At 35.1% G+C, this 112,019-nt stretch overlaps 9 protein-coding genes and 4 non-coding genes across 14 annotated transcripts; 8 read left to right on the forward strand and 5 right to left on the reverse strand.

Moving 5' to 3' along the window:
* Positions 1-445: 445 nt before the first annotated feature.
* On the reverse strand, positions 446-5,504 carry LOC123312185 (outer dynein arm-docking complex subunit 4). The gene is made up of 3 exons (XM_044896448.1): positions 5,474-5,504; positions 3,319-3,839; positions 446-1,517 (listed from the first exon to the last, which is right to left on the reverse strand). Exons 2-3 carry the CDS (start codon positions 3,832-3,834, stop codon positions 915-917), a joined length of 1,119 nt encoding a protein of 372 aa, XP_044752383.1. The 5' UTR covers positions 3,835-3,839; positions 5,474-5,504; the 3' UTR covers positions 446-914.
* Positions 5,505-14,906: 9,402 nt separating this feature from the next.
* Positions 14,907-15,000, forward strand: Trnay-gua. The gene is made up of 2 exons: positions 14,907-14,943; positions 14,965-15,000. It is a non-coding gene; the product is annotated as a tRNA-Tyr (tRNA).
* Positions 15,001-15,071: 71 nt separating this feature from the next.
* Trnay-gua lies at positions 15,072-15,165 on the forward strand. The gene is made up of 2 exons: positions 15,072-15,108; positions 15,130-15,165. It is a non-coding gene; the product is annotated as a tRNA-Tyr (tRNA).
* An 84-nt stretch (positions 15,166-15,249) lies between these two features.
* Trnay-gua lies at positions 15,250-15,343 on the forward strand. Its single transcript has 2 exons — positions 15,250-15,286; positions 15,308-15,343. It is a non-coding gene; the product is annotated as a tRNA-Tyr (tRNA).
* Positions 15,344-15,427: 84 nt separating this feature from the next.
* On the forward strand, positions 15,428-15,518 carry Trnay-gua. Its single transcript is given in 2 exon segments — positions 15,428-15,464; positions 15,483-15,518. It is a non-coding gene; the product is annotated as a tRNA-Tyr (tRNA).
* Positions 15,519-26,404: 10,886 nt separating this feature from the next.
* Positions 26,405-31,077, reverse strand: LOC123311410 (cyclic nucleotide-gated cation channel beta-1-like). 2 transcript variants are annotated; one of them, XM_044895329.1, is made up of 8 exons: positions 30,955-31,077; positions 30,068-30,258; positions 29,652-29,959; positions 29,007-29,251; positions 28,480-28,830; positions 28,172-28,400; positions 27,301-27,640; positions 26,405-27,151 (listed from the first exon to the last, which is right to left on the reverse strand). In XM_044895329.1, exons 1-8 carry the CDS (start codon positions 30,979-30,981, stop codon positions 26,749-26,751), a joined length of 2,094 nt encoding a protein of 697 aa, XP_044751264.1. In that variant the 5' UTR covers positions 30,982-31,077; the 3' UTR covers positions 26,405-26,748. The 2 variants fall into 2 exon arrangements, with proteins under 2 accessions (XP_044751264.1, XP_044751265.1); XM_044895330.1 differs by lacking the exon at positions 30,955-31,077 and adding an exon at positions 30,647-30,863.
* An 827-nt stretch (positions 31,078-31,904) lies between these two features.
* On the forward strand, positions 31,905-46,052 carry LOC123312472 (protein ELYS). The gene is made up of 28 exons (XM_044896919.1): positions 31,905-32,170; positions 32,226-32,521; positions 32,579-32,723; positions 32,777-32,914; positions 32,990-33,228; positions 33,281-33,430; positions 33,487-33,760; positions 33,879-34,061; positions 34,118-34,311; positions 34,404-34,584; positions 34,637-34,780; positions 34,844-35,288; positions 35,447-35,558; positions 35,615-35,891; positions 35,977-36,309; positions 36,369-36,567; positions 38,506-38,752; positions 38,890-38,979; positions 39,062-39,521; positions 39,580-40,053; positions 43,540-43,626; positions 43,692-43,988; positions 44,235-44,750; positions 45,064-45,264; positions 45,313-45,377; positions 45,498-45,582; positions 45,642-45,721; positions 45,876-46,052. The coding sequence occupies exons 1-28, from the start codon at positions 32,083-32,085 to the stop codon at positions 45,927-45,929; spliced, it is 6,054 nt and encodes a 2,017-aa protein (XP_044752854.1). The 5' UTR covers positions 31,905-32,082; the 3' UTR covers positions 45,930-46,052.
* A 69-nt stretch (positions 46,053-46,121) lies between these two features.
* On the reverse strand, positions 46,122-69,227 carry LOC123312473 (GTPase-activating protein). Its single transcript, XM_044896920.1, has 11 exons — positions 68,792-69,227; positions 68,445-68,565; positions 67,754-68,389; positions 57,008-57,200; positions 55,198-55,346; positions 49,104-49,524; positions 48,810-49,045; positions 48,394-48,500; positions 48,093-48,336; positions 47,714-48,037; positions 46,122-47,606 (listed from the first exon to the last, which is right to left on the reverse strand). Exons 1-11 carry the CDS (start codon positions 68,895-68,897, stop codon positions 47,498-47,500), a joined length of 2,646 nt encoding a protein of 881 aa, XP_044752855.1. The 5' UTR covers positions 68,898-69,227; the 3' UTR covers positions 46,122-47,497.
* A 12,147-nt stretch (positions 69,228-81,374) lies between these two features.
* Positions 81,375-85,572, reverse strand: LOC123311899. The gene is made up of 5 exons (XM_044896019.1): positions 85,243-85,572; positions 84,964-85,056; positions 84,574-84,721; positions 83,573-83,865; positions 81,375-81,947 (listed from the first exon to the last, which is right to left on the reverse strand). Exons 1-5 carry the CDS (start codon positions 85,304-85,306, stop codon positions 81,796-81,798), a joined length of 750 nt encoding a protein of 249 aa, XP_044751954.1. The 5' UTR covers positions 85,307-85,572; the 3' UTR covers positions 81,375-81,795.
* A 2,440-nt stretch (positions 85,573-88,012) lies between these two features.
* On the forward strand, positions 88,013-90,816 carry LOC123312280. The gene is made up of 5 exons (XM_044896630.1): positions 88,013-88,264; positions 89,484-89,724; positions 89,942-90,075; positions 90,138-90,287; positions 90,507-90,816. The coding sequence occupies exons 1-5, from the start codon at positions 88,189-88,191 to the stop codon at positions 90,677-90,679; spliced, it is 774 nt and encodes a 257-aa protein (XP_044752565.1). The 5' UTR covers positions 88,013-88,188; the 3' UTR covers positions 90,680-90,816.
* Positions 90,817-92,014: 1,198 nt separating this feature from the next.
* On the forward strand, positions 92,015-96,542 carry LOC123312282 (protein takeout). The gene is made up of 5 exons (XM_044896632.1): positions 92,015-92,211; positions 94,599-94,842; positions 95,463-95,596; positions 95,692-95,841; positions 96,075-96,542. Exons 1-5 carry the CDS (start codon positions 92,145-92,147, stop codon positions 96,224-96,226), a joined length of 747 nt encoding a protein of 248 aa, XP_044752567.1. The 5' UTR covers positions 92,015-92,144; the 3' UTR covers positions 96,227-96,542.
* A 513-nt stretch (positions 96,543-97,055) lies between these two features.
* LOC123310800 lies at positions 97,056-109,458 on the forward strand. Its single transcript, XM_044894461.1, has 10 exons — positions 97,056-97,165; positions 97,303-97,395; positions 97,454-97,592; positions 97,651-97,784; positions 97,917-98,066; positions 98,332-98,471; positions 105,595-105,703; positions 107,013-107,253; positions 107,312-107,445; positions 109,097-109,458. Exons 1-10 carry the CDS (start codon positions 97,081-97,083, stop codon positions 109,393-109,395), a joined length of 1,524 nt encoding a protein of 507 aa, XP_044750396.1. The 5' UTR covers positions 97,056-97,080; the 3' UTR covers positions 109,396-109,458.
* LOC123312283 (circadian clock-controlled protein daywake-like) lies at positions 98,775-102,424 on the reverse strand. The gene is made up of 5 exons (XM_044896633.1): positions 102,265-102,424; positions 100,418-100,655; positions 100,082-100,215; positions 99,848-100,000; positions 98,775-98,989 (listed from the first exon to the last, which is right to left on the reverse strand). Exons 1-5 carry the CDS (start codon positions 102,326-102,328, stop codon positions 98,838-98,840), a joined length of 741 nt encoding a protein of 246 aa, XP_044752568.1. The 5' UTR covers positions 102,329-102,424; the 3' UTR covers positions 98,775-98,837.
* Positions 109,459-112,019: the final 2,561 nt, after the last annotated feature.

Here is a 112,019-nt window from a genome sequence, read left to right on the forward strand (position 1 = left end):
CAATGGGAAATCTTTGAAGTCGAAGTGGATGAATAATTCCATGAAAAACGTCTGTTGGAGACGATAAGTGAGAATAGGTTCTGCTCCACCTCACAATCGGGGACGGGCATGAAATTTGAGATCGAATAAGATGATATTCATTCCATTGAAATCTTTCCAGTCACATTAATACGACGGTTGTTTGGAAACATTGCGAAATACGCTATTCATGAGGTACATGATTACCAAGACTAGAAAATTTTCATTTCATTCTCTCATTACAAAAAATTATAATCATTCGACGAAAGAAAACAGAATTTTTGTATCATACTGATAATTTTGAGAGGAGAAAACAATATTTTATCCACTGATTTGTTAATTACAGAAGTAATACTTCGCATCAGTGGAACAAAAGTTTAAACACTGAAGACAACCAAGAAATATATTTTTTCACATAAAATATTTCATAACAAACATTTATTATAGTTCATTGATTCAAATTCAGTTTGAATTGCTCACCTAAGAATCAATCTTAATAAAATACACAATAAAGATGCTCTGGCTCTAATAATTTTTGACCAACCTGTGATAATAAATCAGAAATATTGCTTTAAAATATCTTAAAATACATCTACCCCCTTTACTCTTCAGGTTCTTGTCTCTAAGCCCTGTATAAGCGGCCAGTAGTTCGAAAAATCAAACAATGAAATTGAATTTCCTTTACTACATCTAGGTACATATATTTAATGTTTTACCTAAATTAGGTTTATCCTCATAATCCTCCTCTATATAGGGTATCCTCATAAAAAATACCACACACTACCAAGTCCTGGAATAACATTCCTTTTCTATTGAGAACTTGTGATAAAAGTGATGCTATGAAAAATATTAATTGGATAATGCAATTGCAATTTCTTAAATTTCTTTAAGAGGCATTATCTCAAGTTCGGTGGCAATTGTTGTCTCCAGAATTCTTGTCTTGCATTCAAATAGTCCACAGTTTCTTGTACATTCTTCATAATCGTGTCATCATCCTCTTTAAATTTACATTTGATATTAGGGTTCATCAGTAGATTATCAAGGTAATCTTTATCAGCGCCCAATTCCCTTAGCAATCTACTACCTTTCGACGATCTGGCCCTACTGATTGGAGTAACCCTTTTGCTTGAAGTTGAATTAGATGTACCAGATCTGTTGGTTGGCTGTTCGGATGTTTGTTTAGACTCCCTTCCCGTCCCAAATAAAGATGGTCCACCGATAGCATTCTCAATGGCTTTTTGGGATTTATGCACTCCAAGTTTGAATTGTTCGTGATCAGGTCTGATGTGGAGGCCTCTGTGGAAATACATCAAGCTATATTCGAAATTACCAAGGTAGTAGAGGGATTCTGCTTTTTGGTATATGGCTTTCAGAAAATTCTTGTCGATGTTGAGGGCCATTTCTGCGTCATCCAAGGCTTTGGCAGGCTGGCCGAGCAGGATGTAGCATTTGCTTCTAGCAACTAATGCGTTCTTCTCGGTGGGGTTCAGCTCAAGGGCCTGTGGACAAATCGGTGAATCAGTAAAGATGGAAACAGATAACGAAACGAGTAAGTTTAAAAAATCAATGTAGCAAGGGAGACAAGTTGGAACACAACGAGAGTTCTTCGTGGGCAACACTGAAGTTGCATTGTATGTGTATTCCACTACCCTAACTGGGGGCTTTAACCCATTTATGCCTGGATTTTCGAAAGCCTATTCCGTTAAGCATGAGGGACAAATCACCCAAGGAAATCAATGTACCAATAACACCGAACACTGTCTTTCTTAGCTATTCAAAGAGCTTTGGGGTACCCAACTCAACTAGGTATAGTTGAGTCAGGAAAACAACTCCTACATTAAAATGGTTGTTACAATTAACATATTGAATAAGTTTTCATTAAGGTTCATTCGGAGTTGAACCTTTTCTTTATATTACTCAGTTTGCAGACTGAGAAATCAGCTGAAAAAGCTCTCAATTCTGCAGATTGTATGAATCTAAATCAATCTCTCGAATTGTCCTCAAGAATTTGGAAGTCACGTAGTTTATAGTCACGATATTCACAGAGTTGTGGTCAGGAAAGTGAGATCATAAACCATTACCATATTACAAGAACGTTTTACCGGAGAACTAGTTCTGTACGTGATCTAGGTTTCAAGAATAAAGGAAGGATGAGATAATAATTGTGAGTGGAGCTCGGGCTCATTGTAGGTTCCATTTGAATCCGCTTCGATAGAATATAATATGTCCGTACCTATTGTCTGTATAGAGGTAACCTTTGAAAGTAATCAGACTGAAGATCATGGTCAGAAAATATATTACATTAGTTTTTCCAGACTGATCCTTCTTGTGTACACAATGATACTTCATATCCATCAGAAAAAATTGTGGAATATTCAGAGCGGAGATATACCGGGTGTTCATTAAGGATGCGGAATAATACAGGAGAATATTCCTTTCGTAAAGAAACATGGCATCAAATGAAATGGGGATTCTCTCAGACCAACTGATAAACAATGTAGGAAATACTTTCAAGAATGGCTGAATACAAGCCTCTCTCTGGACAGTTCAAAACGCTCAAAGACGATGAAGATCGGAGTCAAACGTAAGAAGTGCTTGTAGAATCATTTAGGCTGACTCAACTAGTAGTTTCTTCACAATTGAGATCCAAAGAAATCGTTCAAAGTCAAGGGAAGTGGCTCTCAAATTGGATCGCCTTAAAGGACGAAGCATTTTTTTGACATGATTTCGAAAATTAGCTGAGAGGTGAAAAAAAGAAGTAGCCAGAGATGGAGAATACTTTGAATGATCTGTATATCCAGTTTGTCATGAAATAAATGCACTTTTGACTTTTGACTATTAGAAAACCGAACTGATTTGTACTGCCTATAGAATAATAAAAGTAGGAATATTTCGAAAGAACTTTTGTATAAAATTTGCCATATTTTCAACTTATTCTTCCTCTAAGGTATCAAACTCTGCTTCAGTATTCTCGCATGTCCTACAATAACAAACATTTCGATATCGATTAACGGCGGTTTCAATAAACTTATCTACCCATTGTTTCACTTACTGAAGATAGAAAAACCATCTGATTTCGTTTCTATGATCTATCTGTAGATATGTCTTAGCCAATTTAACCAATGGTTACCAATCGTCAGTAAGTGAAACGATGGATAGATAGGTTTATTGAAAACGGCCGTTAGAGATGTTTAGTTCAAAATAGGAGATATTTTGACGAATGGCATATAACATTCCTCACAAATTCATCGAGACGATCGTTATAAACCGAAGAACACGAATATAACGGAGGTGTTTTACCTTCGTTATGAAATCCAGAGCGATCTTCAGATCGCCTTTGCCCATTTCGTAGTTACCCCACGCTAAAAAAGTGCTCGGTTCTGCCTCTTCGGGTATCATCAAAGCCTTCGATCTATCCTGTTTCCTCTTCATCTTCAACGACTGCTTTATATCCCTAGATCCCAAATTGACAGCAGCCGCCCTGTCCTTATCGCAGTACAATTCTTCCCGTTTACAACCGATGTTTCTCCTACGCCTTCGTTTTCCCTTTTTCTTAACCTCGTCGTCGACCTGAGATCTGATGATTTCGGTCTGCTGTCTCTTGATCTTCTCCTCTTCTAACTTCTCAAGGGCGGCTTCCGCCTTCTGTTTTTCCAGCTGCGTCTCTAGCCTGTTCTCCACTTCCGAGTTTCCGTTGGACTCGTCAACGTTGACTCTCACGAAACTCTGAAGGAGTTCAGCTTCCCTGCTGATGTTGAGGCGTTTGTCGACCATCGTTTTGACCTCTTTCGGAAGAGGTGCTTCGCTCTCGCCCATGGTGACTTATAAGAATGAAAATCAGATGGAAATTTCCAATTTAAGGAACTCGTAATCATGATCTATAAGGTGTATGGAAAGGTGGCAATATTTACAAGTAATCGTTCAAATTCCGTGAAGAATGATGAATTTTTGAATAATGAGGAATTCGTGGAGGAACAGAAAATTATTGAATGCTGAAAAAAACCTCTCAATGCAGGACTCGAACCCACGACCACCTGGAGAGGTACTTTTTCAGATTTATCTTCTCAATGATGAATTTCATCGAATTTTTCAGTGGCTGAGGCAATTAATTTTGTAGAACCAAGAGATAAAATAAAATGCAGTATTTTAACCCGTTCATTAGGGTTCAGGCTGACTCTTCAACTGTAACAAAGACTATGTTGCAGGTTGCATCAAAATTAGACTTCATTTCGAGTAGTAGAAGTATAATTCTTGAAGTTTGCTCCTGCAGATCGGTTATATTCAAAAAGCTTCACGATTTTTGCTCATAAAACCTCTAGCACTCCAAGGAATTAACTAGGGTAACAAGTTTTTCATCAATTCTTATTTCTGATTTTAACTTATGAAGAAACCTTTATTCTGAATATTTAGTCTTGGAATGGAATGGAAAGACCTTATTTTGAATTGAGAAAAAGTAGAATATAACCTTATAATACTGATTACCTAACCTGACCTAAATTAAACTGACCTGAGATAACCTAAATCAATTATTCATAAAAAATTACAAATTATTGGCGTTCTTGTTATTTTTTATGGTACAAAATATCGTTGAATTTCTGACAAACCAAAATGTTTCATATCTAACCTAATCGAACCCCACCTGAGCTAGCCCAAACTCATATGAACTTATACAATTTCCAGTTATACTCCAATTTTGGGACTATGTATTTATACCCAGCACTTACAAGAAAAATATTCAATAAATAGGTTCCTTAATATTTGTGAAATTGTGAAATATCATTAGGATTCTGACAGCAACAAAATCCAAAGCAGGAGATATTATAAACTAGGCTCATCTGATTTCACCTAACCTATCCAAATTCAACCTATTTTATAATATTTCATTTCGAAAATATATTATGTAATTCCAAAGATCGAATTTCTTACTCTGAATATCTTTCCTACCTCGTATGAAGGTTTAAAACAAGATGAAAGTCTGTTACTATATATATCCATACATATTTGCCATTTACACATATTCTTCTATACCTACAGTAATGCTAATAGCATAAATAGATCAGAATCTCAGATAAGCAAAATGGTGAATGCTCCGGTCATTACTCATTACGCTCGATATAAAACTTTCTACTGATTTTGCAATGAAAGTTGAAATCTTATTTTATATTTGGATATTCAATAAACTCAATTCATAAAACATTAAACAATCAAACTGTATAATCAGCGGATTTTCAGAAAAATATTGATTTTCCTTCATGAAGCTAAACTGAATTGACACAAAAGTTTGAAAATTTCATCGATAGACTAATTTTATTCATCTATCGTTACCATTCCTCCACAATATTTCCTGGAATATGGTATCATATCATTACCACATCAGAAAATTCAACAAACTGAAAAACTCCAAATAGGCCACCTTTCCTATCGTGCAGTGTAATCTTCCCCTATTGTTACTTACATGGAATGTTCACCTTAATGTATTAATTTTCTCCAGCGATCAAGCTAAAATGCATTAGCTCGAAAAGGTCGTGCTTTATAAAAACTGTAATTTACCAGGGGCACACGTATGGCGAATTTAGCAATAAAGTAACACTTGCGGCGTCGTTTCTATGGCTACTTAGAAGGTGTGATCAATTTCGAACCTGAGCAACCGGAGAGAACCGTTTAACACCTTGCGGAGGATATTACAAGCGACAATAATGATGGTTGGGTATCCGTGGTTCCAGTCCTATCGATAAAATAATCCTAGGCGTGGAAAGGGATATTTTTAGCAATCTACACAAAAACTTTTATGGGTTTTTTGTTTCGTGTCCCATCTGATGGGAAAAGTTTTTGAGAAAAGTTGTGGGCTGGGGAGAACTCCAAGATTGTACATGTGAAAAACGGGTTATCTTGTTTATCGTTGTGTATTTTTCACGAAGGACATTTCCGTTACTTGTTGAAGGGTTGTTTTACCGGTTCATTCTGGAGACGGCGAAAACAAAATAAGCAACTCATATTCAGGTGGCTTGTGCGAATGGCACGAATGAAATTTTTGAACATTTCTATTTCGAAGATAATATCTTCCAGGAAGATTATTGATACATAATCTGAAATAGCAACTCTTCTTGTAATAAATCTGAGAAGTTCATCCATCTCGGCGCGACCGTTCGGTCTTGAGGAAGTTTTAACTGAACCCAACTTTTTGGGTTTCGAAGGTCAGTTTTCGAGTAGTTTTTCTTTCAGGATAATTATCGTAGATCTAAATGTGATACATATTCTGATGAAGCAACTCTTCAAGTAATAAATCTGAGAAGTTCATCCATCTCGGCGCAACCGTTCGCTCTTGAGGAAGTTTTAACTGAATCCATCTTTTTGGGAATTTTTGGAAGATCAGCTTTGGAGTAGTTTTTCTTCTAGGATACTCATCGTAGATCTAAATGTGATACATTTTCTGATATAGCAATTCTTCTAGTAATAAATTTGAGAAGTTCAGCAATCTCGGCATAACCGTTCGGTCTTGACGAATTCTCAAGTCAAATTAGCAATTTTTAAAAAATGCCATTTCCGAAATGAAAATCTAAATAAAAGGAGATAGGCCTTCGAAATTGCTGGCAATAGATTCAGCGTGTTCGAAAAGTTATATTTTCACACCAAAATTCTGAGTATCTGGTTCAGTTCAGGTTTTTCCGCTTTTCATTTTCGAGTTGACTTCGAAGAGCTCTCTGAAGTGCAATTCTTTATTGAATCATCAACTGTTTGGTTTTCTAGAATCTGCAAAACATATTATATGCACTCCATATCCTAGGGTAGTAATAGAACATCCTGATTTTTAGACAGAGTAGCAAATAGGTGATTTTAGGGGGGTCTACCCCTTGCTCATTTTTGACCAAAAAAATCGAGATTTTCGAAATCGAGTTTTTGTGCTTGGGTGGAAGCCTAGGCAATGCTGATTATATAACCGGAAATCCCAATTGTATCAGACGAATATAACAGGAGATATCGCAGATTGGAAAATTGTAATTTTTGAAAAATGCCATTTTCAAGATGAAAATCTAAACGAAGGGAGATAGGCTTTCGAAATTGCTCGCAATGGATTCAGCGTGTTCGAAAACCTATATTTCCATACCAAAATTTCAAATATCTGGCACTGTTTCGGAGAAAATAATTTTTTTTGTTTTTCCACTTTTCATTTTCAAGTTGACTTCGAACAGCTCTCTAGAGTGCAATTCTCTATTGAATCATCAACTGTTTGGTTTTCTAGAATCTTCAAAACAAATATTATGCGCTCCATATCCGAGAACAGTAGTAGAACATCCTGATTTTTAGACAGATTAGCAAAAAGGTGATTTTAGGGGGGCTAACCCCTTGCTCATTTTTGACCAAAAAAAGCGAGATTTTCGAAATGGAGTTTTTATGCTAGGGTGGAAGCCTAGGCAACGCTGATTATATAACCGGAAATCCCAATTGTATCAGACGAATATAACAGGAGATATCGCAGATTGAAAAATTGTAATTTTTGAAAAATGCCATTTTCAAGATGAAAATCTAAACGAAGGGAGATAGGCTTTCGAAATTGCTCGCAATGGATTCAGCGTGTTCGAAAACCTATATTTCCATACCAAAATTTCAAATATTTGGCACTGTTTCGAAGAAAATAATTTTTTTTGGTTTTCCACTTTTCATTTTCGAGTTGACTTCGAACAGCTCTCTAGAGTGCAATTCTCTATTGAATCATCAACTGTTTGGTTTTCTAGAATCTTCAAAACAAATTTTATGCGCTCCATATCCGAGAACTGTAGTAGAACATCCTGATTTTTAGACAGAGTAGCAAAAAGGTGATTTTAGGGGGGTCTAACCCCTTGTTCATTTTTGACCAAAAAAATCGAGATTTTTGAAATCGAGTTTTTGTGCTAGGGTGGAAGCCTAGGCAACGCTGATTATATAACCGGAAATCCCAATTGTATCAGACGAATATAACAGGAGATATCGCAGATTGAAAAATTGTAATTTTTGAAAAATGCCATTTTCAAGATGAAAATCTAAACGAAGGGAGATAGGCTTTCGAAATTGCTCGCAATGGATTCAGCGTGTTCGAAAACCTATATTTCCATACCAAAATTTCAAATATCTGGCACTGTTTCGAAGAGAATAATTTTTTTTGTTTTTCCACTTTTCATTTTCGAGTTGACTTCGAACAGCTCTCTAGAGTGCAATTCTCTATTGAATCATCAACTGTTTGGTTTTCTAGAATCTTCAAAACAAATTTTATGCGCTCCATATCCTAGAACAGTAGTAGAACATCCTGATTTTTATACAGAGTAGCAAAAAGGTGATTTTAGGGGGGTCTAACCCCTTGCTCATTTTTGACCAAAAAAATTGGGATTTTCGAAATCGAGTTTTTGTGCTAGGGTGGAAGCCTAGGCAACGCTGATTATATAACCGGAAATCCCAATTGTATCAGACGAATATAACAGGAGATATCGCAGATTGAAAAATTCATATTTTGAAAAATGCCATTTTCAAGATGAAAATCTAAACGAAGGGAGATAGGCTTTCGAAATTGCTCGCAATGGATTCAGCGTGTTCGAAAACCTATATTTCCATACCAAAATTTCAAATATCTGACACTGTTTCGGAGGAAATAATTTTTTTTGTTTTTCCACTTTTCATTTTCGAGTTGACTTCGAACAGCTCTCTAGAGTGCAATTCTCTATTGAATCATCAACTGTTTGCTTTTCTAAAATCTTCAAAACAAATATTATGCGCTCCATATCCGAGAACAGTAGTAGAACATCCTGATTTTTAGACAGAGTAGCAAAAAGGTGATTTTAGGGGGGTCTAACCCCTTGCTCATTTTTGACCAAAAAAATCGAGATTTTCGAAATCGAGTTTTTGTGCTAGGGTGGAAGCCTAGGCAACGCTGATTATATAACCGGAAATCCCAATTGTATCAGACGAATATAATAGGAGATATCGCAGATTGAAAAATTGCAATTTTTGAAAAATGCCATTTTCAAGATGAAAATCTAAACGAAGGGAGATAGGCTTTCGAAATTGCTCGCAATGGATTCAGCGTGTTCGAAAACCTATATTTCCATACCAAAATTTCAAATATCTGGCACTGTTTCGGAGAAAATAATTTTTTTTGTTTTTCCACTTTTCATTTTCGAGTTGACTTCGAACAGCTCTCTAGAGTGCAATTCTCTATTGAATCATCAACTGTTTGGTTTTCTAGAATCTTCATAACAAATATTATGCGCTCCATATCCGAGAACAGTAGTAGAACATCCTGATTTTTAGACAGAGTAGCAAAAAGGTGAATTTAGGGGGGTCTAACCCCTTGCTCATTTTTGACCAAAAAAATCGAGATTTTCGAAATCGAGTTTTTGTGCTAGGGTGGAAGCCTAGGCAACGCTGATTAAATAACCGGAAATCCCAATTGTATCAGACGAATATAATGGGAGATATCGCAGATTGAAAAATTGCAATTTTTGAAAAATGCCATTTTCAAGATGAAAATCTTAACGAAGGGAGATAGGCTTTCGAAATTGCTCGCAATGGATTCAGCGTGTTCGAAAACCTATATTTCCATACCAAAATTTCAAATATCTGGCACTGTTTCGGAGAAAATAATTTTTTTTGTTTTTCCACTTTTCATTTTCGAGTTGACTTCGAACAGCTCTCTAGAGTGCAATTCTCTATTGAATCATCAACTGTTTGGTTTTCTAGAATCTTCAAAACAAATTTTATGCGCTCCATATCCTAGAACAGTAGTAGAACATCCTGATTTTTATACAGAGTAGCAAAAAGGTGATTTTAGGGGGGTCTAACCCCTTGCTCATTTTCGACCTGAAAAATCGAGATTTTCGAAATCGAGTTTTTGTGCTAGGGTGGAAGCCTAGGCAACGCTGATTATATAACCGGAAATCCCAATTGTATCAGACGAATATAACAGGAGATATCGCAGATTGAAAAATTGCAATTTTTGAAAAATGCCATTTTCAAGATGAAAATCTAAACGAAGGGAGATAGGCTTTCGAAATTGCTCGCAATGGATTCAGCGTGTTCGAAAACCCATATTTCCATACCAAAATTTCAAATATCTGGCGCTGTTTCGGAGAAAATAATTTTTTTTGTTTTTCCACTTTTCATTTTCGAGTTGACTTCGAACAGCTCTCTAGAGTGCAATTCTCTATTGAATCATCAACTGTTTGTTTTTCTAAAATCTTCAAAACAAATATTATGCGCTCCAAATCCTAGAACAGTAGTAGAACATCCTGATTTTTAGACAGAGTAGCAAAAAGGTGATTTTAGGGGGGTCTAACCCCTTGCTCATTTTTGACCAAAAAAAGCGAGATTTTCGAAATCGAGTTTTTATGCTAGGGTGACAGCCTAGGCAACGTTGATTATATAACCGGAAATCCCAATTGTATCAGACGAATATAACAGGAGATATCGCAGATTGAAAAATTGTAATTTTTGAAAAATGCCATTTTCAAGATGAAAATCTAAACGAAGGGAGATAGGCTTTCGAAATTGCTCGCAATGGATTCAGCGTTGTCAAAAACCTATATTTCCATACCAAAATTTCAAATATCTGGCACTGTTTCGGAGAAAATAATTTTTTTTGTTTTTCCACTTTTCATTTTCGAGTTGACTTCGAACAGCTCTCTAGAGTGCAATTCTCTATTGAATCATCAACTGTTTGGTTTTCTAGAATCTTCAAAACAAATTTTATGCGCTCCATATCCTAGAACAGTAGTAGAACATCCTGATTTTTATACAGAGTAGCAAAAAGGTGATTTTAGGGGGGTCTAACCCCTTGCTCATTTTTGACCAAAAAAATTGAGATTTTCGAAATCGAGTTTTTGTGCTAGGGTGGAAGCCTAGGCAACGCTGATTATATAACCGGAAATCCCAATTGTATCAGACGAATATAACAGGAGATATCGCAGATTGAAAAATTCATATTTTGAAAAATGCCATTTTCAAGATGAAAATCTAAACGAAGGGAGATAGGCTTTCGAAATTGCTCGCAATGGATTCAGCGTGTTCGAAAACCTATATTTCCATACCAAAATTTCAAATATCTGACACTGTTTCGGAGGAAATAATTTTTTTTTTTTTCCACTTTTCATTTTCGAGTTGACTTCGAACAGCTCTCTAGAGTGCAATTCTCTATTGAATCATCAACTGTTTGCTTTTCTAAAATCTTCAAAACAAATATTATGCGCTCCATATCCGAGAACAGTAGTAGAACATCCTGATTTTTAGACAGAGTAGCAAAAAGGTGATTTTAGGGGGGTCTAACCCCTTGCTCATTTTTGACCAAAAAAATCGAGATTTTCGAAATCGAGTTTTTGTGCTAGGGTGGAAGCCTAGGCAACGCTGATTATATAACCGGAAATCCCAATTGTATCAGACGAATATAATAGGAGATATCGCAGATTGAAAAATTGCAATTTTTGAAAAATGCCATTTTCAAGATGAAAATCTAAACGAAGGGAGATAGGCTTTCGAAATTGCTCGCAATGGATTCAGCGTGTTCGAAAACCTATATTTCCATACCAAAATTTCAAATATCTGGCACTGTTTCGGAGAAAATAATTTTTTTTGTTTTTCCACTTTTCATTTTCGAGTTGACTTCGAACAGCTCTCTAGAGTGCAATTCTCTATTGAATCATCAACTGTTTGGTTTTCTAGAATCTTCATAACAAATATTATGCGCTCCATATCCGAGAACAGTAGTAGAACATCCTGATTTTTAGACAGAGTAGCAAAAAGGTGATTTTAGGGGGGTCTAACCCCTTGCTCATTTTTGACCAAAAAAATCGAGATTTTCGAAATCGAGTTTTTGTGCTAGGGTGGAAGCCTAGGCAACGCTGATTTTATAACCGGAAATCCCAATTGTATCAGACGAATATATTAGGAGATATCGCAGATTGAAAAATTGCAATTTTTGAAAAATGCCATTTTCAAGATGAAAATCTAAACGAAGGGAGATAGGCTTTCGAAATTGCTCGCAATGGATTCAGCGTGTTCGAAAACCTATATTTCCATACCAAAATTTCAAATATCTGGCACTGTTTCGGAGAAAATAATTTTTTTTGTTTTTCCACTTTTCATTTTCGAGTTGACTTCGAACAGCTCTCTAGAGTGCAATTCTCTATTGAATCATCAACTGTTTGGTTTTCTAGAATCTTCAAAACAAATATTATGCGCTCCATATCCGAGAACAGTAGTAGAACATCCTGATTTTTATACAGAGTAGCAAAAAGGTGATTTTAGGGGGGTCTAACCCCTTGCTCATTTTTGACCAAAAAAATTGAGATTTTCGAAATCGAGTTTTTGTGCTAGGGTGGAAGCCTAGGCAACGCTGATTATATAACCGGAAATCCCAATTTTATCAGACGAATATAACAGGAGATATCGCAGATTGAAAAATTGCAATTTTTGAAAAATGCCATTTTCAAGATGAAAATCTAAACGAAGGGAGATAGGCTTTCGAAAATGCTCGCAATGGATTCAGCGTGTTCGAAAACCTATATTTCCATACCAAAATTTCAAATATCTGGCACTGTTTCGGAGAAAATAATTTTTTTTGTTTTTCCACTTTTCATTTTCGAGTTGACTTCGAACAGCTCTCTAGAGTGCAATTCTCTATTGAATCATCAACTGTTTGGTTTTCTAGAATCTTCATAACAAATATTATGCGCTCCATATCCGAGAACAGTAGTAGAACATCCTGATTTTTAGACAGAGTAGCAAAAAGGTGATTTTAGGGGGGTCTAACCCCTTGCTCATTTTTGACCAAAAAAATCGAGATTTTCGAAATCGAGTTTTTGTGCTAGGGTGGAAGCCTAGGCAACGCTGATTTTATAACCGGAAATCCCAATTGTATCAGACGAATATATTAGGAGATATCGCAGATTGAAAAATTGCAATTTTTGAAAAATGCCATTTTCAAGATGAAAATCTAAACGAAGGGAGATAGGCTTTCGAAATTGCTCGCAATGGATTCAGCGTGTTCGAAAACCTATATTTCCATACCAAAATTTCAAATATCTGGCACTGTTTCGGAGAAAATAATTTTTTTTGTTTTTCCACTTTTCATTTTCGAGTTGACTTCGAACAGCTCTCTAGAGTGCAATTCTCTATTGAATCATCAACTGTTTGGTTTTCTAGAATCTTCAAAACAAGTTTCATGCGCTCCATATCCTAGAACAGTAGTAGAACATCCTGATTTTTATACAGAGTAGCAAAAAGGTGATTTTAGGGGGGTCTAACCCCTTGCTCATTTTTGACCAAAAAAATCGAGATTTTCGAAATCGAGTTTTTGTGCTAGGGTGGAAGCCTAGGCAACGCTGATTATATAACCGGAAATCCCAATTGTATCAGACGAATATAACAGGAGATATCGCAGATAAAAAAATTGCAATTTTTGAAAAATGTCATTTTCAAGATGAAAATCTAAACGAAGGGAGATAGGCTTTCGAAGTTGCTCGCAATGGATTCAGCGTGTTCGAAAACCTATATTTTCATACCAAACTTTCCAATATCTGACACTGTTTAGGAGAAAATAATTTTTTTTTGTTTTTCCACTTTTCATTTTCGAGTTGACTTCGAAGAGCTCTCTAGAGTGCAATTCTCAATTGGATCATCAACTGTTTTGTTTTCTGGAATCTACAAAACAACTTCTATGCACTCAATATCTTCGGACAGTAATAGAGCATCCTGATTTTCAGATAGAGAAGCAGAAGAACAGAAATTCTCATTCAGAATTTCAGAAGAGGCGAAATCCTTCAAGTTAGAACTGACCGAGATATCTCACATCCTCCATATATAGCTCGTACCTAATAGAGGTGAATCGAAAGGAACTTCAATCGCGAAGCAGAACAAAAATAAATTTGCAATTCTATTAGGCCGGTTGCGTGAACCGAATGTCGAGAGTGTTGAAAATGCACTGCTACAAACTTTGCGAGGGATTTGAGGGCAAGATAAACACCCCGAAATCTGGGACTTCAAAAGTTCCTTACATCGGTAAAATTCAAATTAGATGCGAGAGAATGTCTTTTTGAATCGGGAATTCTTTGAGAGGATTCGATCCCGGCTAACTTCAAGGAAAAATGAAGGCAGTCAATTCATTTCGTTGGCTCATTGTGTTCGCATAAAATTCATCGGGATTTACTTCGATCTTTTGTGATATTCACGGGTTATGTTTTGAGAAATGTATAGTCGAAAAGACCTCAATAAAATACATTCAATTTAACATGAAAAAAATGTAACAATGATCAAAAATCATGGAAATAATTCAACAAAATGGTGATATAAATTAGGTTTTTTTTCTTTTCTTGCACCCCCTTTAACGCATGGTCCAAGGTTCCTCATACCAAGAAGAAATGTTATACTTTCAGTTTATAATTTGGAAATCTGGGAATGGTAATCTAACCTTATTATATGCAATCACTGCCTTCTCCAGATTTCCGGCTTTAACATGACTGTTTGCCTCTTCGTACCACAGTTTAGACTCTTTCTTCTGGTTGATCGCCTTGCTCATCGATTCAGTTCTTTGACGTTTACGCTGCTCATCCATTCTCGAAGTTTGTGCTGGAAAAAATACCCATATTATTTTACAACGAATTACTCTTGTGTCTGCATAAGATCATCATACATCATGATACACCCACATAAAATGATCAGATTTCAAATTATGGAATGAAAATTTCAGCACATTCCAAAAACCAACCGCCAAAAATTGCTTTGTATCGGAAATAATCACATAAGATCATATTATAAGAAGTTTGCTATCAGTATGCCTTCGATATGAAGTGAAAGTAGGGGAGATATCATTCAGTGTTTTTGACCTGCTTAACAGTTCTTTTGTCGACGTCACTCTTTACAATCAACAACCTTCGATAGCTCAGTTGGTAGAGCGGTGGACTGTAGAGGATTGATTTTAACGTAGGTATCCATAGGTCGCTGGTTCAAATCCGGCTCGAAGGATTAACTTCTTTTGATTTTTGCATTCAATTTCTCAACGCTTCATATGGCAAGGTAATTGTACATCTCATCAACCTTCGATAGCTCAGTTGGTAGAGCGGTGGACTGTAGAGGATTCAGAGCAACATAGTTATCCATAGGTCGCTGGTTCAAATCCGGCTCGAAGGATCAATCTTTTGATTCTCGATTGAATATATCTAAGAATGAACCAGTCAATACTTTATATGGTAAGATAATAAGTTTAATCATCAACCTTCGATAGCTCAGTTGGTAGAGCGGTGGACTGTAGAGGATTGACTTTAACTTAGGTATCCATAGGTCGCTGGTTCAAATCCGGCTCGAAGGATCAATCTTTTGATTCTCGATTGAATATATCTAAGAATGAAGTACTCAATACTTTATATGTTAAGATAATAGGTCCAATCATCAACCTTCGATAGCTCAGTTGGTAGAGCGGTGGACTGTAGAGGAAACATAACTTGGGTATCCATAGGTCGCTGGTTCAAATCCGGCTCGAAGGAGAAATAACTTTTGATTCTTGGTACCATATTTGCTCAACTACTCAACAAATCTGTATGACATTATTGCAAGAGGATGTTTTCAACCATAAATACCTATTGATACCATAGAGACCAATCAGTCGATCAGAAAGATGAGGTTTGTTCGTAGAGTGGTTTGCAACGGTTTTGAACTCTGCTGAGCAAGCGCAATTCCATTTTAGGATAGCGAAAATCCATTTGCGCTCGCTCTGTACAGTTCACAACCGTTGTGAGCAACAAGCCTAATAATGAAAAGTATAATTAAAACAATAATGTGAAAAATGTGTTCAGAAAGCTACCTCTATCTCAAATGCGCGCTTGGATTTTATGGTATCTAACTACAGGAGGCTTTTTTTAAGAGAAGTTTAAAATGGTCAAAATATAGCGCTTCACCAAAAATCACCTATACAAAACTTTCAAAATCACAAAGTTGAAGAAAAAATTAAAACGATCACTGAAATATATCCCATAAGACCCCCTAGACCATTTCCACAGTCCCGTACTTGAGATTTAATGAAATTTTGCCGGAATTCTAGAGGTTGTAGATCAGCCATCTTTAATATTTTATATAGGCAGTTTTTGGTGAAATTACTTATTTTGATTAATTTTACCTTCCGTCAAAAAAGCCTCATCCGTGAAAGCACCCTGTATATAAGTTCGATAACGTGACAACTCAGATTATTTGAATTTTTTAATCCATTTAAGGGCGATTTCTTAGTTCATTTGCATGACTGATGGATCTGCCAAATGGCTATAAATCACGGAGTTGTTATCTGCAAATTTCATCAAAACTAACCACTCCTTCATATTTTTTAGAGAATGGAATGTCACCAGCAGGATAATTATCTATATTTTAGATGTTTTTTCTGTCGATTTGAAAAAATTTCACTCTTCCATCTCATGACACTGAGTTCTTGCATACCGGAAATTTTTATTCACTCAGTATTAAGTGGAAAATTTTAATCGTTGGCGATTGAACTAAAGTGGGTCGAATTGAACATGGAAAAATGTGGATCAGTATCATACACCCAGTAGATGGGTCACCATTTGTCTTTCATAAGTTGTTTATCTATCTCTATAAATTATTGATGATATCAATAATGCACTGAAAAGAAGTCTTTCAATGCGACTATATATTAATCATGTCTAACGTCTTTATAGGCCTTTTCGAGACAAATGGCTGAGTGAAGATTGATTACCTAGCTATCATCTGGTCTGATTCTGAATAAAAATGCGGAATTGATATAGAGAATGAAAGACTGCCGCAATTCATATTGAAATATTTTTATGGGTCTATGAATTTCCATGCACTACAGAATTTCTTGCGTGATTTCCACTCATTCAAAAAATTAATCAATACCTGAATGGTGGTATTCGTTTGTTTTCTGGGAAATATTAGTCTTTCTGACTTCATAACATTGGCCATAAGACTCGTACGAGTAATCGATGAAAATTTATAGTTTGATCTGTACTTTTTTCTTGATTGAACTGTTGGAATCAATTCGAAACGTTTTTCCTTGCTTGAGCACATGCAATTTACACCCAAGTGGCACAAAATGATGCGTTGGGGACATATTATATAACTCCATCGAAACTGAAAACGGTTTCAATGATCCTCTACCTTAACAACGATACATAATCTTCTGTTCACTTAAGGATTTTCACCCCAGACAGCAGATTTCAAGATTGGAAAGAAATCGACATCGGTTTCATCGAAATGGGAAAAATATCGCCTACGTGTCATTCTGAAGCCATGGCACTCTGGATTATCGTCCTCTTCTGCCCCTGTCATTTCGCGTATTCTTTTAACCATTCATGCATTATCGGTAATCTTCAGGTAGATGTGTCAAGAGAAAGGGGGTTTTTGAGTGACGAAATACGGAATATTTTCCATTCACTCGCATGAAAAAATCATTGATGCAGCGTTTTAAGGTTTGATGGAATGGGACAAATGGTCACATTTGGTTTTTTTAATAGAAGATCGCAATTGGTCAGAGCACATAGCATAAAAAATTTTATACTTCATTATTTTGAACAATTGGGAATATCATCATACAATTATAATCCTAATTTTTTATTTATAAAAATATGATCTCAAAAAAAAAAACGTTTGAAAATCATCATTATATATTTTCACTCTTAGGTATGCACAACACAATCCATGACAATTGAAAAATGTGTAATAAATCGATTTAGCGGTTTACAGAATTTTCGAATAAAAAAACTTCTTGTTATGTACATCAGAAACATGGAATGGAATATTTTCTCGATTATTCAAGGTGATGTTTCATTCCATGCGTCCAAAAAAAAACTTAATTTTTCAAATTAAATTGGTATGGAAACAATTTCTCGCCATTTTTTATTCATTTCAACGCAAACGGAAAAATTTTTCTTGCACAATATTTTCTGAATGCTCAATCAATTCTCAATTCGAATATATGAATGTAATGATGGTTTTATATTCATTTCAATGAATTCATTTCAGAATCTCTCAGATTGAATAAAATCAACATCCATAAAATCATGGATATTGTCTATAATATAATTCAATAAATGAGGGATGTGAAATTTAGTCACATCTGACGACAAGTCTTTATTGAACATTAGAAAACATTAATATATTTTCCGAATTAATTGAGCATTGGGAAAATATGAGAAAAATTGTCTCAAGTATACAGTGCAAAAAAATTGCCTTTTTCGGGAAAAGTTAAAATTTAAAAAAATGGTAATAAACTGCCTTGATACCATTTAAATTTGACAATCAATTAAATCGGCAATTTTGAGAACCAACTATAGATCATATTCATGAATTATAATTCAAGCATGACACATACATGTGTCCACCCTCAAAAAAACTTGGAGGGACCTCAAAAATTCTCTTCTATTCAGAAATCTCCACCGGAATTTTTTTTGATCTATTTCAGGTGTTTATTATCAGAAATAATTCATCAAGTGGAGTTGTTAAAATTCCAAAGTTGTAAACTTGGATGAAGAAAAACTCTTTCAAGTTTTTATTCTTTGTTTACTCAGAAAAAAAAGATAAATCAACTTATAAGGGTTATAAAGTTTGCTGTGCATAGGAATTAAATAAAATGCTGGTGCTTTTTTCTTCATTTTTTTTTCGAAGGTTTTTATGATGCGGACTTTTGTTTTATCATCGACTTCACCTAACAAGTGAACCATTATCATGAAATCAATAATAAAAATAATTTATATGAATATTAATAAATGTAATAAATAAATTTTACGTTTTGTGATCCCCAATAAAAGAGGGGCAGAAAAGAATAAACCACAACCATCCCCATTAAAAAGTTCGAGCTCCACAATAAAACGATTAGAACTCTCTAGAAAACAAGAACTTGTCGGATGGAAATTGAAAAAAAGACCAGAACCATCGAACGTGATCGGATATCGTCATGGAAGCGAAATAGGTCACTTTTTACGAGAACAAACTTTATTGTTTCCATTCGTGGCGCTGAAAAAATTCATTCATTTCGCACAACTCCGGTGAGGATGCTCAATGTGGGGTGCAGATTCGTGAAAACTCACCCTGAACAATTTAGGAATTGATAGGGAGTCTGGCGTGCAAATCTGAATCAGGCCAGACGTGATCCGGCTGGAGGCTGCCTAGGCGAGATACATCTCATTTCGGAATATCCGAAGAGACTTATTATAGGTGGTTATAAGCTTCTATTTCGCGGCAGGCGAACTGGGGGATTACCGAGGACTGATTATGAAAGTCGGTACGGGGTAGACCGCGCATCAGTTGGGGCTCGACAGGTGGTTTCTATTTTATGATAACCACGATTGGATGACGGAAATGTTTCGCAAGAGATGAGGGAGGTATTTTCGAATTCGAAAAACGCAGCCCCCGTCATGGTTGCAGAAGCAGATCGTTAATTCCTAGCGATTATAGCAGCAGATGGAGTGGGAAACCTAAAAAATTTACTATCTATAAGCTATAACTTTAAAATTCATTTGGTGATGCTGGATTTACACCCCGAGATTCGAAGAATTGTCCTTTCCTATGCTATTGATGCAAGATATTTTTTTGATTTATTCCTGTTATCATGTTACCTGCAGTTTTAGCAGAGGTTATATAGCATAACGGGGTACCATACAATTTTGCGTATAATACAAGAGCTTAGGGAAAAACCCCAGTAAAAACCCTTTCTCCCCGTGAGTGTAGTGGATTGTAAGAGATGGAATTGTTTTCAAAATAAGCTGAAATATTTCACATTGAAGGGCATCTCGCACTGCAAAAATTGATCCTTTCTTCGAAGACAAAGAAAATCCTTCTCCAAGTTAACAGAAAATTTTATCTGAAAAAAAAACAGAAACAGTAAAATGTGAGATAAGAAAATTGAGTTCTATATGTCAGGTAGACCTAAAATTCACAACCCTAATCAAAAATGTTTCGGAAACTGCGTCAACAGCCCTAAAACCATCCTGAAATTTATAAATGGGGCAATGATTAACCAGATGATTTATGGTTCCTTTTGGATCCCCGCACTCACAACTACGAGGATATATTGAAAAATTTTTACCCTACTATAGAACCAAATCAAATTTCAATGTCAAAATTTTTATTACTCAACACATTCTCCTCTTAATTGCATACATTTATTACAACGAATCTGCAACGTCTCTGGACCTTTCAAAAAAAATGTTTTTTCTTGCTCTGCAAACCAGACCTCCACAGCCTTTATTACATCCTCGTTGGAAGAAAATTTACGACATTTCAAGCCTCAACCTAACCTAACCTAACCTAACATAAATATTGAAAAAATTTAAAAAGTATATATACCCAGATAGATATTATGATGTTATCGTAAAACAGTGAGGATTTAAGTAGATACCACAGAAATAGCTTAAAAATCTTCAGCAACTCATTTCCACGTCGGAATGAATTGAAAATTTATCTCTTTATCTCTACAACCATTTATTAGCTTTATTAAAATTGCATTTCTGGTTTTAGAGGAGCTGAAAATAAATGAAATATTCCGCAATAACGGAAATGCAAGCTTTTCCAGCTAAATTCGAAGGTAAGATAAAGATCGATGAAGAAACGAAACATGTCAGTTGGCCATTAATCCTTCAAAAAGTTCAGTCGAAGTCAGTTGGCTTAATTAATGTTTGGTCCTTATCAATTTCGATAGAATTATAGCCTTTACGCACGTCATTCTTCTGGTGAAAAATTCATATGCGTCCCTATGTTTCATGCAATTTACCCAATGAATTGAATTCACAATTAACTCCTGCTCTTTCATCTAATTTTCGTATAATACCTACTTGTAGAAACATTTTCGTCTATCCTGGGTTATGTCATTCAGTCTTGACGCTCCAAGAAACATGATATCAATTGCCAATATGTTCCTACCCCAATCTCGTTTTCATCTGACTTATGAATATAAACCCTCTCGTAAGGGTTCAATCTATACATTTTCCTAAACGGGAGGAGTTTTACGAGATATTTTTAAAGGGGAGATTGAAATCAAAAAATATGTGCAGCTTTTTAGATAGTGACTGAATAAATAATGAGATTCCTCGAATTTATATAAAGAGAGTAGGGCTCAGGAGAGTGGAAAATTATAAAACAACATTACCCCCATTATCTAGAAAATAACCATCATAAAATTACTGCTAATGCTTTGAAGTTATGGGAGATGTCGAAATGATTCATGATGGTCATATTTTATTTCTGCCGTTCGTGAACAAGGGTTGTGGTTGGTAATGAGTAAAGTTTATAACGAGTGTATAATCCTTTCAATTTTTATTCGAAAACCAACTACCAATTACTGCTGTTCTTCGAAGGAAACAACCGAGTACGTCCTTTATTTTCTACATCCGAATCCTTTTTTCATTTCCCTTTTATCGAGTTGTCATAAATATGAACTGCAACAATAATTTTTGTCCTCATTCTCTGAGCTTATTTGAGCTGTTGTTAGTGTTGTTGATGACAATAAAAAAATTTTATTTTCCACAGCTGGATTGATTTGCTAGGAAAATAATTCATATTTACGAGAAACTAAAAAGGGGACAATTTTAGAAGAAGTAAGTATTCAAAATTGGCCCTGCTTTAGATATAGCAATTTGACCAAACATATCAAACACTCTTCTAGCTTGAAAAGAAAGGATAAATTCCTCTCTTGTCAGTCGATTTTCAGTGATGAATTAAAAAAGAAATCGATATCAATGAAATTTTAAATAATCATAAAAACGATGCAGGCTGAAAACTCTATTTCTAGTGTACACACCAGGAAATGAAGCGGCAATGTCCAATTTTACGAGTATGTACCAACTTCATCAGAATTTCCAGTGGATCTCTCTAAACTGGAGGCACGGAGTCAGGTTAGTGCATATATATTTTACGAACTCCTTCGTTATGGATTATCAAACGTCATCACGTTTGCATATAGAAAGGATATGCTCGGAGTTGCTGGTTAAACAATTTATAATGAGATTTGCCACTGCTGCAGATCAATTAATGTGATATAACAGCAAATTTCGTATATATATGTACAGGGTGATTCCTGACGAATGACCCATTGGTTATCTAATAGAGGGATTAGAAATGGACACCCAAACATATCTATGCCATTGATTTTTGATTCTTCTAAGTGCTTCAATAAGCTATCATCAAAATCCATTCAATAGTTTAGAACTTATAGTGATCGTTGGCCAGAAATCACCCTGTATAGTCATAGCAATGAATTTTTGTGGATGAATGTACAAGTTTGAAGAAAATTCCTGAATATTAGATTGCGATGGTATAATATACCTCTTTCTCAATACCTAGACGTCTAGACTGAAATCCTGGTAGAAAGTAGATGTATTGTAATCATTAGTTCCAAAAATATCCCCAGAATTCATTCTGCTTCTACTTCCCATTTCGCAATTAGAAAAGAACCCATACATTAACCCTACCCTTGAACCCTTTCATTTGGGTGATATATTTGACATTCATTCCTCGAACATGGCAATGTATAGGTTATTCGAACTGGTCTGGCCCATAAATTGCGGAAATAATGGAACTGCAACGGAAGTTAGCTTTTATCGATCAACGAAGTCTGTTTTATGACACAACTACGATTAATTGAATCGTCAAATTGGAATCGCAACTCACGATAAGGTACAGAAAACATTGAATCGGTGGTTATAATAGCAAAGTGCATACAGGGGGAAAACATGTATTCGAACAGATATTTTGTCCATATTCATGTACACGAAGGTACAAAACTTTTTTTTTTCCTCATCCAAAATGAGTATACAGGGTGTGGCGTAATGAATGGATAATATTGAGCCTGCGGGTAGAGGACTCTATGGCGGTTCAGAAAAATATATTTTACGTTTAGTAAAAGTGCCTTGGTTTTCGAGATATTGGAGATTTTCGAAAATTCAAGAGAATTACACTCTTCGCCACTCGTTTTGCAGGCAAGTCTCCAAATGAAGTAATTTTTTCAAACTGTTTTTTGGATAGTATTCCTGAATAGATGATCTATCGAATGTAATTCATTATTTTTGAGGCGCATGAATAGTTCTTCATGAAAAGAAGATCTAACTCAACTTTTCCGTTTTGCAATTTTTTTTTTCATAAATTCAAACTAGCGCGGTGTAAAAAATAATATGGTTACCTGAGAGCCAATGCAAGAAAAAACATGCCAGTTTCATTGAGATTCCGAAATGGTATAACTCTCTGTATTCTCACAATTTAATACAAAATAAATTCCTATTGCAATCAGTTGAGGCCTAGTTTAATGTAAACAGTGTTTTTTAAATTTTTATCAGCAAAAATGAGAAATGCAAGCAGAATGAAGCAATCGTCTATAAGAAGGTATAGAGCATTTACTGAAGCTCATGGTGGCCTCTTAGAAAATCTTTTGTGATATTCAATTCAATGAAAAGATACTCATTTTAAAATTGTTGATATCCATGCAATACAGCTATGAATTATTAGAAAGTGTAGACTATAGAGCATGTATCAGAACTCATGGTGAGCAAATTAAGCATCATTTGTGATTTGTGAAACTTTATTCAATGAAAAGATATTTTAAAATTGTTATTTTTTCTCGTTTTCTTTTATCATTGAACCCCAACGTTGTGAAATAAATATTTTCAAGTTAATTTCAAATTATGCATTAAATTTCAGCATTTTTGTAACAAGGGTCTTGACTCAATGTAATAAAAATTACCAAATTTTCAGCTTTTTTTCTTAATTACAAAATTGCTGGAATTCACTTCGTTACTTGAAATTCGCTTAACAACTATTACCTTTTTAACTATAGGGCTTAATAATGAAAGAATACGAGGGAAAAAAACCAATTTTAAAATATTGAATCGAGTTTTACAAAAAGTGTTCAAAGTGTGTATCAGGAGCTGTAATAGATGCTCTACAACTTCTTATGAATAATTGCATCATTCTGCTTGCAAGTCTCATTTCAGTTGCTAAAAATTAAAGAAAAAGGCTTACGTCAAACTCTGCCTTGACTCATTGTAATAGAAATTTATTTTGTATTCAGAATCTCAGTAAAACAGGCATGTTTTCCCTTGCTTTGGCACTCAGGTAACCATATTATTTTTCACACCACGCTGGGTTGAACTTAGGAAAAAAAATAAGCAAGACGGAAAATTTGAGTTGATTCCTTTATTTATGAAAAACTATTTATACGCCTCAAAAATAATAATTTACATTCGATAGCGCATCTATCCAGGAATACTATCCAAAAAACAGTTTGAAAAAATTCCTTCATTTGGAGTCTTGCCTGCAAAAATAGTGGCGAAGGGTGTGATTTTCTTGAATTTTCGAAAATCTCAAATATCTCGAAAACCAAGGCACTTTTACTGAACGTAAAATATATTTTTCTGAACCGCCATAGAGTCCTCTACCTGCAGGCTCCATATTATCCATTCATTACGCCACACCCTGTATATGTATTTCATGCTACGAGAGTTTTTTGAAGGCCTTCATTTTCATAAACCTTTTCGGAAAAATGTTATATGCAATTTCTCGAAAAAATCTTTTGGTTTTATGTATACAAGACGTGCCTAGGTTCAGAAGAATTCACAGAGATATTGCAGGGTATGGAATATGAAAAATCGAAACTCAAAAGCGGCTGGTTCATCATTTCAGTGGCTATTATAAGGAAAATTGGTTAAAATTGTCTGTTCGTGGTGACTTCTGTCAGAGAAACGCAAGATTGATGTGGTGGTTAATTACAAATTCAATAACGCGTGGGGAAGTTCACCAAACAAGTTTCCATTCGTACTGGAAACAGAGGATGACATGTCTGCAAATTGAAAATGATGGAAACGTGAAATTTCCCGTAATATGTGGAGGAATTTCAGACACGCAACGTATCGCGCGCGAAGAACCAATTTTATCTTGTCCTGATACTTGTTATTAAAATATAGTGTTTTTTTTGTACGCACTGAAATCTGAACGAATAAGAAACATATTTTGGTAGAAAATTTTTGGTATATTATTTCCAATGCTCCTGTAATTCTGCACGAAACTGTGGAGGTTTTTTGTGTTTTTTCCATTCTGGATTGAGAAAGTTGATATTCAATTGAGTTAAATTCGTCTGTCTGTCTCCTATGATTACTCAGCAACATACTGAGTAAACTTCGTGGATATTTACCTACAAATCTGTTGAAATATTGAACGTAATGTGAGAACTGATTTCGATTGACATCTCTGATTTCTGACTTCTTTGAACGAAAGAAAAAATTCTCCTCAAACTCGTGGGAAATTAACATTACGTTCGAGTTGAACAATAAACTTTTGCGGATGGTTTTTTTTTTATATAAAATAGAGATATACTTCATTTTTACTGTTAGTTTAACGAGAAGGAATGATAATTTGATATTTTTTTACATATGTGTAACTTGATATGAATACCTTTCAAAAAAAGTGATAAGAAAGTCAGGATTGACAAGCTCTTTAACATATTAACAACAAAAAAACTCTCTTCGATATATTGCATTTATTATAAGTGAGAGACTGCCGTGTATGTATCAAACAATAATATCCTATTTTGTCCGTTACGTCATTTCTCTCTGAATATCATTCCAAAACGAAATGACTAAGAAACCTGCCTGTATAACTTCAATTTCAGACTAATAAAACTACAATCTACCTTCCTGAGATCTTATTGCGTGTCTGGAGTATTCAAAAGACACGCGATTCCTCATAATATCATGTCTTAAACTCCGCCGTCTTTTATATGTAATTCGTATTTTTATTCGGGAAAAGCTATTAAGACCAAATGCATCGAAGTCATGAGCGCTGAACCAAAATCGATGTTCTGATGAGACTAGATATTGAAGGAACACGTTATTGATAAAATTTGAGCCATTTATAACATGCCTCAGGAACTATAGAGTACTGAAAGGGAACTTCTAGGTGACCTATGTTGGAGAGCTTGCTTTGGTATCGAACATAAAACAGTTCTGGCCTGATTTGATCCCTAAAAACAAAAAACTGATGTCCCTGTTCCTGTTAAGCGGACTTGCCATTGTTGTTCAGAATTTTCGATCTGTTCACAGATAAAACCCGTTAGATCCATCTCAAACATGTCACTGCTGAGTTACCTAACTCTATATTCTTTGGATATATCCATCTCAAATTTTCCCTATTCTTCATAGAACCCGATAGTGTAACCTCAAACGAGAATGTGATAAGTTAGATTAGATATTCAAGTCATTTCGTTAATTTCAACGAATTGAAAGGTGCTTTAGACAAGAGACTTGTAATTTGAAGCCACCCCTTCAGATACTCTGATGGCGCCACAATAGAAAAATCTACAATATACATCTTGTGAAAGGAATTTCCATATTTGTTTTAACGATACACAATGAAAACCCATGTATGTTGTTTGAATTAGTTCTATTATTTCATATAGTAGACATTCATTATAGTAATACTGAAAAATTTACGACATACATATTAGGATTCGTCAATATTAATACTGATAAAAAGTAGTAATTTACAAATAATGCCAGTCTCTTAAAAATCGTCAAAAAATACAATTTTTTCTTTCTCATCATCACTCCATTTCCACATTTGGTCCAATCAACAAGCAAAATAACTCTTGAATATCATATATTCAACACACTCTAGAGATGCCTGCATCAACAAGGTGATTTTTCGTTAAATCATTTTCTTATCGTTCTTGGGGTTCATCATCTCGTAGATGATATCAATGTATCTTCCTCAGCTCAGTGTCCTGTGAACAGTCACCTTAGTTTCTACGTTTTTATCCAAATCGCCCAGATTCGCCAGACTATCGATGTGAGGCAAGCTATTTCTACATTTAAACCTAGCATTCTCGGGCTTTGACCTCGAGTACGCTTTGCTGCCAAACCTGAGCAACCTATTGGTATTTGAATCGGGTGGCAAGACCTGCAATACAGTGTCAACCAGCTTGGCACGTTTCGAAGGTGGTACTGGATTGTCTATAACTATCATCGCGTTTTGTTTCCTCTCCAACGCAGCGTTTTTCTTCATCAAAAGCTTGGCCTTCTTGTTCAGGAGTTCCTGAGCTTCAGGGTACTGAGCCAAGGCTGCATTCAGGTCCGCTTTGCTCAAGACGAAGAGGTTAGAGTGGCCCTGAGATCTGAAAAAAAACAGTTAAAATATTATCGATATCTCATCTAGTCTGAATTGAATTTTTATTCCTTTAAAGACTTGGCCTGTTCCAAAGATTTTCAATAGGTTGATAAATGTTTTCATTGAACGAGATGAAGATATCAGGGACCTTCATACCTGACATCTGCAGTTCTTCTATTCTTTCCAGGAATCCCCAGAAGACTGATTTCCCCAAAAACCGACCCTTCGGAAAGGGTAGCCAACACTTCGTTGTTCGTTCCAATCACTTGAACTTTTCCAGATTGAATTATATACATTTCTTTCCCCACGTCACCTTTCCTGCAAATTATATCTCCAGGTAAATATATCACGCTTTTGAGCTGAAGCACCAATTCCCTTAAAAGTGCTTCGTCGCAGTCAGCAAACAGTTTCACCTTACTCAGTGTTTGAATATGTACGTTAATGGCAATATCAGTCTTCATTTTGTGAGGTAGACAATCCATTATTCTGCATTCATCTGCGAAAGAGTTTTAGCTATTTGAGTATTTATAGAAATGCTATCCCTAGTTATAAAAAGAAGACACAATAATAACTGCAACCTGAAAATTGTTTGAAATTTTTTTATGTACTTATACCATTCGGAATTCTATGACAAATTGGAAGTACACGAAAACTTCATCTTCATTTTCTCCCCAACTCTTAAATTAAAAATTTAATTTTGACTAATAATTAGGTATGATGGAAAAACAACTACCTATATCTACTACAGCTACAGAGTAGAATCTGTAAAAAGGCAATATGCCTCATTCTTTTAAATCTTTCAGAATAGTGAATCATACAACAGCATTGAAAATATATCCAACCAAAACCTTTTTTCAGCTAATAATATAGGTAACTGTTTCAATGGGATATTCCTCAGTACAAAATACTTCAAATATGAAATTGAAAAATAACAGTTTTCCGATGTAGTTGCTGCCAAGGCAAATAAGACGATGATATTGGATTTTAAAATTAATGTTTGACCAACTTTCGTCTTAATAAAACGCACCTAGAGTCCTTTGCGTTTTCCAGGTATATGTGAACCATTGTTGAGCTCTTCTCTGCATTTCTATCGGCAAGTTCAGTCTTCGCATATATTCCAAGGTTTCATTCACCAACTTTTTATATTCGGTTCTATTTCTGTTAGCTGTCGAAATGATATCTCTTATTTGACCTATTAACACCGCGAATACAAATACCCCCATCAACCAGGACACGGTCATAAACATATACTCAATCTGCAATAAAATTAAATTATCCGATGACCAGTTTAATTGTATTCCAAATTTATTCCCAAGCATCATTTTTTTTATTCACCTCGTGTGTGGGCTTTGGATTCTTCCCGATGGAGGTGGCCGTTTTTGTGGCAAAGTAAAAACATTTTATGTAAGCGTTTCCTTTTCCGTTGAAAACGAAGCTGTTGCTGCCGATGCCTTCCCAGGCTGAAAAAGCGTAATACGCGCAGGCATTCAGGTGTATCAGGTACATCATGTACATAAGTGTCTTAGATATTCGGACAACGTAGGGATTTTTCACCAGTTTGTCGATAAAACTGACCAATTTCCAGAAAGAATGGACTTTCAGTAAACGGGGCAAGCGGAGTGCGACAAAGTCCGGTCCTGTTACGACATAAAGGACGTCGAGAGGCAGGAGTGCGAATAAATCTAGCTGAAAACAATAAATAATAATAATTTCATTAAAATAATTTGATTTGAATATGATATGAGACCGGATTTTATGCAATTGCTTATTGAAATTTCAAAAAGTATCTATGTTATCATATAGTATAGGGATTCGATGTATACCGAATATTTCAGTGTTGGACATCGGTGCATTATTCTCACCTTGAACTGTTTCCTCCTCAAATAATGATTCCTGAGCAAAGTGACATCAGTAACCCAAAATCCGTCTTCTAAATACTTCACCTTAGGCTGAATCACCAACATATCTACCAGGTATACGAAATCAGTCATATAGTCGAAAAACATCCATACTATTCTATTTTTTGGGGTTTGGTAAGGAAATGTGCTTCTCAGAGGTATCACCCATGCGTTGTACAAGAAGGTTACAGTGACAAAAAACATCCATCCTAGAAAAAAGTGAGTATTGGTATAGGTACCTATTACAATATTTCTGTTAGTTGATGCGTTTAAATTTTTATTTTGAAACACTCAATTTTTCATGTATTATTGAGCATTGAGCACCCTCCTAGAGGGTGCATCAACTCCTCTATGAAAAAAAATATTAAAAACCCATCGTAGATCTAAGATACATATTCCAAAAGAACAGTTCTTCTAGTAACAAACCTCGAAATTTCATCGAACTTTTTAAAACCGTTCGGTCTTTTTCAATTAAATGAATTTTTTACTGAACTCATATATTTTTCGGTATTTTTTGAAAGAAAACTTTCGACACGAGTATCTCCCAGAAAAAACATCGTAGATCTAAATGTGAATAGTTCAAAACGAAAGACCAGTTTCAAATCTTACCCAGATAAAACTTCCCATTAGGATCGAGGGTGCAAGTGACGAAATGATCTTTTAAAGTATTACGTAGCCGTTTTTTACTACTGATCTTCGTCTCAGTTACATCAGTGCCGTTTATAAACTTTTTTTGTGGAGTCTGTGCATTCGAAGAAGGTCTCGTACTGAAGGAAGTTTCATTTGAAGTTTCTCTGCTACATATAGAAGACGGAGTACCAGGGGACTCTATTCTTGCTTTAACTGCTCTAGTTCTACTAGAGAAGGCTTCGACAAGATGCCTTATCCTATCTTGAATGAACTGACGATTGGGATAACTGCAACAAACAGCGTAATAAAAGCCTCGCTTTGGCCATTTCATCAGAGAAAAATCTAGTTACTGCGTTGTAAGTAGAAGTCAGCATATCCGATCATAGAATACATACTCGTTTTGTAAGCTAACTTCCATTGTTCCATCCCCGCTAATACGATTTCCATTGAATTTGTTCTCATAACATGTTATATTTATATTATTGCTATAATCCTCCAATGGTTCGCTACACCATGACGAGGATGAGCACACCGTATTTTTCTTAACTTGGTTGAATGCATTCTTTTCCGGGTATACCATATTGCTCTGAAAAAAAAAACAATTTTGTAATTCATCTAACAAAACAAATTTCAGCTAGATTCGGAATTGAATATCGATGTTGAGATGGAAAAAGCGCAAATACACAAAATTGTCATTGGAGACTTATGAGAAGGAAAATTTTGGAATGTAAAATTTGCTTCAATTGTTTTATGAACTGATAAAAAACTTGTTTCACATGAGAGATGTAAGTGAAAGTGTATTACATTGGCATTAAATCAATTTTTAATTCCAAAATGAAATGGTATCATTCAATTTCGATATAACGTTCACAATTGACTATAAAAATTCGGCGCATTATCATTTCTTCGGGAAAAACTAAATAACCTTACTTTTCCCGCTTTCGCTCATTCAAAAAATATACTATCTAACATACCAGTCTCACAAGCTGATGTCTGTTTGAAATTACTAACTCATCCCATAAAGTATGAATAAAAAGCCAATTGTAAAGCCACTTCTCAACTGTCGCATCATGTTTATATTCGCAAACCTAGAATTCGCACTTAACCAAACTGCGGCGCGTCGAAAATCAAAAGAACAATACAAGAACAACAGCCGGGGACGTTCTGAATTGAAATATCGTGGAGAAGCCGATCTAGCTCAGCTTGGAATGGGTTCGAGTTAATTGCGCCTATACATTAAACATTCAGAGAAGGTGGAGGCAATTACTTTAAGTAGGTTTACCTTTTTGAAGCGATAAATGGTTTCCATTTCTATATGAGCTGATCACTTAGTTGCATGTTATGGAAGGACGAACAGCTATTGCGCCGTAGATTTTCAGGATATCCAGGATATGTGTGCGCACCCCCCAAGGATATCCAGTTTGGAATCGATATAGTGACGTTGGAAGGAAACTCGAAGCACTTTCTGGAGGCAGATTCGTTACTTGGTCAACTCATTAAAGTTATTGGCATCTGCTCTTGTTTGATTTGATATTGAGAGGTTGGCATGTTTCCATAATGTAGTAAATGAGTAAACAACCGAAGTAAGTGAATGCTCTCGAAGATATTGGATATTGGCGTTTAAATTTACCACTTAGTATCAGAGATCTTCGAATTCTATCACAAACTAACATTTGGCGACAAACATTGGTTCAATATACCCAATTTAATCAAAGATATTACATCATTGTCTAATATCTTTGAATATAATACTTTAGTACAACCTGGCGGGAAAATGATAAGTGGGAATTTGCTTCGAAATTCGAAAAGTCGAGAACGATTCAAACTTGATGTATATTTGCTGTTAAAAAAGTGAAAAACCTGTCTCCAAATCTCTCTTGAAACTTGATTAGAGATCATTTAAATCCCAGGTTAATTACTTCTAAATGAAAAAAGCTCCCAAAAATTATGATTTTCGAATATGGGTAACTATCACAGATTTCTGCAACACGTAATACACATTCTTTATTTCTCCTGTCTAGAACCAAAGAGGAATCTTTGCTTGAAACAAGGAGTAATTTCGTCTTTCGTCTTTTGAATGAAGAGTAAAGGCAAAGAGGAATTATTTAATTATTAATTAATTAATCAGATCATCTTTGGTAGAGAGTACTTTTCCTTTTATAGCCTATTCTATGTCCTACTTAACCTAAAAATCGGTCAAAGTTTGAATCGTATCAGTTTTTTTGAAATGATTTTGGAGATGATTTCCAAGTATTAAATTGAAGGTATTAAAACTTCTCAAATTTGCTACATACTTTGGAATTCACACAGAATTCTCCAAGATCGTTACGTTTATATTGCAAATTTTATGTTTCAGCCTGAATTACTGGAGTTTCTAGTGTTGATAACTATTTTTTAAACAATAAACATTATGTCGTTTTGTATAACTAAGGATAAAACTTTGCAAAAAAGCACTCTACAATTCTTATATGACGAAAATACTACTGAAGAAACCATAAGTAAGCCTACAAGTAATGGTCCTTTCAGGTGATTCTATGAATTTCCATGTTTTAGGAATACAAGAGACCTTTGGTGGCATTCTATCCAATTTAAATTATGCGTGGCTTGTGAGAAAATCAAAGTTTTTGGTGGTTAATTGTAAAAATGGCTTAAGAGTTGGCTCGTGGGATTTTGGTAATTCGCTTCAAGACGATACAGCAAAGATCATTGCAGTCGAAGAAATTCAGAGACCTAATGGAAAAGAACCCCATCTAATAATATCTGTAAATTGTGAAACTAGAGGCGGTTTAATATGTATATTTGATTTTGTGGGGTCTAAAATAATAAGAGCAATTCAAGTTGTAGAACATGTGAGTTATAGACTGTTCAAATTCATATATTTTACTAATTATACACTTCTTTTTAAGATTACCACTATACATGTTATAGACAGAGGACAAGATCTTTTCAGTTTGTCCGGACCTTTAAGAAATTTTGATGGAGTACTTGCTGTTGGTACAGTGGGAGGAAATGTTTTCATCTTGGATATTTGTAGGCAATTATGCTATGAAGGTACGATTATTTTTATTTTGAAATTGCTGATTGAATTATAATAATTTCTGTAGGTTTCAATTCAATTGAAACTCGTGATGAATTGAATCCATGTCCTATGCAAGTAATTACATCTAGAAACCTTAAAGATTTGGAAAATTATAAAACGATTGCTTTATGTAATGTTTCACATTTAGCGATCTTTCTCAATGGTGAGTTATTCATTTATTCATATTTTTATTGAAGATGATTGAAGACTAGCTGTGATGATTTGTAATTTTTTTCAGTGGTGCATAATAGGAAAACTGAACACTTCGTTCTCAAAAATCCAGATGGATTGGATAGTGTGCATGTTAATAGGGAAGAAGTTTTAGTCAGTGCGCTCCATTATTGCCCACAATTAGGTTCAATATTAGTTGGTTATAATTTTGGTGCTTTTCAACTGTGGAACCTTATGAGTATGGAATTGATTTATACTTCACAGATATGTGATGATCACATACCTATCATAAAATTTGCCATTCAGGTGAGACTTCACATTGTATAAGTGGTTTTTACTATATTGGTACTATTTCAAGGAACCTGCTGATGATCCCCGAGCATTTTGTTATATATGGGCCGTTTACAGCACTGATGATCTAGAATCTAAAATTTTACCTTGCTTAGTAATGTTTGCTTTGTGTTATGAGACTAAAGAATTTCATGAGAACTATGGTGTTTTGTATGAGGTAACAAACACTCCGTTGGTTATTTTTTCTCGATTATTATTCTTGATGTTTTTCAGAAATTTCAAGGTTGTACTGTACGTTTTCAAAGAGAACTTGGTTACGGCAATAATATATCAAATATGAAGCCACCAATAGGTGGTAAATGTTTGAGACTCGATTCATTGGTCTTGAAAAACTTGAACACCAATAATGATATATTTGGCAACGATGGGGCAGAAGATGCACTGTCTTTATGTGTCACAGCTTGGAAAGTGGTGTGTGAAGATGGGCAGCAATTGACATTCATGTCTGTGTTTGATCTGAATCAATGGTATAAAGCTCAAATGCCTAGTAAGTATGCTCTTTCATGTTTTGGAAATGATTTTAATTACAGGAGTTGATAATTATATTATTTTCAAACCTCTAATAGGCCATCCACACTTTATACAATGTAAAAATTTTGTTATAGATTCCTCAAACTTCGACGAGTGTGCAAGTTATATGATGACACTGTGCATTTCTGATTTGACTCTAACTGAGAGCGAGAATGAAGTCGAAGTACTTGATGTAAACTTGCACAAAAAAACAATTCAACAATTCGTAGGCACGCAGAGACTGGAAGAACACTACTATCCGTCTTCTTTGTCATTTGGTATGTAACAAAATTTCAAATCCAACCAAATGTAAAATTTCTGTTGTTTTTTTTAGAAACTTCTTGTTTATTAGAGCACAAAATAGTGAATATTCAATACCAAGGTGTTCAAAAGGCCTTATTATGTCAACTGCAAACATCTGGACCATTGTGTTTAATCAGACCATCAGATACTTATCAAGAAATTATAGCTTTAGGGCTTACTCCATTATTTGTTGACTTGAACACGACTTCCGCTATTACCAGTCTGGTAAGCACATTTGCAATGAAAAATTTATAGCTCGCTCTACTCCCTATGATGCTATTGATCTGCATATTTTTATTATCAATGAATTTTTGTAGAATAATCAAAGAGAAGTTATCCTAAATGTTGCGTTAGAACAACAGTTAACAAGCTGGCTCTGTAAATGCGCATCTGAATGGGCAAACGGTAGTTTCTCTTCTGCCGGCTGTTCCTTAGATTTACTCACTTCTTGGGCTTTTCGAAGAGCCATAGCCTTGAAACGGCAATGTGATTATTTGAGTAAGAATTTCCAATTACTTTAGAAACATTTTATTGTTGGTTTGATTTGTAGGCGTACCCTTATTTGATTATTCAGATGATAAATTAGATGCGAATACTGTCAACATACTCAGTAATTGCATCAGGCAGATTAAAATTATTTCTTTTGTTTTTTCATTTATACTGAGTAAACTTTCATCCTACTTGACTAACAAAGGTGAGTTTTCTGTTTGTTTAATTGCTTTTCCTGATAACAAAAACTTGTTAATTTTTGTTCAAGATGTAATATCTGAACAGTACAAAAATCTCCAAATGATTGAGATGTATTTCGATGTTTTACAATGGTTCTTCAACGTTGGCCTTTTACCTGAATATCCCCCATTCAGTACCAACCCAGTAGCGCAAGAAAGTAAAGTTAGAGCCCCTTATCCAGTGAGGGAGTTGGAGGAATACTATAAGAAAAAACGTTCAGAACTTATGCTTGCGATGAACAGAAAATTTGCATCAAAGACGAGCATCCTTTTCATAGATAGTCTGATAAATGTGGAATGTGGTGGCGACCGTCTGGGGAAAGACTGGGAGAAAGATGGTGGTGACGGTTTCTACCCTCCAAGGTCACTTCAGGCACTCTTACGAACCTACTTACTTGATGGAATCGAAGTTTGCAATAAGCATTCCGTGATCATTTATCTCCTGGTGGATTTAGCGGTGATACTGGACTTACAGTGAGTTTAGAAAGTTCGCTTTGAATCGCTTCCCTGTATCGAAAATATCTGCTGCAATTGTATGATTTTGAATGGTTTCCTTCAAAATCTTGTACCCAAAGCACTGTACTTTTTCTTATTCACTAATTAGCAGTTCAATATTAGTTTCTTTCTTTTAGGTATAAAAATGTTCTAACGAATCTAGTAAAATTCCCAGCTGTCTTCAAAGTTAGCCCTAGTTCCATCAAAATCACTCACGCCTTTTGGCAACTAGATCATGGCGAATTCAATGTGAGTAATTCAATTAAAAATCCCTGAATGTTTTATTTTTATCCTTTCTCTTTAAGTCGGCTATAGAACATCTTCTGGATCCAATGGTCAATCAAAATGATTTGAAGAACTGGCACCACAAAGTGGCCCTCAAGTCTTTACTTGTCCAAGAACAACATAATCTTGCTCTACTTTATATGAATGTTAGGAAGCCACCCATTATAGATGATGAGGACGTTTTATGCGCTCTTAGTCTTTTTATTTCAAATAATATGCTGGATGAAGCATTTTATCTTGAAAAGAACTTTAAAGATTACACTAATTCCAGAAGGATTATTAAACATCTATTCAAAGGTAACTGCATTTCTAATATACGCTGGTTATACGCCCCATTAGGATGAAAAAAATTTTGAATAAAAACTCATGAAATGATTTCTAGAATGCTGCAATTATGGACGTTTGAGTAGTATCATATATAGAAACCTAACTGCCGAAGAAGAAGAACAATTTTTGAAATATTTGGATGAAGTCGACCATCCTGAAGCTGCTGACTTGAAGATAACGTATTTCATGCAGAGATCTCATTACATAGAAGCTTTCAAAACCTATCAGGCATGCGAAGATGATCCAATGAAAAAAGGATTGATCAGTAGATTGAACCTGAAGGCGCGTGATCAAATTGTTCACAGTTACAAAAAATTCCTACCCACAGTGAGTTATAAGTTCATCGAAAGTTGCACAACGGAGCTTAACCCTACGTTATGGAAAGAAGGTAATTTATTTTTTCCTAAAGCTAGCCATAACTGATTTTTGTGGGTGTATCATTTTTAGTATCCAGGCCAGATCCCATGTCAGTGTGTGTACAAAAAGGTGATGAAAAAACTGAATATAAGTCTTCACTCATTCTGGCTGCACTGGCAAAGGCTAAACTTACATTCAATGAAAGTGTACAAAATGTTTCATTAGCGAATGCCACCACTGAAGAAATACCATTCTTGAGAACTCCAACTTTAATGCCAACCAAGAAAAGGTATGGATGAAAATTAAAAGTAGCAACTTACTATTCTATTTAGATATAGATTTTAAAGGGGGTTGGGCAGTGGCGGCGCAAGACCTTAATTTGATGTGGGCAAGATACATTTTGCGAGGCCCTCTGGTGACGCCAGACGACGTTTTCATGAGAAAGCGACTGATAATAAAAAATGAAATTTAAGAAATATAGAATTTTCTACTTTCAGCCTAACTCACTTAACTGAACTAATTAATTATCAAGTCATGGCCCACCTGAGATGCTAGATCATGCTTAGTTGAAAAATTTCAAAATAACTACTGAGAAATAGTTCAAATGAACGCGCAACAACCTGTGATTGGATCCATACACAGTGCAAGATTGTGTTGAACTCGGTCAACATAGTCGCGCGTAATTAATTACGCGTAAACGGTTTCGGGAGTCGCGCGATCCTTTGAACTGGGCCTCAGTGTATTTAGTAGGCTTAGTTCAGATGATAGTTCGTAAACCCGCGATCCACAAACCGCGCGACTAAAGATTCAGAGGAGTCATATACAAATGTTCATATGGTCGCGCGACATCGCGCGTAGACTCCACTGTATCTTAAGGCTTAGTTCAGATGATTCGAACCAGAAACCGGACTACTAAAGATACAGAGGAGTCTACGCGCATATGAACATTTATATTTGACTCCTCTGTATCTTTAGTCGCGCGGTTTGTGGATCGCGCGTTTACGCGCTATCATATGAACTAAGCCTTATTCAGTTATGTGCATTCAGTATAGGTCCTTTCGTTTGCATAAAAAGTATAGCACTTTTCTACACTCGATTTTAGTATTCGTTTGCTGATTGGATTTACACCAGTGTAGAGTAGGTGTAGTTTATCTATACCTTCTTTTGACTAGGTGTAGATAAAATACACCCCCTCTTCACTGGTGTGAATCAACTCGAGTGTAGAAAAGTGCTACACTTTTTATGCAAACGAAAGTACCTAATATCATAGTCGTATAGAATTATGAACTAATATACGCCAATTTAGTGAGTCCCAATGGCTTTTTTTTTAACATCTCTATTTAAGCATGGAAAAATTTCATGGTTTCATGGATTCATTCTGAAAATTGAGTTAATGTCAAATTGTTGATAACCCAATTGAAGTCTTGTGAAACCCGCTGTTGGACGTCAAGCTCAAGCGGTGTAGTGGATCTTCAAGGTAAGCGTCCACAGTTAAGTCACTCGAGCGAAAATTATTCGCTTCGAGCGAAATTTCGCAGTACCTAAAACAAAGCGCAATTCATGCAGAGCGAAATTGTCGCGTGTAGAGACCTTTGATGCGCTGATAAAAACCAACAGACCACCGACTCGCAGTGAGGGCCCTAGCCCGGCAATTACTGGGTACCAATACTTATAATCTTTGCTCGTCACCTCTACACTAGGCGCTTTTTAAAAAGTCGGTCTATTTCATAGAGTTTCTTGAGTGAATCTGTCTATATGTTAATCGCTGTTTTCATGACAGAACATTCTTTTCCTTTTGGCTACTCCTTCCTTTCTGAAGTAATTTAGAAGATCAAAACGGTTCTCCTTAATCAACTCTTCGACCCTAATCAATATTTTTTGATACTGTTTGAAAATGTACGCAAATGTTGTAAAGTAAAGGAACTTTTAAATTAACTTGTTTAGATTGCTATAGGAATATGTCTCATACCAAACATGTTGGTGGACCTTGAAAATGGCAGAACAATTTTCTGGATATACCCACAACCCTCAGATCTAGACACGTTCACTGTTTTCATTGCATAAACCTGATGCGAGGGGCTCCTCGGCCCGTGTGGCCCCTCAAGCCGCGAGGCCGTAGGCCGTCGCCCACGTCGCCTACGCCTTCCGCCGCCACTGGGGTTGGGCTGCACTGCAATGTACCACCATCAGTGATGTGTCTTGATGAAAATATTGATTATGATTTCAGATCTTCGGTGCAAATAATCATTCCAAAAATTGTTCTGAATGATGGGTTCGAAGAAGAAGATGGTCCCACTCCTCCAAAGAGATCAAAATTATGTTTATCCTCTTTCTCTAAGTTGTCGGAAACTGGCGCTGATTTTAATTCATCAATACTCAGTACACCTATCATAGCAAGGAAGAATAGGGGTGGTATGTCTTCCGCTGACAGAAATGCCAAGGATGTGGCTTCAACACCTGCAAGTATCTTAAAGGTATGGAAATACTGACATTATTCATTGGTATAAGGATATGTGAAAATACGCAGAGGTCAAAAAAATGTATTGAATTCGCATAACAAAAACGTGAATCCTTCACTAATCTCTAATTTTCATTTATTCTATTCATTTAGGTGAGAAATTCGTACAAGAAAGATTTCCAGAATATTTCGTCACCAATTATGACCAGCGGATCGTCAAGTACGCCTTTGCGACCATCTGAGGTTGGTATCTATAATATTCACAAATTTATTATGCATAAATGTGACGCTGTTTCGATTTCTCAATCCATGCTATAATTTTCAGCATAAAACCATTGTATCGGGAAGGAAATCGACGCGTGTTTCTATGGTGAGATTCGATGTGCCCTCATCGTCATCTGAAGAACCTTCGTCTTCTCTGAAGTTGAACTCTAGTGAAAGGGACGCTCGAACTCCCGAAAAAAATGAGACAATTTCTTTCGAGAATTCTTCGAGGAGTGTCTCTCAATCCTTAACTCCTAAGAATGCATCTGATACGGACGATATCTATTATTCCCCCAATTCTTCACTGAATAACATAGAGGAACTTCCAAAAGACAAGAGCGACGATGAGAACGACGCAAAAAAGGATCAAGAATTCACTTTGAAACTTTCACCGGAAAAACCAGAGGTCATCAAAAAAGCCGAAAGAGTGAAACTTGTAGATTACGATGCTTCATCATCTTCTAAAGAGGGAACGGATCCTAGTTTGACTTCTTCGCCAAGGGGTAGAAGGAGTTATAGAAGTAAATGAAACAAATACGATGTGCCATTTGGATCTGACGAATTTCTTTTATATTTCAGAACTGTCATCTGATACAACTCACGTCAGATCGAGCCCTAGATTGAGTCGGACTTCAGCAGTCACTGAACGCGAGAGAGGAGGAAGTGATAAAACAATAGCAAATAATGCTCCTTCTCCATCTTTCTTGTCTCTCAACAAGGGGAGAAAATCATTGAATCGAAAAGTATTAGAAGCTAATACACTTGCGAGAGTATCTTCTGATGAGCATACTGTGGAAACGAGTAGAACCGAAATCTTTAGGGAAGAAAAGAAGACTTCAAGTGTGTTTAATGACAATGAAAAAACAGAAACTTCCCAGATTACCATTGAATGTACCACTAAGAGTTATTCTTGTACCACAGAAGCCAATATGGATTTAGACAGTGCTAAATTAGATGGGAATCAAGAGTCGGCTGATTCTTCTGTTGAAATTAGCAAAAATAAAACCATCGAGTCCACAGACGCTCAAAGTTCAGATTCTGGCAGTAAAAAAGGTAAGTGGTTACTTTCTTTTGGTAAATATTCGCTTCATCTGAAATACTTATGAATGTATGTTCATTGAATTCAACAAATATCACCATAAGATCGAACAATTTCCAAGTTATACTTAAACAAAAGTTTGAATAGAACAGTTTATTGAACTTTCAGGCCAAAATGAAAAAAATTTTACAAAAACTTTTTATATTCTGGTTAGTCGTTTGAAAACACAGCTTTTATAATGCCAATGTCATGATAAAAGTTTGTGAAGTCGGCTCTGCACTTTTCTATTTTTGAGAAAAAAATTTGATGCTGCTTTGTGCCACTTGTACGAAGCAAAACCTTCCTATGAAAAGAATGCTTTCCTTGGAAAAAACACATCGGCGGTATCGAAATTTATCGCTTATACATTGTATCTCTTTGAACAAGCTCGATACTTTCTGCTTCAGTAGATCTGGCTTGTTCTAGACCATCTTTTTTTTATTTTAGAGCCTTCATTTGATTTCACTCCGACAAGATCAAATTCAAGGTCGAGTAAGATTTTGCATAGAGCATTCGCTAAAAGTGAAAACACCGGTAGTAATGAACCAATGGTTGTTGAAGAGCGATCTCCATCTATATCTTCAATAAAATCTAGAAAATCGTTGAATCGTCGAGTTTTAGAAGCTAATACACTTGCTCGTTTCGCCTCAAGTGATGATAAAGTTTTGACCAAAAATGAGAATGAGAAAGCATCTAGTGCAGTTCTTGAGGATGGGAAAACTGATATATCTAGCACCAATATCGAATCTTCAGATAGCAGTTGTGCTCATTCTGCCCAAACAACTATTTATTCAGACAGTGGTGAAAATCTCAAAGGACTAGATGATAATATGGGGTCTCCCAGTAGTGGGATATCTGATTCTTTCATTGAAGTGCTCTATAATGATTTATGTAAACGTAAAACTTGGGAACTTAATCGTCCCAGTACAGAATCTGACAGTAAGCAAGGTGAGTTGTTCACTGTTACTTTAAAGATCTGTTGGAAAATAACTCTTTTTATATGTCATGAAATGGAAAACGGCTTCAAGATTAAGACAGGTGAATAATATACGAAATTAATTCGAATATATGGCTTCCATTGAAGTAAAAATGAACATTATGATTCCGATGTGGGAGTTACAACCATGAATTCGAACGTTTCCGTGCTCCCTCTCGACTGCTTGATGACAATATTTGGTTTCTGCAAATTAGTTGTGAGTTTGTATCAAATGGATACATGCTGTCATCTTCGCTCTGAAAGTAAGGACAGTAAGACAGTAGCGCTAGGATGTATTCCTACACCTTATAATAGAGGGGACATCGACTTGTTGGTCAAATGAGATTGAAACCATGGTCAGGGGGGAATGGTCGATGGAAATAGTCATTCTGTTAATACTCTGAGTGATTGTAGTTAGTTGGTTCGATTCAGATTGTAACATTTGTTGGATGGATGTCATTTATCTGAATTAATTTCGTACATATTTGCAAAAACTCCACCATATTTTATAATCTTCGAAAAATATTTCGTGTTTTTCTGTATTTTCACTTTTAATCTTTCCAAAAATTCAACTGCACATGAAATACACTGAAATCTATAAGGCAAAAAATGACTTATTCAGAGCAATTATAATATTCGTTAAGGATACTAATGTTTCGACTAATCTTTTTCAATATTGCATAATTTCTCTTATGCTTTTCAATTCACAATCTGCTTGTACTTCAGAGAGCTCTCTGGAAAAACCTGACGTCAGGGAAACTACGCCTTTAAGAATAACAAGGGGACTGTCCAGAAGATTATCAGAAGAAAGAACCTTAATTTCTGACAGTACCCCAATATCGCAGGATAAATCAAAGAGTAAAGTCCCATTTGTGAATATAAAAAGACAAACAAGAGCATCTTCAGTTGATAGACTTACCCCATCAACGCCAAATAAGCCTTCAACAAGCGCTGAAAGAAAATCAGAAGAAAAAATTTCAACTTCGGGTAATAGTTCACACTTATCTGAAAACGCAAATCCAAGTAAAGATGGTAAAACTCCTCTAATAAATCGTAAGAAGACTATTATTACAACACCTAACACTGGTAGCGTAGAGAAGATTTTGAAATTGAATCGCCAAGTAAAATCTACACCTCTGAGTAGAAGGGTGATAGAAAAAAATGCATTACTGAGAATTGCATCATCGTATGATACTTCAAGCAATGAGGAAACAGAAAATATGGATATTGAGATGATAGAAAGTGTAGAGCAAAACGAGGGTAACTTATCAATATCTGATTCGTTCCTTGAAGAAATTGCTTTTGGGAAACTACCCAAGGAAAAAGAACTGTTAGAGGAGTGCAGGAGATCTATCTTTACCGGAAACAAACAGAAAAATGTACCCTCCGACACTGGTAGTATTGAGGATAATGTCGAATTAACAACGGAAACGATTACCACAGCGGAAAATGATGAAGACAACATAAAACAGTGTGTAAATTTTGAAAATGAAAATAAACCGAATGATCCCGAACAAATTGTGGTTGAGATCTCAGATGATGTCAGAAATCAGACTATCCCCGAGTCTCCTGGGATAGAGAATGAAATAGTTTGCGAATTTAATCCACCGAGGCAAGATAATGTAACGCCTACAGGTAAGACTTCTTAATGAGAATTACACTGTTCAAAAATTGAAGTGGATAATTTGCGCACATATATAAAGGAAAATAAAAAAAACATTTTTTTTAAATCTTTCTTATATTTGCTGGTCATTAGTTTTAGCCCATTGATCGCGATCATTCTGTAAACTTATCTACCTCAATCGATAAAATCAGACGAACGTTTCTTCAACACAAGTTTTTCTGAAGAATACTGATAACCTGCGTACAGTTAAAACTTCATACTTCTTTCCAGTTTTTGAAAGAAATATATTCGGCAGCGATATGGAAAGTTCTAATGAGTCAATGTTCGACTCCAGTAAGAATTCAAAGCATGAAATGAAAATAATAGAAATTTCGAGCACAGATGAAATGGAAAGTAAATCATCGTCATCTTCTGAAAGTAAGAATTCGACATCAAATGATAATAATCAACGATGTGAGTATAGTTGAGAGGCAGACTGGTCTGGGTATAAAAAAGAAATATGTTTTCCAAAATCTAGAAGACACACTTGATATTTCCTCTCTTACAGTCTAGTCTTTTTGCATATCCCAAACCATTTCGAGATTGAATTGCAACTAGACGAAATGTTTTGATCAAAACGATAACAATCATGTAATCATATAAACATGGTGCTTAAAAATTTTTGATTTCATGTCGTTACTATATCAACACTTCCCAGGGAATCTTCTCAATTGGAAATTTTTTTAAATTGAACAAGCTTTACCCCTCTGATTCCTCCTTTTTAAGTTGAAAATTCAATAAGAACTGCATTCCCATAAATCATAAACTCATTAAAAACTTCTCAATTTTTGTTGTTGAAAATTCATGACAACTCTATTTTAGATGAAGAAAATATTTCTGATATGATCTACGGTGATCTTGATAGTGGAGATGGTCAAGACTCTGAAATGAACTGTGACTTGAACAAAGGTATGATAGAGGAATTCTTTTTGTTTCTACGTATTTTTCTGAAATGTAATTTTTTCTTGTTTCAGTCATCTCAATCCAGGAATCAAATATCGATAAGGAGGAAAATAATAAAATCGACTCTCAATCTGATGCTGACATAACTTCAAAAGGTGTAGAATCTGATAGCAAAACAGTTACTAAGAAGAATGTTGACAAAAATTGTACAGAAAAAGAAAAGTCTGATGACGACAAGAATAAACCTGTAAAAAGGATGACGAGGAGATTGAGTAAGCAATTAGAAGAACGAGAAAACGAATCGATTTGTAGTGAGCAGAATGAAGAGGTACAAATGCAGACAGAGAAGAGCAGTGGTGGACAAAGAGGTCAGAATCACTAAGTTTCTTCATGTGTGTCTATGAAGTTATGAAAAAATTTTCAACTTCATTTGTTATGATGTTACGTTGCATGTTATAGTCTCATACTGAATAAAGTATAAAAAATATTCACACAATTGAATGTTTTTAGCTTGGCATGTTCTCGATCATTAATGGGTATAGTAGTATAATTATACATAAATTGTTTTCATGGTTTTGAATCGTTTTGTATAAAATCATGCCAAAATGTTTTAGGATCTATTTCTAGACGATCCTCTCATAGCTCTAAGCCCAGTTTGGATCTGAATGCATCATCTTCAGTGAATCCAGATCCGGAACTACCGGAAGAAGCTCCAAGATCAATTAGTGCACGAAAGCGAACTAGAAGTGTTGATTTGTCATTAAATTCTCAGTTGCAAGAAGCAAGCGCAAGTACATCCAAAACATCAGGAGTTCTCAGAGCCAAACGGAAATTGAGGAGTGCCAGTGTTGACGTTCCCATTGCTATTGACGAGGAAATTAGTAAAGAATCTCCAAAAATCGATAAAACTAGAAAGAAACCATCTTCTTTGAGCGGAATAGAGGTCATAAAGGAAGAAAAGAAGGGCAAAAAAACACTTGAGCCTATTAAAGAGGTAGTAAGTTATAAGACAAGCAGAAGGTTGACTAGGAGGCAGTCAAATATCTTAGAACAATCGCTAGATAAGATTGATTTATCTGCAATTGAACCACAGGATCCTATTGAGTTATTGGACAAACCTGAATTCAAAGGTAACTTTTCAGGAAAATTTGAATTTTTTCACTTTATGAACTATCTACAAACTACGAAAGCGCTGAGCGTTCATGCGGGAAAAATATTAGATTGCCAGATCAAACTGGCAGTTATAAAATGCAATTATGTAAAATTGTCACTTCCTAACTGGCAATCAGGCATAAATTCCAGTTCAAAGTAGCAATCAAATTTTTTTTTGCATGTCCGTTTCCCGCTTTCGTAAAAAATTGAATTACAATCGAAAATGAAGTTTCTGGACATATTTAAACTAAAGTATCGCCCAGATAATAAAAATAGCCCAATATACTACAGGTTCTCCTGACCCCCAAGAGCAAAAGGTATATGAAACATCGCCTTCTTCTACATCAAGTGCAAAAACATCTAATACAGGACGGCCTGCCAGAAGATCGGGTAGAGCTAATTCAAATGCTTCAGATGATAGTTTGGCCTCGACCAAATCGACATCAAGCCGGCGTAAAGCGGTTACTACCCCACAATCTAACCCTGTAGCAGGTAGGCACCTTAATACGTGAATACTTGGTTTTAATTTTTTTTTTCAAGGAGGTAGAAGAAAGTTGAGGTCTGCATCAAGTGATGGAGAGCCAAAATCAACTAGACGAGTAAAGGTGAGTTTTGTAGATAATTTATGATTTGAACCAAAACTCTAACTCAAAAACGAGTTTTAAATGTTGAGTCAAATTAAGTAATAAAAATTTTCTTTCTAAAGTTGAAATTTTTGTTCTTAGGAAAAGACTCCTGATATGAGTGATGATAGTGGGGAATCTGACATTTCAGTATTGTCAACCAGGAGCAGAAAGTCGAATACTGAAGGTAAAAGCTAAAAGGCATTGATATCACTGTAGGGATTAAAATATTGTTTCCATCCACAGATTCAAGTACTCCAACAAAGAGGAAAAGAAAGGTTGCTTCCAAATCTGTATTGCCGGAAATCAAAGAAGAAAATTTGGAGGTAAATTTTTAGTGTAATTTATAAGAGTTATCTTAAAAGTTTGTCCAGCATCCCTGGGAGTTTGACAACTTCTCATAATTTTATAATTATCTCTGAAAGTTGGTTCTGATGCTGATGATCACTCCATAATTTTCACTGTAACTTATTTTTCTAGGGTGGATCTCCTGCGCAAAACACAAGGCGAGGAAGGAAGACTGCTAACAAATAGCCATATTTATTTTGGTTGTTATGAAAGAGTAAATAATGTGTATAAGGTGTAATTTCATTTTTTTTCACTGTAGTTTTTTATTACTAACACTAGGCTGGATAATAAAGAAAACCTCGAAATTAATTGTCCTACAATCAATTATCGACCTGGGCCAATATGTAAAAATGTAAAGTCGAATAAATGATGCCAAAAAATGGTTTATTCAATAATTTATTTAAAAGTTTTATAATTTAATCAATAAAAAATTCACAACTAAAATTAAACCAGCAGATGAACAAATAACAATCTTACCAGGGATGACAATTCACACATTGAGAATCCCAAATAAAAAAAAATATATATAATTTACAATCTCTGTTTTTAAGTGTAAGGAATCTGAAGCGTTGAAGAAAAACAGAAGGCTAGATCATGCTACAAATCAATAAAACATTCAACAGTAACAGTAGTTTTAGAAATATACAATATTAATATCAAACATGAAGTGCCATACAGCTTGGGTAAAGTTAGTGTAAATTCTCAATAATAATATTGACGTACTTCACTAAGAGTATGCTTAAAAGTGTTATAAACATCTTGACATGATTTAAGTTTCAAAGCAAAAGAAGCATTTGCTTAATAATTATCGACAATGCACTTCATTGTGAATTGAAATACAACATTGAGATGAGTATGAACAGTATCTCATAATTTTTAATAAATCGAAATTATGACACTTCAACCTTCAACAATATGGCCAATATATTTCTTTTCCACAAATTGAGGTAACAATAAGTTGCAATCTTAAGTAATGTGTGTGTTGAACTGGATTTACTTGTGTTTAATATCGAATATGAACATTTAGAAAAAGTACAAATGGAATGAGATAATAATATTGATATTTCTTTCCCTTATGACAGAACTTTTCAAGCCGAAATTTAGCACATTCTGCCACATTTCACTGGGTCTCTTTAAAATTTGTGATCAATTCAACTGGAAATGTTTCGATTTGAAAATTGATTCATTTGAACAAAATCTGAACTGCATGCTTGTATTGCTCAATCATACCCTGTAAACAGCTTCGCTCACAATCCCAACATTGTTCCAATACATCTGCTTGGAAGCAGATTTAGTTCCCTTTGTACTTTATTTTACAAAATTAAATATCTATAATACAAAATAAAGGGATTGTCCGATTGGATAAAACTTAAAAAGTAATGAAGAATTTCATTAAAATCTGTACATAAGTCTACATTATTAAAATATGATTCGATCAATTTCTAATCATAGGTAGAAAACAACCATTTGGTTTCCTGATTGCTTAGTAAATACGTTCCAGTCTTTGGATTGAGATTAGGGGCACTTTGAAGCGACAATTTCTGATTTTTCATAATCTATATCAGTGTAAGAAGCCAGAATTTGAAGTGAAATAGTTTTTCGGAACTTAACATTTCCGTACGCGAGGGAGTTACAGAACATTACGAATCCAGCTTTGAGGTTTGATACCTACTTCTGTGCTGCCCTTTTTGAGATTTTTTCAAAATTTTGTTTCTTTACTATTTACTTAAAGTTGAACCGATTCAATCACTAGGTTATGGTCTCAGAAACATGTTTTCATCCTGATCAGATGGACCACATTTTCTGATATCCAAATTCATTCTCGAAGCTAGGAGATAATTGTCATCGCCGATAGGAGCAGCCCTGAAACGAATACAGTAATTTTATATTTAGAAAGGAACTAGTTCCTTGATAGATCTACCATATGATAGATTATTTACAATTAACCAAAATGTAAAATTCTCACTTACTTGCTACCATATCTGGTGTCCCTAGCTAAGGTCCTGTTATAAATCCTATGTCGTCTTTCAATCTGATAAGCTATCTCTCTTATCTCTCTCAGAATATTGTAGCAGCTCTGCAGATCCACCCCAGAAATACTTTTCGGAAGTGGTCCAGAATACACTCTATCACCTTCGCACCAATTTATAAACGACTCTATAAAATCCAGGTGTCCCATAACTAACGAATGTATCCTCTGCAAATCCCTTTCTGGGTCGAGGGACATGTGAAAGTTGTTGTCTAACGTGGAGACAGCGTTACAGCCTGGTGCTAATTCGTTTTGGGAATTGCAACTGGAAAAGAAACCGATTATCAATTGGAATTTTTTTTTAACAACCGATGACTTACCATTGCCACTGTCCATTGATGAACGCACACGGATGGTATTCTTTCAGTCTATTAGAATTTGTTTGACAGATCTTCGTGAGAAGATCAATCCATTCCTTCTCTTCCACGCAGTTCGGGGCTTGTACATAAAGGGCTCGTTCTCTCTGGATGATTTGAAACATATTCTTCATTTTGAACGATCTCTCGTTCAGCCTCTCCACCGCCAAAATATTCGACAGGGGTATTTGGCACAATGCTTCCTTATCTGCAACAATCAAATCGACTGTAGATTGAAAAAAGCAAATTCGGATATGGTACATACGTCTGTTCTTAGAATAGCTGAGATCATGAGTGGTCAATTTGAAATATCTTTGCTTGAAATTCTTTCTGCCGAACCTTTTTCTTCCTTGCGCACGCTTAATCATCAACCTGCAAATATAAAGAACAAAATGGTATTGTTTTTCTGATTGATTTTCTCGTCAAAAGTTGAGGATAATGAATCAACTTGTGTTTTTCCTTCAGAAAAATCCAAGTTATAACAAAAATAAGATGATACTCAAAATATGCATCAATATGCTCAACCCGAGGACCATTTTATGTTTGGAGACATGGAGGAAATAGCCCTATTTCATAAATTCAGCATTCTTACCTTTTAATCTCTCTATGTTAGTAAGCATAAGGGGAAAAGTGTTATTTTTAAATAATCAGTTTGATTGGCAAAAATAGGTAGATATTTACCCTTCTTTCAAAAGTACTGGCGTATCGTTTTGTATTGTTTCTGGATTCGAGATAGCCGAGATGATCTCTAAGAACTGTCGCACGGCAACAATGTGTTTTTCTGTATAAACTATTTTGTAGAGTTGTTCCATGTATTCTTCTTTGCACACCTGCTGGGTCGACCTGCTGCTCACGTAATTACCCAACGATTGGATAGTCTTAGAAATAAGGGTAAGGGTCCTATTTGTTTGATTATCCTAGAAGGCAATAACCAATGATTACACCTTGTTGTTCGCAACATATTGATGTACTCACTATTTGTTGAGTAGTCAGGTCGAACAGCCTGGGACCCAGTATGGCGGGCGCGAAAAACCTCAAGAAAATAAACCCCGATATGACCGAGTATTTGACCTCGCGGTTGGCAGGAAAATGCAGAAGGGCGCACTCCCTCAGATTGTAGAAAATCTGGCACATCAGGGCTGGACAGTAGACGGCACTCTGGGTGATGGCGTCCAGGATCTTCTGGATGTAACACTTCAGATTGGTCAGGTTGGTTTGGATCGTGTTTGCGTCCTTCACCCTGGTCGGATCTATCTCGCAGGGTTTCTTCTCGTTGAAGATGAGTTCCAAGGTGGGACGCAGCGTCTTGTGGAGGTACTGTATGCCGATCAGCCGCATAGCTTCGTCCATCATCTTGGAGACGAGGGTGTTACCGCGGAAGATCGTGGTAGCATCGCTGGAAGGAAAAATTCAATTCGATCATGTATTGCTTCGATCATTTCTATTTAAATAGTTCAGACAGTGATATAAAAAAGAGAACACCTAGTTTTAATGAATTTATTACGAAATAACATGGGTTATTCCCGATATTATTCCTCAATGAAGCCAAATCGTAAGTCTGAAGGACATTATCGCCTTGAAGGATCGCGCAACCCATTTAACGATAAAGAATCCCGAACAAGGCGTTTGAAAACCGCAGTTGCACATCGATATGTCATTCAACGGAGCGTCCATTGTTGATTTTATGAACGGAACTTGTTCTAACAAGCTCGAATAGCAGGCGTGGTCTCGACATTAAAAAGAACAATGGATTTATGCGACGCGAATCAAAGTGTCGAAGAGACAATCACCAAAACAATGGAGTATGTCGTCGTAATAACAATATCAGGAACAATAATTAAAGCAGTAAAAAGAGCGGCGTTCGCCTCCTGAATTTTCAATAAGATCCGTTAGCAAGACTTCATATCTGAAATGAGTTCTATGTATAAGAAAAGGAAATGCTGGTATATTGAAAATTTCGAAGCTTTCCCCGTCAGTACGCCCTTCTAAGACCCCAATTATCTTACTAATACAGCAATAAATTCATTTATACAAATTTTTTTCAATATTCGAAATAAGAAATTCGCTTCTAAGTTATGTAGGTAGAATGATCCGTATAAAGCAGCAAAATCCCCGGCCAGATTCTGGATTGTGCAAGATCGTTACGTCCTTCAATGTTCATTTTTAGTGTCAAATAAAAATAAAAGTATCATTATGCCCACATTTGTGCACGGGCGGTCTGATGAAGAGACCGCCAACGCTAGAACGAAGCGGTTCGGATACAAATTTGTCTTGTACATAATTCTACGTACGCCCACCTGCCCCTCGAATCAATACTGACTACTAATTAGTGCGAGAGAAACCTCCACGAACGACCAAGTGAACTGGAAAATTCAGGAAAATGAAAAATGAGCTCCTCCTTCTGAAAACGTAACCCTTGGCGTTGGGACTGAATAAGCACGGATTTTTTCCACCCCCGCAGAAGGTAATATGGGTTTTCGATCATTATTGGGGAAGTTGGGGAAGAAAACTCTACGCCTCTACTTAGCTGTAACGTAGTAGGATTTATTGGGTTATTTTCATCATATATAGATGTTGACAACAATAACCTTATTTGCTATGAGTTTTCTTAGAAAATTCTTATCGCAAATTTGACCCTTTGTGGGGAATCTGTGTAACCACAAAGTTGCATGATACGTTCTGAGTTAGAACGAATTCTAACACCGGAAGCATTGTACAGTGCAAGTCAAACATCTTTCAAACAACAAGGAAAAATAATTTGATGTGATTTATGTGTAGCTTGATAAAATTCTGCAAGAATAAACATAAAAAAAAATAGTTACTTTACACAGAGATCTGGAACAGGGAACAGATTGTAGTATCTTTCTTGTTGCCATTTCTTTACATCTGCTTCATTGTTTTCAGATTGAAACATTTTCATTGGACTCTTTCAAAGGAAGATATATTTCAAATTTGGGACAAGCTGTATAACAATTTCTTCTACCCAAATGAGCGCATTTTAAAATACTAATCGACATGCTCAGGCATAATTGAAACAAAAAACTGTCTTTAATTTACTAAATCTGTTCCAAGGTTCTATAAACCACTTGAAGAATTTTGTTCTGAGATGGTTTCAGCTATCTTGGTTGTAAGCTGATGGAAAATATTTTCGTTTCCTTGGTCTTTTCCAAAAGATCAAGCTTCGTATCCTCATTATTTATCTTTAGTTCAAACACACCAGCTACAACGTATGAACGACTTCAATAAACAATTATCCGGACAGGTCCTCCTACTGGAATTTGCAAATTGAAAACGCCGTGCTGAGTGGGCTGTGAGACACTGGGCGAGACTGGATTGTGGCCATTGTCGTTTTCATTGAGGAAATGGAAGTACATAATTTACATATTTGACGTGGAATTTTCGGTTTGTGCTTCTAAAACGAACAACCGAGTGTTGAATGTAAACAGCCTGAAATTGGATAGTTCGCCAGTTGTTCATTTCGGATGTACGAACAAGGATGAGCAATTTACACTTATATCATTTGGGTTGATTCCTAGAAAAATACGTCTACCATGAAAAATCTCAAAATTTCAATGGCAACAAGTACAGACTTCCAGGCGTGAGAAATTACAGGAGAATTATAGTCCACTCACTAAGATAAAAGCAGTCGGCTGGCCATCGAATAATCTTCTTAAGAGGGGCCTACACCGTTTTAGTGGTCAGTTCAAAAAAAGGAGATGAATATCTTAGGTCAGAAACCACTAATTCATATGGGGTTTCCATTATAATTCAATTCAATCAGTTCGTCATCTCGGAAAGTCAGATTTTTTTTTATTCGTCAAACGAAAAAAAAAATAACAAAATTTTTTCATTGATTAAGAAATATTCATTCATGTCATCAACTTTCCGAGGTGGAATTATCTCTTCTATGAATTTCCACATGAAGAAATTTCTCGAAAACTCACACCATTGGCTACAATTCGTATCCTGGTGAAATTGAAAAAAGACGTTCGTTAAGTGCTGACATCTTTTCGACAAAAGTGGAAACTATTGTAATATTCGTAACTTTTACTTAGCGTTAAAGTGTTCTGGCAACACCCCATTTTCTGATAGTCTTTCCCCATTTACGCCTTATACGGATGGCAAGGAAGTCCCGTGGTATAAACTCCTTTTAAGTAAGAATTAAATTCAGATGCATACCGTGAACCTGCCGATATGAATAAAAACAATTGTTACGATCTGAACTGAACTAGCCAATTTGTCATCGATGGCAACTTTTCTCATTTTAGACAGCGTGTAACTTTTCGAAGAAAGACCTAAAAGAGTATTAGTTTACATACTTAAATTTCCACCAATCGCACACTAAAAGCATTCTAACTTATTTGGCAACACCCTGTATAAACGATATTCATGTCCAACACATATTTTCGTATTAATTTATTCACATTGTGACAAATAAGTAATTACCAAGACCTTCACGTAAAACGGACAACATAACTCAGATTTAAAATCAAAAAATCTTCTGACAAGCGTCATAAGCTCATATTTTCTAACTATACAGTGTGGAATGTGTCCACAAGGCCAACCGACAGCTTTTCTAAAAACGAATGGACCATAAATCGTGACCATCACAATAGAACGACCTATTTAAATAAAAATTTGTGAATGTCCTCGCGTACCTACCTGTCGACGTCGACATAACCGAAATACTCTCAAAACTGGGCATCCCTAACCTCACCTAACCGCCCACGCAGCCGGTCCAATCGATCATCCGCCGCCGTGTGTATATCGCGAAAATCAGGGCACCCCATTTCGATATCGGCAGCCGTTTCTGTTTTATCAATTATTCCCGGCGTGTGCGGGGGCGGCAAACCGGCGGACCGCCGTATGCTAAATTCGAAGCGCCGCCGTCCGTCCGTCCAAAACGCCGGAAACGGGCGATGAAGGCGTCATGATTCATCGAGAGGCGGCCGGGGCCGGTTGATGCAATCGTCGTCGGACGGATAATCTTCAAAATAAACAGATGATGTCAAATATGATGAGCGATAATCCGCATCGAAGGACCAGAGCAGCTGACACAGGCTGGACATTCAAATTTCACTTATCCTTGTGTTTATACCGTGTCACAAGCTCATAGTCATTCAAACGGGCCTTATATGCTTATATTTCCCAGTTCCTGCACAGTTTTCACTTAAAATTTCTGATTCCACCTTGAAAAAATCTGAATCATTTAAATCTGGGGATCTGGCGGACCGTGAACAACGTCTACTGCGTCCTATCCACCTGTTTGGATCCAAATTGATGGAAATACCAAAACATACCCTATAATTCCTTTCCTTCGAAATAACAATAAGATTTCTCATATGAAACTTCGTTCTAGAATGAACATATTTCAGATATTCGAGATCCAGATGCCTTTGATCACACTCGCATAATTTCATGTTAAAATTGTAGCCCTTGTATGGCATTTATTGGGGAAATTTTTTCTCATAGTTCTCATAGTCAGTTTTCCTTCAAATTTAGATCTAACATGGACAGTTTCACCACTACACAACCCCTTTGATCAATATACAGAGGCCATTGCTTGTCGAAAAAAGTGTGGGTCTTCCATACAAATTTTTTCGGGCAGCCTCTGCTTAGATACAGCCTAAAGACGGTACGAGAACGAATGGAAGAATTTTTCAAAATCCACAGATTCCCAGAACGTTCACTATGATAGATAAGTATTAAAAAATAACAGCATGCGGACAAATTATTGAATTCTTTCTGCATGCTGTAACTCCTTTCAGTTTTCAGTATATTCATCACAGATATAAAATTATCTTCTTGTCAACTATGAGGCTTGTTCGTAGAGTGGTCCTCTACAGAGCAAGCGCAAATGGATTTTCGCTGCTCTAAAATGGAATTGCGCTTGCTCTGTACAGTTCAAAACCGTTGAAAACCTCTCTACGAACAAACCTATGATAAAACCAGGAAGGTCCAGATTTCTACAATTCGAAAACCAAGTTTGGGGCTCCAACATGAGCCTCTTTCTATCAAGTATCATTTAGGATTCTGCTTTCGACTGGAATTTAGACTCGATTGAAAGCCACACATCTATTTCTAGCGTTCTGGGTTCCATTTCACATATTCGTACTACGTTTCGAACGACAATTTCACACCCATACAGGCCATAACGAGGATGAAAACAATAAGGACGGTGTCGCGCACGTATATCCGCTGAACCCACCAGTTTTCGTATGGGGGGAACGCATCTGAAATTTTGACGTTGACCCACATACGAACGCGGTTCGATGCTTGGAACGCTCGAAAATGGAACATAAACTATCCGTCCTCAAGTTACGATAACGCAATTAAGATTTTCATAGGTCGTTCTGTCAGATCAAGATTTTTCCAAAAATTCAGGCCAAAAGTACCTTTTATACGAAAGACAAGCAAAGCAATCACAGAAATTTTCAGCAGCAAATTTTCATCTTGCCACAAGTGAGGGTGGTTTTGTTGGACCTCTAAAAACCATTAAAACGAGGAGTAGGCAAAAAGACTATTGAGATATCGAGAATTTTTACGGAATATCTCTTGCCCCTTCAATTCTATCAACGAAAACGTGATGAAAGACACTGGATAAAAATTTGTATGTCCTGGGCCAGATACCAACCTCTGACAGAAGCAGTGTCATGTTGAAAACGAAACATAGATATTTCAGGTACTTTGGAAAACCATGAAGCGAGAATTTAAACTTTCCCGCTCGTTTTCAACACTTTTCCGTTGGAAATAAAAATCCAACCGCGTTTCTTGAAGCCTCAAAGATTGCCACGTGCCGAGAGCCATTCTTCCTCGTACGAAATGCCACAAAATCTGTCTCGACTCGATTCCAATAGGAAAATACGGTAGTCTAGAATGAGGATATGAATCATGCGGTAAAGAGAGCATTCCCGAATGCATTATGTAATTGTTCGCCACGTGCTTCGTCGCCTCTTCGACAAAAGGGGGATAAATTGGGGGTTATCGATGTCTCGACCACATTTATTTTCGTTCGTTTCCTCTTATCTCGAACGAAATGGGAAATAGTGGAGAATATCGGTATACTCACGTTAAACCTGATACTTCATGATTGGCCAATGACCTTATTATTGACACTATCTCGTTGTGGTGCATGAAGATTTTCACTAACGGTTGTGCAATGTCCATTTTACTGGATATCACTTCTCCCAATATGTACACTGCGCTCGAAGTTATGGGCTGAAATGAAAAGTATAAGATCAACATGAATTCCATCGAAAGCTGAAAACGTATTGTCTTCCAGCGGGTGATTACTCAAGCATGCAAACTTGCTACTAGTAAGAGCTTGTAAGTCTGAATAATTAATCCATAGAATTGTTAATAAAAATGAAATGAGTACTTGATAGAAAGCAGGGGAGTACCTACTCTCTAGAAAGCAGAACTTATTAGTTAACAGAAGAGCTCACTATTAAGAGGAGAGAACTACTAGCTTGTAAGTGCGAGCTTTTATTAGTAAGTAAGAAGAAAGGAATACTCATCAGAACAAGGATAACTCGTTAGCTCGAAGAAGAGTACTACTTGCTAGTAAGAGAAGAGTACTACTCCCTCTTAAGAGAAGAGCTCGGAGAAGAGAATATAATCACTTTTTGATGGGGTGTAATACTCGCTAGTAAGAATAGAGAACTACATGTTACAATGTTAGTTAAAAGAGTACTCACTAGTAAGAGCAGAGGACTACTTACTAATAGAAGGAGAAGGTACTAGTTAGTAATAGGGAAGGAATTCTCGCTAGTAAGGGGAGAATACTATTCACTGTAAAAGGATATGATATCTCACTAGTAAGGGAATAGTACTACTCTAGTAAGAGAGTTTACTACTAGGGAGTAGTACCCTTCTCTTACTAGACAGAAGTTCTCTTTTCTTACTAGCGAGTACTCCCCTACTCTTACAAGCGAGTATTATACTCGTTCCTAAGAGAAGAGAAATACTCTCTTGAAGTATTTCTCTACTCCCCCACTCTTACAAGAGTAAGAGTAGGGGAGTACTCGCTAGTAAGAAAAGAGAACTACTCTTACAAGCGAGTATTATAGTCGTTCCTAAGAGAAGAGAAATACTTCTTGTAAGAGTAGGGGAGTACTCGCTAGTAAGAAAAGAGAACTTCTGACTAGTAAGAGAAGGGTACTACTCCCTAGTGGTAAACTTTCTTATTAGAGTAGTACTATTCTAATAGAATAGCACTACTCTAATAAGAAAGTACCTATAGAGAATCAGGATAATATGAATATGAATAGTACTACTCTAGTAAGAGAGTTTACTACTAGGGAGAAGCACCCTTCTCTTACTAGTCAGAAGTTCTCTTTTCTTACTAGCGAGTACTCCCCTACTCTTACAAGCGAGTATTTCTCTTCTCTTAGGAGCTAGTATAATAGTCGCTTGTAAGTGTAGGGGAGTACTCGCTAGTAAGACTATTATACTCGCTCCTAAGAGAAGAGAAATACTCGCTTGTAAGAGTAGGGGAGTACTCGCTAGTAAGAAAAGAGAACTTCTGACTAGTAAGAGAAGGGTGCTTCTCCCTAGTAGTAAACTCTCTTACTAGAGTAGTACTATTCATATTCATATTATCCTGATTCTCTATAGGTACCGAAGTATCCCTCAGAAGCTCCGCAAGCTTACTAGCGAATCCTCCCCTACTCTTGCAAGCGAGTATTATACTCGCTCCTAAGAGAAGAGAAATACTCGCTTCTAAGAGTAGGGGAGTACTCGCTAGTAAGAAAAGAGAACTTCTGAATAGTAAGAATAGGGTACTACTCCCTAGGCTAGTAGCTAGTAAGAGAATGAAATGGATCTACTCGCTAGTGAAAGTGTAGTAGTGTACACAAGTTGAAGTCTGATCGACTCACCGTTGTATTCACGCTTTGCAACAGCAACCTCCTCAGAGGTTCGTAGACCTGTGCCGGGAAAACCCTGTCCTCCGTGTATTGGACCTGGAGGCGGAGAGAGCCTAAGGAATTATCACTGGAAAGCCTCGTTCCTGGCGGTGTGGAGTGCGTGAAGAACGGTCGATTCCTAGTCGACCTCGGCTGTAGGAAGTACCTGGAAAAATGGTAGATTTTCACGATTCGCATTTGGAACACACGGTTCTTATCATACAAAGGGCATAATTCCTCACTTTTTCAAACACCACACGACTAAGGACTAATAATTTAACAGTCGATGCCGAATTTTACAAAAAGAAAAAATAATAAGTTTTACGATCCGAGGCAGTTTCGAACCTAGGACCTTGAGCTTTAGCACACCCATACAATTGGTATCACAAAACTTACTTGATACAAAGCCATAGCATAAAGTGTTATATGATGAATTACATATTTTCGAAATTAAATGAACCGAAGTTTATAGATACTTCAGTATCGACATTAAAAAATCTTTCGATTCAACATTGAATTAGAATTAATCTTCTCATTCTACTAAAGAATCCTGGTTCAGGTTGCATATTTCGATATTTTCCAGTCCAACCAATTTCTATAAACTGATCGACAGAAATGAGGACGAATAGAATCTCCACCAAACAATGTAGCGTTCATATCAGTGATCACCTATGTCACAATATGAGCGGTTCAGGGAAGACATTAATAGCCAACTTAATTGGATTAACTACCTATCGTACGATAACACACACCAATAACGTAATTGAATTATTGACAGCTTGCATAAACTCATCAAAACAAAGTGTACCGACACCTGAACGATTAATTAAATCTGGGTATACACGAAAATTCTTCCGATATTCAAATCGTGAATTCGCTCACCAAAAAGACGTGACTCATTTTTTTCTTCGAGATATCAATTAGATTAGCCGCAAGCACTCGATGAGCAATCGTAAGGTCTGGGAAAATTGAGAATTTATTTACATTCAAATAGGGAATATGGTAAACATAAACTTCCTCATCAATTCCGAACGGAGGATTCCCAGTAATCAATAATTGAAAACCGAATTTGTTGGCGGTAAATTCCGACTGAGAAACGCTACAGAGAAATGTTATCATTCAGGAAATATTCATCCATGTGACCATGGTCAACCAGATTCATTCCTGGGTGATAAAATTGATAAATTATGAAGACCAAATCATTTCATTATTTTTTTAATTGTTTTTCTTATTTGTTTTCGGAATAATACATCTCAATTTATCATATTAAAAGTACAGACAAATGAATCAATGGCATATTTTCGAAATTCAATCACATTTCACATACGTTTTCAGAACTTCCTCAGGTAAGTACCAACCTACCCTAACAGAAGTAGAAGGGCCTGCATGCTCCAGAGACAGGAAGCATAAGGCGTCTCTAGTCTAGACGGAAATGAGACAATGAGATTTCGAGGATATTGTTCTTGCAGGTGTGACCCTAATAATTAAAACGAACATTAAACTGAGGATGTTCTCACAATTAGTTTGTCACCTACTCGAACTAAAATCTGGCCATGAAGTAATGAACGCGCTATCTGATCCGAGAAATGAGGGTTAAGATTTGTAACAATTAGATTTTACATTTCAAGAAAGCCAGCAGTTTGGAAGCTCTGTGTGAGATGTTTTCTATAACATAGAAGGAAACTTTTCAGACAGTCCAAGATTTAAAAGCCGATATCAGAAAGTGAGCAACAGATGACAGATGTTTAAAAAAAAACAACCAACATCGAAAACTTTTGGACGCATCGCTTACTCATAAAACAATCTAGGTCCTTTCGTTTGCAAAAAAAGTGTAGCACTTTTTTACACTAGATTTCAGTATTTGTTTGCTGATTGAATTTACACCAGTGTAGAGGAGGTGTAGTTTATCTACATCTCCTTTGACTATGTGTAGATAAACTACACTTCCTCTACACTGGTACAAATCAAATAGAGTGTAGAAAAGTGCTACACTTTTATGCAAACGAAAGGACCTTCTATCTGACCATATGTCAGATGTCATCTATCGATCTGTCATGAAATGATCAAAATGTCATTGATGACAGCCAAAATGACGCATAATTCGAATACTTTCGTGGGCTTACGAGTTCGAAACCGATTGGTGACATAAAACAAACCGACACAATTCACACGGCGTTTCTAATAACGAAAATCGACAGATCGGCATCGAATGGAACCCTGGCACCCTGGACCAGAACGTGACGAATCCGTTTGTCTCTTTTGCCTACAGAATGCCGCAAAATTTTCACAGCTTCTCGCTGATTTTTCTCCTTGAACGATCCAAGTTTCATCATTCGCGAGACGAACACATTATTCAGACGTTTCGAAATCTGTGCAGCGGTCGTTTTCAACATTATGTGTCATTCGGGGTATTGTGTCAGCTAGCTGTATTTGGCGTTCATTAGAATGCCACGCTCGTCTTATCGTGTCGGCGGGTAGACAACAGTTTGGGACCTCACCAAGGTCCGAAACGGATACGGATATAACTATAAACAGAAAATTTAAGGAATAATAACTTCCTCTGATCCATGTCAGCTATGGACGAAAAGTCACTTCCTACCTACTTGCGATCTGTACTGACGAGAATCGAAATTATCAGTGTCAGAGTCCACGGGTACAGTACTTAACCGATTCGGAACTAGTTCAGGGATTATTCGCTTATTTAGATGATTTTTTGCGATAACGCATGAGGGTCACGAACTGGTCTATTGTATACGAAATAAAACACATTACATTACCTTTTATTTCATTTAGTACATTCGCACTTCATATTTCGTATCGATGAAAATGCACTAATGGAAGAATGGGGAATACAGATATACTAAAATCATAGCTATTAGTGCAAATGATCACTTAAAACACTTGATATAAAGATGAAAATCTCCGAACACAAAAAGCAACAGTTTTCTACCAAAAAGTCACGATAAAAACGACTATTATGGAAATTTCGAGAGGAATATATAATAATTAATTAATTTTCTACCGAAATTTGCTGTAGACGAAGCAACCCAAACCTAATTCAAGCTATTTCTTCAGTTTGAAAAAACGACCGATGCAATCATATGTTGAAGTTAGTTCTCAGAATTTTTGACGATATTTTCAGATCGCATGGATTGCGTATACCTACTGATTCACGTCTAATTGATGCCCAGGGAATTTCTCGCTAATCAAAGCGTCATTTTTCCAGTTTCGTAGATCAATGAGCGGTGTATAAAGGTGACGCATACAAGATAGTTTTGACGTCACGGATATGAATTGATGCCATCGCAACAACTCTATTCGATTCCATTGGTATATCTGAAAATTTCAATAAGGATTTATTTGTGTTACTCATTCTTCAATTTCTCCCGATCGCCTTGTATCTACCGATTTGATAGAAAATATCAATATGGATACTGTTAGAACAAGTTCTTCCATACGACTCCGCATCGTTTCATTAAGTGTCGGAGGAAAATTCTACAGGTTTCGTCTCAAAATTGTGTGATCGTTATGTTATAATGATATTTTATCGACTATATAGGGCTCGATATAGGGTGAGTCTTTGACCCCCACAAATATTTTAACAGTAGATTCTTGAGGTCAAACGAACAACCTCATTCCAATACAATTTTTTTCGAATCGGCTCGGTTTAATAGATACAGGTTGTGGAAAAACCATAAAAAACGTTATTTTTAATTCCATCTCACGAACCGTTTTATCGACAGAAATGAATTTCGGAATATAGTTTTTCATTTATTTGATGAATCTTTTTCGAACGCAAGATATCATTCACGTCTTCCAGTTTTCTCATTGACCATTACGTACCATAAAAATACCAAAAATCCAAAGAACTCAACTCTTGAAACTAAGTTGGATCTAATGAATATTTGAACGTTTCGTAAAATAAATTATTCGTCATATTTCCTCGTATAATGCGCCGTTTTCGAGTAATTTGATATTCAAAAATTTGAAACTATATGTGAAATTTGAAAAATTGAGTAATTTGACTGAATACAACTCTGTAAGATCCACAGACGAGTAGTGTCACAGATTTAGCAAGTTATTCTGAAGGTAATTTTGTTTTTCCAGCGGTGGCACAACAATTAAACTTGCAAGGGCCGAATCAGAAAAAATGATATAGAAAAACAGTGTTTCTTTTGACCTCAAGTATCTGCTGTTAAAATATATATACGAGTCAAAGACTCACCCTGTATATGTGGTCAGATTTCGAGTCACATTTGCTCACATAAAATATAGAGAAGAAGTTTCGTTTATGTATGAAACCACCATCAGAGTTTCCTCAGTTCTTAGACCTATGGAAGGTGCAACCTCATTGGCGGATGGCGTTCACGTGATCGCCGTCCGTCAATTAGATTTGTCCCTTTCTTAGGTCTCTGCATAAACCTGACAATAGCTATAGCTGACTTCAACCGAGGGTATAAAACGAATTTCTGTGAAATCTACAGTGAAGATCAACCTAACCCATTCAAAACATGGCGTTGGTGCAATAAAACGAAGGTTTTAAGCCTGACTGACAACCTCCCACGTGCAGTGCGGCCATCAATGCGATCTACCGGAAATTTGGGCGATTTGAGATGCATTTTCCGAGAATATCGGAGAAATGTTTATAAGTCTATCGCACCGCGCTTTCTGAAAGTCGTAAAATGGCCGGATTTAAGTTCCAATCATACGATGATGACTCATTATTTCCTCCTGACGAAGCACATAAATCTTGAGGACGTATCGGTTTACGACAATGCAATCGCTGGTAGAAAACGAAGTATCGGAAAGTTTGGAAAATTTATATCACGGCGTTCTTCTCGAAAGTCGAATTTTTTTCGTGGACGAAACTCAAAATTTCATTATTTGGCGGAATTCATCAAAAGATGAAGAGTTTTTCCCGAATTCTCCAGAAAGATGGGATTTTGGCTGTAAACACCACGTAGTTGATATACAAGGTGTAATAAGAAAAAAAAATCATCCTAGATCTGCATGTGACACATATTCTAAAAGGGCAACCTCTTCTAGAAGTAAATATTCGAAAAAAAAAGAAATTTCTGGAATCACCCCTCAAATTTTTCGCAACTATTTATTTACATCCTTTAGATATTTTCACAGCGGCAATGCAGATATATAAACTCCATTCACTTTTATTTTAGCACTCGGTTGGCCATGGAAATTTGACACATTTCACTCTGTATAGCACGAAAATGTGTGGTTATGACGCTTGTCAGAACATTTTGGGTTTTAAATCAACGCTATGTTGCCCGTTCTACGTAAAAGTTTCTGTTATTACGTATTTTATCACAATGTCGAATCTCTTCGGAAAATATGTGACGAACATAATTGAAGTTTATACAAACTGATTGAAGGCATACCAAATCCAGTTATTTGCATGGAAAATATAAGAGATCATAGTATGCGCTAGCTTGAGGAGAGTTAATGTTCGTTATCTTCTTTGGCTAAAGTTTGAATACGCTACATCAGTTGTAGATTTCAAAAATATTAACCCGAAGATGAAATTCATATGATGCAGTGTTTGGGAATGGGTATCTCCCGAAGGAATTAACAGATAATTACAAGAATGTTGAATTATTCAACAAAAATCATCTTGTATCAATATAAAAGGAATTAAAGGAAGTTTCAAGTCAAGATGAACTTCACCTTTGAACAAAAATTTCACATGAATAAACAATTAACAGGACAACTGGCGTGTATTTGTGGCTGTTCTTCTTAATACATTGATATAATAATAATAATTAGGTATTTATTGGTACCTTAAGACATTTACAATGTATAGGACAAGTCAAATGAAAAATAGAAAAATCAATTTTCGGGAACTTATCCAACGATGACATTCATCGAAAATCCTGTAGTAAACTTTTCGCATTAATTCACTCAAATATAAAATACTCAAATGCCACCACTTTTTTGGGTCTCCCAATAGAAGGTAATTCTTTGTCATCCTCTTCTTTCACAATCTTTCTGATTGTGGAAATATTCAGTTGAAATATAAGTCGTTTAGATTCAGATGAAACATATGAATTCTCTTACATTGAATATGTTCGCTACCGTCTGACATATTCTGGATTTTAGAATATCAGGGTATAACTATTTGAATGAGCGGACCTGAATTCTAAATAGCACTTCCTGAAACCCTGTCTCTTTTTTCAATCACTTTCGGCATTTTCGTAATAAAAATTGATATTAGTTGTGGCAACGGCGTTATGACATTAACGACATTTCATGAGTGCCAACCTCACTCGCTTCTAGATACAAAAACTTGAGAAAATTATTTCATGGCCAACCGACTGCTAAAATAAATTTGAATGGAGTATAACTCACAGTCGATTAACCAACCACTCAACTCTCTTTCAAGCCGACTGAGTTATCAGAAAACCGGTAGAAAAAAAATCCCCTAACCAGAAAAAGGTGTTCGATTAAAACGGGACGCAATTTAAAACTTATTCCAGTTACGACGCGTGAACGAAGGTCTGGTTCTGTCGTCGTTAATCATAATCAATTAAGAGCAGAATCGATGTCGAAAAACCAATAATAATTTTTCGAGCGGGCTTCATTCAACACACGGCCCATGAATGAACGACGGAGGAATTAGAAAATCGACCAAGGGGATATTTTTAATGGCCCCATTCATGAAAGATATACCAGAAATCGTTAATTGGAAAATTATAAATATAGCACTGGCGATGATTGGTAGGTTCGCTCATTCATAAACTCATTGCAGGCTCTCATTTGAAACTATTGCAGAATGCCCTTATATAATTAATTCAGACACAAGACACCTGCTTATATAAAATCAAAAAACCATCAATCAAAGTATTTTATTTACAGAAATATCTGAGGAATTAATATTCCTCGTAGTTGATGACTATTGCATTTTTGGAACGTTCGAATTCTCGGCAACGTAGTCTTTTTTGAAGGAATTCCAGGGTTTCCTAGCTTCACCTCGGAAGCTAGCAGAACGTAAGAGAAAAAAAACTCAGAACAAGTCCCCTTCCACAATAATTTTAGGCTCTATTCTTTTCTATTGATTAGTGTTTGAAAAACTCTCGCTCAACAAATAGAGATAATATGGACGGACATAGGTAGGTACAATTTGAATTCCACCTAACTACTGGAAAGTTATTATTATAAATCCAATCTACGCCTTTTATATTTAGTTGAAACTATCAAAAAGAATCCTCCTGTTCATTATTTCGTTAATTTAAAAATAAATAAACAAGCACAACCTTGTTCGGTTTTTCCAATTTGTTTGATTATACCTACATGAATTTCCTCAAAGAAGGCAAGCAAACCTTTGACTCCAGCTTGTTCGTGAACATGAAGAACAGATAACAGAAATCCTGGAGCCAATATTTGCTTTATATTTTCAGGAAAAGATAGGTTTCTGAACCTAGATGCGAGAAAAAAAGGCTTAATATCTATTGATACCGTTTTAAGAGAGCTCAATTGTTGTTCATTCGAAGAACTCATATAGTGTGAGCGGGAATTTATATATCTTTTGTTTTCTGGTACTAATGAGAAAACAATTTTCACATCCGTTTTTTTCTCTTCGCCGTTTAAACGAACGCCTTCGAATGGAGTGTCTGTGGCTGATAATATCTCCGTATCTAAAAATCACAAGAAACTAGACGATTGTTCTCTTGAATCTACAATAAATAAAAAAGTTTTCTGAACTCGTATACGTCGCTGTATGGGAAACATGTACACAGCACCATGGTTTCCGAGAATTACGAGTGAGAACTTCAGGTGCCTCCGAAATTTGATAGCACATACAGGGTGATACGTGGTGGATGACGCAGAGAAGGTTTTCTTGTCTCATTTTCGACGAACCGGTCAGAACACTCAGAATTATTGAGTTCCCTTAGTACTACAGAACTGAAACATTTTTAGAAACAAGGCGTAACTTCCCAACAACCTCCTATACTTTTGTGGATTACCTTTTTTGAAGAATTGCACTTTGAAAAATAAGTACACCCAATTATTCGAATTATTTTGTACAGCTTTTCGCGTAAAAGGGGAAATTCAAAATGGAAATTCGGAAAATATGTCAATGTTTTCTATGGTGTTACACTTGTCAATGTCAATGTGGATAAAACTTCAAAATTTGACATGTATTTTATTGAAGTTTTTATAGCGTGATCGCCATCATAGATCGCCATCTGCCAAGAATAAAATACTTTCTTATTTTTGTTCTTATCGATTTGTTTGTATAAACTCCACTTGTATGTGAAATTAAAAGCGTCTTCATTCAGAAAGCGGCTGCAAATACGTACAATGAATACGTATTCACCCCCGAAAATGAAGTGGACGTGTACTGAATGAACCGAAACACCGTTCATTCATGTCTGTTTCCGCCACACCCACAGCGTGAAGTTGAAGGGGAAACCCCTTTCGGAAATTGCGGAAAAACGGAAGTGAAACAAACGATTCGGTAGTAGGTAGCCCCACGTATTTTCTAATTATATTTCTGGGTCGGAGGTGGGAGCGTAAACAAAAATCCCGAGCATAATATTGGAACAACTAGGTATACAAAGACCACACAGAGGGTTCAATTGAAACCTTTCGGGGCGGCAGGGGCGGGTTCAGGGAGATTTCCAGGACGAATGTTCCTACAATAACAAACTGAAGAATACCGCAAGGATTTGTGTTTCCTCTTTAGGAAAAATCCTCGAAAAAACACAATTTCCTTCTGGAATACATGTATATCGATGTATATGGAAGTTTTCTAGGTGGGAATAACAAGATTTCAAAGAAATTATTTAGTCACAGTAACACAAACACAATATTTGACCTCCACGTGCATCAATAACTGCTTTGGCATCTTCTCTACATGCTTCCCACCAAATTATTGAAATATTACTGTTTCGAAAAGTTTATTCGATGAAACGTAGGCTAGAAATTTGAAGAGTCGCACAAGAAAAAACATCCGTTTAGGCCCCTACCGGATAAAATTGATGGGACTGATGGAGAGTACACATAATTGATTCCCTTCATGATATTCTCGTCATTTCGAAATTTTGCCAGCTTGAATAGAAGTTAGAATTAGAGTTTTGTGCAGTTAATCTGAGAGTGACACTGTGAAGCTTTGATTCAATACCGCAAACACCGACATATCGCTATCTCAATCTCCTTTTTTCGATACCGATTCCTCCACCCACAAAGACAAGCCCAGGATGTATTGCGAAACCAGAGGTGAAACCGTTCCAGCATGAATATCGTATCGTATGACGCTGGTGAGTAAGCAACGGAAGCAAGTCAGCCGCATGCATTTTTTTTAAAACATCCCGGTATCTTGCTAATCTAACTAGGAAGGTGTGTGAGGGGTGATTCATTTATTCTTTAAGAGCTGCAGTATCTTTTGTTCGCCGATATATCGGTATCTGAAGAATAAACAACCAGGAGATTCGATAAAGAGCCGATTTTTGTTGAATACTTTTTTAAAAATTTTTGACGATTATCTTTATCTTATTAAGTGTGAGGATCAAACAGAAACTTATCCTATTTGCGATAGAAAATCTTGTTGAGTTGTTGTCGAAAAAAAAACTAAAAATAATATGTATTGCAATAAAAATTATTCGAGATAATGTAAGTAGTACTTATGTAGGAAATTTTCACTGAATCATATAGGCAGTGAGTGCACCAATAAAAGTAGATTTCAATGACAAAACGTCCAAGAACATTCACAAAGCCATTAATATTAATTCAATTAATTTTCTGGAAAGATAAGTAATTCTAGAAGAAGTAATTTCATTGTCATGCTAGCGATGGAGAAAAATTCGATTGAATGCTTCATATAACATATATCTTTGCGAAACACAATAGCCGAATAGAGAATATTTCAGAATCAGTGGATATTTCAAAAAAATTCGGCAACTAAGATACAAACGAAAATACTCCAAAATACTAATAAACTCTTCACGAAACAAGCAATATTTTGATTTAAACCTGTGTTCCTTTTTCAATTCTTTTCCAATAGTATAATAATACACTTGAGCTAATCCACAACACTTTCTTTGATTACTTCAATGATTGATATGCTGAATTTGTTTGCAATGCTTATGAAAAATCCCTGTATATAAAAAGCAAACTTTCATTCAACCCTGTTACAATATTCCAGATTTTTAATTAGTTAAATTGATGAAGAAAATACATATGTGTATATGTACTTACATGGTTTCAACGAATTTAAAATGAACTTAAGAAAAATGTAAATATGTTTTGATATCCAATAATTAAGTAAGGCTGATTTGTGAATGATTCTATAGTAATAAAGAAATATTTGTTTTGTGATTGCAGGGGGTAATTTTAGTAAAGAAAATAATACATCATTGTAGATAATATCCAAGTAGTACTCATGAAACGGAAAAAGTATAATTTCCAACATTCACTGCAACTATGTATGATTCAATTATCTTTTTCATTGAATATCTTGTACCTATGTTATATCATTAGATAATATTATAGCTTAACAGAGGAAATATGAATGCATAATAAAGTTAATAATATATAGGTGTTTGATTGATGATATTATAACAATGACAGCGTAGTTGAATGATAAACATCTATTTCCTCATAAGAAAAATCTCAATCTCACAAACTTTCAGTATCTACTCCCAAAAATTTTCAAATCATATATGAGTACATACAAAATATTCTCAATATATCGAATGAACTCACCATGCATTCCTATGGGCAGCATTCTGTTGTTGCATCCCCCGGAGTTGCACTCGAACTTCCCCGAGAAACACATCTCCACCCATTCCAGGTACATCGTGCCAAATGGCAACTTGAAGTTCACAAATTTCCACATCAGTCTCAGGACACACTGAGTAAGAGTCTCTATCTTTCTCCCGTTCCTCAACACTATCGAACATAAAAACCTCTTCAAACTGTGGACATGTCGTTTTCTTTTGCACTTTGGTCCGTTTGTTGATTTTTTTTCCATTGGTATAAAGAACTGTCACAACCGCATAAGGATCACAAGAGCCACCTTTCAATGTTAGGTCTAAACATTCTACAACATGCACCGAAAGCCGCCTATTGCTACTAAAACTATTTGTACTTTTGTTGGGTGGTGCTGGTTCGAAATTGATTTCAATGTTTGCTTTTCCCTGTACTTCAGAATCTGCATCCACAGCTTTGATTGGGAACCAATGGTCTTTGTTGTTGTAGGAAGCCAAATCTTCTCGTTTTATTGCAACCTTTCCTAATACTTTGTCCTGTTTCAAGTGCCTGTCTCTATCGAACACATATACTGACACAAAACGGAAGTTCCTTGGTACCTCGAATTGAAATTCCTCTCCGAAGAAGGGGCTACAATTGAGAGAATTTATAAATATTCATCCAATAACTTTTTCAAAACTTTTACCTGAGAGATTTTTCAATGGTAGATGTACGAAATATTTCTTCTTGATCCAAAGATAAAGTACAGTATACATCTCTTTGGGACGAGGAACCGTGCGTCCTAGCTTGTAAATTCTTGGCTTCTCCTAAAAAAAGACAGTAAATTAGATTAAAAATATTCGACTTATTCAGAATGTTAAAGGGTTTCGGTGTTAAATCTCACCACCTGCGTTTGTTTTGAAACTTCAAAATGTCAACAACAGGAAGTTGATTTAAATGGATTAACTTATTTACTTGGAAATGAGGTTATAATGGTTTCGTACACAATTCGAATGTTAAATTTGTAGGGAATATTGACAAATAATTACTCACCAATTTTTATTTTCAATCGTTCCAATACACGTATTTTATATCCTTCGTCAGCCATGTTACTACTACATACATTCATGGTCTGAAAAACTGAACGGGCATTTGACATAAAGTTGTACTGTGGCCTCAGATCTGCGGTTAGGAGTTAGGATTCGTTGAAATGACTGCCTACGCTCTTAGCGTTGTTCTTGAAATCAACTTCCAAACCCGAGGCATCTTCTCTTCTTCCCAGCATGCATTGTAATCCACGATCTACGGCAGGTGAGTGAGGAGAATGTGGAATGTGAGAAGGAATATAGCACACTGTCCGCCACGGTATAAAACTACACGTGTGATAAAATATGAACGAGCACACCAGCTACGCTGGGTATTCATGAATGGAACATATGCAACCGAACGTAGAGCAGTACAGAATGAAATGAACTGAACAAGGACTACAAAATCATTACTACAAGTAGCTCACTACGCAGTCGTTGGCGTTGAATGAATGGGCGAAAAAATTCCCATTGAGAATTAAGTTATTAATTGAAACAAAATTTACAATACTAATGAATGGGTGAACCGTTACGTTCCATTTTAGAACGTTGAAAAACACAAAAAGAATGCCGGAAAGTCTAGAGAAAAATGAATGCAGATGTAGAAAAAACCCAGACGGCAATTATTTTGGTTTACTATTTCATTATTTATTTTGTCGTAAAATCAACTTTTTGTTCCACGTTTTTTCTATCGGTTTTCCTCTAGGTATACGGTACTTTTTATATGAAAAATATTTTTAGTTTTGATGTATTCCATTCAATGCATACACGTTTAGTATAATCCATTGGTCTATTGGTCATACTTGAAGAATTTCTTAATATTGGCGCCAGTTAAATAGGGTGATTAGCTGTGATGACCCATAAAATGAATCCTAAAATTTCACTCACTTCTTCAAGCAACTGAAATAACAAAGCCAATCCTCACCAAAATTTGGTGAAATTTTCTGGGAATCTTCAAAAATTAGCTATATATTATACAAATTTCATATTTTTCAGGATGGTGTATAAATCATTGTCGCAGTTGACTTCGATTTATTCTTTGGCGCTTTCATACTAACAAATATCATGAAATTACTCTTTTAGCTTTGAGTATTAAAAGGGGGGTATATACACAAATCTTTTGGCAAGAAATTACTAGATACATTATTGGTTCAAAATGAATCAAGCTTTGAAAAATAAATATATATGAATAAGGAAAAAAGTTTTTTGCGAAACATAATTTAGAGGTGGATCTCGTCAGGGAAACACAACCCTCACTTCTACACCCATATGGAAAACAGTAAACAGTGATGGATGATGGATTAAATAAGTACTTGTGTAGGAACTCCCGCTTCTGAGTATCATAAGGAACTCAAGCGCCATCTAGTAAGCATATGCCACTGTCTTTGTTTGAGGTGCGATCTTGTTTAACTAGATGGCGCTCGAATATTCTACAATACTCAGAAGCTTCTACTAGTATTTAATTGGGATCCGCCAACTCAAAAGGTTTTCCATCGAAGTGGGAGTTGTCTTTCTTGGACGAGGTCAAATGAGACCCAAACCATGGTCAGCATCTACTCATCTTGTATGGGACGGGGACGGGGTAGCAGTTTATTATTATAGCATTCATGCTTCACTGTTAGAGACTTTTTCATTTGAAAATTATATATCGAATTATGCCTTCTGTTATAATAAGTCATACTGTATGATTCTCGGTATTTTGTCTAACCGTTCATTTCTATTTGAGAATTTATTAGCGAATGTTATTTCGGTGTTATTTCCAAGGCAGCATCATCCGGAAATGTTGTATAATCACGAAAACAAATCGTTATAAATTTATTGATAAACAACCGTAACCATATTCAAATATATACGGGAACAAAAACAAACGAACTAGAGATTTTATGAATGATGCTGCGATAAGTCAACGTCATGCTCATGCTGCACCGTCGATAAGGGATTCATTGAGAAATCGCCAGATTGTCAGATAAAGGGGATTTCATTTTTCAAGACTGAAATAGAAGTGTCGACAGTTATAATAATTTATTTCTCACATTTCTAGACAGCGTATTCCTAGTACTCCGAGCACGTAATAAATATCGATCAGATTGAAGGATACATACTTGCCTCTATTTCTGCGTGGAAAGATGCTGATAAATTTGTTCCATGTGAATGCACTCGATATGGAAATATCCACTGGAGGGAGGATAAATCAGGGCCTTGATATCGATGGTATATTGGGTTTTTGACTGATGCTCACTTCGAGAAGGATTCGAACAAATTTGAAGGAGAATGGACCGCATCTGTAATGAGCTAGGAGTACCACTTCAACTTCTACACCTGAAACCTAATACTAATAGAACATACGATGCTCTATACAGGGTCTTTACTAAAGATGCTGCAGAAATCAGGAGGTGATCTTGACCTCGTAAGATATGAGGAGGAAAAGTGGTTCAAGATAAATTGTAGACAAAAAATTCAACGAAATTTATTCAGACAATGAGATATTCAGGCAAATTTATACATTCTGCTTCTTAACTGCTGGTAGGCATTCAATTTGAGGCATTTCCCTATTATTGTATCCCAACTGAAAGAGAGTTTGAAAAATTCGAATTTGTAAAAAAATCTTATGTCCTGTTCTATACTCCATTCACATTTATTTTAGGAGTCGGTTGGCGATGAAATAATTTTCTCAAATTTTTGTAACTAGAACGGAGTAAGGTTGGCACTCATGAACGCCGTTGCCACAACTAATATCAATTTTTATTACGAAAATGCCGAAAGTGATTGAAAAAAGAGACAGGGTTTCAGGAAATGAATCTGAACGACTTTTATTTCAGCTGAATATTTCTACAATCAGAAAGAAATGTGAATGAAGAGGATGACAAAGAATTAGGTTATTTGGAGACCCAAAAAAGTGGTGGCATTTGAGAATTTTATGTTTGAGTGAATTAAAGCGAAAAGTTTACTACAGGATTTTCATATCATCATAGAATAAGTTCCCGAAAACTGATTTTTCTATTTTTCATTTGACTTGTCCTATACATTGTAAATGTCTTAAGGTACCAATAAATACCTAATTATCATTATTATTATAATATATCTATGTATTAAGATGAACAGCCACAAATACGCGCCAGTTGTCCTGTTAATTATTTATTCATGTGAAATTTTCGTTCAAAGGTGCAGTTTATCTTGACTTGAAACTTCCTTTAATTCCTTTTACTTATATTGAGGCAAGATGATTTTTGTTGTAGAATTTAACATTCTTGTAATTATCTGTTAATTACTTAGGGAGATACCCATTCCCAACCACCGCATCATATGCATTTCATCGTCGGGTTAATATTTTTGCAATCTACATGATGTAACGTATTCAAACTTTAGCCAAAGAAGATAACGAACATTAACTCTCCTCAAGCTAGTGCATATTATGATATTATACTAATCTCCAGTATTTTCCATGCAAATAACTGGATTTGGTATGCCTTCAATCAGTTTTTATAAACTTCTATTATGTTCGTAACATATTTTCCGAAGATATTCGACAATGTGATAAAATACGTAATACCAGAAACTTTTACGAAGAACGGGCAACATAGCGTTGATTTAAAACCCAAAAATGTTTTGACAAGCGTCATAATCCCACATTTTCGTACTATACAGAGTGAAATGTGTCAAATTTCCATGGCCAACCGAGTGCTAAAATAAAAATGAATGGAGTATATTTGCCCAGTGTATGAAACAGCTATCGATACTTAGGCGCTTTTCGCAAATCGGAAGCACCTCACTCATCATTTCGAAAGGCCGACAATTAAGCAACGCTCAGCGAAAATCCCGGACTAACCAAAGTTGTGCAATGCCGAAGATATCAACGATTCCTGGCGCTGCGTGGACCAAAGCTCGCAGGAAATGACGAAGTGCCACACTAAAATAGCGGAAACGATCCATGGAGTTTTCCCTTCAACGTTCACTCAGTCGATATGTTCTATTTCGGTCGTACCTTTCAAAATTCCACATTGTGCGCGACCTGCCCCCTTTCACCGGTCCAGATAAACAAAATAAAAATTTCGAAGCTGTCATCTCCAGTCTGTCACGCTCCAGAAATAAACTGGCCTAGGCCCCGTATGCTCCTTTATGTTTGCCGGCTTCAATCGATGATACAAAGCTTGAGCTACCCCAAAACAATAGGTCCTTTCGTTTGCATAAAAAGTGTAGCACTTTTCTACACTCGATTTGATTTGCACCAGTGTAGAGGAAGTGTAGTCAAAAGGAGATGTAGATAAACTACACCTCCTCTACACTGGTGTAAATTAAACGAATACTAAAATCGAGTGTAGAAAAGTGCTACACTTTTTGTGCAACCGAAAGGACCTAATGTAGCTTTTAATTTTCGCGGAGTATGGAAATCTGAATATTGCCACAAACGAATTCTCAGAAAAAATGGAAATAACGAAGCGATATAGCTAGAAAGGCCCTTCTTCCTTCTCTTATTCACCAAATTTAAAGTGAATATAGAATATTAAACGCTTTCAATTTGTTTATATTATTAGGGTATTGACTTAACCTTCTTCGAATCATATATTCATCAAAATATTTCATCATCACTATCGCTTTCGATCTGATTACTCAAACATGGGAACTTGGGAAAATGAGGACTATTCATTGGAGTTTTGCTCGATGTTTTCAGCAGAATAATTAGTATTCAGAAGTCCTCAAGTATCATGATGACACTTTTTCCAAATAGTAATATAATTATGAGAACTCTCGTTCGTGATTGTTTGTGCATACTCATATTACGCGTATTGTGAGGGTCAACGCAGGAAAAAGAAATCACATTGTTTTTCTTTAGAATTTCGCAGTCGTCAACTGACATCCGTCGATGGGGAGAGGTCATTGGCGTACAAGAATTCCCTATTGGGTGGTTACGAGGTTAACAATATCGTGAGTACCTACCCACTCCTTTTCCTGCACATTTATTGTTTTTATCAGATGAACATCTGCTTGGAAAATACTTTTTTTGAATTTTATTTCACTTTACGCGCGTCTTCTCGTATTGGAATTGTTGATAACGTCATTTCTTATGAAAAAATCCTTGTTTTAGTTCAATGTTGATAGTATATTTTGCTATACATTTGGCAGAGGCCACTTCAACATTTTATGGATTACCTAGGAATAGTTACTGATGAAATGAATTTTCAAACTTCAAACCAAAAACCAAGACTTGGCCTTCAACAGATTTGACGTATTCGTGTTAGCCCCTTACACTTATAGCCCAACTAATGAAGAACAGTACATTTACCCTATGATGATTAATTTTTTTTTTAAATCCGATCAACAATATTCCACGGTATATGACTCGTTTACATTGTGTATTATATTTTCGTACATCCTGTATGTAGAAAAGGTAAAGGAAATCTCAGATCTGAATCAACAAACTATTTCTGGAAGAAAATTGTGGAATTGATTCTTTATTCTTATATTGAAAACATTTTGCTGATGACAAATCCAAGTTTTTACTGATCCATGAAAAAATTTTTTGGGACGCCACTGAATCAACAATAACATAAAAATATGGAACCGACTCTCACAGTGATATCGAACAACAATAAAGAGAATATATGTCGACAAAGGGACTAAAGTATAATGTGGGAATTTTTCAGACAAAGGCAATCAATTTAAATACTGTTTGTAATTTTCATGTTATTTTCTACAAAACCTCTAAGATTAAAATGAAGAGATAGTGGACTAGATTCATGACCCCATTATTGAAGAAAATTAATTTTCATTGTGAAAGAAGCCGCTTATCTTTGTAGGTGTGAAAGTTATGTAATTGGTTATGTTTAGAGGGAAGTATAGTATTTCCAAAAGATGGAGTTACAAAAGTTATATGGCTTTTTTCAGAAAAATTAAGTTAGGGTTAGGGACTTGACATTATATACTTACATATGTAGAAAATGCTTTTGCAATGTAGCGAAAATCATGTAATTTTGTCTTCGAGGGAGTCAAAATTAAATTACTAGGTCGATCAGACCTATCGTTCAAGCAGTTTTCTTGAATTACAATTTTCTGGAGCAATCTGTTTGCTCTTGAATATGAAAGGTACTGCTTTACCAGAATTGACTTTCTGTAAAGAGATACCAACAAATATTTCAATTATTCCTACACTCCCTTTTTTGGCTTCAACATGAAGGAAGTATGTTCATGAAATGAAATTTAATGTTGCCCATCTGTTACCTTTTGAGTTCTTAGCATGTTATATGACGAGGAAAGTCCAAATCAGTCAGCCATTACGAAATTCCCATCCGAAGATAACCACAAGCATTATTTCAGGATGAACATGTATGCAGTGGCCGTTTGAACAGGATGGGAATTTTTCTGTTCATTCTCTTTCCTTCCTCCGCTAATAGAGTAAGAGATGTCATCCGACGATTGAGCTGGTTCATTTATGGAATGGATATTCTGTCGGAAGCGCTAATGGTCTATGTGGTATTTCTTGGTTATCGAATGATGCATTCCTGCAATTTCAATGAAACCGCATCCTCTTTATTTTAATTCACTGTTTATCAGACAGTCGGTCGCTGTTTTGAATTAATAATATTCTGCAGCTCTTGCAGGCACCAAACTGGCTGTCGACTTCGACGTCCTTGAGTTGATCGTTGTGGGAAAACGTTTTTCACTTTTTTGAAGGTTTCTTCGAGTTTTTTCGTTCTATTTCTGTTTTCTCTTCAAACACACAAAAATAGTTGTATGAATAATGGCAGTTATGAAAAGACTCGTACATATACTAGCGTGGATAGGGGAGAGAGTGTTATGCTTCAGTTTTCCCATAGATTAATCTAAGATTTTACCCTTCCAAAATGAGAGTTTTAAATTCTGATGGGGCATCAAATCTTAATGGACTTTCCTGCAACTGCAAGTTAATTGAACTAAATTTCAGAGGAGAATAGTGAATTGTATAATATAAGTAGTTTAAGCGAATTAAAAAAACGTTTTTCGCAATGAGAAAAGGGAAGTGTCAGGAGGATTATTAAATAAGTCCTACACACGTTTCCACAAATCTCTAGTCTGACCTAATGGTTCAATTGTGGCTCTGATGAAACGGAAGAGAATGCTCAATTACAAAATGAGCTACATGATATTATTGTGGATGAGTCATTAATTTAGTTATAATTCCTCTAAACACCGAATAATATTACTGAGAAATTCCCATTTTTCGAATTTTGGGATGAAAACTCCTAGACAATCTAAAATTTGGTAGTGGTTCTATATTCCTCTTTATATTTGAGAAAGCGATCTTCGGGAGTAGAAAAAACTAAATTTTGACCCATCGATCTAAGTTTTTGTATCTTCAATATTGAAAAATCCGAATGGAAATAAAATATTAACTAATTGGCGTATTTTAGGAAAGTAAACGACACACAGTTAATTCCTATTTGCTCAAGTTATCTCATGAGGTGTATCAAATTATTTCCGTTTAATGCTTTTCGGTTTATTTGCTGGAAGATGCTTTGAAATATGATGTATGTATACTTGAGCTCAATTTTTATCTTACTACACCATTCATCATTTCGAATCTAATATATTGCGTGTACTAAAGGATAAATAACACAATTAAATTCTCGATAAAATCTACCCTGTGCGTCTTCGTGTGCTACACGTGGAAAAAGGACAATAAAAAATATAATGAAATTACTCCTCATTAGATTGGGAAATGGAAAAATGGAACTTTGCATCTAGACGTCGAGCTATAAATGCTCGAAAGCAGCTTTGATTTGGGGTACAATAGATCTTGAGGTCGCAGTACAACTCAACTCCCTTTAAAAACTAGAAATCTAAGTTTATAAGTACATAGATTTTTTAATGGTGGAAGATTACAATCAGGGCAGTAGCATAAATAAAAAATTACGCGATTCTTCATCATTTCCCCTCATTATTGTTGTAATCGAAATAGAAATATCACACAAATTGCTTTCAAAGTTGAATGATGGGACTGAAAGAATTTCTCCTTTACTGAATTTCAGAAAAAAGTTTCTGTGTTAATAGTAGCCCTTGTTGTTAATACGCAGGTATATTGTGTTTACTGCGGAGAAAAAATAGATCACAGGAACTTGATGTATTATGTCCATTATGAATATTCTGTTTTTCACATCGAGCGTTTAGCTTTCATTGTGGATCGAACAGAGAAAGTGGATAATATTTTCGCATGAATTCTATTCATGTTTATGAAATTTAATTGTTGGTATTTTTCTAATTGAAGATAATGGAGTTGTTTTTGGTGTGAAGAAGATTTATGAATACATATTGTGTAATTTTTGCAAGATGTTTTTCAAATTTAAATAGTTCTCTTCTTGTTAGCATAATGACTCAATAACAAAATATATCAGCGCTTAGGAAGCTCTCTAGAGAATTCTGATACTGAGAATTTCTTATGTTTTAATGTTTTCTTCATCTGAGGAATATAATCATTATTGTTTTATGTGAGGGATTCTCTTGAAGTGCAATGCAATTAATTCCTTTAGCAAATCAATTTAAACTTCAAAGGATGTGAGTCTTTCAAGCCAAGAGCCTTTTGAAAAACCGACAAGCGTTCATATATCATACACATATCTCGGATTTATTGCTGGCATTAAAATATTGACCCTTGAGAACCCATATATGTCAATGATATCAACATAAATTCAGTGAGCATATGAAGGATTCTGTTGTGTCTTTCCGATAAATATTGACAGAAGATAATGCCAAACTTCCGTTTAATGCATAGCGATCTGGAAAAGTATCCGATGATCACGATATGGATGTGGATTCATCTTGGAAATTCTGTTCATTCCGACGAAAAATTTGACATGAACAGAACAGTTTAGTTTAGCGCAATATTTTAATCCCTTTATTGGTATAGGTACCTGCCTACATATTTCTAAACGGCTTGAATAATTTCGATTAAATATCGACATGGGATATTTTTCCTATTGAATAATGAATAAAAGCAAAGATGTTCTATGAAATCTTTCGACAGTTCGTAGATGAAAACTACAGCTTCTGTTCGGCAAAATCTAAGACAGATAAACAGATCTAAACAGTTTCTAGGTCATTTGAAGCCATTTACATCGTATTCCTGTTTTCCTGCAAGTGTGTAGCAACTCCGACACTAAAATTTTTTAATGATCCTACTTACTAGCGACAGTTTTCAGAAGTAGATTTATCACCGAAACAAGTCATCAATCTCTATACATGAGGATAGTGAAGGAGATAATAACTACCACATTTTGATCAGATGAATGATTATGAAATGTTCGTAAAATCTAAAAATAGGCACATAGACAAAGTGGATTTCTTCAGCACTCAGCATAAATCGACTTTAAGTGAAATAAATGATTATATTGATGCATAAAGACATCCAACTATTTACCTGACACTCCACTCTACGTGTAAATTGTTGGAAAAATCGTTCATGATTGTTCCCAACTAATTTGTATTGTAATTTTCAGAATAACATTTATATTGGTTGAACCAACGTTGAAGAATAATATTTCAAAAATGTCTGTGAAGATGTGAGATGCCTCTTCTGATTTTTAATTAGCAGTCAGTCGATTATGAATTCCGATCCCACTGAAATAGTCACACGTAAAGAATTAGATGGCAATTTAAGTATAGGCGGCTTATTTAATAAGGAATCATAAACGTTGTTAGTGGAAAAGGAAACGGATATGACTATATTATTTAATATGAATAATTCGTCTAGAGGCGCACTCTTGCCAGAGATTACAAATAGAGATTTGTTCCTTATAAAGCTGAGGAGTCTTTTTCTAAGATGGAGGAATAGCCTTATTGTTCCTCACAAACAATTTCAATGAATTTATTATATTGTGAGGGATATGAAATAAGTGTATTTGTAGTTTTATTATACACATATCTCAGAATCTTTCAGAGAAACCTGTTACTTCCATTAATTTCCAGGAAGTCTAGATTTATACAGGGTGTAAATGAAGAGTTGCCAATTACTATGATACAGCTTCTTAAAGGAGGAAACTGGAAAGCAATTTTTAATTTTCATTAAAGAAAAACAGAAAACTGACAGAAATTCGAACTATTCATTTACACCATGTGTACGTATGTGCTAGAAGTAAGGGTATAAATAGATGTATGTCCGCCTTGCTTTCAGTTAAGGACGTGCTGTGAATATTACTTCATCTTCTTATTCGTACATACGCTCAGAGTAAAGAGATGATTTGCATATTGCAAACCAGGTGTGGTCCTTATATTCACTTCCCGTGAAGAACTTTTCATTCGTGAAGCAGTTCGTGACAGTTTGAACGTATCTACGCGAAATTAATTCAGAGGATTCAACAGAAATCATTTGCATACGATTTGGAAGAATGAAGTCATTCATACCTGGGGTGGTTAAGAGGCATTTCCGAGCTATATATTATGAATTACGTTCTTTTTTGGCATAGCTACTCAATAAATGGTTTTATTTTTATGCGTCCTGCGATGAAGTTTACAATTTTATAAATACATAGGTACATAAATGATTATCGTAGAAAACATACCACATAATAAAGACACTCCACCTTTATACAGAACAGAGTAGGTAATAAGTAATTGCTTTCTGTAAGTCTTAAAATAATGCTCGTAATTTCATTCAAGTTTTATATAATAATCCGTTAAATCATAAATAAATAAATGTGATTCTTAAAGTTTAGGTGGGCACTTTTGAATTTCTAGATAAAGGTATCAGCTGGAATGGCATTTATTCTTATTTTTGCAGTTGAGTGGCGAAATACATATTTGGTTAGTGTTATAAAAAATCTGATGACTTGGAAAAAACAATTTGTATGGCTGGAACATGAAATACTCGTTTCCTTCTATATAGTATTCGGTAATTTAAAACTTTTTCTTTTTTCTGTCCTTTCTTTATGAGGATGTATTGATATCTAGTTAGCCTAGACCAGTTCCCGTCAATTTGCACATGAGAAAAATTGCTGCAAAATGGATACCCAAATGTTTGAATGTTGACGAAAAGCGTGCAAGGGTAGAAGCATCGCGTTCGATCTGTGATCGATTTGAAAACGATGTAGACTTCTTAAACCGAATTGTTGCTATGCATGAGACTTGGGTACATTTCCACGATCCAGAAACAAAGCAACAATTGATGGAATGGCGACACTCTGGTTCTCCACGACCTAAGAAGTTTCGTGTCCAAAAATCTGCTGGAAAAGTTCTTGCTTCAGTTCTTTGGGATTGCCATGGAGCATCATATTCATGATGGATTTTTTGGATAAGGGTAGAACAATAACTGGAGATTACTATTCGCCATTACTGACCACTCTACGGGAAAGGATTTAAGAGAAAAGACGCGGAAAGCTATCCAAATGTAAATCTCATGTTGCCATGCAAAAAATTCGTGATTTAGGGTTTGAATTACTAGAACACCCCCCTTATTCACCAGATTTGGCTCCATCTCTTTCCTCAACTGAAAAAAAGTTTAAGGTCGTAAATTTTCTTCCAACGAGGAGATAATAAAAGCTGTGGAGGTCTGGTTTGCAAATCAAGAAGAAAAATTTTTTCGAAAGGTGCATGTAGAGACGTTGCAGGTTTGCTGTAATAATGGTATCCAATTAAGAGGAAAATATGTTGAGTAAAAAAATATTTTGACATTGAAATTTTGTTTGGTTCTATAGTAGGCTAAGAATTTTTCAATATATCATCGTACTTGAATTTGTTCACATATTTTTACGTGATATAATGTCTATCTTCTTTGCATCCCCTAATCATTTATGCAACACGAAAGAATAATTGAATTGAATTCGAATTATTTCACTGTAAATTCTCTATTTTATTTTGCAGTTTATCTTCGAGAATGATACGCCCTTTTTGCACGAAAATTCAATAATCGTGGGTGAAAAATTTGAGCCCAGTTAATGCGATCGCTCTTAAAACCACTTCCTGCGCAACTTCCCCCAACCCAATTGTAATTGAATCGAGCAAATGAGGAGAATAGAGGCTAAAATATACCTACGCTCATCCGGTACGAATTTGATATCTTACTATGAAAATTTATTCTCCTCTCCCAGAATTTGATGATGCAATTATTCAGGTGAAGTATAATCACAGGAGTAACCGCATGTTTCCACTGTTAATTCCATTGTGCGAAATTTTGCGGACGGGTTAATTACATAACTAATATTTTATTCCACATATTTTCACATGATAAATGCATATCAACATTATATCTTTTCATATACCTAGGGGAAAACAATGGTTCAAGAGAATCTATTAAAACATTGCTACAAATAAAACTACCACAATAAAAAAATAACGTTTATAAATTATATACAAATGTACAAAACTAGAGGATGTCTAGATTTATTTCCTAGATAAAATACATAGAAAAGATTCGAATAATTAATGGTTACATTACATTTGCGAATGGACTAACAAAGTATTTACATTTTTATACGTTTTCTGACCTATTTTTCAAGATATGCCGATTGAAATTTTTGTCTGAGTCTGAGAACTTCCGAGTCAGATGAGAATAAATGGTGGTAAAACGGTATGTATTTAAAATAATATGTTTGTTTCTTAAAATCGATAATTGAAGTTTATTTAAAACTGGAGTTTTTCTCATCGACAAAAGGAATATAATGCCAATGTTTGTCATTGAATGGGGAATCAGTATAGATACTATTTTTTTTCTTCATTGTATGGATTTACTAGGACAAGTAACAGACAAAAATATCAACTGTTATCTTACTAGGTTCTCATCATTCGTCCAAGAAAGCCTCGGAGAAATTGTATCATGGCTATATTGAAATGAACTGTTCAATATTCGAATCATTCTTGAAAGAGTCACGATTAAATTTTAAGTTTTAACTATCGAATAAACTGAGAAGTAGAATTTTTTACTCAGTTTCGAGAAATCGTAACGCTATGTATAGTAACTCTACAGCTGAAAATCTCTTAGTATTCCTTAGCTAACTGACTAGTTTCCTTTCAGTAAGGAAAGATCTGCTCAAGAGGAAAATTCTGGAAGTTGTCGTTCATTATTTTCGTAAATGCAGTGCTAACCAAATCATTGATTAGAGGACTCAAAACAACGAATCCTGGCTGCCAGGCGCTGTTGATAATCCAATCCAGCATGTTTTCTAAAATTAAACGAATATTATTATTTTCGGGAATACACAGAGGCGTACCTGAAATTTTATTCTTAGCCTAATATACGTTATGACAAGGTATATACAATCATCCTGGGTTTATTATTTACAACAATATGTAGAAATCACTGCAATTCATAAAGATTAAAGATCACACGATTAGAGGTACAGGGTGGGCAAAATTCGATGGAATTGAATGGCAGATCTGTAACCGTAAGAGCTAGGGAAAAATGGATGGCACGTTTCCGACCTCAATTTTACATACAGTGTGATACAATTTCCATGATTCCGAGAGCCGACAATGCCCAGATATTGTTTTGTATTTTTAGTTTGTAAAGACATGTACTGCAAATAGCAACTGCAACCCTCTATATAAAAAAAAAATGAATAGTTTTCCCAAGAGACATAATACAATGGGACGTACAAAAAACACGAACTTAGGGTATGAATCAAGGTTTATAATCCTTGGGTATGAATGACATCCAGATTATAACATCATAGAGTAATTGAGAGTTGCCCTACACCTTTTATTTTTTCATTCATTCATGGCTCCATAACCCCTTCACCAAAGATAGAGTTACAACACATTGCATCTACACACTAGATGTATGTATGTATTTCCCTAGTATCCCACTCAGTTGTGGCACCCAAGCAAAAGTTGATATGACTTGTCACTCCTGCCAGGGACACAATTTCCTAAGTACGCCCCTGAACACCATCGAACATGTGTTGTTCCGAAAATATCCCGAAAATCAAACATTATGTTCGACATCAAAACTGAGATGAGAATGCGTTAGCACGAACAGATTTATAAACAGCTTGTAATAAATTCTGGTCATTAAAATGCGCTTTAAAACTTTCAAAACACTCATAATCTGTATTCACTTGACGGAAGAATGATTGACTTTTTTCGATAAATCTGAACCATTTCACGAACAATGGCTCTTTTGAATTGGACCGATATGAGTTTAATTGCAATTTGGGTTAGGTTTTTATCGTTTTAGTCACTACAGCTGTTTGATTTTTACTCGTTGGCGTTATCAAATTGAGATTATTATTTCATGTTTATGTGTGTTGTTTGATGAATGGAAATAACAGAACTCAGAACTTGATGATTTTATCTGGAGTACCTATAGAGATGTGATATATATGTATTTATCTATTGTATTATTTTCAGGAAGGAGGAGTTATGATGGAAATATGTTTTTACAAAGGATTATGATCACCAATCTAGATATTAACAAAGCTAATCACTCTTGTGTTTCCAGTATTAGGAAGAGATATTTTGATATCTGTGGAAACACCCAAGTGAAGTACGTTTTGCAAGGCAATATTTGACTACAATGGTGGAAGTAACGCCTTTAACCCTGATAGGCAACTAATCAAACACAGTTTGTACATTATGTGTAAACATCAAAGCAGAGACTGATCTAAGTATCCGTTTGTACTTTGAGACTCTGATATTCGTGAAATGTTATACCCAGAGACAACCTGGTACTGAAACTTGTCGAACACTCATACAAATAATTTTGTAACCCATACAGACAGGAGACAGGAGATTAAAATTTCCAATAAGCACCCTCCTGTAACTGAGCATTCTTGACTTTTTTAATTACCTACTATCCTCCTTCCTCCAGCTAAGTGTCCGATATGAAGTTCCAGCTTTTTGGAGTTCTGTATATTGACCTTTACTTTCAGCGGTGGATGTGGGACATATTTGCCTCGTTGGTCCTTCTGGGGTTTCCTGGTTATCGTTGTTGTTTGAACGAAGTCGTACAATCCCAAACTCCAAGAGCCCTTGTTGGACATTGGGCGTCCCATGAAGGTACCATCAATTTCGTACCAACCATTCAACTTTTTGTCTGGGAACGTTTGAGTGTACTGAATGAGATCGTTTTGGAAGTCACATCTGAAAAAAACGTACCAGTCCTATTTATTTTGGTGTCTTTCATAGCCACTCATCACTTCTGATTCTCGAATGTGACTATGTGACTTTGGATATCAGTTAACGTTGTTGCAGCAAATCTGAATTTCAGTCCAGAATAGTGATAGATATCTATCTATTCTATTCTATTCATGTTATGTTATAGTTATACATATACACGGCTCATATAGAATTTTTTTATTGAGTTGAGGATTTGCAGCCACCTTGATGGGTTTCCAAATTCATTGATTTTTTGTTGCAAAAACAACTCAGTAAAGTGTTCTGATGCAATTAATTCTCAACTCATTAAGCGAAAATGCAAGATTGCATGATTTACGACAACATATTATCAGAGAGATTGATGAATCGAGCTGAAAAATACTAACAACTTTTCTGGTAAACAATATTTGTAGCTCAAATCTGTGAATATTTAGCAGGAAATACTCTTGTTTCGAACTCGTTCAGTTGTTTCGAATTCTAGATTGAAATATTTAAAAAAAGAAAAGAGACATTAAAAACATTCTCCTGGTGGGAAATTCTGCTCTGATGTAAAAATTCCCAAACATCAAAAATTCTCCACTTCTGAGATTGAAGATGAAAGCAAGTAAATCGTAAAGCAACGTACAAATACAGTATGATTCGTTTGAAAATTTCCCTTACGTAATTCACTCTCTCAAGGAAAATCACACAAACCTGAATTTGGTCATTTCTGAAACGGACCAACCAGCCTCTGTCACATTTCGCAAGACCAGCTTGTAGTTGAATAATAAGTTGCTCCTCTTCTGGGTCACCTCTTCAGCGTAGAAGGGGTCCAGCGGTGATATCCCATAATCTGGCAAACCTGGGAAAAAATCCGGACAAATTTTTGAGAAATTTATGATGAAAGGAAATATGGAGCGTAGAGGATTGACCTCTACGCTTTTGAGGAAATAAATCAAACAATGGTACCCAGTTTGAAAGGAACTCTCCAAGATGAGACCAAATTAAGAAAATTTAAGTATGAAAACTCTACACGTGTAACTCAACACTTTTCATTTCACGTATTTCCAGAAAAAAATTGTAAAAACTGCAAATGAATCTTACCTGACTTATAATAGGGCCTGAGCTTGTTGATGCTATCCCTGACACAATTGTCAAAGTTGGTGCTATTTTTTCGACAATATCCGAAGTGCCTCCCTGAAACAAATTTTATCATCTCAAACAAAACCATATATTTTATGTTCAGATATAATAATTCACATTTGAAGAAATGGTAAATAAGGTAAATAAGAGATTTCAGTCAGGATGTCTGTGATATTTCTGCCAGTATTCTTTCAGGATTTATGTTGGACAGATAAATAAATATTTAAGTGGTGAACTTACTCAAATCAACTTGACATTTAACCACTACAAAGGCGCAGCAAAAAACTATAATAATCCTCATCATTGCTTAAGTTGAATCAACAGATTAGAGTCAAGAACAATTTCGAAACTATTCAACACATTTTCAGGCACCTTTGTTATCTTCACTCAAAGACTTCAGACTAAGAGAACTGCATGTTTTGTTGATTATTACCTCACTCAACCCCACTTGAGAGTTGTGCAAGTTGAATGATCAAATTTAAAAGGTAGGCTGGTATCTATAGATCACCTCTGATACCTTACTTTCACGGGATTTTTCAAGAATATTGTTCCGATATTCGTGGACGTAAATGTGTTATTATGCCACACGCGGTAATGAATTCTGAATAGTTATGTCATAAGTAAAGGCAGATACCTGTGGATTGAACAGTTCCGATTTCTCGATCTCGGAAATTTCATTCATATGTAACCAAATAAATGCCAATAATTGAACTAATATTGCTGCAGGCTATGGTACTGAAATAATTAATTGTCATGATGAATGAATTAGAATGGGTTTACCCTTAAATTTATGCGTTGATCAATTTCTATAACGAGGAAGGAAATTCAGCGTATCAATTTTTTCTGCAACCTGCATGGTGAATGCGTAACACAGACATTTTAGTTCCCAATTTCCTCCATGAGATATGATTTCCATAATCAAACTACTTCCTAATCATGACTGCACACCATGGTTTCGGTATTATACTACCATTTTCAGTTAAGCTTAATGATCAGATCAGAATCTTTGGAGACGAGCTTAGCATCTGCACTGGTGGCATGAGAATTCCAAATACATAGGTTTTCTGAAGTTCGAGATTTCATCAAAACACATTTCCTGCAAACAGAAATATCTGAGTCTCTTAGTTGGCACACTCTGTATGTAGAAATACCCTCATATTATTATTATTAGATGCTACAGAGTGCAGAATGATTGAAAATATGAAATTCTCGATAGAGAATTACAAAATTCATGACCAATTTCGAATATTTTTCTAATATATCATTTGAAATCCACGAAAATTTTCATTTTAGCTGACACTTGGGAGCCTCATTGATTTTTGTTGTGCATTGCATTGAATTATCTATATATATATATATATATATATATTCTTTTGATATAGAGCATTACAATCTTGCTTGAACAGCAAACAATAATTATAGCATGTGTATGAGATACAGTTTTAGCAGAGGTTAGCGTAACGGGGTACCATACAAATTGGTGTATGATACAAGAGCTTAGGGAAAAACCTCAGTAAAAAAACCCTTTCTCCCCGTGAGTGTAGTGGATTGTAATTGTTCACGAAATAAGCTGAAATATTCCATATTGAAAGGCATCTCGCACTGCAAAAATTGATTCTTTCTCCAACAAAGAGGAAAATCCAGAAAGTCTTCTCCAAGATACCAGAAACTTTTATCTGAAATAAAGAGAAAACAAAAGCAGAGAAACGTAAAATAATAAAATTAAATACAATATGTCAGATTGACCTAAAATTGACAACCCAATTCAAAAAAGATTCGGAAACTGCATGTATAGCTCTAAAACCATCCTGAAATTTATAAATTGGACAATGATTAACTAGATGATTTATGGTTTCTTCTGGTTCCCCGCATTCACAACCAGGGCTTTCAACTGAATTCCACCTGAAAAGCATGCTATTGCAACGTCCGTGACCTGTTCTTATACGATTCAGAATACACCATATTTTCCTGGGAAGATCAAAACCAGGAACTCTATTCGAAGGATCAGTTACTAATTCTTTGTTGAAAATAGTGCACCTATTCCATTCAGACTGTCAAAGGTCTTTGTCACTTATATTCGAATTAAGAAAGGAGTTGGACCATAAAGGTTTACGCGACTTCAGTCTTGGAATGGTATTTTCGGGAATATAGGATAGAATTGGGAACGAGTCTGGATAGGATTGGAATTTTTTCCAGGAATTCATAACCGCAGTCTGTCTACGAATATGAGGCGGTAAAATGTTTGAAAGAACTGGTAACCATTGAATAAGTGAAGATCTAATAGTTCCAGTTATGGTTCTCATGGAAAGATTCAGTTGTGCATCAATTTTCTGCACATGAGCACTATTAATCCAAACGGGGCAACAATATTCAGCAGCCGAAAAAACCAAAGCTAGGGCTACCGTTCGAAGAGTGTAAATGAATAGTTGCGAAAAAGTTTAGAAGGTAGTTCAAAAAGTAGTGTTGGTCTTTCGTAAATTTTTTTGAGCAGCCCCTACTTAGATACAGCTCCCTAAAATTGGCACTTAGAAAGCTTGATGCATTTCGAACAAATAAGGGCTCTTGTAATTTCTAAAAGAAACGGTCATATTATAAGGTATCACAACAACATTTTTTTATTGGATTGAGGATTGCTTTTAAGGTGCCATCTTATGGGGGCTATGAAATAAAAGACTCACTATTTTTTGACAAGAAATCATCCCCTTTCTATTAACGATCATCCCTTTTATTTTACTATTCATATCAAAGATCTCTTATAAGAAATTATAAATAAAAATATAACGTGCTTTGAATATTCAGAAAAACAATCTTCATTTTTCATGTATAGGTACAGCAATTTTCGGTTTGAGTGAAAAATGTTGTAACTTTTAACTATTCCCTAGTGATGATCATTGTGAAATCCACTTCTCCATCGGCAATTAACAGAAATTAACAATTATTCGTTGAATGTCGCAGGCTATTAACCCTTCTTCTCATTTCTCAATATCCTATGCTCAGAAAATAAAGTGCATCAAACTTTATGAAACATGACTTATCATGAACGAGGATATTAATTTGAGAGAAAGTATTTGCGAGTTACAAGTACTACTCAAGACTTTATAGTAAATGATCAGCGCACACGGAGGTCGGTTTGCATATTATTTTCTCCGCTAGATCAAGTTCGCACCTAGATCGCTAATATTCAAAATGTATGATGTAGATTTGCTTATATTGCTACTTGTGGGGCTAACTCATTCTGCAACTGTGAACGAAGATAATATTCGTGAGTATCTCATAAAATATTCCATCTATTGTTTTATATAATAGTGTTCCTGATCTTGGAATTATGAATTAATATTTTCCCCCATTATGTAACATCTCAGTTTATATTCTCGAATGGTTATTTTGAAATTTTATTCGGCAATTCCACTGTAGAAAGTATTTAGCAACACGTGAATATTCAATCTGTTGAAAACGATTCATTTAATTGCATTATTAATCAGTAATCACAACTGAAATTAAGGAGAAAATTTTTCGGACCTCTAAAACCATTGGAAAAATTCTCCCATTTATTGTGCCCATCGTTTCATCAAATGATGAATTTTTTCATTGCTCGATCTTTCTTCAACTCATGGAAATTTGAAAAAAGTTACCTAACGTATACGTTAGTCCATTAAATTTTCGAAATATGTAGGTACCTAGTGGTTTTTCTGATTTTTATGTTATTATGATTTATACTAACGATGTTAAGTAGTATTCTTGTGCTTCAACATTAATCGAAAAAGGACCATCATTCGTAATTGTTGGCAAGGTAGAAAAAAATTCTGAAACTTTGAAAATTATCTTTATTGTTTATTGGGAATAAGAAATTTCACGAAGTCAATGTACTTCAACTCGCTTTCTGTTCCTACATTTTTATGAAGGTTCTTCTATAGCTGCAGAAAGTGAAAGCACTATCAGAGAGTGATAATCCTCTACACTACACGAAATATCAATCTACAACGTAGCAAAAGAAAATGGATGTTATATACGGCGTAAACAGAATAGCGGAACCAAAAGTACCGTGAAGAATTTATGTTTTACATGAAATCGTTCATTTCCAGGGAAATAATTCATTCATTGAACTACTCATATGTTATCAGTTCCTACTAAATAATGAGAAATGGCGCATTACGAGATTGTTATGAATGAGAACTCCGAAAAACACAACTTCGTTTTGTATATTTCATATCGTTCTCTCTATAAATGTCGGTTGAATGTACAGACATTAAAAATGCGTTTTCTGTAGTTGATAGAATACAATTCTTGAATATGACTTCAAGAGGTTAATTTAGATCTTGAAATTAAACCTAGGAAGGCTGAAACTGAATCTCAAAAATGGGAATAACCAGAAAAATCCACTGAAAATCCGAATGCGTTCAAGATCTTTATTATTTCAATAACGATGACAAAAAAATAGTTATTAATATGAGAATTCATCATGACTGAGATGTACTTTTCAGCCCCGTATGTCAAGCAATGTTACGAAGGAGATCCAGAAGTAATTCAATGTTTCAAGAGTGCGCTCCATCATCTAACTCCATATCTGGCTACTGGAATCCCAGAAATTGAATTACCCTCCGTTGAACCTTTCAGAATGGAAGAACTCTCCCTGTCTCTCACTACAGGGCCAAACGGATACAAGGTATCTTTATTGGACATAGACATCTTTGGTGCAAGCAATTTCAGCGTGAAGAAAATAAGGTATGTACAATATTGGACACCAAGGCAGCATCTAACATGTTACTTCATTATTATTTTGTCTTGCTAATTCATTCCTACTCAGTGATGGTTATTTTTGAATAATTTATTTTCAGCATTATCGAGAAGAAATAATCAGTAACTTAACAGTTTTCAATATATTAGTACCTTTTGCAAAATGTAGTTATGTCTAATAATTATATCAATTCTTTTTCATCAGGCTTAGTGAAAAGGACGAACCCTTCGAAACAAGAATACATATTCCAAAATTGAGGATAAATTCGAGGTACCAAAGCAGTGGAGTCCTGATCATATTACCTGCAAGTGGTAATGGAACTTTCAATGGGTTATTCGGTAAAATAATTTCATCTTGCGATGATCTTTTCCCATTTATTATCGGATCTTTCGAATTGTAGAAGATGTAACTGCTATAGTAAGAGGAACAGCCAGTATTTCAGAGAGAGAGGGCGTTAAATATCTGCACATTGATACATTGAACGTGGATATAGCAATAAAGAATGTGAAAATGAACGTCAAGGATATTTATAGGAATAATAGGATATTGAGTAAGTTCCAATTTTTTCCAGAAAGTGGGGAGATATAATGAGAAGAAACTCAGCTGGTTATTTATTATTCCAATGTCATTATCTACGTTTCTGTTAATTTCAATTCGAATTTATGTTAAGTTATAAATCCAAGTCAACAAGCTATGAACTACATCGATTTTTTTTATCAAATTCTCAATTTGTCCGATTTAGCAGCTTTCTCATTAAGTTATTTTTCAGCTCAAGCAATAAACCTATTCTTACTTGACAATGGACAAGAAATCCTCAGGATAATGTTACCGCAACTAAGGAAGAAACTTGCGGCTTTGTTTATGAGCATTTCAAACAAATTATTGAGTCATCTGCCATTGGATGTATTTTATGTACCATTGTCGAAGCAGAAGAAGACTTAGGTTTGAAGGATACCAAAAAGATAACAGTGATTTAGATTATATTGTTTATTTTTATATAGAGTGTAGTTGAATAAAATTGATTTATAATTAGTAGGTATTATAATCTGTTGTGAATATGAAAAGAACTGAGTGATTTAGTGGAGAAATAAAATAAAAGCCTTTCATAAGAAAATTAACAATAAAACCCAATCTTCCTTCTTTTACTGTCTAGGATGTTTCCAGAAATATGAAGGAAATAAATCCTTCCTCCATGAAAATATGAAAATTTCCGTTTGAAAAAAGTGCTATAGAAATTTTGTTTTTAAGGAATGTCTGCTCAGAAATTTTTTATATGAAAGTTCAATACTATTTATATATCACACATTAAATTTTTTCGCAACTATTCATTTACACCCTGTGTATTCACCCTCCAGAAGAATATCTATTGTAATAGCGAATTAGCTTTACAAGTGGTTAGAAATTCATCTCAGGGAGAGTTATGTAATTCAATTTTCCCATTTTAATCATGGATTTTCACCAAATATCGGTAACATCATAATTTCCTAATTTTTTCCTGTGGAGCAAAAATTGAATTGAATTTTTTAAAGAACCTTCAAAGGGCGTAGTTTATTTTACAATAGGAAAAATGAGTACAGAGTTAAATCAAGTGAATACATACCTACTAGGTATAGTTAGTTGTGAAGAAAATTTTCCAATAAAAGTCACAAAAAATTTAGTTTTTCCATATTCGAATAAATATTGCAAGGAAAAAATCGATTTTTGTCACTATATAGTTTTTGAGCACAAAACTTTGGACTTTCATGATTGGTTCGACAAAAAAAATCAATGAATGATATACCCTTTGGAATATTTAGAAGTGTTGAGACTATTTTAGGGAATTGAAAATGAATGATGCAACAAATATTCGAATAAAATTCGAAATCTTGGGGTTCAAGATTGTCGCCTGTAGTTTTTTCCAGGTGAAAACAAAAGTGTGTCAAAATAATTTCTAGTGAAATGAACATTGAAAAGTTCGATGGAGTGCTACCAATATACGAAGATAAAATGACTCGTTTGGATAAGCCCGCACTATTTGAAAGGAAATTTCTTTTATTCGGGGAAGAATGATCTCATCAATTTTTTGTTAAAATCAACCGTCATTCCAGGAAGTCACGCACACCTCTGGCAAGGATCCACTTTCGAATTCAACACGAAAAGTTGATGACAGTTTTGCATTATTATTAATGACAAAGGATGCTGATTTCAGATCATTGAAATGTTTAATCGATTTATCTACGTCAGAGGATGGAGGAAAACAGTTGAATAACTAATAGGGGAGCAACTGTTTCGATAAAGCTATAAAGTTGTGAGTAGCAGAGTATGCCCCTACTCGATCGAGGAGTTCAAAGTCACGGTCAGCCTATTGGAGGTCAGTCGGTGCAAGAACTTCTTCTTACTTGGTGATCGTTTTGGATAGGCATCAAAAATGTACAGGTTCATACGTCAAGTTACCTTCCTGGTAGTGTTCCAGTTTTACTTTAGTGGCATTGAATGTAAGTAGTTTAACATCCTTATTTTTAATGTTTTTAGATGATGCGTAACAGTTTATCTTCAATTTTCTATAGCTAGTTTTGTATGTCGGTAAGTTCATGTGTGAAAAATTCAAGAAAAATCCAAAACCTGCTTATTTATTTGAAATTTTGTTTTCAAAAGTCTGATTTCGAAGAAAATTTTGATAGTACTACTACTATAGTTCGTACTGCTTTTCTCCGAACACATTACTTTTCAGTATGAGGACGAATATTTATATTACAGTAGATAGCAGTAGAAGAGACGAAATTTTTAGGGCAATATATTCCTAGCTTATTTCTGTGAACGTCATTTTCTTTTTCATCATTTTCATTGAATTGGAGAGGAGCAATTCCAAGGATCAATGTTCTGGTTTTTTCTCATTTTCTGGACGAAAATGTAATATCTATACTATATTCGTCAAATGTATCAAAAAACTGATTTCGATAGCATCTACTGATCTTTGTTTCTCTGTGTATGTTTGATGTATGTATTGATTCTTTGGCAGTTTTCCAATGGTTGTATTGTTCAATCCTTAACACTATTTTATAAGAATTATTTTTCTACTTACAAATCTCTATGTAAGAACTCTTACCATTCATACTCATTAAGTGATTAAACACTGAACTTTTTCTTATCGAAGAAAGCAAATGATTAGTAATCAAAATAATTGCATGTTTCTCTTACTGTATAAATTTCTCTTTTTTCATGCTTTTCACATGAACCCAACATCCATAAACTGCTCTCTTTCAATCGATGCTTTTTCTGATAGAATCACCGAATGGTTTTCATATTATGCATATTGCACACAACACAATTATTGAAGATAGTTGAGAAAATTCATGAAAATCCTTCTTATTCTCTCTCACACAAATACTGTCTTTACAAGTGAAACGCCGAAGAATGTTAGAGTCGTCTGAAAGAACCGTTAATTACGATGGTTTGATACTGGTATATATTTAACGAAGCAAAATTTCACCGTTACAAATTATATGACATCATCTCAGATCGATTTATTTTAGCATATATCGCTCTCATTTTCCATAATGATTATAATTTCACCGTCAGTTAGTTTACGCTACGATATTAAACTTGTTGCTCATGATATGAATGAAACTGCTTGACGATTTTCGAGTGGGGGCCAAATTTTTTCTTATCACTCATATCCATAGATGTGAAGTTTTCTCCTCAAATAGATTATGGAAGTTAATACTCTGTGCTTGAATTTTATTCTTAGCTGCATCTGTTGGGCTTGAAAGTTTGCGTATCTGCTTCCTAAAGAATTTTTCTTCATATCTGAAATCACTCTAGAAGTTAATATAATTTTTTTCACATAGATTCCACTTGCAATTAATGTAGTGGCACAAACTAGGGGGCACATATTTATGGGCTGAAAGTAATTACCACGATTCCATAGTCTGCCTCTTCAGAGTGATCTCTGTTGAGTAACAAATCGATAAAAGACCATAAATTGAAGTTCATCATCGGTGCATAATCTTTGATTGCTATTTCCAAATAGAGAATAAATTACATATTCATGATTCCTACTGTCACCGAGGAAAATGTTACTCAAATTTCGGTACAGATTTCTCGTGAAATCGAAAGTGAAAATGTAGACTTCCTTGTTTCTTCCACTAAATGGTGTTGTATCTTCTTGACTTTTTATCCTCTGTTACCTGTGTTACGCATCAATAGAGTGCTATTGGCATGTACAGTTCAATATTTTTATACGTGGCAAGTATGTCTTTGCTGATTAAGATTCATAGTTGAATACCTATTTTTTTTTTCTACTCCTGGGGGTTTTCACCGAATTTTCTACACTCATTCCGATAATGTCCCCAAAATTTGCCAGTTTTTTTGGCTGTCCAAAGACAGGATTTTCTTCAACGGTTGAACTCACCATTCTTGACGAGAGCAATCCCTACATGGTTTTTCAGTTGGGGCTAGAGAACATTTCCATGTCTAGGGTTGGGGCAATGTCAGCATAAACTTCCACAAGCATTCGAAGCATTTCAGTTGCCCTTTTCTTCCAATTAAAGAAGAAAAAACTCACTACCATGACTGAGTATATTTGAAATTGGGGCAAAATTTAGAAATATTCCACATATCAGGATGAAAACATTAAAATTTGTTGTTTATGAAAGGGAAAATCGTAAAATTCTGTTTTAAATTCAATCGTGGATAGTATTCCTGGAGTTTTTTATTACACATATTCCTACATGAATTTCACGTCTTATGGCTCATTTTGAATCTGGAAAAGTACCTGGCTTGTGCATGTGCACCTCAAGAGACAATAACCTCTTGATCAAGACTCTATATGTTATTTCAAGCTGATGCGTATTATAGTTAATCCAAAACTTTTGTGTTTCAGCTGCTTATTTCTTGAAGAGATGTTCCAGGAGCGATCCAAACTTCAACATATGCCTGCAGGATTCTGCCAATTACCTGATAGCAAACATGAGACGTGGAATACCCGAATTGGGACTTTATGAACCAGAACCTATTGTCATTGACGAAATCGGAATAGCTTTGGGAGGTGGGCCTGATGGGTATCGGGCGACATTCAAAAACATCGAGGCTTACGGGGTCAGTAACACAACTGTTACGGCCGTAAGGTATGTGACCTACTTCAATGAAAAGAAAACGGGTTCCGAAGAAGGATGATTCGGTTTTTGTGAGTTGATCACTCTTGAAATCCTGATTCGTCTACAAGAATTGTGTCTGTCGTTTAAATCGATCCATGTAGTCTCAGTTATACTCTATACGACTACAGAGTGAAATTTTCAAAGGACCAAAATGGCATTCAGTTAAATTTCCTGAATTTTTGGGATGATATAGGCGTCAAATATGAAGTAGAGCTTTTTGCTTTGAGAAATTTCGAAAAGCCTATGTACCTATTGTGTGAACACAATCCCTCAATGATTATAGAGGGTGATTTATTAAGGGCGGCAAACTGAATTGATAAAATGCCAATATTTTTAGAACGACAAGAGATTGAGTTTGATGATAGTACTGTTTCTTAGAAAAATGTTTGTTTTTCAATTAAAGGTATCCTGTATTTCAGAAAAACATCGTTTAATTCTCTAGAATTTTTGATATTATGTGATTTTTGGGGCTTGAACCTTCAGAAAGAGCTAAGTAATCCAAAAAATTATCCGAGTAATGATTTCTCTTTCCTCAGCTGGATTTGGGTGATAATTCTTTTTTGGAATTTCATGAAAATATTTTATTTCAGATCTGACATCGATACATACCAATTTCAGTACACAATGTACATACCAAAGATATCTGCTAAGGCTCAATATCAATCCAGTGGTATTCTTATTCTAGTCCAAGCCTCTGGTGGGGGAAATTACTGGGGTGAATATGGTGAGTAATTTGGTTGAGTACCTCAGCCAAAAAATGAAATTATTGAACACTAAAGCAAACTAATTTCACTCAATAACATATCACCTTAATTTTAGAGGGAATCAAGGTCAAAGTGTATATTAAAGCTGCTCCTAGATCAGTGAATGGACGTTCTTACCTCAAATTGCAACAGATGAAGATGGATTTCAGCGTTAAAAATATTCAAATGGGCGTCGATAATGTACATAATGGAAATTCTGTTATACGTAAGTTTTTTGGCGATAATGTTAGCTCAATTAAGATTTTGAATCCAAGAAAATGAGAAAAAGGACAAGATAATAAGAATGATTATTTTTTCACGAATGTGTTTGAAGATCTTATCATTCTGAAATTTAGTAACCTACAACTCGAACAAATTTTCGTGTCAGGCATTTGATGCTGAACGAAAATAACGAATGATACTCCTACTTCCTCAATAATCCAACTTACCATTCCGCAGAGGCTGCGTTGAACCTTTTCATCAACTCCAACGCCCAGGAACTCCTCAAAGAGATGAAACCCGATCTGAAAAGGAAACTGTTGGAGTTAATGTCGAGCTTCGTGGAAAATTTGTTCAACAACATACCATTAGATGCGTGGATCTCGGAATGATCCAAGCTACCACTTAGTCACAGTGTTTCGAATCGAATACTGAATTTGTTGATAATTATTCTAGTTTTTAAGTAATTTATTGTTATTTAGTATTGTTGCATGTTCTGTGTATATGTGATTCAAGTGAAAATTAAGGAGACAAACGAGAGGCTTATTTAAATGAAGGAAAGGAAGTTGATAATGAAAAAGAGATGATATATTAGTTTGGTAGTTGGATTTATATATTCAATGTTTTAATGTATATTGAAGTTAATATTTGTTGCCTTGAAAGTGAGATGAGATGATTGTAGTTCAATATAATTCAACCTCTTCTGATTGTGGATATTTGAATTACACATCCCTGCAATAAAACTCCTACTATGTACAATATAATATACGCCTAATACCTAATAGACGTGTGTCTCAACGAAAAAGGTTCAGAGAAAACGATAACAAAATTTACACCCAAAAAAGATTGTAGACAATCAACTCAAATGTGTAGTACTCTCTCTGGTTTTTAAAAGAGCCAATAGGGAATATGAGATGTTTTTAAGTGTTCTGAGTGGCTCAACATAAGTAAAACTATCAAGCTGAAGCTGACAAGAACACTTGAGAACTTGCAGTTTGCATGGAGTTGTTGAAACAAAGTGATTAGTAATTTTAGCAATTATGTTAGATACAACTCATTATTTACTACATCATTTACTACAACATTATATGTTCAGAGTAAAAATCAGTAGTTTGTACCTAGAATTTAACTATTGCATGTCACAACTTGCTGATTACAGTTCTCCCAGAAAATTAATATCGTATCCCTAGAACAGAAGGGTTATATAAATTGTATAACATCTTAGAAGTAATATTGTTCAGCTGATATGGAGCTGGATTTAAAAACAGCCATGAAGGAATTGCCACTTTTCTTTTTTCTTCTGATGGCAACTTGTTTAGGCAAAGAACTACGTAAGTTTTGTATTAGATGAAATAATAATCATATTCTTGAATTTTTTATACTACAAGATACTTTTTTCATATTGTCCATTTATTTCATCATATCATTCCTGAAAAGTACCTGAGTGATCTGATTCTTTTGAATATAGCATCTTTTCTTCATGTCTGCTCTGATAACGATCCAAATGTTAATGATTGCATGATATCCGCTATTGAAGATTTACGTCCATATTTGAAAAAAGGTAAAGATGCTTCTTTGCATTTGGTGCCTTATGATTTTAATCTGAATTCCTTCGACAGGGGTTCCTGAATACAATATACCATGTTTGGAGCCCTTAATTCTAGAGGATCTCATCACAGAAGATATTTCTGGATTGAAGGTGAAAGTAGCAAATGTTAGTGCTTATGGATGTAGTGACTTCATCGTCCAATATGTGAAGTGAGATCAATTTTAAGAACTTGGATTCTTCTAAAATCATAAAATATAATATTTTCAGTGTAAATTGGGAAAATAGGTCCATGGAAATGGATTTAGATATCCCTGAATTGAAAATCAATGCTCATTATTTAGTTAATGGTAAAGTATTGATGGTACCAATAAAGGGAAAAGGTGACATAGAGGCTAATATAAGTGAGTTTTCATTATCCTCATATGCGCATATCGTGAACTTTCGTAATCCGTTTATATCTATTGCTATGAAACTTATTTTTCTTCGAAATTAGAGTCAGTGATTTGGAATAATACTTCAATATGATATTTCAGCTGATTGTTCATCGCAAACTCTTCTTCAGATGGAAAAATATGAAGTTGATGGTGAACGCCATGTGAAATTCAGCAATGTCAATATCAAAGTCAAAGTTGGTGGAGGTCGTATACGTTTAGAAAATCTATTCAATGGTGACGACAAACTACGTGAGTACAAATTATTATATAATAGCTATAGCTCGCGAGTGTTTCTTTTTGGAAATTTGGCTTTATTTGAAAAAGTCAATATTTTTCCATTAAGCCAAAGGACTCCTAGAAAGAAATCAAATTTTTTGAGGATTCAGTTGAATCATTTCAGATTGAAGAAATATTTAGTTAATTTTTTCGATAAGAATTACTCCCCTGTGCAATGAGATGAGATTCTTAAATTCGGTGATATAGAATTGTTTCACGAAAAAGTCACATTTTTCAGTTTCCTTCATCAGTGAGGTGGTCAACAGAAATTTGCAGATGTTTCTGAAAGAACTTATGCCTATCCTGGAAAAAGGCTTAGCTAGGAAATTCATGGAAGTAGGGAACAATGTAGTCGAACAATTCACTTGCAGACAGCTTTTCCCATCATGATGATGATATGCAGTTAAAAAATCACAGGACCTAGGAAAACATGGTAAATCCTATTGGTTAGAATAAATAAATATATTCATGTAGTAACCATTGTTTTCTTGAAATTAAGGAAGTTTAAGGTGAAATGAGGGGAGTAAGTTTTCAATTAGCTTTATTGCAAAATTTATTTGAATTAAAATGCAGGTCATTGTCGTATTCGAAAGATTTTTCATATTCTTTCAGATGACTTATGAAATCAATGTGTAGCATTGTATTGCCGTATAATATATATATAAATGAAACAACAACAAGAAAAACAATATCAAAATTCTATTAAAACCAGGCAAAAGAAACTTTTCAATCACAGAAACAAAATCATTTGGGGAAGATTTCATCGTAATCCACGGTGTTCGTTATGGAATTAGCAATTTCGAGAAAGATTTCTGATGCTTTTGCATTGATAAAAGGAAGTGATGCCGCAATGAATTCTTGCTTGTTCTGATGGAGGACATCAAGGGCTGCTTGACCTGAAAAAAAAACAAATAAATTCATATTTGAGTTGAATAGAACGAGAAAAACCATAATATAAAACCCGAATAGACAGTAAATACGGAAAAATGTGTTTTTTGGGATACACATTCAAGTCAAGACTTCAGATGTAGATATTAAAGGGAGTTACATCGCGTTGTGACCTTGAGATCTAAAGTGCACGCCCATCATCATGGCTGTTTTCGCTGCTGTATAGTCTACAGTTCACCATCCAGTTCCAGAGTTCTGATGAACTCTAGTATCTGGGATAGTTTGGAGATTACCTCCTCACTCCAGCAAATTACTCTTCCAAAGCTTTTTTTCGTTGGCTAGCGATGGCGAGGTATTCTGTCATCAGGTGATGTGAAGTTTCATCCTTCTTCCTACAGAATTTGCAGTCGCCAGATTCTACTAGATCCCTTCTCATCAGGTGCTTCCTGAGGTGACAATGTTATGTAAGGAATCCAGTCAGGAGGTGTAGATACTTCTTAGATTTCGTAGTTTTAAGGTTCCTATAGAAAGTTTTGGAATGTTTCAGTATCAGAAGATTCCTCCAGTGTCATTTTCTTTCGGTTTTATCCTTCTCATGAATCTCTTTCTTGTAGGTAAATTTTCCTGTACACACAACCAATGAAAGGAGTTTGGGCTCCTTTACAGGCTAGTACTCTGATTTCTGAATGACCGGGAACCAAGGCTAAACAGATCTTAATTTGTTGACATTCCTTCGGCACTGTCATTAAAGCCAATCTCTTATTGGTCTATAAAAATTTGAATGTCCATACTGCTAAATTGAACGGGATGTAGGTTGACACTTTTATTCCCTACCATAATTATTCGTTCTTTTCATGTTTACTTACTAAGAGTTGGATCTCCGTTGAAGAGATTGTCCAATTCGATATTGTAATCGCCAACATTGATGGAGAACAGGAAAGAAGTGAATTTGAAGCGTTTAATTCCGTTTTCATCCGGCTTCACGTCTGCCTTGAGGATGGCTTGTCCCTCACAGTTTGCTGGAATAATTCAAACAATGAAAATCTTCGAATTTGTGGCGAATAGTGTTAAATTTCTAAAAGAAGACAATCGGAACTCACTTGCGTTCGCTCTGAATTTACCACTTCCTTTGATTGGTACCACGAGAATTTTGGCGTCAATATCGTAATCACCATTCATCATTAGGGAGGGAATTTTTACACCAACGCGGTATGTGAATTTGTCGACGTTCAACCTGAAACATAATCGAAGACAATAATGAATGAAATAAAATATTTTTATCTCATAATCGGAACGTCAGAAAAGTGTGGAGACGTATTGATAAAACAATGCACAAAAGGCTTGTTTATCTCCTCATTTCGTATCCACCCAATCAATCATCTATCCCCAATAGATGAGGACATGATTGATTTGTTAAATTGTTGGTCAATACTCACTTCAGCTTTGTTATTTCAAAGTTACTGGCGCCGTAAACATTAATATTCCTCAGGAACGCTTTGAAGTTGTTGTTTTGTCCTCTCAAAATTGCTACTTCCTTGATGAATAAAGGTTCGATTCCAGGCACATTTAGTTCCGGTATGCCTTGCTTGAGCTGTGGCCTCAGAAATTCGATAGATTCTCTTATACATTTCGCTACTTCTGGATCTGACCTTCTGCAAATGTGGATGTAGTCAGCTGGAAAATTACAGGATACCATTACGGTTGATAGGCAGCAATACAGGATAATTTGTACATGTTTTCGTATATAAAAGACTCTCACTATTTTTGACAAGCAATCACCCCTTAAATTTTCACTATTCATTAACACCCTGTTTAATGTCACACAGTAGCTACGTATACTATTCAAGTATGTGTGCAAACGTATACAGATTGTACATTTATGGCTTCTGCTTCGAAAACCTGAAGGAATGAGTTATGTGGAGAGGCGTCCAGTTCATTGAGAGGATTGTACAGTTGTAACCCTTAAAGGAATGAATTAAGTTTTTATTTTCAAGAATCGTCCAGTTTCACTCATATTGCGTTTCGATTGGCAATTCAACAGTAAAAAAATTGATTCTGGTTTCACTTTCTTGACTGTTGAACGACTGAAGAACTTGTTGAAGGTATTTTCGAGGTGAAACACAACATTTACAAGAGGAGTGCCCTTCTTAAGAGGAATCGGTTGGTCGTTTAATTAAATTATTCAACAATCTCATAATGCATAACCGCAGAATATCCGCAGTTCCTTGTTGCTGTTTGAATACGCAAAATATGCAATCCATAATGTACTTTGCACCTATAGAATGAAACCTATTTACACATAATATTCATAATTTGTGAGCAAGTAGTGAATAAATGAGTGCTTTGTGCTCACAGGATTATTTAATTGCTCATAATAAAAAACCGGTGAACATGGGATAAAAATACCTTTATTGATTATTTTACCTACCTTCCTTTAGTATTTTGGAGTAATTCTACCTTCACCTTTATGTTTTCAGAGTTGTTTTGGTAATAGGCTTTTTATTACTTATAAAGCATTATGAGAATATGAAGTTTCTAATATGTATATTTCTAGAGGCTTTTTTGATCATTTTCTTTGATATCAAAACGTTATACCCTCGACAAACTATACTAGCAAAAATCTTATTTAAATACCGTGAATTCAAAAAGTCTGAAGCTTTCAGATCCCACTAAATATCACATTGTAGTTAGCCACACATGTCAAAGCACGAGTTGATAATCCCTAATGTGAAAATATCACAATAATTTTTTCTATAATTTCCGAAATGATGGATTTTTCTCCAAAATTATCAAATGCCGTACTTGATTTTTCTCTAATCCACATAAGTAAAATGGTAACAAACAGTTTCAATATAAATTTTCAAGATTCCCTTTTTTTTGAAGCTTCTAGAGTTGGTCTACTGAAAAGATGAACTGAAAGAAGCTTCCAAATTAAAGGGACTCTGAAATTTATTATGAGACTGGTTGTTACTCATTTTTCATCAAATTCTGTGTGAATTTCTGAATGACTTAAATGGAATTCAGCTAATATTATCGTTTCCAATAAAATTCTTAAAAATATGCATTGTTATATTTGGAGATTTTGTTTCACCGGACCCCAATTTCATTTTTTGAGTTAAGCACTTTATTCTTCACGTGTTAATAACTTTAATGACATAGAAAATGAAATTGGAAAAATTTTGAAAAACATACTATTATCCCGCCAGAAAAATTTATCTGCTTCCTTAGCCACAAACGCGACATATAATCAAATACCCATTAGGATTTGATGGGGATCACTTACGTATATTTCCTGAGTCGGCTAGGGCTACCAGAGAAACAAAAACAAATACCAACTTGGTCAACATACTTTTCGACTTTTTCGCACTGTCTGGTCCCTTCGATATGAAGACCAGAATTAATCAGATAATGCGAACGTTTCTTTTATAAAGTTGGTTTGTTATTTCCATTTACGTCATATTATAACTATAATTAAGCGATGCTTCGGGTAGGAACTTCTCTCCAAACTCCTTTCCATGAACGTGTTGTGTATGACAACAGTGATGACCTTAGAGGCGGATAATTACTCGGCTCACTCGGTGTATCAAAGGTAAAACTCTTCAAATGAAAGAACAAAGATGGCATATCCGCTGTAACATCAGTAGGAAATTATAATATTCATTACTGCCGAAGAAACCATCCTATTTGTCATTTAGTTCAGTAGGGATATTCTGTTAAGAAATAAAATATCATGTGAAGACTTTCACTATCAATCTGCAGAGTAAAATAGTTCCTGATGCCATTATGTCAATGTATAGGAATTAAAGGACAGTGTGGTATATTTTCGAAGCAAGAAATTTCTTCCAAAAATATCATTGGAAGGTTCTCTGGATGTCAAAAAAGTTCAAAGTTATGTACAAGGAAGTTGATAAGATCTTCTTCGTCAAATGTGAACTCAAAAACTTTTAAAAAACTCTTCATTTACATGTCAACCGCTGTTAAAGCGATTCAGAAGTGTTGAAATTGTCAGAATGATTCTGCTACTCAGCAGTACTTGAAAAAGTCTTCAAGAAATAATAAAACTCATTAATATTATAATAGTGGAGATTACATGGAAGTAATCAACTTCTGCTCCCCAAAAAAATTAATTGGAAGTATCTCAACTTCTTCATAACAGTAATTGGTAGGATCGTTCGATGAAAATCAGTAGGGGTAAATGTTTTTTGAAACAAAGAAATGCTTTGGCCATCTTTTCATTCTTTTTCAAGGGGTTCAGAAAATACAGAGTAATATAATTTTACATAATTCTAAGGAATATGTGAATGATCATAGAATAATTGAAAATAGCAATCCAAACTTTTATAATTAATTATAAATTTTTTTGTGGGAATGGTTACTCTGAAATATTGATTTTTTCATGATTCTCTTTTCAATTTGGAAGAAAATATTTATTCTGCAAAATTTCGATCTATTACCTACTCTCACAATAAATAGAAATTCACAGGTTATACAGAGTGAATGAATAGTTGCGAAAAAATTCAAGGGATGATTCCGTATGGTTCACGAAATGAAATAAGTCTTGAAATTATTCAGCAAATGATGAGATCACACGCAATTTATCAAAATTTATTAGGGTCTGCTTCTAACCAGTTATTATTATGATCCCAGCCCAATAAACAAGTTCGCTTCTTAACGTCACATCAAAATCCCCAATATGGATTTAAAACTAGATCCACAACCTCTTGATCTTCGGGATTCGGAATGACCATGACGCAGGACACTGTTTTATGCTGACTATTGAAATTTGTTAGTCATTTTATTGTTTATAAACAACATACGATGTCCAACAACACCGTTGAAGACCGTGTGGAATATTACTAGGCGATTTTATAAACATAAGATCATACCTGAAATGTTATGAATTAGGAAAGAGAATATTATTCACGTTGTATCATTGAAGATGATCGATTTCTCAAACTATGGGGAATAATAATATTTCTTTCGATTTTCACCATTTAATTCGCTTTGAAAATATTGGCAGATTTAATAGATCGTTAAATGAAAATTAATTGTATTTCCACGAAATCTCATCGTATTTCCTGCATTTTCTATGCATAGATTAAAGTAAATATTATCCTATTCCCAAAGTATATAGACATTGGTAATAGTTCATATTATATTTTATGTGTAATATGTTTGAATGTATATTGATTTCCCTCAAAAACCATTATTGTCATCCTTATTAACATCATAGTATATCCATTCTATAGCAAAATACACATTTGTATTGCCTGTACTAAAAAGATTCGCAATGATATTATATGCACAACAATTATTAATATTCCTGGTTGGTAGAACTTTTGACCTTGAAGAATAATTATGAAAATTCAATTTGAAAAGAATTCATTCATGAAAAACCTGTAAATAGGGTAACATGAAATGGATTGAATTTGTCTTCAACTTTTCATATCATATTCATCAGTAATTGAGTAACAATTTTCGCGTTACAAAAAACTTCATATTACTCTATATATCTTAAAAAAAATGGTTTTTCCTCCTAGTAAATAACAATTTGTTCGTATGTTCATTGAAGGTCAACTTCCTGATGATCATCATCAATCTCTTCATTTTTTCTGAGTTCTCTCTGCTAATTATAAAAAAAAATTATATCCGAGCAACAATAGAGATTTTCGAAGTTCCGAAGCTGCTGATAGAATGAATTCGGGATAACGCTGGAGATAATACATTTTTTATAGTACCAATTAGTTTTGACCTCGAAATGATTAGTTCTTCTTTCCTCTGTACGAACTAATAATTAAAAATGAAGTTGGTGATTAAGCTATTTGCTCTCACAGCTTATTAACAAAATATTTACGCGAGAAATGTTATGGTATCCTGATTTATGAATGAGAATAAGATATCGATTTCCGTAGAGCTCTAAATGTAGAAAAATGCATTAAATTCTAATAGGTTATGGTATAAAATTAGTTTATCCTATTTGAAGACTCAAGAATGCTTTGATTGATTTCCATTATTTCAATGTTGTTCTAATCCTAAAACTTTTCAATTTTCATCTACCCTTGGAGAAAATCACTGAAAAAACTAATATATTCGATTCTCATAGCTGTACCACATTGCAGTATCATTTTTAGGACTTTAGAATGCTTTGATCTTTTTTAAATATTTTACTGCTATTCTTACCCTTATGCTCCTTAATTTTCATCCACTCTCAGAGAACATCACTAATAAAGACTGACGAGAACAACGTTTTTTGAGATCACTAACTAGCTACTGTGATTCCCTGAACACCTCACTGAATGGAATATAACTATTTCCTGTTAATTATTAATCCAAATTTATTCCCCCTTACATAGATTATTTTATTGGTGATTGAGCTATAGAAAAAAGTAATACTCATTTCGCATGCCACTACCCAATTTATTAAACTACCATCCTTTTGTATAATTTTGCGGACTGGTTGTCCATATTTTCGAAGAAAAAAAAAACTAAAGATGCAAGATTGATAGGAATAAACAGGTATGGCGGTGAATTACAATGTAAATAATTGAGATCCTTAATCGATCCACACATTAAAGGAGTTGGACCAAGGTCTTCAAAGAAGATTATAAAGTAGGTCCCAACTCCAAACCAAAAGATAACTCTGGTGGTTGTTGAGGCCGGTAAAATGTTCCTGAGGAGTCTCTTGTTTGTTTGTGGTGCGGTTCTGGTTACAGCCAAAATACGTGAGTAGCTTCGTGATTTTTTGAGTAGTCACCTGAATTGGATCGTGAAAGAAATTTGATTAGATATCCATAATATCTATTAGAATTTAATTTAGCGATTTTCTACGTTAACAAAATTTTTTTTTAAGGATCTGTGAAGGATTCCAGTTTTAATGTAATTTTTTCAGATGAAAAAAACATTTTTGCATCTAAGAATGGCAATTAGATAAAAATGAATTGGTATAACATCGATTTCTTCAGAAAACAATCCCTCCTATGCATTTAAAAATCAAAGCTAAATTAAATCTTCCAAATTCACGTTGCAGAAGGGCTTGGAAAAAAATCTTTGAAAAACTTTGCTCAATTGCCCTGAAAAATGTTCATGGAAAATTGGAAAATTCTATATGAATACGTCAATAATGAAAATGTGATGGATATTTTGGTGAATGAAAATTTTTTTGTACATATCAACGAACTGCAGAACAATTCTGCGAAGATTTGATGAATGGAGATTCACATAAAAACAGTACTTCTTCCATAAAATTTATTCTAAACACTTATCACCACAGCCTTCAATCTGAAGTTTATCTTGAGCATACTAAGTAGCTACCCATAGCTTTTATTATGAATGATTCACCTATTTCACTACTCAAAATGCATGAAGAATATGTTTTGCTATACCCCTTTGTTCTGGGAAACCTGTGTGTATCAGAATATGATCTTCGGAACAATTTATTTCCTTAGAAATCAGATTTATCTCATTTCTTGAGCATATTATGCAATGTAAATATGCCAAGATAGGTAAGAGAACTGTAACTTGACAGTACAGAACAAATTGGAATAATTGTTGAAACAATGAAGAATGATGAACAGTGTGAATTGTTGAAGACCGATATATGTGAATAGGAAAATTATTGTTTTTCAATAGATGTACTACATACTGAACGAAAATAATTAAATCACATGATTTTGGCTTCTATAAACCTACAAACTGCCTTCAATCAATACAATATCAACTGCAGGTAAAGGTGTTTTACCAATTTTTCTTTTCGTACATTAAAAATTGAATAGTTTGAGTCGACAAACATATCTTTCTACCATTTACTGCTTTGGGAATTTAATAATCACATTCTGAATATTCTTTGATGAAATTTCGAATAGAAGGACGTATTTTTTGAGTTGCTCCCTATTTAAATGTCTAGAAGCAAACTTAATTATTCAATAGGTTGAAAAACTAGTCACCCATTGTATTTCAAAACATTTCTGTGGTTAACTGAATTCATTCATCCTTTCGCTTGGAACCATCATTAACATATACTTAATTTTCAAGCTGACTACATCAAAATATGTAAATCAACGGAACCGAATATGGCACAATGCATCACAGACTCCGTAAATGCGTTAAGACCGTATCTGAAGGCCGGTATCCCAGAACTAGACGTACCTCCTCTGGAACCCCTATTCCTGGATGAAATCAAACTGAGAAGTGGACCAAATGCAGCCAAACTGGATGCTAATTTCACGAACGTGAAGGTTTGGGGCCCATCCGACTTCAAGATCCTGGAAATGAAGTGAGATTTCGTGTTATTCCTGTTATTCTAAACAGTTTCAATTTTTACGTTATTTCAGACCGAATGTGGCCAAGAAGAGGTTTGCTTTCAAAGTCACCGTACCCCAAGTCTACTTCGAAGGGGATTACGACATCGATATGCATATTCTCCTGCTCAAATATAAGGGGAAAGGACCAGTTAGCGGGAATTTTAGTAAGTATCTGAAGTGAATAGCACAAGATTTAAATATAATATACACTGTGCAAAAAAATTAACGCACATTATGAAAATCTCAATTTTAATGAAAGTTAACTCTACATTGACTTTATAACTTGTTTTTTATGTTCTCTCGGGAAGGTTTTGAACGAAACATTAAATGGAAGAAAAATTCAGGATTTCACCGAATCTTATGTGAAAGAAGAGAAATGAACAATGTTCAAAATACTGAAATGCTGATAAGTGCTTTAATACTTGGTATTTCCACCCCTTGCGTTAATTACAGCTCGGCAACTACGGTTCATAATCAAAATGAGTGATCTTAAAATGTTCTGATCTAATCCTTCCCAGATTTCTCTGAGTTGGATTCCTAAGTCATTAAGAGTAGCTGGATGATTTTCTGAACTTCTCAGCCTTCTATTGAGGTTGTCCCAAACCTGCTCAATCGGATTGAGATCTGGACTTCTTGCTGGCCATTCCATTCGAGAGACTTCAACCTCTTCAAGGTACTCCTGAACGATGCGCGCACGATGGGGTCTGGCATTATCGTCCATAAAAATGAAATTTTCACCAATGTATGGGGCAAATGGCACTACATGCTCTTCAAGAATGTTCCTTATATACTTATCAGCATAGCTCCATTATCAACGACCACTAGGTCTGTGCGAGCAGTCAAAGATATTTCACCCCATACCATAATCGATCCTCCCCCGAAACCAGTAGTACTCAGGAAATTCCACTGAGCATATCTTTCATGTGGACGTCTGTATACAAGGGAACGTCGATCACAATGGTAGAGGCAGAATCTAGACCCATCTGTGAAGAGAATTCTTTTCCAATCGGCCTCTTCCCAATGGATATGCTCTCTCGCAAAATCCAAACGCGCCCTTCGAGGGGCTGGGCTAAGAGCTGGGCCTCTTGCCGCGACACGAGGCCTTAAATCATATTCTCTGAGGCGATTTCTTATTGTCTGAGTGCTAATTTGCAACTCATGAGTTCGCTCAAGCTGAATTTGAAGTAGGCGAGCGGTTGCAAACCGTTGTCTCAACGAAGAAACTCTCAAGTAACGTTCTTGAATGGCAGTTGTTACCCGTGGTCTACCCTGTCCTGGTCTTCGGATATTCATACCTGTCTCCCTGAATCGCTGTAACATTCTGGACACACTTGTATGGGAAACTCCAAACCTTTCCGCAATTCTTGTGTATGCCCACCCTTCTTCTAGCAAAACTACCGCTTGGGCACATTCCTCTTGGGTCAAATTGCGTGTTTCGCGTTGCATAGCGATCGAGTATAGAAAATCAAACGAAAGAAAGACTATTGATCACTAGAATTGATCGAGAACAACTGATTTTAGAATGGAGCCAATACATTCAAAATCTGATCATCTTTTTTTGTTCCTGCTGGGAAAAAACATCTGCATTGAAGAAAACCGTTGAAAGTGGATAACATATGCATGCATAATTCTGATAAAAATGATTATCATGGAGAACACCTTCAGTTGTAGAATAAATTTGAGATTTCCATAATGTGCGTTAATTTTTTTGCGCAGTGTATCTCTTTAAAGAGATCAAAAGTATTTTAGTATGAAAAACCCAATTGCCAGATAGTTTAGGAGAAAAAGCCATAAAAAAATCGTTTAATTTTTCAGCCGACTACTTCTTCGATTGCATAATGAAGGGTCGCACCATGATGATAGAGGGAAAGGACTACCTGAAATTCGACAAGATGCGTTGTAAATTGCAGTTTGGAAAATCCTCAATCAAGTTGGCAAACCTGTTCAAGGAGGATCCGGTGTTGGCCAGAGCAACTGACGATGTTATCGAGGAAAACACCGAACTATTCCTTGCCGAAATCAAGCCCATATTGGAGGATGCTCTAGCTGAGAAATTCACCGACATAGCGAATAAACTGACGCTGAAGTTCACATACCAAGAACTGTTTCCTTAGGTTCTCGATTATCAGTATTGCAAATATTTTGTTAATTTCGCCAATAAATGTTAAGTTACTATAGTTTTTAAATGAATCGATTCATACCAAATCACTTTACTCGCGTAATGGAGATGGGATGAACAACATACCAACTTGAATTGAATGAGTGGCGCTTGCACCATTTTGTTTCTACAATATATAATTTTATTTGGTTCAAGATTTCCTTGAATCGAACAAATATCAATATTTTCACACCTTAGAGACTTATGGGTTTCCACAAACGAGCAAAATTCGTAATGGAAATTAGAGTTACCTTAATGTAATAATAGAAATGGTGTATTGAAATCCCTATTCAGATGGTAAGAGGTTTACAGATAACGCAGTACGGAAATTTTTGATTTAGGTTCCATGTCAAACGATCTAAGTATTTCTGATACTTGAAAATGAAGATCTGTGGAAATATTCTTCATATTCTTGGAAGAAAACCCTGTGTACGAGATTGTTCCAGACAAAATTGACTTAATGGAATATTTTGTAGAAATATTTCAACAAGACTAATTTTTGCATGGATCTGGAAAGGAAATTTAATGAGCAGGGTGGGTTTGTGACCCTTTTTACTATGTGTGACATGAAAAAAATTTACTCCGAACAGCAAATCATTCTACAAATTCCCCAAGACTTATATGAAAGTACTCTGTTCTTTTCATGAAATCTTCGAGATTCAAATAATACTTAAATCCATAGTACCAATTTGTGCCCATCAAACTAAATCTATAAATCTCCTAAAAATTTACTTATTTTACTGTAGAATTCCATTTCCCGATAAGGAAAACCCAAAATGAAATCACCAGACCCTAAACATCGAAAAAATACCCATTGAGAATCATCTAATGACCCATATAGTCCATTCAAGAATTATTGATATCCCAGTAGTCCTTGAAAGTTCAGACTCAGCTTAGTAGCTGTTAGCAAAAAAATTCTGTAGTTTCGATCCCGAAACTAAAATGTATAAATATTACCTGAAAAAGGAGAAATACTCAAATTGAGAATAGATAATCAACATCTGTTCGATTGAACCAAAAATATAAACAAAAGTACAACATAGTCAGTTATAAGTACTTAATTGATCTATGGATCAGTGTTTATTACCAATATCAACCTGAACTGCGCAAGTTAGCTGTCAATAATTCTTGAATGGAGAGAAAATCATGATACCGTAAAAATATTAAAAATACTCCTTACTGAATTAGCGATTGAAAGAAAATCGATCAGGATGTGTCAATCAAAATTGATTTCCCAATCAAGCTTCGAGAATCCGGCGTGTATGTTCTTCACTTCTAATAACTCAGCATTTTTCAAACATATAATTTTCTTATGAACGTATTCTCAGAGTTCATGGAGATATTTTCGAATTTTGAACCATTTCCTCAAGGTCAACTTCTTGTCTAATCTCTCATCCTTCAAGCAGCTACCTATTATATGATTTAAGCTGCTTGAATGATTAAAATTATGATGAGATAATGAATTATAAATCCAAATAAGGCAAGATTGAAGATTTCGTCAAGTAACAATTGTTTGAATTTGAAATAATTCAGAATGTTCCATTTAATTAGGGATTAAAATTGGAAAATATCTCTTCCGTGGAATTTTTGTATTGTACAAAAGGAAGATTAAAGTTTTAATATCCTCAAAGAATTGAAAACTGCAATAGAGACTCCTAGATACTACAGAATATTGAGGCAAAATACCATGAATAGAAGAATGAAATTTATAATTTAAAATATAAAAATCTCGTTTCTAGGAGAAAGCGTGCAAAAACTATGAAATATGTTTTAGTTGGAAAACTTCTCTTAAGATTTATCAATATGTACAAAAATCCTGAATTCAAATTCTTACTTCGAAACAAGAAACTATTTCAGAAATACAATAAATCAGGGCCAAATAGTGAAAACGTTTTGTTACCTTCTCTATTAAATATTGAAAAGGATGTGCTCTAAACCTTTGAAGAAATTTTGCTACTTTCATTGAGGTAAATATGGTACAACCATTTCAGAATCATCTGAAATCTACTATATAAGCGTCTTTTTATTGAGGCAGGTTGTACAAACCGACTTATTATTTCGTAAGTAAAAATTTCAACATATATCCCGTATTTCGATTTAAAATGATATCCTTAAAATTCAAGTGTCTGTGAAACTCCTCACCTTGGTTTGTATTTGATACCATATTCAATGGAGGCAGATTACCTTCCTTCCGAACAGGTTTTTGAGTAGTATTCATTCAACCACTGACCTAACTTTTTCAATGTTTTTGAATTCGTATTATTCGCGACTAAAGTCCACCTAAATTATTTTCCTAGCATTTTCTCGATTGACTCATGAAGAACTAAGATGGATATTGTAATAATCAACTAGTTACTGATCAGTTGAATTTGATTTTGTTTCCTGACATGGCATATACAACTCCTTGTATAAAATATACCCTACTGCCATGGATTAACGCGATGATATTAATTATTAATTAATTGAATAATAGTATGATACTATTTTGCGATTTCTCCAATTTTCCATTTCCCAGTCAAGCAGTTCCAAGTACTACTGCGTCAGGTCCTTGAATACCTGTTTCAAAACATGCATGAATTT

Source organism: Coccinella septempunctata, chromosome 4, assembly GCF_907165205.1.
Source record: "Coccinella septempunctata chromosome 4, icCocSept1.1, whole genome shotgun sequence".
In the NCBI taxonomy this organism is placed as follows: domain Eukaryota; kingdom Metazoa; phylum Arthropoda; class Insecta; order Coleoptera; family Coccinellidae; genus Coccinella; species Coccinella septempunctata.

Bases quoted from the DNA above. Each gene is read 5' to 3' on its own strand.
- LOC123312280 (XM_044896630.1), top strand. From the start codon at position 88,189: ATGTATGATGTAGATTTGCTTATATTGCTACTTGTGGGGCTAACTCAT. The intron at 90,076-90,137 runs GTAAAATAATTT...TTCGAATTGTAG, and splicing joins AACTTTCAATGGGTTATTCG to AAGATGTAACTGCTATAGTA. The intron at 90,288-90,506 runs GTAAGTTCCAAT...GTTATTTTTCAG, and splicing joins TAGGAATAATAGGATATTGA to CTCAAGCAATAAACCTATTC.
- LOC123310800 (XM_044894461.1), top strand. From the start codon at position 97,081: ATGGAGCTGGATTTAAAAACAGCCATGAAGGAATTGCCACTTTTCTTT. The intron at 98,067-98,331 runs GTGAGTACAAAT...CACATTTTTCAG, and splicing joins CAATGGTGACGACAAACTAC to TTTCCTTCATCAGTGAGGTG. The intron at 105,704-107,012 runs GTGAGTAGCTTC...TTAATTTTCAAG, and splicing joins TCTGGTTACAGCCAAAATAC to CTGACTACATCAAAATATGT.
- LOC123311410 (XM_044895329.1), bottom strand. From the start codon at position 30,981: ATGGAAACCATTTATCGCTTCAAAAAG. The intron at 29,960-30,067 runs GTATGTATTCTA...TGTTTGTTGCAG, and splicing joins GAAGTTAGCTTACAAAACGA to TTATCCCAATCGTCAGTTCA. The intron at 27,641-28,171 runs GTGCGTTTTATT...ACTCTTTCGCAG, and splicing joins GAAAACGCAAAGGACTCTAG to ATGAATGCAGAATAATGGAT.
- LOC123312185 (XM_044896448.1), bottom strand. From the start codon at position 3,834: ATGGGCGAGAGCGAAGCACCTCTTCCGAAAGAGGTCAAAACGATGGTC. The intron at 1,518-3,318 runs GTAAAACACCTC...ATTTGTCCACAG, and splicing joins CTCTGGATTTCATAACGAAG to GCCCTTGAGCTGAACCCCAC.
- LOC123312472 (XM_044896919.1), top strand. From the start codon at position 32,083: ATGTCGTTTTGTATAACTAAGGATAAAACTTTGCAAAAAAGCACTCTA. The intron at 32,724-32,776 runs GTACGATTATTT...TAATTTCTGTAG, and splicing joins TAGGCAATTATGCTATGAAG to GTTTCAATTCAATTGAAACT. The intron at 34,781-34,843 runs GTGAGTTTTCTG...TTTTTGTTCAAG, and splicing joins ATCCTACTTGACTAACAAAG to ATGTAATATCTGAACAGTAC.
- LOC123312473 (XM_044896920.1), bottom strand. From the start codon at position 68,897: ATGTCAAATGCCCGTTCAGTTTTTCAGACCATGAATGTATGTAGTAGT. The intron at 68,566-68,791 runs GTGAGTAATTAT...GTCTTTTTTTAG, and splicing joins ACGATTGAAAATAAAAATTG to GAGAAGCCAAGAATTTACAA. The intron at 68,390-68,444 runs GTAAAAGTTTTG...TCTCAATTGTAG, and splicing joins ACCATTGAAAAATCTCTCAG to CCCCTTCTTCGGAGAGGAAT.
- LOC123312282 (XM_044896632.1), top strand. From the start codon at position 92,145: ATGTACAGGTTCATACGTCAAGTTACCTTCCTGGTAGTGTTCCAGTTT. The intron at 92,212-94,598 runs GTAAGTAGTTTA...TTTGTGTTTCAG, and splicing joins TTACTTTAGTGGCATTGAAT to CTGCTTATTTCTTGAAGAGA. The intron at 95,842-96,074 runs GTAAGTTTTTTG...ACCATTCCGCAG, and splicing joins TAATGGAAATTCTGTTATAC to AGGCTGCGTTGAACCTTTTC.
- LOC123311899 (XM_044896019.1), bottom strand. From the start codon at position 85,306: ATGATGAGGATTATTATAGTTTTTTGCTGCGCCTTTGTAGTGGTTAAA. The intron at 85,057-85,242 runs GTAAGTTCACCA...AATTTGTTTCAG, and splicing joins TAAATGTCAAGTTGATTTGA to GGAGGCACTTCGGATATTGT. The intron at 81,948-83,572 runs GTAATTAAAAAA...GTTTAATTTTAG, and splicing joins TGGAGGAAGGAGGATAGTAG to AAAACATGCTGGATTGGATT.
- LOC123312283 (XM_044896633.1), bottom strand. From the start codon at position 102,328: ATGTTGACCAAGTTGGTATTTGTTTTTGTTTCTCTGGTAGCCCTAGCC. The intron at 100,656-102,264 runs GTAAGTGATCCC...GTAATTTTCCAG, and splicing joins AGCCGACTCAGGAAATATAC to CTGACTACATCCACATTTGC. The intron at 100,001-100,081 runs GTGAGTTCCGAT...GAATTATTCCAG, and splicing joins TAAATTCAGAGCGAACGCAA to CAAACTGTGAGGGACAAGCC.